General features: G+C 43.0%; 6 protein-coding genes and 2 long non-coding RNA genes across 11 annotated transcripts in view; 5 read left to right on the forward strand and 3 right to left on the reverse strand.

Moving 5' to 3' along the window:
- Positions 1-2,054: 2,054 nt before the first annotated feature.
- On the forward strand, positions 2,055-12,697 carry LOC109887986 (zinc finger protein 260-like). The gene is made up of 3 exons (XM_031791732.1): positions 2,055-2,464; positions 10,001-10,453; positions 11,024-12,697. Exons 1-3 carry the CDS (start codon positions 2,299-2,301, stop codon positions 12,136-12,138), a joined length of 1,734 nt encoding a protein of 577 aa, XP_031647592.1. The 5' UTR covers positions 2,055-2,298; the 3' UTR covers positions 12,139-12,697.
- A 16,420-nt stretch (positions 12,698-29,117) lies between these two features.
- LOC109880278 (zinc finger protein 329-like) lies at positions 29,118-44,175 on the reverse strand. 2 transcript variants are annotated; one of them, XM_031791725.1, is made up of 4 exons: positions 42,617-44,175; positions 41,264-42,197; positions 35,221-35,694; positions 29,118-30,882 (listed from the first exon to the last, which is right to left on the reverse strand). In XM_031791725.1, exons 2-4 carry the CDS (start codon positions 41,427-41,429, stop codon positions 29,555-29,557), a joined length of 1,968 nt encoding a protein of 655 aa, XP_031647585.1. In that variant the 5' UTR covers positions 41,430-42,197; positions 42,617-44,175; the 3' UTR covers positions 29,118-29,554. The 2 variants fall into 2 exon arrangements, with proteins under 2 accessions (XP_031647585.1, XP_031647586.1); XM_031791726.1 differs by having other exon boundaries at positions 35,242-35,694; positions 42,617-44,152.
- Positions 44,176-48,626: 4,451 nt separating this feature from the next.
- On the reverse strand, positions 48,627-48,901 carry LOC116353939 (uncharacterized). The gene is made up of 2 exons (XR_004203336.1): positions 48,735-48,901; positions 48,627-48,676 (listed from the first exon to the last, which is right to left on the reverse strand). It is a non-coding gene; the product is annotated as an uncharacterized LOC116353939 (long non-coding RNA).
- A 3,822-nt stretch (positions 48,902-52,723) lies between these two features.
- LOC109880284 (uncharacterized) lies at positions 52,724-59,099 on the reverse strand. The gene is made up of 3 exons (XR_002253667.2): positions 58,873-59,099; positions 53,123-53,236; positions 52,724-53,013 (listed from the first exon to the last, which is right to left on the reverse strand). It is a non-coding gene; the product is annotated as an uncharacterized LOC109880284 (long non-coding RNA).
- A 2,019-nt stretch (positions 59,100-61,118) lies between these two features.
- Positions 61,119-71,878, forward strand: LOC109880279 (gastrula zinc finger protein XlCGF57.1-like). Of its 2 annotated transcripts, XM_031791723.1 has the most exons (3): positions 61,121-61,632; positions 64,431-64,880; positions 69,116-71,876. In XM_031791723.1, exons 1-3 carry the CDS (start codon positions 61,467-61,469, stop codon positions 70,894-70,896), a joined length of 2,397 nt encoding a protein of 798 aa, XP_031647583.1. In that variant the 5' UTR covers positions 61,121-61,466; the 3' UTR covers positions 70,897-71,876. The 2 variants fall into 2 exon arrangements, with proteins under 2 accessions (XP_031647584.1, XP_031647583.1); XM_031791724.1 differs by lacking the exon at positions 64,431-64,880 and having other exon boundaries at positions 61,119-61,632; positions 69,116-71,878.
- A 1,757-nt stretch (positions 71,879-73,635) lies between these two features.
- On the forward strand, positions 73,636-90,509 carry LOC109880281 (zinc finger protein 91-like). Of its 2 annotated transcripts, XR_002253666.2 has the most exons (4): positions 73,636-74,985; positions 78,713-79,165; positions 86,102-87,887; positions 88,220-90,509. XR_002253666.2 is itself a non-coding variant. In XM_020472502.2 (3 exons), exons 1-3 carry the CDS (start codon positions 74,820-74,822, stop codon positions 87,454-87,456), a joined length of 1,974 nt encoding a protein of 657 aa, XP_020328091.2. In that variant the 5' UTR covers positions 73,636-74,819; the 3' UTR covers positions 87,457-90,509. The 2 variants fall into 2 exon arrangements, 1 of the variants encoding a protein (XP_020328091.2); XM_020472502.2 differs by having other exon boundaries at positions 86,102-90,509.
- An 8,130-nt stretch (positions 90,510-98,639) lies between these two features.
- Positions 98,640-112,672, forward strand: LOC116353935 (zinc finger protein 37-like). The gene is made up of 3 exons (XM_031791729.1): positions 98,640-99,201; positions 101,998-102,444; positions 109,900-112,672. The coding sequence occupies exons 1-3, from the start codon at positions 99,036-99,038 to the stop codon at positions 111,144-111,146; spliced, it is 1,860 nt and encodes a 619-aa protein (XP_031647589.1). The 5' UTR covers positions 98,640-99,035; the 3' UTR covers positions 111,147-112,672.
- An 11,181-nt stretch (positions 112,673-123,853) lies between these two features.
- Positions 123,854-130,380, forward strand: part of LOC109886387 (1-phosphatidylinositol 4,5-bisphosphate phosphodiesterase beta-3) — a gene marked incomplete in the record, with an annotated part of 118,388 nt that continues 111,861 nt past the window's right edge. Inside the window, 1 exon segment of the mRNA XM_031793069.1 lies at positions 123,854-124,507. Coding sequence (XP_031648929.1) covers positions 124,409-124,507 — 99 coding nt within the window.

Here is a 130,380-nt window from a genome sequence, read left to right on the forward strand (position 1 = left end):
CTAGTGGTTAGAGGCACGTAGCCTAGTGGTTAGAGCGTTGGGCCAGTAACCGAAAGGTTGCTGGATAGAATCCCCCAGCTGACAAGATAAAAATCTGTCTTTCTGCCCCTGAACAAGGCAGTTAACCCACTGTTCCCCTCGCACCTCTCTGATCCCCCTTTCCCTACCCCTTCAAATTAGTGGATTCGGCTATTCATAAACTGCCAGGTGTATAAAATTGAACACAGCCATGCAAAAAAACGTACTACCCTCTCCACTAACGCTACCCGCCCCAGTGCATAGTGGCAACTGTAAAGTTTGGTGGATGAGGAATAACAGTCCGGGGCTGTTTTTCATGAATCGGGCTAGGCCCCTTAGTTCCATTGAAGCAAAATCTTAACCCTGATGCTGTGATTTTTCAAGCCTGTGTGTGTGAATGATAAATGGATTGCACTGCCAAAATAGGCTCTATTGTAAAAATTTATGAAAACAAAAATGTGCATTTTGGACTTAACACGGGAGAAATTAGCAGAAGGGATGAGTTTGGCCAAGAGTTTACATTTACGAGGGAGGAGACTTTATCACAATTGTTAACAGCATCCCCGCTCTGCAGAAGTAAAACAGGAAATTCTCTCTTTCTTTCTCTCTCTCGGAGGACCTGAGCCCTAGTACCATGCCTCAGGACTACCTGACATGATGACTCCTTGCTGTCCCCAGTCCACCTGGCCGTGCTGCTGCTCCAGTTTCAACTGTTCTGCCTTATTATTATTGGACCATGCTGGTCATTTATGAACATTTGAACATCTTGGCCATGTTCTGTTATAATCTCCACCCGGCAGCAAACGAGGGGTATAAAAAACATGTTTTTTTTAAGACACCGGTACCTTCTAAATCGAGAATAAAGTATCAGAAAGTCAAGGTTGGTTGAAAGTTATTGTACCGTATTTTCAATGGACCCTCTGCTCAACCTCAGGCACAGGCTTCAACCATGAGGCTAGAGGTTCTACTCCTCCCTGACTATATAGATCACAGAGATCTAGAATTCATGTGTATCATTCAAGTGTTCTATTTAATTCTATGCTGTATAGGGAACCTCTGCTCCTTCCCTCCAGACTCCCTACAGCTCTCTGTCTCTGAAGAGGAGGTTCCCCCTGAGCAGCAGCACTGTGAGCAGGAGTGGAGCCCCAGTCTGGGACAGGAGGACCCAGAGACCAAACAGATTAAAGAGGAACAGGAAGAAGTCAGGACCAGTCAGGAGGAAGAGCAGCTTCAAGGGCTCTTTGATACCAAAGACTCCATATTCACTCCTTCCTGTGTGAAAAGTGAATGTGATCAGGAGGACCCACTTCAGTCCTTGACTCTTCCCCAAACCCAGACTGTGGAGAACAGAGAGAGTGAGAGAGACTCTAAACCAGTGGATCTCAAACCTTTTGAGCAGCAATGTAGCACTTGACAGCAATGGATTTCAGCCCACCATTGGATCAACAGGTCCCCAACACTACACCTGGCCCTTTTATGGCAAGACCTTCAAACATCTGTCCACAAAGAGAGAAAAACTGAAAATAGAAATAACATCTTCATTCAGAAGATGGGAATAAAAAGGCAGGATGTGGACAACACTCGTAGGAAAGGAAAGCAACCCCAAACCATTCATACTGTGGGTCTCAGATAAATACATATACTGTACCATGGACTTAATGTTGTAAAACAGTGTATGTAAATAAAGTTTGATTTGATTTGAATGACGAGGAAATGATCAAACAGTACAGAGGATTGTAGGAGATTCACAGTTCTGCTGTTCAAAGTCTGTTTAATTTTTCCCTTCGTTAGAAACAGCAATATCTGGTATTTGATTTAGGTCAGACTGATGTAATTAATACTTGAAATGTAAAACAATTCCAGAAAAGGTATCCTTGCATTTATCCAAGAGTATTTCTCATAAATTCTGACCTAATGCTGCTCATTCATCATGTTTATTTAATCTTGTATGGAGTAATGATAAACTGTTGACTCCTGAGGAAGAATAGATTCTCCCAGATCATCCAATACTTATGATAACCACTATTTGTCTACATGTAGTCGTCGTTCTCCTTTACTATTGGTCTGTAGGCTGCCTTGCACAGTAAACTCCCATCCAGCTGGCGGCCCTGTTGTGTTTCTGGGTTCGTCACCAACTAGAACAAAGAACGTCCTAAGATTCCTTGACTAGAACACGGAAGTAGGATTGGTAACGAGTTTTTTTTTGCTGTTCCTTGTGTGGAGTAAAGAAAGAAATACTTACTAAACTAAATAGTCTACCCATCTCTAATTTGACAGAAAATGTCTAAACTACAGATGTTGTGTGTGTTTTTAAATGATCGTTTATCGGCGGCTGCTGTGGATATTTTTGGTGCAGTTGAGAAAACGGTAGTGGAGTACCAGGAGGAGAATGATCGGCTACGGAGACTGCTGCGGAGGACACCAGAGATACAACTATGTAGAATAGGTTCGTATGTAGATACTGATAGCTAGCTATAGTTATACTTTATTGATAAACTGTTAACTGATCACCACTTCATACAAGTTTAAAAAGTTGTTTTTAAACCTACCGTGCATGGATAAAAACATTGTCATAAAAACAGGAAGTGATTTTAATTTATAATTCAAAATTGATACACTTTAGAAATACTGAGAAGTAATTGAAAATGGATTCTAGTTTTTAATTTTTGAATTGGCATTATAGTTAACCTAGTCTTGACTTTACTGGCTTAAATTCAAATTGACCCCAACCCTGATGTCTGAAGCCTGATCGAGCCCCACAGTGAGTGTAATAATACCCATAAAACCTAGCGGTCAAACAGGGAAATGGTTTCAATCGTTTTTCCACCATTCATTTTTAATTTTAGAAACACTTAAAATAAGGATGTTGTTTAATGTAGGCTTACCCCGGTGTGATGTTTTGATAACTATGTAAATCTCTCTCAGACAAGGGGACTTTTATCAATGTTTTTGCCACTGGCGGTCAGTGCTGTTAAAGATGGAGGACCATCTTAAAAATAGAAAAATTATGAGCACTGCCTTATACAGCATATTGGATGACTCATTCATATTCCATTCACCCAGCTCAATGTAACATTGATAGGTTTAGGCTACTCCATGATACTCACATTTTCCCTATACCCTTCATGAGGTTGCAACAGCCTAGCCTATGAATGAAAGTTTACAACATAGATTCACAGGTTGAGAAGAATTTGTGTAATCAAGGTGACAGACAGCGAGACATTTTAATTCCGCCTTGCGCACTCTTGCCTGCATCTAGCTGATCTAGGGTGTAGTCATTAGTCCAACAGTTGCAAACAAGAGTTTCTATTGGACAAATTCAGGTATGTTTATCCCTGTTCTGTTTGCTTCTGTTTAATAAAGTTTTTCAACAGCATCTGCAGAATGAATAAACCCCTGATTACACGCAAATGCAGTTCACTTCCGTAGCAGCAACATACAAACAGTATGATCACTTTGAACGTTGTAGCAATAATTCCTACTCGCTTTTACGTGCTCTCACGTTTTCCTTTCAGTGCACAACACATCAGCTGTCTGTACCCACAAATATTTCCAAGCCAAACCTTCATATCATAACCGCTATACACAGCCTACATTGTCAACATTATTAGCTAATGTCATGGTCAACATAGCTACTAGAGCTAACACGTTAGTAAACCCTCTACAATCATGCAGTACAGTGTAGTCAGCAAGCAGTTTAGCAGTTGTACCGGAGGACCCCGGTGGTAGTACATTTATAAGACCAAAAGCTTACCTTGACTTGGAAGAGTTCCAGTCTTGGATAGCCATAGCCAGCTAGCTAATGTAACAGTGTTGCTTCTGTCCCTCTCCTCGCCCCAACCTGGGCTTGAATCATGGACCCTCTGAACACATCAACAAATCACATTTATTTATATAGCCCTTCGTACATCAGCTGATAACTCAAAGTGCTGTACAGAAACCCAGCCTAAAACCTCAAACAGCAAGCAATGCAGGTGTAGAAGCACGGTGGCTAGGAAAAACTCTCTAGAAAGGCCTAAACCTAGGAAGAAACCTAGAGAGGAACCAGGCTATGTGGGGTGGCCAGTCCTCTTCTGGCTGTGCTGGGTGGAGATTATAACAGAACATGGCCAAGATGTTCAAATGTTCATAAATGACCAGCATGGTCAAATAATAATAATCACAGGCAGAACAGTTGAAACTGGAGCAGCAGCACGGCCAGGTGGACTGGGGACAGCAAGGAGTCATCATGTCAGGTAGTCCTGAGGCATGGTCCTAGGGCTCAGGTCCTCCGAGAAAGAAAGAGAGAATTAGAGAGAGCATACTTAAATTCACACAGGACACCGGATAAGACAGGAGAAGTACTCCAGATATAACAAACTGACCCTAGCCACCCGACACAAACTACTACAGCATAAATGCTGGAGGCTGAGACGGGAGGGGTCAGGAGACACTGTGGCCCCATCCGATGACACCCCCGGACGGGGCCAAACAGGAAGGATATAACCCCACCCACTTTGCCTAAGCACAGCCCCCACACCACTAGAGGGATATCTTCAACCACCAACTTACCATCCTGAGACAAGGCCGAGTATAGCCCACAAAGATCTCCGCCACGGCACAACCCAAGGGGGGGCCCCAACCCAGTGAAGGACCTCGGCGTTACTCTGCCTCCCACGTTACTCTGGACCCTGATCTCTCTTTTGAAGAACATATCAAGACTGTTTCATGGACAGCTTTTTTCCATCTACGTAACATTGCAAAAATCAGAAACTTTCTGGCCAAAAATGATGCAGAAAAATTAATCCATGCTTTTGTCACTTCTAGGTTAGACTACTGCAATGCTCTACTTTCCGGCTACCCGGATAAAGCACTAAATAAACTTCAGTTAGTGTTAAACACGGCTGCTAGAATCTTGACTAGAACCAAAAGATTTGATCATATTACTCCAGTGTTTGCCTCTCTACACTGGCTTCCTGTCAAAGCAAGGGCTGATTTCAAGGTTTTACTGCTAACCTACAAAGCATTACATGGGCTTGCTCCTACCTATCTCTCTGATTTGGTCCTGCCGTACATACCTACACGTACGCTACGGTCACAAGACGCAGGCCTCCTAATTGTCCCTAGAATTTCTAAGCAAACAGCTGGAGGCAGGGCTTTCTCCTATAGAACTCCATTTTTATGGAATGGTCTGCCTACCCATGTGAGAGACGCAAACTCGGTCTCAACCTTTAAGTCTTTACTGATTGAGTGTAGTCTGGCCCAGGAGTGTGAAGGTGAACGGAAAGGCTCTGGAGCAACGAACCGCCCTTGCTGTCTCTGTCTGTTCGGTTCCCCTCTTTCCACTGACATTCTCTGCCTCTAACCCTATTACAGGGGCTGAGTCACGGGCTTACTGGGGCTCTCTCATACCTCTTTCTGTCGTAACCGGTCACGGCCCGGGAGGTCCATGGGGCGACGCACAATTGGCCTAGCGTCGTCCGGGTTAGGGAGGGGTTGGCCGGTAGGGATATCCTTGTCTCATCGCGCACCAGCGACTCCTGTGGCGGGCCGGACGCAGTGCGCACTAACCAAGGTGCACTGTGTTTCCTCCGACACATTGGTGCGGCTGGCTTCCGGGTTGGATGCGCGCTGTGTTAAGAAGCAGTATGGCTGGTTGGGTTGTGTATCGGAGGACGCATGACTTTCAACCTTCGTCTCTCCCGAGCCCGTACAGGAGTTGTAGCGATGAGACAAGATAGTAGCTACTAAAAACAATTGGACACCATGAAATTGGGGAGAAAAATGGGTAAAATAAAAAAATAAAAAGACTATCCAAAATGAGAAAAAATTCTTAAACCATTTTAATGAAATTCACTGAGGAGGATGAGCCTCCACTGATATTCAGCTCTATTTACGCTCAGATTCGAAAAATGCTAATTAGCATGTAATTAGACATCATGAGGAACTACAAATCCCAGCCTGCACCTGCACGTCATCTATAGCTGACCTCTTTTCTCACAGGTATTTTGTCATTTTAAAACTAGTACAAGACAGTTCACGGAATTGTTAATTTAAATACATTTTTTGCCAGTTTATTCCTTACTACATTTATTTTTTTTATTTTTTTATTTTTTATTTCACCTTTATTTAACCAGGTAGGCTAGTTGAGAACACCTTTATTTAACCAGGTAGGCTAGTTGAGAACACCTTTATTTAACCAGGTAGGCTAGTTGAGAACACCTTTATTTAACCAGGTAGGCTAGTTGAGAACACCTTTATTTAACCAGGTAGGCTAGTTGAGAACACCTTTATTTAACCAGGTAGGCTAGTTGAGAACACCTTTATTTAACCAGGTAGGCTAGTTGAGAACACCTTGATTTAACCAGGTAGGCTAGTTGAGAACACCTTTATTTAACCAGGTAGGCTAGTTGAGAACACCTTTATTTAACCAGGTAGGCTAGTTGAGAACAAGTTCTCATTTGCAACTGCGACCTGGCCAAGATAAAGCATAGCAGTGTGAGCATACAACAAAGAGTTACACATGGAGTAAACAATTAACAAGTCAATAACACAGTAGAAAACGAAGGGGGGGTCTATATACAATGTGTGCAAAAGGCATGAGGAGGTAGGCAAATAATTACAATTTTGCAGATTAACACTGGAGTGATAAAAGATCAGATGGTCATGTACAGGTAGAGATATTGGTGTGCAGAAGAGCAGAAAAGTAAATAAATAAAAACAGTACGGGGATGAGGTAGGTGAAAAGGGTGGGCTATTTACCAATAGACTATGTACAGCTGCAGCGATCGGTTAGCTGCTCAGATAGCTGATGTTTGAAGTTGGTGAGGGAGATAAAAGTCTCCAACTTCAGCGATTTTTGCAATTCGTTCCAGTCACAGGCAGCAGAGTACTGGAACGAAAGGCGGCCAAATGAGGTGTTGGCTTTAGGGATGATCAGTGAGATACACCTGCTGGAGCGCGTGCTACGGATGGGTGTTGCCATCGTGACCAGTGAGCTGAGATAAGGCGGAGCTTTACCTAGCATAGACTTGTAGATGACCTGGAGCCAGTGGGTCTGGCGACGAATATGTAGCGAGGGCCAGCCGACTAGAGCATACAAGTCGCAGTGGTGGGTAGTATAAGGTGCTTTAGTGACAAAACGGATGGCACTGTGATAGACTGCATCCAGTTTGCTGAGTAGAGTGTTGGAAGCCATTTTGTAGATGACGTCGCCGAAGTCGAGGATCGGTAGGATAGTCAGTTTTACTAGGGTAAGCTTGGCGGCTTGAGTGAAGGAGGCTTTGTTGCGGAATAGAAAGCCGACTCTTGATTTGATTTTCGATTGGAGATGTTTGATATGAGTCTGGAAGGAGAGTTTGCAGTCTAGCCAGACACCTAGGTACTTATAGACGTCCACATATTCTAGGTCGGAACCATCCAGGGTGGTGATGCTAGTCGGGCATGCAGGTGCAGGCAGCGACCGGTTGAAAAGCATGCATTTGGTTTTACTAGCGTTTAAGAGCAGTTGGAGGCCACGGAAGGAGTGTTGTATGGCATTGAAGCTTGTTTGGAGGTTAGATAGCACAGTGTCCAAAGACGGGCCGAAAGTATATAGAATGGTGTCGTCTGCGTAGAGGTGGATCAGGGAATCGCCCGCAGCAAGAGCAACATCATTGATATACACAGAGAAAAGAGTCGGCCCGAGAATTGAACCCTGTGGCACCCCCATAGAGACTGCCAGAGGACCGGACAGCATGCCCTCCGATTTGACACACTGAACTCTGTCTGCAAAGTAATTGGTGAACCAGGCAAGGCAGTCATCCGAAAAACCGAGGCTACTGAGTCTGCCGATAAGAATATGGTGATTGACAGAGTCGAAAGCCTTGGCGAGGTCGATGAAGACGGCTGCACAGTACTGTCTTTTATCGATGGCGGTTATGATGTCGTTTAGTACCTTGAGTGTGGCTGAGGTGCACCCGTGACCGGCTCGGAAACCAGATTGCACAGCGGAGAAGGTACGGTGGGATTCGAGATGGTCAGTGACCTGTTTGTTGACTTGGCTTTCGAAGACCTTAGATAGGCAATGAGGAGGTAGATGACGTTAGATAGTTAATCCATAGATAAAAAAAAAAAAACGTTGCCTCGATTCGGCAGTCCCGTCCAGATCATTATGGTGTTTGAAGTTCTTTATGTTTGTAGTTCTTTATGTTTGTAGTTCTTTATGTTTGTAGTTCTTTATGATTGTAGTTCTTTATGTTTGTAGTTCTTTATGTTTGTAGTTCTTTATGTTTGTAGTTCTTTATGTTTGTAGTTCTTTATGATCTCCACATCAGGAGCTGATTAGCATTTCATTTTTGGGTGGTAAATACAGGCGAATATATTAATAAAAGTCACCTTGTCCTAGAGAGATTTACACGGTTATCAAAACGTCACGCCATGGTAAGACTCCTTATTTTAAGTCATTGTAAAGGGTTAGACTCCTTATTTTAAGTCATTGTAAAGGGTAAGACTCCTTATTTTAAGTCATTGTAAAGGGTAAGCCTCCTTATTTTAAGTCATTGTAAAGGGTAAGACTCCTTATTTTAAATCATTGTAAAGGGTAAGACCCCTTATTTTAAGTCATTGTAAAGGGTAAGCCTCCTTATTTTAAGTCATTGTAAAGGGTAAGACTCCTTATTTTAAATCATTGTAAAGGGTAAGACCCCTTATTTTAAGTCATTGTAAAGGGTAAGCCTCCTTATTTTAAGTCATTGTAAAGGGTAAGCCTCCTTATTTTAAGTCATTGTAAAGGGTAAGCCTCCTTATTTTAAGTCATTGTAAAGGGTAAGACTCCTTATTTTAAGTCATTGTAAAGGGTTAGACTCCTTATTTTAAGTCATTGTAAAGGGTAAGACTCCTTATTTTAAGTCATTGTAAAGGGTAAGACTCCTTATTTTAAGTCATTAAAGGGTAAGACTCCTTATTTGAAGTCATTGTAAAGGGTAAGACTCCTTATTTTAAGTCATTGTAAAGGGTAAGACTCCTTATTTTAAGTCATTAAAGGGTAAGACTCCTTATTTGAAGTCATTGTAAAGGGTAAGCCTCCTTATTTTAAGTCATTGTAAAGGGTAAGACTCCTTATTTTAAGTCATTGTAAAGGGTAAGCCTCCTTATTTTAAGTCATTGTAAAGGGTAAGCCTCCTTATTTTAAGTCATTGTAAAGGGTAAGACTCCTTATTTTAAGTCATTGTAAAGGGTAAGACTCCTTATTTTAAGTCATTGTAAAGGGTAAGCCTCCTTATTTTAAGTCATTGTAAAGGGTAAGCCTCCTTATTTTAAGTCATTGTAAAGGGTAAGACTCCTTATTTTAAGTCATTGTAAAGGGTTAGACTCCTTATTTTAAGTCATTGTAAAGGGTAAGCCTCCTTATTTTAAGTCATTGTAAAGGGTAAGACTCCTTATTTTAAGTCATTGTAAAGGGTAAGACTCCTTATTTTAAGTCATTAAAGGGTAAGACTCCTTATTTGAAGTCATTGTAAAGGGTAAGCCTCCTTATTTTAAGTCATTGTAAAGGGTAAGACTCCTTATTTTAAGTCATTGTAAAGGGTAAGACTCCTTATTTTAAGTCATTGTAAAGGGTAAGTCAACACAAAACACAGCCCTTATTTTATTGTAAAATCCCCTATGGGGACAAATGAATGTTGGAAAAAAGATTAGACCCATTTCCCTGTTTGACCGTTTTATGGTTATGACTTGTGATTTGGTATTTTATTAGGATTCCCATTGGCTGTTGCAAATTCATCAGCATTTTAAAAAGGCACACTTAGCCTACATATCAATACATACACACAAACTATCTAGGTCAAATAGGGGAGAGGTGTTGCTTTCTGTTTTCTAAAAACAGGTTTGCTGTTCACTTGAGCAATTTTGATGGAACGTAGTTCGATGCAACAATGGCTCTTCATAATACTGATCGCTTTCTTGAATTTGTTCTGGATTTGGGAACTGTGGTAACCTCTGCTCCTCTTCTCTGTCCCTCCAGAACCCGTGCAGCTCTCGGTCTCTGAAGAGGAGGTTCCCCCTGAGCAGCAGCACTGTGAGCAGGAGTGGAGCCCCAGTCTGGGGCAGAAGGACCCAGAAACCAAACAGATTAAAGAGGAACAGGAGGAAGTCAGGACCAGTCAGGAGGAAGAGCAGCTTCAAGGGGTGGAGCCTGATATCATAGAGTTCATATTTACTCCTCCTTGTGTGAAAAGTGAATGTGATCAGGAGGACCCACGTCAAGATCCCATACTTGCTGAACACCCAACTCTCAGTCCACTGAAAATGTCTAAACTACAGTCGTTTCAAGAGTTTTTAAATGAGCGTTTAACGGCGTTTGCTGCTGTGGAGATTTCCGGGGAATTTGCGAAAGCAGTAGCAGAGTACCAGGAGGAGAATGATCGGCTACGGAGACTGCTGCGGATCACACCAGAGATACAACTATGTAGAATAGGTTTGTATGTAGATACTGAAAGGTGAATAATGTGGGGCCACAGGTGGCCTAACGAATCCCCGAGCCGACTAGGTGAAAAATCTGTCCATGTGCCTTGAGCAAGGCACTTAACCCTCATGTCTCCTGTAATTGTTGGAGATAAGAGCATCTGAGTTCATGTAAACACCTTTTTTCAAGCAGAGTTCCAGCGCTGTGTATTTGATCTGTACACATGCTAACAGCAGCAGTTCAAGACTCTCTCTCTTTTGTGCAAGTGAAGTGAGTTTGGGAACAACTGAAAGTATCTTAGTTTGAAATAGTTTTCAAATACAAACTTTATCTGTCTGAGAAATCTTTCAAATGATTAGGACGTGTACAAGCTTTATTAAAATATCAAGTTTGGGAGCAGTAAAACTATTTATCTGTATCGTACATTATTTTAGCTCCTGATATTATTTAGGATCAATGCCAATAAAGACATTTTCAATTAAAAAATCGTTGAGATCTATAATTCACATTTGTGATTCAAGTGTTCTTTTGAATTCTGTGGTATATAAATAACCTCTGCTCCTCCTCTCTCCTTCCCTCCAGACTCCCTGCAGCTCTCTGTCTCTGAAGAGGAGGTTTCCCCTGAGCAGCAGCACTGTGAGCAGGAGTGGAGCCCCAGTCTGGGGCAGGAGGACCCAGAGCCCACACAGATTAAAGAGGAACTCGGGACCAATCAGGAGGAAGAGCAGCTTCAAGGGCTCTTTGATACCAAAGACTCCATATTCACTCCTTCCTGTGTGAAAAGTGAATGTGATCAGGAGGACCCACTTCAGTCCTTGACTCTTCCCCAAACCCAGACTGTGGAGAACAGAGAGAGTCATTCTAAACCAGTGGATCCCAAGCCTTTGTCCAAGCACATGAGGATTCACACAGGAGAGAAACCATTTATCTGTGGTGACTGTGGGAAGAGCTTTATTCGCAAGGCGCACCTAACCAGGCATAAACTGACTCACACAGGAGAGAAACCATTCTCCTGTGGTGACTGTGGGAAAAGCTTCCGTCTCAAAGGGAACCTAACCACTCATAAACTGACTCACACCAGAGAGAAATCATTTAGCTGTGGTGACTGTGGGAAAAGCTTCCGTCTCAAAGGGAACCTAACCACTCATAAACTGACTCACACAGGAGAGAAACCATTTAGCTGCGTTGACTGTGGGAAAAGCTTCAATCGTAAGGTGAGCCTAACTGAACATAAACTGACTCACACAGGAGAGAAACCATTTAGCTGTGGTGACTGTGGGAAAAGCTTCATTCGGAAGGTGCATCTAACTGAACATCAACTGACTCACACAGGAGAGAAACCATTCACCTGTGATGACTGTGGGAAAAGATTTATTCAGAAGAGGGACCTGAGGAGACATATACTGATTCACACAGGAGAGAAACCATTCACCTGTGGTGACTGCGGAAAAAGCTTCAATCGAAAGGGGCACCTAACCATGCATAAACTGACTCACACAGGAGAGAAACCGTTCACCTGTGGTGACTGTGGGAAAAGCTTTAATCGAAAGGGGCACCTAACCATGCATAAACTGACTCACACAGGAGAGAAACCATTCACCTGTGGTGACTGTGGGAAGAGCTTTATTCAGAGGAGGGACCTAAGGAGGCATATACTGATTCACACAGGAGAGAAACTATTTAGCTGTGTTGACTGAAGGAAAAACTTCAATCAGAAACAACAAGGCTGCTTAGTCTGATAATATATTAATTCAGAAGACTAATCTGCTAACACGTGAAAAACATCCACAAAGACTGTAAATGAGGACACAGAGAGGAGACTAAGAGTATTGAGATACACCCAAGATCCCCTGTGGACCAACTCTAACTGGTCCTCCTGATCCTGCTCAGTCCAATGTCACAGTAATTCTATAATGGGACTTTTGTCTGAACCTAACAGGTAATGTTGCTACTCTTTGTGTATGAAATGGACAATCTGCAGTTCAGACAACCACCAGTTTTTAGGTGAACAACTGAGGGATGATGTTGGAGAGGTGTGAACACTCAATGTCGTAGACAGATCTGTAGATATGTCCAGATCTGATGCAGGTTTCCCAATAGGCCCGTTGGGGGATCTATTTGGCTCGCAAGTTTTCTGAGGAAAACAAGATAATATATAGAATTTTATTTTTTTGGTTCGTTGGATATTTATTTTATTAAGTGCCAGTAGGAGGCACTCTTTCCTCTGGTCTAAAAACATATCCCAATGCCCCAGGGCAGTGACACTGCCCTGTGTAGGGTGCCGTCTTTCGGATGGGACGTTAAACAGGTGTCCTGACTCTCTGAGGTCATTAAAGATCCCATGTCACTTATCGTAAGAGTAGGGGTGCTAACCCTGGTGTCCTGGCTAAATTCCCAATCTGGCCCTCAAACTATCATGGTCACCTAATAATCCCCAGTTTACAATTGGCTCATTCATCCCCCTCCTCTCCCCTGTAACTATTTCCCAGGTCGTTGCTGTAAATGACAACGTGTTCTCAGTCAACTTACCTGTAAAATAACGGATAAATAAAAAATACAATTAATTTAGGGGGGGATCTGTTCCCAAGTATTCCCACGTGTAAATAAATTTACAGTACCAGTCAAAAGTTTTAGAACACCTACCTTACATTGTAGAATAATAGTGAAGACATCAACACTATGAAATAATACATATGGAATCATGTAGTAACCAAAAAAGTGTTAAACAAAAAATATATTTTATATTTGAGATTCTTCAATGTAGCCCCCTTTTGCCTTGATGACAGCTTTGCACACTTGGCATTCTCTCAACCAGCTTCATGAGTTAGTCACCTGGAATGCATTTCAATTAACAGGTGGGACTTGTTAAAAGTTCATTTGTGGAATTTCTTTCCTTAATGCATTTGAGCCAATCAGTTGTGTTGTGACAAGGTAGGGGTGGTATACAGAATATATCCCTATTCGGTAAAATATCATGTCCATATTATGGTAAGAACAGCTTAAATAAGCAAAGAGACAGTCCATCATTACTTTAAGACATGAAGGTTAGTCAATCCGACTTTAAAAGTTTCTTCAAGTGAAGTTGCAAAACCCTCAAGCGCTATGGTGAAACTGGCTCTCATGAGGACCACCACTGGAAAGGAGGATCTAAAGTTACCTCTGCTGCAGAGGACATGTTCATTAGAGTTAACTGCACCTCAAATTGCAGCCCAAATAAATGCTTCAGAGTTCAAGTAACAGACACATCTCAACATCAACTGTCCAGAGGAGACCGTGGGAATCAGGCCTTCATGGTCGACTTGCTGCAAAGAAACCACTACTAAAGGACACCAATAAGAAGAAAAGACTTGCTTGGGCCAAGAAACACGAGCAATGAACATTAGTCAGGTTGGAATCTGTCCTTTGGTCTGATGAGTCCGAATTTGAGATTTTTGGTTACAACTGCCGTGTCTTTGTGAGACGCAGAGTAGGTGAACGGATGATCTCTGCTTGTGTGGTTCCCACCGTGAAGCATGGAGATGTTGGGGTGTTTTGCTGGTTACACTGTCAGGGATTTATTTAGAATTTAAGGCACACTTAACCAGCATGGCTACCACAGCATTCTGCAGTGATACGCCATCCCATCTGGTTTCGCTTAGTGGGACTATAATTTGTTTTTCGACAGGACAATGACACAACACACCTCCAGGCTGTGTAAGGTCTATTTGACCAAGAATGAGAGTGAAGGAGTGCTGCATCAGATGACCTGGCCTCCACAATCACCCGACCTCAATCCAATTGAGATGGTTTGGGATGTGTTGGACCGCAGAGTGAAGGGAAAGCAGCCAAAAAGTGCTCAGTATATGTGGGAACTCCTTCAAGATGGTTGGAAAAGCATTGCAGGTGAAGCTGGTTGAGAGAATGCCAAGAGTGCAAAGCTGTCTTCAAGGCAAAGGGTGTCTACTCTGAAGAATCTAAAATATATTTTGATTTGTTTAACACTTTTTTGGTTACTACATGATTCCATATGTGTTATTTCATCGTTTTGATGTCTTCACTATTATTCTACAATGTAGAAAATAGTAAAATCTAGAAAAACCCTTGAATGTGTAGGTGTTCTAAAACTTTTGACTGGTACTGTATATGTGATCATATCAACTAGCTCTCTCACGTTAGAATGTTTCTTAAACGTAAAATTGGGAAGTTGCTGTGTACGTAAAATATGGAAGTGTTTAAGGTTAAGTTTAGGTATTAATGCTGCATGGTTAAGGTTAGGTATTAATGCTGCATGGTTAAGGTAAGGGTTAAGGTTTGGGATAGGCTTAAAACAGCACAGAATTCCAACTTGTAACCTTTGGAATCAGCGGCAGATGCCATCCTCCATCCCCGTCCACAACCCAAACCTACTTGAAGGTAACATCGCTCACTGTTGCCTCTAGTGGCCGGTTTCCACATCATCCCGACATGCATGGCAGTCGAATGCTGATTTGTGTCACGGGTAACCTGGCTGGATCTTATCCCCAGTGTTATCATGGTTTGAAATGATTCTTATTTTTTCCCCCCAAATACTATATCTGTTCGGTATTCTTGCGGTCAATTTGAAGTGTATAAATGTATAACTATGTTCCGTCCCCCGGCTGACATGCTGAGCGGCAAGAAGAGTCCCCATTAGGGTTGCAAAGCTACCGGTAATTTACTGAAAGTACTGGAATCTACAGTAATTTTGGTAGTTAACAGAAAATCTATGGTAATCTATTGTAACTTTTTGGTAATTTAAACTTTGCATTTTGTATTAATATATATATATACTGTTAATTCATATCTGTGTCCATATTATCAGTTTCTAGTAGATCGACCTTATGGGTCAAGAGGTAATAGTCCAATTAATAGAATAAAATAAATGAAAAAACTAAATCAAAAATTGCACTTTTTTTTTTTTTTCAATTAACAACTTCCAACTATTGACTGTTCACAACATTGACAACAAATGCATATTAAAATAAATACAATATTAAATATTGAAATATAAAGGATAAGTGTGCTGAAAAGCTCATATTAAACACCATGTTGATGATTTCTATTCAGATTTCTAATGTTTAACAAGCATTGTCATTATATTTTATATTTACATTTTTTTCTTTCTTATTATTTCATTTATTTGACATGTGGTAAGGCAACACAGAGGGCCAGAGATGATGATAAAATTACAGAAATCTGCTTCTTATATTCTCTGTCCTCAACGCACTAGACGACCAGTTTTGTTAGCCTTTAGCCGTACCCTCATCCTACTCCTCCTCTGTTCCTCGGGTGATGTGGAGGTTAACCCAGGCCCTGCATGTCCCCAGGCGCTCTCATTTGTTGACTTCTGTAACCGTAAAAGCCTTGGTTTCATGCATGTCAACATCAGAAGCCTCCTCCCTAAGTTTGTTTTACTCACTGCTTTAGCACACTCCGCCAACCCTGATGTCCTAGCCTTGTCTGAATCCTGGTTTAGGAAGGCCAACAAAAATTCTGAGATTTCAATCCCCAACTACAACATTTTCCGTCAAGATAGAACTGCCAAAGGGGGAGGAGTTGCAATCTACTGCAGAGATAGCCTGCAAAGTTCTGTCATACTTTCCAGGTCTATGCACAAACATTTCGAGCTTCTAATTTTAAAAATGAATCTCTCCAGAAATAAGTCTCTCACTGTTTCCGCCTGTTATAGACCCCCCTCAGCTCCCAGCTGTGCCCTGGACACGATATGTGAATTGATTTCCCCCCATCTATCTTCAGAATTCGTTCTGTTAGGTGACCTAAACTGGGATATGCTTAACACCCCAGCATTCCTACAATCTAAGCTAGATGCCCTCAATCTCACACAAATGATCAAGGAACCTATCAGGTGCAACCCTAAATCCGTATGGGCACCCTCATAGATATTATCCTGACCAACTTGCCCTCCAAATACACCTCTGCTGTTTTCAATCAAGATCTCAGCGATCACTGCCTCATTGGCTGCATCCGCTATGGGTCCGCGGTCAAATGACCACCCCTCATCACTGTCAAACGCTCCCTAAAACACTTCTGTGAGCAGGCCTTTCTAATCGACCTGGCCCGGGTATCCTGGAAGGATATTGACCTCATCCCATCGGTAGAGGATGCCTGGTCGTTCTTTAAAAGCAATATCCTCACCTTCTTAAATAAGCATGCCCCTTTTAAAAAATGTAGAACTAAGAACAGATGTAGCCCTTGGTTCACTCCAGACCTGACTGCCTTCGACCACCACAAAAACATCCTGTGGCGGACTGCAGTAGCATCGAATAGTCCCCGCGATATGCAACTTTTCAGGGTAGTCAGGAACCAATACTCTCAGTCAGTCAGGAAAGCAATGGCTAGCTTTTTCAAACATAAATTTGCATCCTGTAGCTCTAACTCCAAAAGTTTTGGGACACTGTAAAGTCCATGGAGAATAAGAGCACCTCCTCCCAGCTGCCCACTGCAATGAGGCTAGGTAACACGGTCACCACTGATAAATCCACGAGAATTTCAATAAGCATTTCTCTACGGCTAGCCATGCTTTCCCCCCGCAGCTACCTGCCCAAGCCTCCCCAGCTTCTCCTTCACCCAAATCCAGATAGCAGATATTCTGAAAGAGCTGCAAAACCTGGACCAGTACAAATCAGTTGGGCTAGACAATCTGGACCCTCTCTTTCTAAAATTATCTGCCGCCATTGTCCCTATTACCAGTCTGTTCAATCTCTCTTTCATATCGTCCGAGATCCCTAAAGATGGGAAAGCTGTTACGGTCATCCCCCTCTTCAAAGGGGGAGACACTCTAGACCCAAACTGTTATAGACCTATATCCATCCTGCCCTGCCTTTCTAAAGTCTTCGAAAGCCAAGTTCATAAACAGATCGCTGACCATTTCGAATCCCACCGTACCTTCTCCGCTGTGCTATCCGGTTTCTGAGCTGGTCACGGGTGCACCTCAGCGACTAAACTGGAGGACCTGTTGTCCGGACCTCTGGCAGTCTCTATGGGGGTACCACAGGGTTCAATTCTCGGGCTGACCCTTTTCTCTGTATATATCAACGATGTCGCTCTTGCTGAGGATGATTCCTTGATCCACCTCTACGCAGATGACACCATTCTGTATACATCTGGCCCTTCTTTGGACACAAACTTCCAAACGAGCTTCAATGCCATACAACACTCCTTCCGTGGCCTCCAACTGCTCTTAAACGCTAGTAAAACTAAATGCATGTTTTTCAACCGATCACTGCCCGCACCAGCCCGCCCGACTAGCATCACTACTCTGGAAGGTTCTGACTTAGGATATGTGGACAACTACAAATACCTAGCTGTCTGGTTTGACTGTAAACTCTCCTTCCAGACTCATATCTCCAATCCAAAATTAAATCTAGAATCGTCTTCCTATTTCACAACAAAGCCACCTCCACTCACACCACCAAACATACCCTCGTAAAACTGATCCTCGACTTCGGCGATGTCATTTACAAAATAGCCTCCAACACTACTCAGCAAACTGGATGTAGTCGATCACAGTGCCATCCGTTTTGTCACCAAAGCCCCAAAAACTACCCACCACTGCAACCTGTACGCTCTCGTCGGCTGGCCCTCGCTACATATTTGTCGCCAGACCCACTGGCTCCAGATCATCTAGAAGTCTTTGCTAGGTAAAGCTCCGCCTTATCACTGGTCACGATAACAACACCCACCCGTAGCACACGCTCTAGCAGGTGTATCGCAAAACCAACACCCCCTTTGGCAGCCTTTCCTTCCAGTTCTCTGCTGCCAATGTCTGGAACGAATTGCAAAAATCGCTGAAGTATATCTCCCTCACTAACTTTAAACATAAGCTATCTGAGCAGCTAACCGATCGCTGCAGCTGTACACAGCCCATCTGTAAATAGCCCATCCAATCTACCTACCTCATCCCCATTTTTTTATTTTATTTTATTTTTTTGCACACCAGTATTTATACTTGCACATCATCATCTGCACATCTATCACTCCGGTGTTCATTTGCTGAATTGTAATTATTCGCTACTATGGCCTATTTATTGCCTTACCTCCTCACGCCGTTTGCACACACTGTATATAGACTTTTTCTATTGTGTTATTGACTGTACGCTTGTTTATTCCATGTGTAACTGTTTGTGTCGCACTGCGTTGCTTTATCTTGGCCAGGTCGCAGTTGTAAATGAGAACTTGTTCTCAACTGGCCTACCTGGTTAAATAAAGGTGTTCTCAACTGGCCTACCTGGTTAAATAAAGGTTCAATAAAAAACAAACACTTGTAATAATATGAAGTACCACTAGATGGGCCGAACAGACTCACATTGCATGGCAAGCACTGTTTCTGCAGCATTTTGCCTGGCGGGCCGGCCTTTGCCTTTTGCTCTGGTGCGTTCTACTGGATGAATGGCTGGTCTGTGCCCCGCCCAGGGAACAGGCCACAACGGACAAAAGGACCCTCTTGAACCACAGAGTTCTGGGCCTCACCCTGGAGGAGAAGACTCACCTGACAACCTCACAGAAGGTGATTTACCTCCGGATGTCCGTAGACTCAAATGTTTTATTTAACGAGGAAAGTCGATTAAGAACAAATTCTTATTTACAATGACGGCCTACCCCCCCCCGGGCCAAACCCGGTCGTCCCTGTGGGACTCCCAATCACTGCCGGATGTGATACAGCGTGGAATCTAACCAGGGTCTGTAGTGACGCCTCTAGCACTGAGATGCAGTGCCTTAGACCGCTACGCCGCTCACGAGGGCTCTTCTCCCTCAGGTGAGAGTAACAAAATCCTATCCTACCTCAACCGTTTCTGGCTCGGACCAGCTGTTAAGAGTGCCAACAGCTACTCAGCCTACTGACGGTGGCTTCACTGTTGGTTCCACTGGCCACTCTCCTTCTCAGGCCACTCTCCGTCTCAGGCCACTCTCCGTCTCAGGCCACTCTCCGTCTCAGGCCACTCTCCGTCTCAGGCCACTCTCCATCTCAGGCCTCTCAGGCCACTCTCTGTCTCAGGCCTCTCAGGCCACTCTCTGTCTCAGTCTGGGTAGCCATTTCGAGAAGTACTCGAGAAGTAGCTACATCTTGTCATTGAGAGTTCCCCTCATTAACATTGTCTAGCACCTTCTCTAGGTACTACCGAGTCAATGTTGACCCCGACAATGAGGTCGGGACGGCTGTGCTGGCTGTTGCCTCTGCTTCCCTGAGTGGGAACGGAGGGACATGCCACCCGGCACAGCCAGAAGAGGACTGGCCACCCCACATAGCCTGGTTCCTCTCTAGGTTTCTTCCTAGGTATTGGCCTTTCTAGGGAGTTTTTCCTAGCCACCGTGCTTCTCCACCTGCATTGCTTGCTGTTTGGGGTTTTAGGCTGGGTTTCTGTACAGCACTTTGAGATATCAGCTGATGTACGAAGGGCTATATAAATAAATTTGATTTGATTTGATTTGACATAGCAACTATGACTGGCCTGAGCTCAGTCCTACCAGACTTTGCTCTCTGTCTGGCCCTGACCCAGTTCCCCGGTGTTAGAGCTGCACTATGTAACGTTTTGGGTGACCCAATTCATTCATGAGTTATAGATCTGTCATTCTCATTGAAAGGAAGTCTAAGAAGCAGTTCTATGCTTCCGTTAAGTTTAGTTTCTGTGTCTTTTACTTTTGACTTCAAACAGTCTAAAATACAATATTTTGGGTTCATGGAAAATATATTTCACAGCGATTTAAACGGTACAATGATTACCTACACAATGACTGCTTGTTTTGTCACAACTGAAAATAGGCGAACTATTAGAATTTTAGCAACCAGGAAATGGCAGAGTGGTTTTGGCATATTGCACTTTTAATCTGGTATTGTGATACCATAATAGGGAAAGGGGGATACCTAGTCAGATGTACAACTGAATGCCTTCCATATTTAACCAAACCTCTGAATCAGAGAGGTGTGGGGGGCTGCCTTAATCGACATCCACGTCTTCGGCGTCCGGGGAACAGTGGGTTAACTGCCTTGCTAAGGGAAAGAAGCAGTGTTGCCAACTTAGCGACTTTGTCGTTATATTTAGCAAGTATTCAGACCCCTCTAGAGACACATTTTCAAAAAAAAATCGACTAGCGACAAATCTAGCAACCTTTTCTGGTGTTGTTGGAGACTTTTTGAGACTCTGACGTGAAAGCACATATCGTTCTTACTCTTCTCAACGAGCAGCAGGTGCTGCCGTGGGCCCCACCCCCATCCCAAAGCACTCACAGGCGGTCCAGTCCCTCCCAGCTGCAGTCAGAGCAGGAGATGTTCACCCCTCCCTGTCCAGACTGCAAATGAATCTCGCATGTGGGAAGCCGCCGCTGGCTGATTCCGCCCTGGCTTACATTCAGGGCGGGATGTAAATGTCTAAAATAAATGACTGCATTTGACTCACACAACCTCAGTCACTTACTCACCTTGCCCACTGTGTGTGTGTGTGTGTGCCTCTCTGTGACATAAGCTAAACATCTAGCTGGCTAGTTCATCATGTCTCAGTCTAAACTGTACACTCAAAAATACAGAAAGGAGTGGGAATCAAACCCTGAATTCAAAGGCTGGTTGAAGCCGTGTATTGGAGATGATACATGGACATACTGCCTGTATTGTAAAGGCTGGTTGAAGCCGTGTATTGGAGATGATACATGGACATACTGGCTGTATTGTAAAGGCTGATTTCTATGCCAAACTTAGTGATGTAAACAAACACATGACAACTCAAAAAACATACTGAAAGGCAAAAAGCCTTATAACAGTTCAACCCTAAACAAGCTGCCATTTATGGTTAAAAAACATTGACTCTGCCTTATTCGCAGAGGCCACCATGGCATTAGCTGTTTGTCAGTGATCTACAGCGCCTCGAAAAAGTTGGAAGTAGCACGGCAGAAGCTATTTAAGGGGATCAGCTGGAGCACTACCCAGTACACGGCACTAATCTGAAAATCCTTACTAGGAATGCATCCTGCCGTGCGGAAGGATACCCTGTAGTGATTCAATAGCTCACATAACCATGGTTACATTCGTAACCTTCGATCGTCCCATTTTTTTTGTCTCCCAATTTTACTTACGTGTTTTAGTCAAGGAATTTTGGGAAACTCCTTCCTTCTAGCTGGTTGTGAGCCCAGAAACGCACAACAGGGTCATCAACTGGATGGGAGTTTTACTGTGCAAGGCAGCCTAAAGACCAGTAGTAAAGTAGAACGATGACTACATGTAGACAAACAGTGGAGTCGACTGTGTATCATTACTCTTATCTATACAAGATTAAATCAACATCATGAATCAGCACCATTAGGTTCAAATGAATGAAAAAACTAGTGGACAAATTAAGATGTTTTCTGAAAAGTACACTTGAAATCAATATTCGTATAAATCAATATCAATAACCTGGAGTTTTACTACAAGGAACAGACCAGTGATAATGGCTATAGATTCTAACTGAATAGAAGGACAAGAAATTGTAACACAGGTGACTCCTGACAGCTGCTCGGGATTGATGGGACAGCGTGCACTAAACCAGAGAATGCAGTTATATAGAATGTTGTGGAATTGGGGCTGGAAGAACACTGCAGTTCACTTAAAACAGAGTTTACACTTGTACAAAATGCACTCATCAGGAGTCAACTATATCATTACTCCCGAAATGTTCAAACAATATCCTGAGTGAGCAGCATTAGGTCAAAAGGACAGACTCTGACAGATGGAAAGAGATTTGAATAAATCATTAACATCAGTAAACCATTCTCTCATTACCCTGGGAGACAGGAAGTAAGTGGTAACATCAGTAAACCATTCTCTCATTACCCTGGGAGACAGGAAGTAAGTGGTAACATCAGTAAACCATTCTCTCATTACCCTGGGAGACAGGAAGTAAGTGGTAACATCAGAAAGACCATTCTCTCATTACCCTGGGAGACAGGAAGTAAGTGGTAACATCAGAAAGACCATTCTCTCATTACCCTGGGAGACAGGAAGTAAGTGGTAACATCAGAAAGACCATTCTCTCATTACCCTGGGAGACAGGAAGTAAGTGGTAACATCAGAAAGACCATTCTCTCATTACCCTGGGAGACAGGAAGTAAGTGGTAACATCAGAAAGACCATTCTCTCATCACCCTGGGAGACAGGAAGTAAGTGGTAACATCAGTAAACCATTCTCTCATCACCCTGGGAGACAGGAAGTAAGTGGTAACATCAGTAAACCATTCTCTCATCACCCTGGGAGACAGGAAGTAAGTGGTAACATCAGTAAACCATTCTCTCATCACCCTGGGAGACAGGAAGTAAGTGGTAACATCAGTAAACCATTCTCTCATTACCCTGGGAGACAGGAAGTAAGTGGTAACATCAGTAAACCATTCTCTCATTACCCTGGGAGACAGGAAGTAAGTGGTAACATCAGTAAACCATTCTCTTATCCCCCTGGGAGACAGGAAATAAGTGGTAACATCAGTAAACCATTCTCTCATCACCCTGGGAGACAGGAAGTAAGTGGTAACATCAGTAAACCATTCTCTCATTACCCTGGGAGACAGGAAGTAAGTGGTAACATCAGTAAACCATTCTCTCATTACCCTGGGAGACAGGAAGTAAGTGGTAACATCAGTAAACCATTCTCTCATCCCCCTGGGAGACAGGAAATAAGTGGTAACATCAGTAAACCATTCTCTCATCACCCTGGGAGACAGGAAGTAAGTGGTAACATCAGAAAGACCATTCTCTCATCACCCTGGGAGACAGGAAGTAAGTGGTAACATCAGTAAACCATTCTCTCACCACCCTGGGAGACAGGAAGTAAGTGTTAACATCAGTAAGACCATTCTCTCATCCCCCTGGGAGACAGGAAGTGGATTCTGCTCCACAGGTGCTGTAGTATGGCAGCCCCCTGCTCCAACCTCTATGTATGTGTCTCTTTCAGGGGGGTTGGGATAAAAGCCAAAGTCGGACTTCTTTGTACCATTACTTACCGTGTCAAATGAGATTTTCTGTAACTTAAAAGGATGAAAGAGCCGGGCTTTAAGATAAGCAGAAATACCAACTTTATTGTCTATTACGTTTAAACAGAATGAAAATGTGTCGTTGGCGCTCTGAGTTACAATAAAAGAATAAAAACAGAGATAAAACATACATGTCAGACTGAAATGTCAGAATGAAACATTAAATATTGAAATGTCAGAATTAAACAAATTAAACATTTACCAGTCAGACTGAAATGTCAGAATGAAACACATTAAATATTGAAATGTCAGAATGAAATGTCAGAATGAAACACATTAAATATTGAAATGTCAGAATGAAATGTCAGAATGAAACACATTAAATATTGAAATGTCAGAATGAAATGTCAGAATGAAACACATAAAATATTGAAATGTCAGAATGAAATGTCAGAATGAAACACATTAAATATTTACATGTCCGTTCATCAGTCTTAATAAGGATTGTCACTGCAGAGGGGATACATTTTTTGGGGGGACCGTTCTTCTTTGTGAATTCCACCTGTCGTCTCCGACCTGACGGCAGCATTTGGAAGGATGCTTGCAGTTTGTGATGCTTTGTGTGTACAGTTCTTGGAGTTGTGACAGTTTTGCTGCGGACAGTTTTGCTGTTCTGGGACAACTTGTGCCAGATAACTCCTGTTTCTCACTGAGAGGTTCCCATACCAGAAGGGGATGTTGTAATTGAGACTCGATCGGGGATTTGTACACCATGATCAGTGTGTTTGCTTGCATTAAAACGGAATTGTTTCTTAAGTAGGGAAATAAGCTGCCTGGACTTTTTGTAGATGAGGTCGGTGTTTTACTGGAAGTTTGTGGTTGAAAATTGTCCCCAAGTATTTAATGTGTGTGACAGGCTCCAGACAAGGGCTTCCATTTCCCAGCGTTCTTTCCTCCAAGGTACAGTTTTTTAGTCTTGGTGACATGAAGGTCAAGGAAGCTATTGTCAAACCACGTCAAGAGGCAGTCAATGAACTGGGAGTAGCTGGAGATGGACTTGACCTTCAGGCAAGCAACCAGAGCCATGTCGTCTGCATATTTGATGAGGGCCATATCGCTGTTGCTTCCTAAGAGATTTGTCCACATCCTGCCTTTTTATTCACTAACCTGACCAACTTAAAAAAAATTAAAAATAAAGTTTTACTCCAGATACAAACAATCACTTACAGACACAAACAATGACTACATCTCCTCTGACCTAAACCCATCCCTAGTGCCTGACCACACCTCCATCCCTAGTGCCTGACCACACCTCCATCCCTAGTGCCTGACCACACCTCCATCCCTAGTGCCTGACCACACCTCCATCCCTAGTGCCTGACCACACCTCCATCCCTAGTGCCTGACCACACCTCCATCCCTAGTGCCTGACCACACCTCCATCCCTAGTGCCTGACCACACCTCCATCCCTAGTGCCTGACCACACCTCCATCCCTAGTGCCTGACCACACCTCCATCCCTAGTGCCTGACCACACCTCCATCCCTAGAGCCTGACCACACCTCCATCCCTAGTGCCTGACCACACCTCCATCCCTAGTGCCTGACCACACCTCCATCCCTAGTGCCTGACCACACCTCCATCCCTAGTGCCTGACCACACCTCCATCCCTAGTGCCTGACCACACCTCCATCCCTAGTGCCTGACCACACCTCCATCCCTAGTGCCTGACCACACCTCCATCCCTAGTGCCTGACCACACCTCCATCCCTAGTGCCTGACCACACCTCCATCCCTAGTGCCTGACCACACCTCCATCCCTAGTGCCTGACCACACCTCCATCCCTAGTGCCTGACCACACCTCCATCCCTAGTGCCTGACCACACCTCCATCCCTAGTGCCTGATCACACCTCCATCCCTAGTGCCTGATCACACCTCCATCCCTAGTGCCTGACCACACCTCCATCCCTAGTGCCTGACCACACCTCCATCCCTAGTGCCTGATCACACCTCCATCCCTAGTGCCTGACCACACCTCCATCCCTAGTGCCTGACCACACCTCCATCCCTAGTGCCTGACCACACCTCCATCCCTAGTGCCTGACCACACCTCCATCCCTAGTGCCTGACCACACCTCCATCCCTAGTGCCTGACCACACCTCCATCCCTAGTGCCTGACCACACCTCCATCCCTAGTGCCTGACCACACCTCCATCCCTAGTGCCTGACCACACCTCCATCCCTAGTGCCTGACCACACCTCCATCCTTAATACCTGACCACACCTCCATCCCTAATACCTGACCACACCTCCATCTCTAATACCTGACCACACCTCCATCCCGAATACCTGACCACACCTCCATCCCTAATACCTGACCACACCTCCATCCCGAATGCCTGACCACACCTCCATCTATAATACCTGACCACACTTCCATCCATAATACCTGACCACACCTCCATCCCTAATACCTGACCACACCTCCATCTATAATACCTGACCACACCTCCATCCATAATACCTGACCACACCTCCATCTATAATACCTGACCACACTTCCATCCCTAATACCTGACCACACCTCCATCTCTAATACCTGACCACACCTCCATCTCTAATACCTGACCACACCTCTATCCCTAGAGCCTGACCACACCTCTATCCCTAGAGCCTGACCACACCTCCATCCATAATACCTGACCACACCTCCATCTATAATACCTGACCACACTTCCATCCCTAATACCTGACCACACCTCCATCTCTAATACCTGACCACACCTCCATCTCTAATACCTGACCACACCTCTATCCCTAGAGCCTGACCACACCTCTATCCCTAGAGCCTGACCACACCTCCATCCCTAGAGCCTGACCACACCTCCATCCCTAGAGCCTGACCACACCTCCATCCCTAGTGCCTGACCACACCTCCATCCCTAGTGCCTGACCACACCTCCATCCCTAGTGCCTGACCACACCTCCATCCCTAGTGCCTGACCACACCTCCATCCTTAATACCTGACCACACCTCCATCCCTAATACCTGACCACACCTCCATCCCTAGTGCCTGACCGCACCTCCACCCCTAGTGCCTGACCGCACCTCCATCCCTAGAGCCTGACCACACCTCCATCCATAATACCTGACCACACCTCCATCTATAATACCTGACCACACTTCCATCCCTAATACCTGACCACACCTCCATCTCTAATACCTGACCACACCTCCATCTCTAATACCTGACCACACCTCTATCCCTAGAGCCTGACCACACCTCTATCCCTAGAGCCTGACCACACCTCCATCCCTAGAGCCTGACCACACCTCCATCCCTAGAGCCTGACCACACCTCCATCCCTAGTGCCTGACCACACCTCCATCCCTAGTGCCTGACCACACCTCCATCCCTAGTGCCTGACCACACCTCCATCCTTAATACCTGACCACACCTCCATCCCTAATACCTGACCACACCTCCATCCCTAGTGCCTGACCGCACCTCCACCCCTAGTGCCTGACCGCACCTCCATCCCTAGTGCCTGACCACACCTCCATCCCTAGTGCCTGACCACACCTCCATCCCTAGTGCCTGCATTATTGGTTGCCACAGCCGTAAAATTGTACCAATTCATTTTTCCCATGATATTTCAACATTGTGTCAATGACGGCAGATCAATTCTCTGTTTTTAGTATATTTTTCTCCGAGAAGAGAATCTTCCAGCCCATTAGGTCTCTCACTATGCAGACAGAAAGATTAAAAAGTACATTTACATTGTAATACCTCTGATATCCAACTTTCTAACTCTTTATAGTATTCCCAGAAGTCCTGGATTATTGATTCATTGTTAGTTTTACACTTGAGACATGACTCTGCCGTTGTGCCGTAATATTTGTGAATGTTGTCTCTTGTATAATATGTTCCATACATTAGTTTATACTGGACTAACATTTTAGTTAACTGTAATTTAGTTAATTATGCTCCAACTTTCCCTCCATCTTGTGACAACATCAGTTCTTTTTAAGTTTTGGTTCCAATAGTTAATATATATATTTTTTAAAGAGATAGTCATTTGGATAGTCTTTCTGGAAGGTTTTGTATATCTTACCTATCATATGAATGTCATTTTCTGACTCAAATAAGATTCCCTCACCGTTGCTCTGATGTCCAAAATATGTAACTATATGGTCGCAAGCAAAAGCCTTGGGTAGGGAGTTGATATAATTCCAAGTCAGGAAGGTAAAACCACCCCCCAGACTCGGGATGGTAAAACCACCCCCAGACTCGGGATGGTAAAACCACCCCCAGACTCGGGATGGTAAAACCACCCCCAGACTCGGGATGGTAAAACCACCCCCAGACTCGGGATGGTAAAACCACCCCCAGACTCGGGATGGTAAAACCACCCCCAGACTCGGGATGGTAAAACCACCCCCAGACTCGGGATGGTAAAACCACCCCCAGACTCGGGATGGTAAAACCACCCCCAGACTCAGGATGGTAAATCCACCCCCAGACTCAGGAAGGTAAACCCCCCCCCCCAGACTCAGGAAGGTAACCCCCCTCCCCCCCAAGACTCAGGAAGGTAAACCCCCCCCCCCCCCCCCAGACTCAGGAAGGTAAACCCCCCCCCCCAGACTCAGGAAGGTAAACCCCCCCCCCCCCAGACTCAGGAAGGTAACCCCCCTCCCCCCCAAGACTCAGGAAGGTAAACCCCCCCCCCCAGACTCAGGAAGGTAAACCCCCCCCCCCCCCCCAGACTCAGGAAGGTAAACCCCCCCCCCCAAGACTCAGGAAGGTAAACCCCCCCCCCCCCCCAGACTCAGGAAGGTAAACCCCCCCCCCAAGACTCAGGAAGGTAAACCCCCCCCCCAGACTCAGGAAGGTAAACCCCCCCCCCAGACTCAGGAAGGTAAACCCCCCCCCCCCAGACTCAGGAAGGTAAACCCCCCCCCCCCCCAGACTCAGGAAGGTAAACCCCCCCCCCCCCCCAGACTCAGGAAGGTAAACCCCCCCCCCCCAGACTCAGGAAGGTAAACCCCCCCCCCCCCCCAGACTCAGGAAGGTAAACCCCCCCCCCCAGACTCAGGAAGGTAAACCCCCCCCCCAGACTCAGGAAGGTAAACCCCCCCCCCCCAGACTCAGGAAGGTAAACCCCCCCCCCCAGACTCAGGAAGGTAAACCCCCCCCCCCCCCCAGACTCAGGAAGGTAAACCCCCCCCCCCAGACTCAGGAAGGTAAACCCCCCCCCCCCCCAGACTCAGGACGATGGAAACCTTTTTTATTCTATTTGCTCATATACAGACCAATCACGTGGCTCTAACCCCACTCCCCCACTGACCAATCATGTGGCTCTAACCCCTCTCCCCCACTGACCAATCACGTGGCTCTAACCCCTCTCCCCCACTGACCAATCATGTGGCTCTAACCCCTCTCCCCCACTGACCAATCATGTGGCTCTAACCCCACTCCCCCACTGACAAATCATGTAGCTTTAACCCCTCTCCCCCACTGACCAATCATGTGGCTCTAACCCCACTCCCCCACTGACCAATCATGTAGCTTTAACCCCACTCCCCAACTGACCAATCATGTGGCTGTATCGTGATCATATACAGACTTATGACCCAGTATACTTTTTTCCAACAACAAAAAAATGTAGGGTGGGTAATTGGTATTACCGAAAATAAATACAAAAACCTTTAGGAGCCATATGCTATTCTGAAGAGGTTTATTTTATCTGTTAAGATTTACAGGAAGATTATTCCATTGAATTAGATCTGCTTTCATATAGTTGAGTAATGGAATAAAGCTATCTTTATATATTCCTTGTCACTCATTAAGGATCCTAAGTATTTGATATTGATATTGCCATTCATTATTTTCCCCCCCAGACAATCTCTTTGTCCTAATGTTCTTTCCAGTAACCGAAAGGTTGCTGGATAGAATCTCCGAGCTGACAAGGTAAAAATCTGTCGTTCTGCCCCTGAACAAGGCAGTTAACCCACTGATCCCCGGGGGTGCCGACAACGTTGATTATGGCAGCCCCCCCAGCACCTCTCTGATTCACAGGGGTTGGGTTAAATGCGGGAGACACATTTCAGTGGAATGCATTCAGTTGGAACACTACCTAGGTATCCCCCCTTCCCTTTCAGTTTCTGTCCTGTTGCTTTCCTTTGTGGACTTTATCCACATGCCTCAGCAGATTCGTCTTCTGAGTGAATCCTTTACCACAGACGGAGCAGCCATGGTGTTTCTCTCCTGTGTGAATCAGTTTGTGCCTCCTTAGGTCCCCTTTCTGATTGAAGCTTTTCCCGCAGTCACCACAGCTAAAAGGTTTCTCGCCTGTGTGAGTCAGTTTGTGCATCGTTAGGTGCTCCTTCCGATTGAAGCTTTTCCCACAGTCAACACAGCTAAAAGGTTTCTCTCCTGTGTGAGTCAGATTGTGCATGGTTAGGTGCCCCTTCCGATTGAAGCTTTTCCCACAGTCACCACAGCTAAATGGTTTCTCTCCTGTGTGAGTCAGTTTGTGTATGGTTAGGTGACCTTTCCGATTGAAGCTTTTCCCGCAGTCAACACAGCTAAATGGTTTCTCTCCTGTGTGAGTCAGTTTGTGTATGGTTAGGTGACCTTTCCGATTGAAGCTTTTCCCACAGTCACCACAACTAAATGGTTTCTCTCCTGTGTGAGTCAGTTTATGTTCAGTTAGGCTCATCTTCCGATTGAAGCTTTTTCCACAGTCACCGCAGCTAAATGATTTCTCTCCTGTGTGAATCCTCATGTGATTGGGCAGATTGTGTTTGAAGGTCATGCCACAGGGATTCCCAATGTGACAGAGTCGGACATGGGCCTTCAGTTTACAGGTGGAGTTGAAACTTTTTTTGCAAAAGCTGCATTCACTGGGTCTCTTCTTGGTGAGAGTCACGTGTCTCTGCAGGTCAGCTTTCAGAGCAAATGTTTCTCCACAGTCACGGCATTGGTGAGTTCTTCTAGACATGGTGTTGGGTTTGGAACAATGTTCCCCCATTGGTGGGTTTCGATCCAATGTTGGGCTGGTATCCAACAGTGGACTGTTGTCAAGTCCTACTGTGTAGCTGCTTACAGCTGAGCTGTGTCTGGAGGCATTGTTTTGATTACCTGGAGGGTCACAGGGAATGTTGAGACCCTTAATGTGGGTCACAGTGACAAAAGGTTTGAGATCCACTGGTTTAGAGTCTCTCCCTCTGTTCTCCACAGTCTGGGTTTGGTCCTCCTGATCACATTCACTTTTCACACAGGAAGGAGAGAATATGAACTCTATGATATCAGGCTCCACCCCTTGAAGCTGCTCTTCCTCCTGACTGGTCCTGACTTCCTCCTGTTCCTCTTTAATCTGTTTGGTCTCTGGGTCCTTCTGCCCCAGACTGGGGCTCCACTCCTGCTCACAGTGCTGCTGCTCAGGGGGAACCTCCTCTTCAGAGACAGAGGGCTGCAGGGATTCTGGAGGGAAGGAGAGGAGCAGAGGTTACCTACACAGCCTGGATACAGAGGTTACCCTGCTATACAGCCTGGATACAGAGGTTACCCTGCTATACAGCCTGGATACAGAGGTTACCCAGCTATACAACCTGGATACAGAGGTTACCCTGCTATACAGCCTGGATACAGAGGTTACCCTGCTATACAGCCTGGATACAGAGGTTACCCTGCTATACAGCCTGGATACAGAGGTTACCCTGCTATACAGCCTGGATACAGAGGTTACCCTGCTATACAGCCTGGATACAGAGGTTACCCAGCTATACAACCTGGATACAGAGGTTACCCTGCTATACAGCCTGGATACAGAGGTTACCCTGCTATACAGCCTTGGTGGAGGAGGTGAGGGCCCTGGTGGAGAGGTGTCAGGAAAATAACCTTCCCTCAACGTCAACAAAACGAAGCTGATCGTGGACTTTAGGAAACAGCAGAGGGAGACCCAATCCACATCGACAGGACCGCAGTGGAGAAGGTGGAAAGCTTCAAGTTCCTCAGCGTACACATCACTGACAAAATGAAATGGTCCACCCACACAGACAGGGTGGTGAAGAAGGCGCAACGAGGAGCTTGGCCCCTAAGACCCTCAGAAACTTTGAGAGATGTACAATTGAGAGCATCCTGTCAGGCTGTATCACCGCCTGGTATGGCAACTGCACCGCCCGCAACCTCAGGGCTCTCCAGAGGGTGGTGGGGTATGCCAAACACATCCCCGGGGGCACAATGCCTGCCCTCCAGGACACCTACAGCACCCGATGTCCCAGGTAGATGATCAAGGACAACAACCACCCGAGCCACTGCCTGTTCTCCCCGCTATCATCCAGAAGGCGAGGTCAGTACAGGTGCATCAAAGCTGGGACCGAGAGACTGAAAAGCAGCTTCTATCTCAAGGCCATCAGACTGTTAAATAGCCATCACTACCCAGCTACCCAATTATTTAAAACTATATATAAATAACATCCCTTTATCAGGACCCTGTCTTTCAAAGGTCATTCGTAAAAATCCAAATAACAGATCTTGATTGTAAGGGTTTAAATACTGTTTCCCAATGACCCATAAACAATGAATGAACATGCACCTGTGGAACGGTCATTAAGACTAACAGCTTACAGACGGTAGGTAATTAAGGTCACAGTTATGAAAACTTAGGACACTAAAGAGGCATTCCTACTGACTCTGAAAAACACCAAAATAAAGATGCTCTGGGTCCCTGCTCATCTGCATGAACGTGCCTTAGACATGCTGCAAGGAGGCATGAGGACTGCAGATGTGGCCAGGGCAATAAATTGCAATGTCCGTACTGTGAGACGCCTAAGACAGCGCCACAGGGAGACAGGATGGACAGCTGATCGTCCTCGCAGTGGCAGACCACGTGTAACAACACCTGCACAGGATCGGTACATCCGAACATCACACCTGCGGGACAGGTTCAGGATGGCAACAACTGCCCGAGTTACACCAGGAATGTACTCTCTCTCCATCAGTGCTCAGCATGTCCGCAATAGGCTGAGAGAGGCTGGACTGAGGGCTTGTGGGCCTGTTGTCAGGCAGGTCCTCACCAGATATCACAGGCAACAACGTCGCCTATGGGCACAAACCCACCGTCTCTGGACCAGACAATACTGGCAAGAAGTGCTCATTGACAAGTCGCGGTTTTGTCTCACCAGGGGTGATGGTTGGATTCGCGTTTATCGTCACTCAGGAGTTACTCAACAAAACATCTATCTCAAGGCCATCAAGACTGTTAAATAGCCATCACTAGCCGGCTACCACCCAGTTACTCAACCCTGCACCTTAGAGGATGCTGCCCTATGAACATAGACATGGAAGCACTGGTCACTTTAATAATGTTTACATACTGTTTTACTCATCTCATGTGTATATACTGTATTATATTCTACTGTATTTTACTCAATGCCACTCCAACATCTCTCGTCATAATATTTATATATTTCTTAATTCTATTCTTTTACTTTTTAGATTTATGTTCTGTTGTGAATTGTGATATTACTGCACAGTTGGAGCTCGGAACACAAGCATTTCAATACACTCGCAATAACATCTGCTAAATGTGTATGTGACCAATAACATCTGCTAAATGTGTATGTGACCAATAACATCTGCTAAATGTGTATGTGACCAATAACATCTGCTAAATGTGTATGTGACCAATAACATCTGCTAAATGTGTATGTGACCAATAACATCTGCTAAATGTGTATGTGACCAATAACATCTGCTAAATGTGTATGTGACCAATAACATCTGCTAAATGTGTATGTGACCAATAACATCTGCTAAATGTGTATGTGACCAATAACATCTGCTAAATGTGTATGTGACCAATAACATCTGCTAAATGTGTATGTGACCAATAACATCTGCTAAATGTGTATGTGACCAATAACATCTGCTAAATGTGTATGTGACCAATAACATCTGCTAAATGTGTATGTGACCAATAACATCTGCTAAATGTGTATGTGACCAATAACATCTGCTAAATGTGTATGTGACCAATAACATCTGCTAAATGTGTATGTGACCAATAACATCTGCTAAATGTGTATGTGACCAATAACATCTGCTAAATGTGTATGTGACCAATAACATCTGCTAAATGTGTATGTGACCAATAACATCTGCTAAATGTGTATGTGACCAATAACATCTGCTAAATGTGTATGTGACCAATAACATCTGCTAAATGTGTATGTGACCAATAACATCTGCTAAATGTGTATGTGACCAATTTCATTTGAAGTACAGTGAGATCCTTGATGAAAACCTGCTCCAGAGCGCTCAGGACCTCAGAAAGGGGGCGAAGGTTTTAACAGGACTACAACCCTAAGCACACAGCCAAGACAATGTCCTTGAGTGGCCCAGCCAGCGCCCGGACTTGAACCCGATCTAACATCTCTGGAGAGACCTGAAAATAGCTGTGCAGCAACGCTCCCCATCCAACCAGACAGGGCTTGAGAGGATCTGCAGAGAAGAATGGGAGAAACTCCCCAAATACAAGTGTGACAAGTTTGTAGCATCATACCTAAGAAGACTCGAGGCTGTAATCGCTGCCAAAGGTGCTTCAACGAAGTACTGAGTAAAGGGTCTGAATACTTATGTAAATGTAAAATCTAAAAACCTGTTTTTGCTTTGTCATTATGGGGTATTGTGATGTCATTATGGGGTATTGTGATGTCATTACGGGGTATTGTGATGTCATTATGGGGTATTGTGATGTCATTATAGGGTATTGTGTTGTCATTATGGGGTATTGTGTTGTCATTATGGGTTATTGTGTGTAGATTGATGAGGGAAAAACTATTTAATCCATTTTAGAATAAGGCTGTAACGTAACAAAATGTGGAAAAAGTCAAGCGGTCTGAATATTTCCTGAAAGCACTGAGGTGTTGTGTGTTTAACTCGTCTTTCATTTTGTTGCAGATTGTCGTCTGTATTGTTCTGTCTGAGATTATGGGTTCCTGATACAAACACCTCATTTTGTATTTGTAGAATTACATCTGTATGTTCTGTTCTATCTGATATGACATCAAGTGGCCCTTTGGGTTAGTTTAGATTACCACAGGTGTCTGTAATTATCTCTGGCTGCTAAGGCTGCCCAAGTCTAATCTCTTTCCCATTAATTGACCAATCAGATCAGCACTGAAAATTATCTGGCGTGAAAAGATATATGATTGGTCAAAAGACCAATTAGTGGGGGGGTGGGGGGGACAGAATTGGTCTGCCTGTATAAACGCAGCCTGAGTGGCCTCATCTGTCCCACTGTTTGGGGAGATTTGCTCTGATGAAGGTTGAACGACCGAAAGATAAAATGTAAGAAATGTGCATCTGTTATTTTTTTTTCTGTTTCTAAAGTCAGTAAATTCTAGAACCTATTTTCATACTTTCATATCACTTCCTGTTTTTTCGTGACACAGACATGTTTTTATCCATGTACAGCTAGCTGTCAGTACGTCCACATACGAACCCAGTAGATCTACCTACGAACCTAGTAGATCTACATACGAACCTAGTAGATCTACATACGAACCTAGTAGATCTACATACGAACCTAGTAGATCTACATACGAACCTAGTAGATCTACATACGAACCTAGTAGATCTACATACGAACCTAGTAGATCTACATACGAACCTAGTAGATCAACATACGAACCTAGTAGATGTACATACGGACCTAGTAGATGTACATACGGACCTAGTAGATCTACATACGAACCTAGTAATGTCCATACGAACCTAGTAGATCTACATACGAACCCAGTAGATCTACATACGAACCTAGTAGATGTCCATACGAACCTATTCTACATAGTTTTATCTCCGGTGTGATCCGCAGCAGTCTCCGTAGCCGATCATTCTCTTCCTGGTACTCTGCTACTGCTTTCGCAAATGCCCCGGAAATCTCCACAGCAGCAAACGCCGTTAAACGCTCATTTAAAAACTCTTGAAACGACTGTAGTTTAGACATTTTCAGTGGACTGAGAGTTGGGTGTTCAGCAAGTATGGGATCTTGACGTGGGTCCTCCTGATCACATTCACTTTTCACACAAGGAGGAGTAAATATGAACTCTATGATATCAGGCTCCACCCCTTGAAGCTGCTCTTCCTCCTGACTGGTCCTGACTTCCTCCTGTTCCTCTTTAATCTGTTTGGTTTCTGGGTCCTTCTGCCCCAGACTGGGGCTCCACTCCTGCTCACAGTGCTGCTGCTCAGGGGGAACCTCCTCTTCAGAGACAGAGAGCTGCACAGGTTCTGGAGGGACAGAGAAGAGGAGCAGAGGTTACCACAGTCCCCAAATCCAGAACAAATTCAAGAAAGCGATCAGTATTATAAAGAGCCATTGTTGCATCGAACTCCGTTCCATCGCAAATTTCTCAAGTGAACAGCAAACCGGTTTAAAAAACAGATAAAGCAACACCTCACAACGTGTCTCTCCCCCATCTGACCTAGATAGTTTGTGTGTATGTATTGATATGTGGGCTGCATGGGCCTTTTAAAAACGGTTTCTGTAGTTTTGTACTTGAGCTGTTCTTGTCTATTAATGTTCTGGATGATGTCATGTTTCACCTGAACCCCAGGAAGAGTAGCTGCTGCTTTTGCAACAGCTAATGGGGATCCTAATAAAATACCAAATTACCACAGTATAAGTGGTATATTCATGTTGTGTCACAACCATAAAACTTAACTGTCAAAACAAGGAAATAAAATAAGGAGGCTTACTCTTTACAATGCCTTAAAATAAGGAGTCTAACCCTTTACAATGACTTAAAATAAGGAGTCTTACCCTTTACAATGACTTAAAATAAGGAGTCTTACCCTTTACAATGACTTAATAAGGAGTCTTACCCTTTACAATGACTTAAAATAAGGAGTCTTACCCTTTACAATGACTTAAAATAAGGAGTCTAACCCTTTACAGTGACTTAAAATAAGGAGTCTTACCCTTTACAATGCCTTAAAATAAGGAGTCTAACCCTTTACAATGACTTAAAATAAGGAGTCTAACCCTTTACAATGACTTAAAATAAGGAGTCTAACCCTTTACAATGACTTAAAATAAGGAGTCTTACCCTTTACAATGACTTAAAATAAGGAGTCTTACCCTTTACAATGACTTAAAAAGGAGTCTTACCCTTTACAATGACTTAAAATAAGGAGTCTTACCCTTTACAATGCCTTAAAATAAGGAGTCTTACCCTTTACAATGCCTTAAAATAAGGAGTCTTACCCTTTACAATGCCTTAAAATAAGGAGTCTTACCCTTTACAATGCCTTAAAATAAGGAGTCTAACCCTTTACAATGACTTAAAATAAGGAGTCTTACCCTTTACAATGACTTAAAATAAGGAGTCTTACCCTTTACAATGACTTAATAAGGAGTCTTACCCTTTACAATGACTTAAAATAAGGAGTCTTACCCTTTACAATGACTTAAAATAAGGAGTCTAACCCTTTACAGTGACTTAAAATAAGGAGTCTTACCCTTTACAATGCCTTAAAATAAGGAGTCTAACCCTTTACAATGACTTAAAATAAGGAGTCTAACCCTTTACAATGACTTAAAATAAGGAGTCTAACCCTTTACAATGACTTAAAATAAGGAGTCTTACCCTTTACAATGACTTAAAATAAGGAGGCTTACCCTTTACAATGACTTAAAATAAGGAGTCTAACCCTTTACAATGACTTAAAATAAGGAGTCTTACCCTTTACAATGACTTAATAAGGAGTCTTACCCTTTACAATGACTTAATAAGGAGTCTTACCCTTTACAATGCCTTAAAATAAGGAGTCTTACCCTTTACAATGCCTTAAAATAAGGAGTCTTACCCTTTACAATGCCTTAAAATAAGGAGTCTTACCCTTTACAATGCCTTAAAATAAGGAGTCTTACCCTTTACAATGACTTAAAATAAGGAGGCTTACCCTTTACAATGACTTAAAATAAGGAGTCTTACCCTTTACAATGACTTAAAATAAGGAGTCTTACCCTTTACAATGACTTAAAATAAGGAGGCTTACCCTTTACAATGACTTAAAATAAGGAGTCTTACCCTTTACAATGACTTAAAATAAGGAGGCTTACCCTGGCGTGACGTTTCGATAACCATGTAAATCTCTCCAGGACAAGGTGACTGAAATCCTAATTAGCTCCTGATGTGGCTATCATAAAGAACTACAAACATAAAGAACTACAAACATAAAGAACTACAAACATAAAGAACTACAAACATAAAGAACTACAAACATAAAGAACTACAAACACAAAGAACTACAAACATAAAGAACTACAAACACAAAGAACTACAAACATAAAGAACTACAAACACAAAAAACTACAAACACAAAAAACTACAAACATAAAGAACTACAAACATAAAGAACTACAAACAGAACTACAAACATAAATGACTACAAACGACTACAAGCACAAAGAACTACAAGCACAAAGAACTACAAGCACAAAGAACTACAAACATAAAGAACTACAAACACCATGATCTTTTATTTATTATTTTATTGTTGATATTTTCATCATTGCAGCATCAAGAGTTTTGTCCTTGTAGCCTCTCCTTTTGAATTTACGAAGAAGGCACAGTGATGCTGAAACGTTGGTGATTTACCCAATAAATTACTGGGAGTTTATATATGGAGTCTATATATGGAGTCTATATATGGAGTCTATATATGGAGTCTATATATGGAGTCTATATATGGAGTCTATATATGGAGTCTATATATGGAGTCTATATATGGAGTCTATATATGGAGTCTATATATGGAGTGTGCGACTCGCTTTATTATAGTTTATTCGCCGTTAGTCAGCACCTCCACACAAAATTTTTCGGGGTGTGCGCCGACTCATGTTTGTTTGTTGATTCTACCAAATAATTGATTAAAAAACACACTTTTTTTTCCAATGAAGGTCTACAGTTGTGGCCAAAGGTTTTGAGAATGACACAAATAGAGCGGTTCAGTTGTTGTGAAGGCGGCTTCAGGGAGCCCAAGAAAGTCCAGCAAGCGCCAGGACCGTCTCCTAAAGTTGATTTAGCTGCATGATCGGGGCACCACCAGTACAGAGCTTGCTCAGGAATGGCAGCAGGCAGGTGTGAGTGCATCTGCACACACAGTGAGGTTAAGACTTTTGGAGGTTGGCCTGGTGTCAAGAAGGGCAGCAAAGAAGCCTCTTCTCTCCAGGAAAAACATCAGGGACAGACTGCAAAAGGTACAGGGATTGAACTGCTGAGGACTGGGGTAAAGTCATTTTATCTGATGAATCCCCTTTCCGATTGTTTGGAGCAAACCCGGAAAAAAGCTTGTCCGGAGAAGACAAGGTGAGCGCTATACAGTAAAGCATCCTGAGACCATTCATGTGTGGGGTTGCTTCTCAGCCAAGGGAGTGGGCTCACTCACAATTTTGCCTAAGAAAACAGCCATGAATGGTACCAACAAATCCTCAGAGAGCAACTTCTCCCAACCATCCAGGAACAGTTTGGTGACGAACAATGCCTTTTGTGACAAACTCCAAGCATTGATAACGCAAGGATGGGCTGCCATCAGTCAGGATGTGGCCCAGAAGTTAATTGACAGCATGCCAGGGCGGATTGCAGAGGTCTTGAAAAAGAATGGTCAACACTGACTCTTTGCATCAACTTCATGTAATTGTCAATAAAAGCCTTTGACACTTATGAAATGCTTGTAATTATACTTCAGTATCCATAGTAACATCTGACAAAAATATCTAAAGACACTGAAGCAGCAAACTTTGAAAGTTAATATTTGTGTCATTATCAAAACTTTTGGCCACGACTGTACAGGACTCTGTAGGGTAGCACCATGGTGTAGCCAGCGGACAGCTAGTTTCCGTCCTCCTCTGGGTACAATGACTTCAATACAAAACCTAGGAGGTTCATTGTTCTCACCCCCTTCTATAGACTTACACAGTAATTAGGACAACTTCAGGACGATATCCTCCAACCTATCAGAGCTCTCGCAGCATGAACTGACATGTTGTCCACACAATCATAGGATCAGAGAATTAAACTAGTACTGAAAGCATAAGCTACAGCTAGCTAGCACTGCATAACATGTGGTGAGTAGTTGACTTAAAAGAGAGAGAGACAATAGTTGAACACTTTAGAATGATTTAATACCTTCAAAAATGAAGGAGAAGATAGGGAGAGCTGGCAAAATGTTTATCTATTTTTCACTTCCACTTAGCTAGCGAATGCAGCTAGCTAATTAAGCCTACTCAAACACCCAGCTCAAAAAGAGATGGATGCTATGTAACCAATGGCTAACTAGTTAGCGGTGGGCGCTAATAGCGTTTCAAGGTAAGCTTTTGGTTTTATTAATTTATTTCCATCGGTGCAACTGATAAACTGCTTGCTGACTACATGATTGTAGAGGGTTTACTAACGTGATAGTTCCAGTAGCTATGTTGACTATGACATTATAATTTAACCTTGAACAAGTCAGTAAAGAACAAATTCTTATTAACAAAATACAGTCTACTGGGGAAGAGTGGGTTAACTGCCTTGTTCAGGGGCAGAACGACAGATTTTTTTACCTTGTCAGCTCGGGGATTCGATCCAGCAACCTTATGGTTACTGGCCCAACGCTCTAACCACTAAGCTACCTGCCGCCCCATTTTAGATAATAACGGTGACAACGATGAAGGCTGTGTGTAGTGGTTATGATATGAAGGTTTGGCTTGGAAAGATTTTTTTGCCTGGTCACAGACAGCTGATGTGTTGTGCACTGAAGGGAAAAGGTGAGACGCAAGAAGGAACCAGAAGGAATTATAGCTACAACGTTCAAAGTGATCATACTGTTTGCATGTTTCTGTTACGAAAGTAAACTGCATTTGCGTGTAATCAGGGGTGTATTCATTCCACAGATTGTGTTAAAAAAAACTTTATTAAACAGAAGCAAACAGAACAGGGATAAACATACCTGAATTTGTCCAATACAAACTCTTGTTTGCAACTGTTGGATGAATGATTACACCCTAGATCAGCTAGATGCAGACAAGAGTGTGCAAGGCGGTATTAAAATGTCTCGCTGTCTGTCACCTTGATTACTCAAATTCTTCTCAACCTGTGCACCTGTGTTGTATACTATCATTCATAGGCTAGGCTGTTGTAGCGACCTCATGATGGCTAAAGGGAAAATGTAAGTATCTTGTAGTAACCTAAACCTATCAATGTTACATTGCGCTGGGCGAATGGAATATGAATGACAGTCATCCAATATGCTAATAGAAATAAGGCCGTGCTCATAAAAAAACAGCACCGACCACCACTGAAGAAAATATTGCTAAAAGTCACCTTGTCTGAGAGAGATGTACATGGTTATCAAACTGTCACACCGGGGTAGGCCAACATGAAACGCAGTCCAAATGTTAAGTGTTCTAAAATCCCCTATGGGAAAAATGAATGGTGGGAAAACGATTGGAACCCTGTTTGAGCGCTAGGTTTTATGGGTATTATTACACCCCCACTGTGGGACTCTATACAGGCTTTAGACATCAGGGTTGTGGTCTATTTGAATTTTTAAGCCAGTAAATTCAAGACCAGGCTAACTATAATGCCAATTCAATAATTAAAAACTAGAATCTATTTTTAATTACTTCTCAGTATTTCTAAAGTGTATAAATTTTGAATTATAAATTAAATTCACTTCCTGTTTTTATGACAATGTTTTTATCCATGCACGGTAGGTTTAAAAAGAACTTCTTAAACGTGTATGAAGTGGTGATCAGTTAACAGTTTATCAATAAAGTAGAACTATAGCTAGCTATCAGTATCTGCATACGAACCTATTCGACATAGTTGTATCTCTGGTGTCCTCCGCAGCAGTCTCCGTAGCCGATCATTCTCCTCCTGGTATTCTCCTACCGTTTTCTCAACTGCACCAAAAATATCCACAGCCGCCGCCGATAAACGCTCATTTAAAAACACACACAACGTCTGTAGTTTAGACATTTTCTGTAAAATTAGAGATGGGTAGACTATTTAGTTTAGTAAGTATGTCTTTCTTTACTCCACACAAGGAACAATAAAAAACTCGTTTACCAATCCTACTTCCGTGTTCTAGTCAAGGAATCTTGGGACGTTCTTTGTTCTAGTTGGTGACGAACCCAGAAACACAACAGAGCCGCCAGCTGGATGGGAGTTTACTGTGCAAGGCAGCCTACAGACCAGTAGTAAAGGAGAACGACGACTACATGTAGACAAATAGTGGTTATCATAAGTATAGGATGATCTGGGAGAATCTATTCTTCCCCAGGAGGCAACAGTTTATCATTACTCCATACAAGATTAAATCAACATGATGAATGAGCAGCATTAGGTCAGAATTTATGAGAAATACTCTTGGATAAATGCAAGGATACCTTTTCTGGAATTGTTTTTCATTTCATGTATTAATTACATCAGCCTGACCTAAATCAAATGACCAGATATTGCTGTTTCTAAAGAAAGGAAAAATGAAACAGACTTTGAACAGCAGAACTGTGAATTTCCTACAATCCTCTGTACTGTTTGATCATTTCCTCGTCATTCAAATCAAATCAAACTTTATTTACATACACTGTTTTACAACATTAAGTCCATGGTACAGTATATGTATTCTGCCCTTGAGTTGCGTTCTCATGCAAAACTAGACAGATAGCTAACAACCAAGTCTTCAGTAAAACTCCCAAGGCGTGACTTTTCTTGAATGAATATACTGAAAACGTTTATGTTGTGAAACTGCAAAATACAGAAAATAATATACTTTAGTATTCAATTCACACCGATATACTGTAGCTGTACATAAAATATTTGAAGTTGCATAAATACAAAGCACGTGCTAAGGTACCATGCATCTGGCATGATGCCAAACCATATAGCTAATTGTTACTCATATGGTAATTGGCTCCTTTCATTACTCTAATAATGTACAACCATCTATGTAGAATAACAAAGCATATTACACTAGGAACAGTAACAAAACTACAGTATTGTATATTTTACAATTCGTTTGCATGACGCATGAGCAAAGTAATACAGCTAACGACATACATTAAAGGCATTGCAATTTGTGAGTAAATGCAACCAACATTGATATGTAAGCAACTCTATCAATAACAAGATTATCATCATTAGCTAAATGCTTGAATCGAACTTACAAACAAATATTTTCCAAGGCTGAAGCGTGACAAGAAATAACTACATTGAAAGACCTGCACCGTAGCGTTGTTTGTAGCTGCTTCTATGCGTGTAGAACAAATTCTCTACTTCCTGTTTGCGTCGTCTTTCTAAGTACCAGAAACATCCACTAGGGGGCAAATAACACCATTGAACACAATGAAAATCCAATTTAACCATTGTAATAAAATAATCTGTTACCTTCTAACAGGATGGCAGCACAATATGTATTTATCTGAGACACACAGTATGAATGGTCTGGAGATACTCTCCTTTCCTAAGAGTGACGGAAGACCTTATTTCTATTGTAAGTTTTTCTCTCTTTGTGGATATTATTCATATTCCTCAGCAGATAAGTCTTCTGAGTCATTATTTTATCACAGACTGAGCAGCCATGTTATTTCACTCCTGTATGAGTCTGTCATGTTCATTTAGGTGCTTCTTGGGATTGAAGCTTTTCCCCCAGTCACCACAGCTAAATGGTTTCTCTCTTCAGTGAATGTGTATAATGTCTGGTTAGGTGTTGCTTGGGATTGAAGCTATTCCCACTGTCAGCACAGCTAAATGGTTTCTCTCTTCTGTGAATTCTCATGTACATGGACAGATGTTTGAAGGTCTTGCCATAAAAGGGGCGGGTGTAGGGTTCCCCCATTGGTGGGTTCTGATCTAATTGTGGGCTGGATCCAATGGTGGGCTGGGATCCAATGGTGGACTGGGATTCAATGGTGGACTGGGATTCAATGGTGGACTGGGATCCAATGGTGGACTGGGATCCAATGGTGGACTGGGATCCAATGGTGGTCTGGAATCCAATGGTGGGTTGCTGTCAAGTCCTACTGGGTCGCTGCTTATGGCTGAGCTGTGGCTTTAGGCATTGTTCTGATTATCTGGAATTTTGAAACCCTATAGGTGGGTCACAGTGGCAAAATGTTTGAGATCCACTGGTTTAGAGTCACTCTCTCTGTTCTCCACAGTCTGGGTTTGGGGATGAGTCAAGCACTGAAGTGGGTCTTCCTGATCACATTCTCTTTTCACACAGGAAGGAGTGAAATTGAAATCAGTGATATCAGGCCCCAGCTCTTGAATCTGCTCTTCCTCCTGACTGGTCCTGACTTCCTCCTGTTCCTCTTTAATCTGTTTGGTCTCTGGGTCCTTCTGCCCCAGATTGGGGCTCCATTCCTGCTCACAGTGCTGCTGCTCAGGGGGAACCTCCTCTTCAGAGACAGAGAGCTGCAGGGAGTCTGGAGGGACGGAGACGAGGGTAGAGGTCATCTGCAGTATATACCACAGAAGTAAATAGAACACCTGAATCATTCAGATTAATTCAAGATCTCTATGATCTATGCAGCCTTTAGATGTGCCTGAGTGCAATCAGCTAGGACCAGATTCCAAGTTTGTCGATTTTTACAAAGTCCATATTGATACATAAACACTAAACAATCATTAAGATACATTTAATAACAAGCTGATTGACAAAGTCATGACATATTTGAATAATTTAATGCTACCACCCCTCCAAATCAAAAACAGCCACCTATATCTCTATCTCTGGAGACATAATAACAAATGTTTGGCATTTTATTAGGAGCTCCATTATCTGTTACGAAACACACATCATTTATAGGTGAAATAGGGGAGAGGCTTATATCGAGATAACCTGAAAGGCCGCTCAGCAAAGAAGATGCCAGAGCTCCAAAACCCCCATAAAAAAGCCAGACTAACGGTTTGCAACTGCACATGGGGACAAAGATCGTACTTTTTGGAAAAATATCCTCTAGTCTGATGAAACAAAAATAGAACTGTTTGGCCATAATGACCATTGTTATGTTTGGAGGAAAAAGGGGGATGCTTGCAAGCCGAAGAACACCATCCCAACCGTGAAGCACGGGGGTGGCAGCATCATGTTGTGGAGGTGCTTTGCTGCAGGAGGGATTGGTGCACTTCCCAAAATAGATGGCTTCATGAGGGAGGAAAATTATGTGGATATATTGAAGCAACATCTCAAGACATCAGTCAGAAAGTTAAAGCTTGGTCGCAAATGGGTCTTCCAAATGGACAATGACCCCAAGCATATTTCCAAAGTTGTGGCAAAATGGCTTAAGGACGACAAAGCCAAGGTACTGGAGTGGCCATCACAAAGCTCTGATCTCAATCCTATAGAAAATGTGTGGGCAGAACTGAAAAAGCGTGTGCGAGCAAGGAGGCCTACACACCTGACTCAGTTACACCAGTTCTGTCACCCAACTTATTGTGGGAAGCTTGTGGAAGGCTACCCAAAACGTTTGACCCAAGTTAACCAATTTAAAGGCAATGCTAGCAAATCCTAGTTGAGTGTATGTAAACTTCTGACCCACTGGGAATGTGATGAAAGAAATAAAAGCTGAAATAAATCACTCTCTCCTATTAATCTGACATTTCACATTCTTAAAATAAAGTGGTGATCCTAACTGCCCGAAGACAGGGATGTTTTTGCTAGGATTAAATGTCAGGAATTGTGAATAACTGAGTTTAAATTAATTTGGCTAAGGTGTATGTAAACTTCTGACTTCAACTGTATATACTGTATTTTATACCATCCATTGCAGCTGGGCCATCACTCATCCATATATTTTTATGTACATATTCTCATTCACCCCTTTAGATTTGTGTGTATTAGATAGTTGTGTTGGGGAATTGTTAGATTTTGTGGTAGATATTACTGCGCTGTCGGAACTAGAAGCACAATCATTTCACATCTGCTAACCATATGTATGTGACCAATAAACATTTATTTGATTTGAGAATTAAGTCCCAAGCCGTTGCAGCTTTCAGGAGTCGCCTGTGTTACAATGAGTTGTCTTTCAATTCAGTTCATACAATAAGTGTTAAAATATATGATACAGCTTTATGTAGTTATTACCATGCATGACATCCCCGCATTGTAGATTTTATATATTGTACATTTAATATATTCACTGATCATGTACTCTACCTTGGCAAATAACGGTGCTGTTCAGGTATGAATGTCTGTAACATTATTTTTCAGTCATATCCAATACCAGGAGTATCACATTCCAGTCTTTGAATGATGCTGTGTGTATGTATGTATTACAATTATACACTTCAACATGGTTTACCGACCTGGGACATCAATGGTAACACATTGTGACTCTGCAATAGACTAAAAACAGGATTTAACTAGTTAAACTAGTTTGTAATTCATATATACAGAAATATAATTTTTTAAAAAAAGTACACAGCACTTCTTATGCATCATGTCAATTCTCTAAAACCACTTCATCTCAATATTTAATTTCCTTCATTTACATTGATCTGGGGTTTCTGAGTATGTGGAGCGTAGTTTTTTTTTTTGTGTGTGTACCGTTTTGTATTGGTGGACTATATTATTAAATACGCTTCTCAGACATACCTGCTCTCCTGCGCCTGACTCCTACACCTCTCACCGAGACGCACATCATCACAAGCAGTCTTATGTCCCAGAGAGGTTAATACAAGCATGCTGAATGATCCAGCATTCAAGGAATCAATAAAGACAGAAATGAACGTCTGGAGTAGTATCCCCTGCTACATTGTGGGATGCAGCGGTGCGCGCTAAATTGCGTTTCAATCGGTGACTCACTTGCTCTGAGAACTTGAAGTAAGAAGGCAGTTATTAGAGGGAAGAAGATCATAGCCACATCATCTCGCAAGAAAAATATTAAAGCACAGAAACTGCTTAAATTTAAAGAAACATTAGTAAGCTTAGAACGATCTCATTAGTCAAGGACGGCTGGTAGCCTAGTGGTTTGAGCGTTGGGCCAGTAACCGAAAGGTTGCTAGACCGAATCCCCGAGCTGACAAGGTAAAAATCTGTCTTTCTGCCCCTGAACAAGACAGTTTAACACACTGTTCCCCGGTAGGCCGTCATCATAAATAAGAATTTGTTCTGAACAGACTTGTTAATGGTTAAATAAATAGTCATCTCAAAGACCCTCCTTATATTACGTGAGAATCAAAAAGGTTTTAAACAGGAAATTGATCAGATGTACAGTGAAGAAGAAGAAGCTTCCTGAAACTACAATATTATGACGCTCAAAAAGTCAACAAAAACAACCACTAGCGGAGACACAGAAAAACACAGAATAAAATGTTCTGAATAAGACCCCAAAACAAATGAGATGAAATACAGAATGCATTTGAATCATACTCTACAAATCTGTACAAGCAACCAGAGAAGGCAGACGCACCAACAATAGAGCCTCTTTTTTTTTAAAAAATTTTTTTACTCACCAGATCTCCCCTCAATTGGAACGGAGCAACATGATAGGCTAACTTCAGAAATAACCACTGAAGAAATGAATACAGAAATATCTAATCTAACGCTGACAAATCTCAAGACCCTGATGTAGTGGTTGACCGATTAAATTGGCATGGCATTTTTGTAACCGATTATGGCCGATTACATCGCAATCCACGAGGAAACGGCGTGGCGGGGTGATCACCTGTTACGTGGGCGCAGCCCAAAAGGACCTTGTGGCTGCAAGGAGCCAAGGTAAGTTGCTAGCTAGCATTAAACTTATCTTGTAAAAAAACAATCTTCACATAAATCACTAGTTAACTACACATGGTTGATGATATCACCAGGTTAACTAGCTTGTCCTGCGTTGCATATAATCAATGTGGTGCCTGTTAATGTATCATCTAATCACAGCCTACTTCAACTTCGCCAAACGGGTGATGATTTAACAAAAGTGCATTCACGAAAAAAAGCACAATTGCTGCACAAATGTACCTAACCATAAACATCAACGCCTTTCTTAAAATCAATACACAGAAGTATATATTTTTAAACCTGCATATTTAGTTAAAATAAATGCATGTTAGCAGGCAATATTAACTAGGGAAATTGTGTCACTTCTCTTGCATTCAGTGCAAGCAGAGTCAGGGTATATGCAGCAGTTTGGGCCGCCTGGCTCGTTGCGAACTGTGTGAAGACTATTTCTTCCTAATAAAGACCGTAATTAATTCACCAGAATTTTACATAATTATGACATAACATTGATGGTTGTGCAATGTAACAGCAATATTTAGACTTATGGATGCCACCCGTTCGATAAAATACGGAACAGTTCTGTATTTCACTGAAAGTTTTGTTTACGAAATCATCGTTTCTGGATTTGACCATATTAATGACCTAAGGCTCGTATATCTGTGTTTAATATATTATAATTAAATCTATGATATTTGATAGAGCAGTCTGACTGAGCGGTGGTAGGCAGCAGCAGGCTCGTAAGCACTTGACTGCGTTTGCCAGCAGCTCTTAGCAATGCTTGAAGCACAGCTCTGTTTATGACTTCAAGCCTATCAACTCCCGAGATTAGGCTGGCAATACTAACGTGCCTATAAGAACATCCAATTGTAAAAGGTCTATGAAATACAAATGGTATAGAGAAATAGTCGACGTGTCATAATTCCTATAATAACTACAACCTAAAACTTAACTGGGAATATTGAAGAACTGGGAATATTGAACCACCAGCTTTCACATGTTCTCATGTTCTGAGCAAGGAACTAAAACGTTAGCTTTTTTACATGGCAAATATTGCACTTTTACTTTCTTCTTCTCCAACTGTGGTTTTGCATTATTTAAACCAAATTGAACATGTTTCATTATTTATTTGAGACTAAATAGATTTCGTTTATGTATTATATTAAGTTAAAATAAACGTGTTCATTGAGTATAGTTGTAATTGTCATTATTACAAATATATATATAAAATAAATATAAATAAATAAATACAATTAAATAAATAAAAAATAATGAAATAATCTTGTGTTTTTTTGTTTTAAATTTAAAAAATAATCCGCCAATTATTTGGTATCGGCTTTTTTTGGTCCTCCAATAATCGGTATCGGCGTTGACAAATCATAATCGGTCGACCTCTACCCCGATGGCTTCCCTTCAGAGAACTACTAACACCTCTACATAATCGGTCGACCTCTACCCCGATGTTGGTCCTCCAATAATCGGTATCGGCGTTGACAAATCATAATCGGTCGACCTCTACCCCGATGGCTTCCCTTCAGAGAACTACTAACACCTCTACATAATCGGTCGACCTCTACCCCGATGGCTTCCCTTCAGAGAACTACTAACACCTCTACATAATCGGTCTACCTCTACCCCGATGGCTTCCCTTCAGAGAACTACTAACACCTCTACATAATCGGTCGACCTCTACCCTGATGTTGGTCCTCCAATAATCGGTATCGGCGTTGACAAATCATAATCGGTCGACCTCTACCCCGATGGCTTCCCTTCAGAGAACTACTAACACCTCTACATAATCGGTCGACCTCTACCCCGATGGCTTCCCTTCAGAGAACTACTAACACCTCTACATAATAACCAAAAGAATGAAGGACATAATCCCAGAATTGATTGACAGGGATCAAACTGGTTTCATACGAAATAGAACAGACACAGGACAACATAAGGAGAATAGTACATGTCATGGACCATATCACTAAGGATAAGACAAGTGCTATATTAAATCCATCTAGTTTATTATCACCTGGGGGTGGCCCGACAGGAAGTCCAGGATCCAGTTGCAGAGGGAGGTGTTTAGTCCCAGGGTCTTTAGCTTAGTGATGAGCTCTGAGGGCACTATGGTGTTGAACACTGAGCTGTAGTCAATGAATAGCATTCTCACATAGGTGTTCCTTTTGTCCAGGTGTGAAAGGGCAGTGTGGACTGCAATAGAGATTCCATCATCTGTGGATCTGTTGGGGCGGTATGCAAATTGGAGTGGGTCTAGGGTTTCTGGGATGATGGTGTTGATATTAGCCATGACCAGCCTTTCAAAGAACTTCATGGCTACAGACATGAGTGCTACGGGTTGGTAGTCGTTTAGGCAGGTTACCTCAGTGTTATTGGACACAGGGACTATGGTGGTCTGCTTGAAACATGTTGGTATTACAGACTCAGACAGGGAGAGGTTGAAAATGTAAGTGAAGACACTTGCCAGTTGGTCAGCGCATGCTCGGAGTACACATCCTGGTAATCCGTATGGCCCTGCAGCCTTATGAATGGTGACCTGTTTAAAGGTCTTACTGACATCGGCTGCATAGAGCGTGATCACACAGTCGTCCAGAACAGCTGATGAGCTCATGCATGTTTCAGTGTTGCTTGCCTCAAAGCGAGCATAGAAGTAATTTAGCTCATCTGGTAGGCTCGTGACACTGGGCATTGTAAGAGTTTGCCTGTTTGATGGTTCGTTGGAGGGCATAGCGGGATTTCTTATAAGCTTCCGGGTTACAGTCCCGCTCCTTGAAAGTTCAGTGCAGATGTTGCCTGTAATCCATGGCTTCTGGTTGGGGTATGTACGTACAGTCACTGTGTGGACGACGTCATCGATGCACTTATTGATGAGGCCAGTGACTGATATGGTGTACTCCTCAATGCCATCGGAAGAATCCTGGGAACATATTCCAGTCTGTGCTAGCAAAACAGTCCTGTAGCTTAGCATCTGCTTCATCTGACCACTTTTTATTGATCTAGTCACTGGTGCTTCCTGCTTTAGTTTTTTTTTAGCTTGTAAGCAGGAATCAGGAGGATAGAATTATGATCAGATTTGCCAAATGGAGGGCGAGGAAGAGCTTTGTATGGGTCTCTGTGAGTAAAGGTGTTGATGGGGTTTTACTACAAGATCCAGACCAGTGAGAGTGGAAAGAAATAACTACAATGTGGGGAAACCGTTACATTGAGTAATGTTATATTAAGTAATAGGGGGATCTAGGATGATCGTTCATTCTATGAACCGAATTAAAAGACAACACATTGCAACACAGGCGACTCCTGACAACTGCAACCACTTGGGACTGATGTGACATCTTGCACTAAACCAGAGAATATTAATAGCAATCATCAATTTCTTGAGGAACAGAATCAGAACCGCAAATAAAAGTGATCTATAATGTCCCGGAACAGAACCATTATTTTAAAAGCTAGGGAACCGGTTAATAACATTATTTTACGTTCCAGGCATTTTTTCCAGCCCCACAAAAAATGCAACAAAGTGCCTATGCAAAGCTCTTACTCTGTCACTCAAAATCATATTCCAGTGTCTGCCTGCCAGCTGAAAATCTTTGCCAGTGTGCGTCTCAGTGGGGCGTGTGTATGTGTAGGTTACCTGCCCCTCCCCCTCCGGAGCATAGGTTACTGCGCCTGTCGTACTGACATTACAAACGTGATTAAGAAGTTAGGGAAGGATTTTTCATTAGAGAATAAATGATTACCTTTTTTGATGCTAGTTAAGGATAATATAGCCTGGTGTATACAGGGTAATGGGTCTGTCTACCTAGGTGAAAATGTGTGCAATTATACAATGGACTCTCATGAAGAATCAAATTGCTCACTGACAGTTCATGATTTGCAGATGGGCAGAGACTTACATGTAAGTGCTGTCCTCCCAGTGCATAATGTAACCTTGGAAACAAGGAAATCAGCCTCTAATGGGACCTATTGGTTATGTGGGAACAGTGCATCCGGCTGTGACACAGCCTGGGATTGAACTCAGGTCTGTAGTGGTGCCTTAAACTGCAGCGCCACTCGGGAGGCCCTGTGCTAACGCTTGCTGGTAAACCTAGCTTTAGATGGCTGGTTGTAACGTTGCTTGCTGTTTAGTAGCCATATAAACATCCCTTTTTCAGGACCTGTCTTTCAAAGATAATTCGTAAAAATCTAAATAACTTCACAGATCTTCATTGTAAAGGGTTTAAACACTGTTTCCCATGCTGCTTGTTCAATGAACCATAAACAATTAATGAACAAGCACCTGTGGAACGGTCGTTAAGACACTAACAGCTTATAGACGGTAGGCAATTAAGGTCACAGTTATGAAAACTTAGGACACTAAAGTGGCCTTTCTGCTGACTCTGAAAAACACAAAAAGAAAGATGCCCAAGGTCCCTGCTCATCTGCGTGAACGTGCCATAGGCATGCTGCAAGGAGGCATGAGGACTGATGTGGCCAGGGCAAAAAATTGCAATGTCCGTACTGTGAGACACCAAAGACAGCGCTACAGGGAGACATGATGGACAGCTGATCATCCTCGCAGTGGCAGACTACGTGTATCAACACCTGGACAGGATCGGTACATCCGAACATCACACCTGCAGGACAGGTACAGGATGGCAACAACAACTGCCCAAGTTACCAGGGATGCACAATCCCTCCATCAGTGCTCAGACTGTCCGCAATAGGCTGAGAGAGGCTGGACTGAGGCTTGTAGGCCTGTTGTAATGCAGATCCTCACCAGACATCACCGGCAACAACGTCGCCTATGGGCACAAACCCACCATCGCTGGACCAAACAGGACTGGCAAAAAGTGTTCTTCACTGACAAGTCGCGGTTTTGTCTCACCAGGGGTGATGGTTGGTTTATTGTTGAAGGAATGAGCGTTACACCGAGGCCTGTACTCTGGAGCGGGATCGATTTGGTGTTGGAGGGTCCGTCATGGTTTGGGGCGGTGAGTTACAGCATCATCGGACTGAGCTTGTTGTCTTTGCAGGCAATCTCAATGCTGTGCATTACAGGGAAGACATCCTCATCCCTCATGTGGTACCCTTCCTGCAGGCTCATCCTGACATGATCCTCCAGCATGACAATGCCACCAGCCATACTGCTCGTTATGCGCGTGATTTCCTGCAAGACAGAAATGTCAGTGTTCTGCCATGGCCAGCAAAGAGCCCGGATTTCAATCCAATTGAGCACGTCTGGGACCTGTTGGATCGGAGGGTGAGGGCTAGGGCCATTCCCCCCAGAAATGTCCAGGAACTTGCAGGTGCCTTGGTGGGAGAGCAGCAAGAGACTGCACCAGGTTCGCCAGCTATGAGGAGGAGATGCACTACAGTACTTAATGCAGCTGGTGGCCACACCAGATGCTGACTGTTGCTTTTGACCCCCCTCCCTTTGTTCAGGGACACATTATTCAATTTCTGTCAGTCACATGTCTGTGGAACTTGTTCAGTTTATGTCTCAGTTGTTGAAAATTGTTATGTTCATACAAATATTTACACATGTTAAGTTTGCTGAAAATAAACGCAGTTGACAGTGAGGACGTTTATTTTTTGCTGAGTTTATATTCGGAGAGCCTGTTTCTGTCCTGCCCTCGACTTTGGTGCAGGGGATGTGATTACCATAGCCTCTTCGTCGCAAAACTCCCTGATCTTCTCAAAAAACATATATTTGTCTAGCTGTGTCCAGTCCAGGCGGTGCTTGTACAGGCAGACCATCTATGGGAGGAAGGATGTCAGTGATGCACAGCAGCTAAAATCTGATCCTGACAGTCCAAGCGCTCCTTGGTGACAACAACACCAGGCTCCAGAGCAATGAAGCTGTAAAACAGGAAATAACAAAATCAGAAGACATTACAATGTTGCACAACATCAATTCACCTTAGATAAGAAGATTAACCTCATACAATGTGTTGTAAATTATTTTCACCTGAAGTGCTGGCACTGCTTGATCTGTGGCAGCGGCCTGAAGTACGGAGTCAGGTGTTGTTGCCAGCCACAGCTTCCCAACAGCACCGTAATATCCTCCAGTCCAACCAGGGGCCTGTTGCACAAAAGTAGAATTAAGACATCCGGGATAAATGACTCAGCTGAGCTCAATGAAGCCAAAACATGTGCGTCCAGGCTTAATTGGTTGCACAAAGACCAAGCCAGGATGACCAGACACGGATTCATTAAGCCAGGTGAAACCAATCCTGGATAGGTGCGCGCTCACGGCTCACTCAAATAGACCCCGCCACAGATCACAGATTAACTGATTTACCATGGCAACTAGAGCCGCGTACTTTTCCCCGTCGGAAGCACAAATCCTCATGGAGGCATACGAGGAGGTAAAAGATATAATTAAGAAGAAAGGCAACACCGCCACAGTGATAAAGCAAAGAGAAAAAGCGTGGCAAAGTATTGCAGACCGCCTGAATGCGTAAGTAGTGCACAATTACACACTCACCGCTCCGCTGAAACATCACAATTACAATTCAAATATTTAATTCACATCTCCAAAAATGCAGTTGTACTGTAATTATGAAACGGTTAAATTTTTTATTGAAATGCACTGCAGATATGAGTGAAATTGTGTAAAGTAACTCCATCACACTGTATAAAGCTATGATACATTTTTTGATATTTTTACTGAAAACAAGACAAAAATACCAAGTAATTTTTTGCAGTGTGACTCCATTAAATGTGTGTGTGTGTGTGTGTGTGTGTGTGTGTAGATTAAACATGAACGGGCCAAAACGGACATGGCAGCAGGTCAAAATCAAATACAAGAACATTCTGCAGAATGGTATGGTCCCTGACTAATATTTAACAAAGCACAAGCATATATTGTACCCAGAAGGTGCCTGCTCACACATTGTCTGTACTGTTTTAGCAGTGAAAAAGAATACCCACAGACAAGGCACGGGTGGTGGGTCACAAAAGGCTGACCTTACCCCAGCAGAGGACATGGCCTTGGAGCTAAATAAAGGCAGGCCCGTCTTAGAGGGGATCCCTGGGGGGAAAGAGACGAGCATAGGTTCCTCCCAAGATGCCACCCGCTTCATTCAAGGTATGTCCTTCCATCTCTACATGGGATACAACCACATTCATATTGAATCAATTTGGACTGTCTGACTTTGGTTTACCTATTGCCTTGCAGTGTCTGGCAGCACTGTGTTCCTGTTAGAGCCACCAGCACAAGCACCAGACTATGCTGATCCAGTGAGTACTCCATCAAAGGCATACTGTAGGCCTGGCATGTCTTGTCTACTAGCTTCAATATGAATCCGATTAAATGTGATAGGGTGAAGGCCCCAGTGCAGCAGCAACAGCACATGATGGAGACGATGATGAGGAGGAGACCATCTCTCTGGATTCCAGAAGGCATGAGGTATCATGTTAAGACTGTGAAAGTACTATTTACTCTACAATGGTGAGGAGTCCTCATCAAAATCAAAAAATCTAATTTCTTTTACAGGACCCAGATGCTATACAGTGGGAAAACCAGCCTGGCAACATGGTGCGTATTAATAAAAGGACACCACATCCTGCCAAATTCCAGCTGCGCTAATTGTATTGTGTTCACAGAGCTCACAAGCTATCAGAAAGTTGTATGGCAACCACCTCCGGCGCCAAATAGAACTGGCAGACATAGACATTCAGTACAAGAAGAAAAAGATGGAAAATGTTGCACTGGAGTTCGAAATAAAAAAGAGGACAATTAGGAAACTGGACCTTGAAATAAAAAAACTTGAGAGGGAGGTGAGATATGCCTTCAATGTACACTGTATGCTAACTGTAACACAAATGTATTAATCATTATTTTTCTTTCCTCCCCCAGCTCCAAGAAGATGACACAGCTCAAAATAAAAATGAGGTATATTCTCGTAAAGTCAAGTGAGCCATGACATATGAGCTCTTATTGTGAGCACACAGGACGGTGGCATCTTTCTAAGGTTTTTTTTATTTTCCCAGCAATCAGTACAACCAAGTCATCGTTATAAGGCATCGCCCTCTTTTGCCCACCCCCCCCAGCACCAGGTGTGGCCACTAGCCTATATGAAGGCCCAAAATTGTGTGTTCCTTTCTGCTCTGACAATGGCATGCCCATTCGTGCGAGATGTGGTGGATGAAGAAGCACTTGTGCTGAGGAGAGCCTTCAGGCGAGAAAGGGTCTTCAGGGACCGGTTGGACCCACTGGCCTTCCCTGATGACCATCTATATGAAAGATACAGGTTTTCTGCAGATGGCATCAGGTATCTATGCAGACTACTGGGTCCCAGGATTAAGCACCGCACTGCACGGAGCCATGCACTGAGTGTGGAGCAAATGGTTTGTGTGGCCTTGCGCTTTTTTGCTAGTGGAGCCTTCCTGTACTCAGTGGGGGATGCAGAACAGCTGAACAAGGCCACAATTTGCCGCACAATAAGGAGTGTGTGTCTGGCTATCAAAGCATTAGCAGATGTCTTCATCTCCTTCCCTGGCCACAGAAGACTCTGTGACATCAAAGAGGAGTTCTATAGGATTGCAGGTAAGAGGATCTACAAATTACAGGACAACTGTTAACACATAGTAGGATACTCATTACTTTGTGTGACAGGTTTCCCCAATGTCATTGGTGCAGTGGACTGCACACACAAGGATAAAAGCCCCCTCAGGTGCCCATGAGGCCGATTTTGTGAATAGGAAATCCTTTCACAGCATTAATGTTCAGGTGAACATAACTTTTTGATATTGTCCATTGACGAACACTCTGCATTGCCAGTGATGTGCATTGATTGGTGTAATATTCCTCATCTTATGATTTCAGATGGTCTGCAATGCTGACTGTGTGATCAGCAATGTTGTGGCAAAATGGCCTGGCTCAGTCCATGACTCCAGAATCTTTCGGGCCTCTGAAATCTATCACAAGGTAAGCCACACAACCCCTATTTATAACAATCATGGCTGTGTCAAGAATATCACTGTGTTTATGAGGTAGTAATGATGAGATTTTGTGTTGACAGGTGAATTCTCTGGTGTGTTGCTGGGAGACAGGGGGTATGGCTGCCAGCCTTTTCTCCTGACACCTTTCACAGACCCCCAGGAAGCACAGCAGGCCTACAACCATGCCCATGCCAGGACCAGGGCCAGAGTTGAAATGACCTTTGGCCTCCTGAAGGCACGCTTTCACTGCCTTCACAAATTAAGGGTCAGCCCTGTTAGGGCATGTGATATTACTGTGGCTTGTGCTGTCCTCCACAATGTGGCCTGCCTGAGGAAGGAGAGGGCCCCCAGAGTGCCACCAGCCATGGACTGGGACAATCCGGCAATCTTCCCTGATGACGACAGTGGTCGGCTGCTGAGGGACCAATATGTGTTGAATTATTTTAGTTAGTATGTGTGCTTTCAATTTTGGTTAAATATGTCCTGCGGTGGCAGAGGAATTTGGGTTTTTTTGGGTTCGTTTTTTTACGAATTTGGCCTCTTATGATGTTTGTGCGGTATACTGTGTGTAATACAAGGCTGCAGGGAGGCTACTGCATCCATTCATTTGTCTGTTCAGTTGATGTGTATGGATTTGTCCTGCATTTATTTTAGTGTGCAGACATGCAGGGTGTGTTATATACAGACCTTTGAATGTGTATGTATCATTTTGTATAATATGCTTGGATTCTGTGCTTTCCATCTTGTAGAGTCACTGTGACTTCAGTTTCGAAAGGAGCTGATGGTTTACCTGCTTTGTTTTGTCCTTATTCAATAAAGGAACATAATGTTACACATTGTGTTTTTATATTCATATGGAATGTGTATTTGTTTATATGACAGAGTACTAGGGCCACACTGAAGAAAAAGGATAAAGTCATAAATTTATGAGGCTGGTTCTTTCTGCAGAAAAGCTACATATTGTTTTTACAGTTTTGATACTTGTGACAATGTGATACTTAATATTCTGGCACATCAGCATGTCTTTGTTTATGAAACCATACTGAAGTACAATTTCACGAAATGCCCCACATCTGTCATTTTAACAACTGTCCTCCTTTAAAACAACTGGTTACAATTATTATGACTTGTGTTTTTTTCCCCTCTGTGGCCCTAATATTCTATCATTTTATATATAGCCTTATAGTCTATGGGAAACTGTAAATTATCTAATGATAGCAACATCATCTAAAAATCATTTTTTATCCAAAATCATTGAAATTAATGATCACAAACGTTTAATAACAGTGGGTCTAGTTATGTGATAACAATGTATAGTGAGCAGTGAAATAACTATTGGTTTCCATTTGTGGTGACTGCTGACTGACATTAGGGATGAGATTAAATAGATCCTGGAATTTAGCCTGGTCTGGAGCAGGCTAGCTCCACAGAATAAATCTCCATGGTAATTTATACCATAACATATCCTCCTGCCCCCTATCCATCTTTAGTGCAACCGGATTACGGATCAATTGAGCCAGGATCACCAAGATATCCTGGCTTAATCCCTTATCCTAGTTTTGTGCAACAGGCCCCAGCTGTGGGATGTTGACCCCTGTCACAGTGTTATTCTTCACAACACCAGCAATCTCAGACAAAGTGTTCACTCTGGTCTTTCTGAAGAGCTGCTTGATAAGGCCCGACGCCTGGTTCTTCTCTAGGTTTCTTCCTAGGTTTTGGCCTTTCTAGGGAGTTTTTCCTAGCCACCGTGCTTCTACACCTGCATTGCTTGCTGTTTGGGGTTCTAGGCTGGGTTTCTGTACAGCACTTTGAGATATCAGCTGATGTACGAAGGGCTATATAAATACATTTGATTTGATTTGATTTGACGCACCAGCCGGGTGCAAACTTGGAGTGGCCTGTGATCAGGAAGTGAAAGTTCCAGACTGTGGTGGAGCTTGTGCATGGTCCACCAGGCACAATACCAGGGCACAAACTTGTTCTTGTTTTGGCCACTGCAGTTTTCACAATTCAGGTCCACATGTGTTTCCCTAACTCCTGGGGCATGTAGTTGATGACTGCACTGCTGCCTTTGTTTGCTTGGGCCAGTTCTCTTTTTTAATGGGAGGCATTAGACCATTCTCCTTGTATGACTGGTGGATGAGAGTCAGGCGTGTTTCTACTGATGCTGAGAAACAAATTCCAGGTACAAATATTTTTGCATTATTATACAATAGATGCGAAATGGCCTTCTGAGAACATCACTACACACAGTTCATACACGTAATGTTAGCTAGCTATCCAGCCATCTAATGTCAGCTGGCTAGCTAACAACAAGCTTTAACTAGCAATATAACCCGATTTGTGATAGCTACCTAAAGTTAACCAAATAGGTTCAATATTAGCTAGCTAACGTTAGGCTATAACTAGCCATGCGAAATGGCATTCTGAGAAAACCTCCCTAACGTTACACACACACTTCATACACAGAAATGAACGTTAGCTAGCAAGCCAGACATCTAACGTTAGCTAGCTAACAGCAAGCTTTAACGTGGGGTGTTTTGTTTAGACAGGTAACGTTAATGTAAACTAGCTAAAAAATGAACTATAATCCCAATGCATAGAGTAACGTTACTAGCAAAACAAACAGATTGTCATAGCTAAATTAACCGAATAAGTTAGGTTCAATGTTTAACGTTAGCTAGCAAGCCAGCTGGCTAGCTAACTGCGAGCCTTAACTTGCAATGAAAACAACTTTCTGACAAAATTAGAAACGTATATCTGAAACTGTACCTAGATTCCAATTTGACAGAGAAGCCAGGTAGACGCTACACCATTCGCTGCCAGGAAGCAGGAGGGGCTTACTCTGAGTCATTGTCACACTAGGATTATGAGGATGCAGTAAAGTCTATAGCTAGTTTGCTCCTTTCCCCCAATTTAGCTATTCCGTTTATAATTAGACTTTAGCATGTTCCAAATGTTCTAATTTACACCAGCCAAGAGTTTGTCTCGTCAAAACTTTGACTCATTTAACACAATTTATTTATACTCCCGGCCTCAGGCAGCCTCTTCACACAATTTATTTATAGTCCCGGCCTCAGGTGGCCTCTTCACACAATTTATTTATTGTCCCGGCCTTAGGTGGCCTCTTCACACAATTTATTTATTGTCCCGGCCTTAGGTGACCTCTTCACACAATTTATTTATTGTCCTGGCCTTAGGTGGCCTCTTCACACAATTTATTTATAGTCACGGCCTCAGGCAGCCTCTTCACACAATTTATTTATAGTCACGGCCTCAGGCAGCCTCTTCACACAATGTATTTATAGTCACGGCCGTCATTAATGCCTTTAATGACCTAAAGATCTTTCTTAACTTTTCCTCTGTAGTAACTCCCTCTGTTTAAGAAGTGCAATTACATTTCTTATCACATATTGTGATAAAAGGACTGAAAAGTTTTGCCACGAGGTAGTGGTTATTGATACATTAAAAAATATATATACTTTCCTGAAAATGTCGTTCCATCTTTCAGAGTATTTCTCATCCATTTAGTCTTAACGCTGCTCATGTAACGGATGTGAAATGGCTAGCTAGTTAGCGGTGGTGTGCGCTACTAGCGTTTCAATCGGCGACGTCACTTGCTCTGAGACCTTGAAGTGGTGGTTCCCCGTGCTTTTGTGGAGCGATGGGTAACGATGCTTCAAGGGTGACTGTTGACTGTGCAGAGCGTCCCTGGTTCGCGCCCGGGTCGGGGCGAGGGGACGGACATAAAGTCTATACTGTTACACTCATTCATGACATTGTCAGAACAACATTCTTGATAACTGCATTCTTTGGTTTTAGTGCAAGCTGTCACATCAGTCCCAAGCGGTTACAGTTGTCAGAAATCACCATTGTTACAATATTTTGTATTTTAATTTAGTTTATACACAAAATTATCATTGTAGATCACCATGTGGTTTATTAGAACTGTTTCTCTCATTGTACACTGAACAAAAATATGAACGCACCATATAAAGTGTTGGTCCTGTGATTCGTGAGTTTAAATAAAAAATCACAGAAATTTGCCATATGCACAAAAAGCTTATTTCTCTCTAATTTTGTGCACACATTTGTTTACATCCCTGTTAGTGAGCATTTCTGCTTTGCCAAAATAACAGTTGTGGCATATCAAGAAGCTGACTAAACAGCATGATTGTTACACAGGTGCACCTTGTGCTGGGGACAATAAAAGGCCACTCTAAAATGTGCAGTTCTGTTACACAATGCCACAGATGTCTCAAGTTTTGAGGGAGCGTGCAATTGGCATGCTGACTGCAGGAATGTCCTCCAGAACTGTTTCCAGAGAATTTCATGTTAATTTCTCTACCATAAAGCAGTCTCCAACATCGTTTTAGAGAATTTGGCAGTACGTCCAACCGGCCTCAACAGCAAACCATGTGTATGGTGTTGTGTGGGCAAGCGGTTTTCTGATGTCAACGTTGTGAACCGAGTGCGCCATGGTGGCGGTGTGGTTATGGTATGGGCAGGCATAAGCTACGGACAACAAACACAATTGCGTTTTATCGATGGCAATTTGAATGCACAGGGGTACCGTGACAAGGACCTGATGCCCATTGTCGTGCCATTCATCTGCTGCCATCACCTCATGTTTCAGCATGATCATGCACAGCCCCATGTCACAAGGATCTGTACACGATTCCTGGAAACGGAAAATGTCCCAGTTCTTCCATGACCTGTATACTCACCAGACATGTAACCCATTGAGCATGTTTGGAATGCTCTGGATCGACGTGTACGACAGCGTGTTCCAGTTCCCGCCAATATCCAGCAACTTCGCACAGCCATTGAAGAGGAGTGGGATAACATTCCACAGTCCACAATCAACAGCCTGATCAACTCTATGCGAAGGAGATGTGTCACACTGCATGAGGTACATGGTGGTCACACCAGATACTGACTGGTTTTCTGATCCACGCCCCTACCTTTTTTAAAGGTACACTACATGGGATATTTTGTTTCAGCTCAAGAAACATGGGACTGTTTACATGTTGCATTTTTATTTACTGTTTGTCAAATTATAAATTATTGTATTCATTTGTTGTATTCAAGTTGTATTCAAGTTATATAACAACATTCTAACCTTCCTGACAATTATCTAGTGCAAATATGGCATTATTTCACTATTTGTATCCGTTTGGATCAGTTTCAATTGGGGACTTTTATTTTGAATGCGAACCGGAAATTCCACTATTGTGGTTCATCCTTATTGTGGCTAGCTTCCGGATTGGAGGTGAATGTTTTGATTTCAAACACCCTTTTTTTGTGGAGTAAACAAAGACGTGCTGGCTGACCTAAATAGGCTAACCAACTCTGTCGTCTAAAATATGTCTAAACTACAGTTGTTTCGTGTGTTTTTAAATGAGCGTTTAACGGCGGTTGCTGTGGATATTTTCGGGGCAGTTGAGAAAACTGTAGTGGAGTACCAGGAGGAGAATGATCGGCTACGGAGACTGCTGCGGATCACACCGGAGGTACCACTATGTAGAATAGGTTCGTATTTAGATATACTGGTAGCTAGCTATAGTTATACTGAATTAATAAACTGGTTAGACAAAATCACAATTTTAACCATTTTTAAAACATTGTATTTAAATGTTTTACTTTTCATTATTTACCTACCTATCTGGATGGCTGGCTAGCTACTGTAGCTAATAATTGTTCTCTCCATGTGTTTCTATTGGTCTATACATCAATTACACTTTTAGCTGCGAATGTGTAGCCTACAAGATGTAATAAACCATTGAAACAATTAACAATTGTTATGTATGATTCAATAGTTGTCTGCATATTTGATTACTTATCTAAAGAGATCTAGAGATCCAGGCACAGACCCACAGATCGGTCTGATTGATTCAATTGATGGGAATAACCAGGAAGGGAAGGCTGTCTCTCTCTGTACTCTATTAGCCAAACGGCTCATATTGCAATTTTGGAAATAGGAAACTACCTTCCTTTTGAAATGGGATTTAGGGAATGTAATACATATGGAAAAGATACGATACAATACCTCCAATAGAAGTCCAATGCTTTACTAAATATGTCAGCCGATACTGGATAAATGGTCGAGTCGCGCTTCATAACTGGGTTGACGATCTGCTGCTACTCTGTGCTGTACTCCATTCCATATTTATTTTTGTTTAACTACATTGCTTTGAATTTATTTAAAAAGGGTGTTTGAAATCAAAACATTCACCTCCAATCCGGAAGCTAGGATATCACTTTAAAAGTATTAAATTAAAGTGCTTGTTTCCCGAAGTGGTCCTCAATGGTAAAAACAATAACACACACACACAATGATTAAAAGGCAAGACAAAGTGACAAACAACCATAAATACATTCATTTATATTGGCATCCTAAAAAAGGGTCACTTATTCACTACACCTTCTGACTAAACCTTAAAAATCAACCATATTAATTTCACATTAAAACGATCTATTAATTGCACATACCTATCGTACCTATATAGAAAATGGCTCTGATAGATAGGCAACTTTGCAGTAATTTGTTTTTTTAAAATGTGTTATACAGGCATTGTGGGGCTCTCTCTCGCTCTCTCTCTGTTGCGCTTCACCCGTAATAACATTTACGTGACCAATAAAATTTGATTTAATTGAAATAAATACACCTGACCAGCAGTAGGGGTTACAAGGGGCAGTGGAATGTTTTCTATTCGACAACCTTGTGCAAATGAAAACCTTTTCCAACATTTTAAAGATATTTCTACTTTGTCTTTGCTTGATCTCCAAGGGGAGGCTATTCCATAGACACATGCCTGTATAGGAAAACATCCTCCTCGCAGGACTGTTTACTCTTGGGATTTTACAAGACATGACACAGGCTCTGGTATTGTGACTGTGTTGGTTATAAACCATATATCAATGTGGTTTTTCATGTAACCTGGGGCACGATCATTTAAGATGTCAAACATATGATTAAGTTTAAGTTGGTCATTCAGCATATACCTGATAACATTATGTGGGTCCTGGGGAGGAGGGGGGGGGGCATTCAGCATATACTGTTATCAGTATAAAAGACACCTGTCCACAACCTCAAACAGTCACACTCCAAACTCCACTATGGCCAAGACCAAAGAGCTGTCAAAGGACACCAGAAACAACATTGTAGACTTGCACCAGGCTGGGAAGACTGAATCTGCAATAGGTAAGTAGCTTGGTTTGAAGAAATCAACCGTGGGAGCAATTATTAGGAAATGGAAGACATACAAGACCACTGATAATCTCTCTCGATCTGGGGCTCCACGCAAGATCTCACCCCGTGGGGTCAAAATGATCACAAGAACGGTGAGCAAAAATCCCAGAACCACACGGGGGGACCTAGTGAATGACCTGCAGAGAGCTGGGACCAAAGTAACAAAGCCTACCATCAGTAATACACTACGCCGCCAGGGACTCAAATCCTGCAGTGCCAGACATGTCCCCCTGCTTAAGCCAGTACATGTCCAGGCCCGTCTGAAGTTTGCTAGAGAGCATTTGGATGATCCAGAAGAAGATTGGGAGAATGTCATATGGTCAGATGAAACCAAAATATAACTTTTTGGTAAAAACTCAACTCGTCGTGTTTGGAGGACAAAGAATACTGAGTTGCATCCAAAGAACACCATACCTACTGTGAAGCATGGGGGTGGAAACATCATGCTTTGGGGCTGTTTTTCTGCAAAGGGACCAGGACGACTGATCCGTGTAAAGGAAAGAATGAATGGGGCCATGTATCGTGAGATTTTGAGTGAAAACCTCCTTCCATCAGCAAGGGCATTGAAGGTCCTGGAGTGGCCTAGCCAGTCTCCAGATCTCAACCCCATAGAACATCTTTGGAGGGAGCTGAAAGTCTGTGTTGCCCAGCAACAGCCCCAAAACATCACTGCTCTGCTCTGCATGGAGGAATGGGCCAAAATACCAGCAACAGTGTGTGAAAACCTTGTGAAGACTTACAGAAAACGTTTGACCTCTGTCATTGCCAACAAAGTATTGAGATAAACTTTTGTTATTGACCAAATACTTTTTTCCCACCATAATTTGAAAATAAATTAATTAAAAATCCTCATTTTGTCTGTCATAGTTGAAGTGTACCTATGATGAAAATGACAGGCCTCTCTCATCTTTTTAAGTGGGAGAACTTGCACAATTGGTGCCTGACTAAATACTTTTTTGCCCACTGTATATAAAACAATGTCTGAGTCAACAAAAGCATTTTGAAATGGCGTTGTGCACTCAAGCATGTCTAAAGGCTGTATATAGGTAAACTCTGCTCCTCCTCTCCTTCCCTCCAGACTCCCTGCAGCTCTCTGTCTCTGAAGAGGAGGTTCCCCCTGAGCAGCAGCACTGTGAGCAGGAGTGGAGCCCCAGTCTGGGGCAGGAGGACCCAGAGACCAAACAGATTAAAGAGGAACAGGAGGAAGTCAGGACCAGTCAGGAGGAAGAGCAGCTTCAAGGGTTCTTTGATACCAAAGACTCCATATTCACCCCTTCCTGTGTGAAAAGTGAATGTGATCTGGAGAACCCATGTCAAGAAGCCGTACTAGCTGAACACCCAACTCTCAGTCCACTGAAAACGTCTAAACTACAGTTGTTGAGTGTGTTGTTAAATGAATGTTTAACGGCATCTGCTGCTGTGGATATTTTCGGTGCAGTTGAGAAAACGGTAGTGGAGTACCAGGAGGAGAATAATCGGCTACGGAGACTGCTGGGGATCACACCGGAGATAAAACTATATAGAACAGGTTTGTACATAGATCTACTGATAGTTAGCAATAGTTCTAGTAAATTAATAAACTGGTTAGGCTTTGATCACCATTTAAAAAAAAATAAGCATCTTAATGTATTTTTTATGCTGAATGGATGATAATAGCCACGACATGTCAATGCTTGGACAACCTAGGGTTTAATGGAAAGAGATTTCCAGGTTTAGGGGGGACTTAAACAGCAGCTTCCAATTTTTCCAATTACAAAAACCTATATGTCCTCTGACTGTCACGAATGTTGAGTAAAATTATATTTGAACTTTCCCGGAAAGTTGGTCTTTATTTTGCTTATTTTAATTGAATCTTTTTGTTATTTCATTTCTAACTGCAGTGCTACATGGGAGATATTCAACATCCCTTTTGATAGCTGAGGACGATGATTTGGTCAAGTGTTAAACGTTGTTAATCGACAAACAAGTTGATCCTTGATTGTGATAGTTTTGTAAACCTTGAACACTCAACTTAATTATCATCCAAAAATAACTTTACAAATTGCAAAAGATACACTTACTGTTCGCTGTTTAAAAAAAAAAAATTTCCACAGAGTTTCTTCTTTGTATTCCCTCCCGAGTTTCCATTAGCGCAGGAAGTGTCGTAATTCAGGGTAACGTGCAACTCAAAACACCTCTGTGGTAATGTGTTATATTTGTCCAATTATTTTGCAGTGCACAGGAGGATGGTGGCACCTTAATTGGGGAGGATGGTAATGGCTGAAGTGGAATTAGTGGAATGTCAAATAAATCATGGTTTCCAGGTGTTTGATGCCATTCCATTTGCTCCGTTCCGGACATTATTATGAGCCGTCCTCCCCTCAACCGCCTCCTGTGGTACGGTGATATGAAAGTAAAGTTTCTAAGGTTTTCAAAATAGTTGTTGTTAAAAACAGCCAGTTTCAGTCAGCTGATTCTAGTTATTCCTTCTGGTTAGTTCTAGTCAAGCAGCTGACGAGCCCGGGCACACACGTGTGTCCTAGTGCACCATCGTGCGCATGTTGATTTTTGTCTATCCACATCAGACGCGATCAAGACATGCAGGTTGAAATATAAAAATGATTGAATCAGATTGACCTGATGACTCCTGGATGTCCCAGTCCAACTGGTCGTGCTGCTGCTCCAGTTTCAATTTTTCTTCCTGTGGCTAGGGAACCCTGACCTGTTCACCGGATGTGCTACCTTATCCCAGACGTGCTGTTTTCGACTCTCGCACCGCACCTGCTGTCTCAAGCTCTGATTGCTTGGCTATGAAAAGCCAACTGACATTTACTCCTGTGGTGACCTGTTTCACCCTCTACAATCACTGTGATTATTATTTGACCCTGCTGGTCATCTATTAATGTTTGAACATCTTGAAGAACAGCCAGATGGACTGGCCACCTCTCAGAGCCTGGTTCCTCTCTAGGTTTATAATCTCCACCCGGCACAGTCAGAAGAGGACTGGCCACCTCTCAGAGCCTGGTTCCTCTCTAGATTTCTTCCTAGATTCCTGCCTTTCTATGGAATTTTTCCTAGCCACTGTGCTACTACAGCTGCTTGCTGTTTGTGGTTTCAGGCTGGGTTTCTATATCAGCACTTTGTGACATCAGCTGATGTAAAAAGGGCTTTAAAAAGACATTTGATTGATTGACATCACAGAGGAGGCGTTCCCTAACGGAAATATGCAAATACATTCTACAACGCACCATTAGGATCTCTCTAGCTCGTGCGTGGCTCTGCCCCCCTGCTTGCTTGTCCTGACCCTATGCTTAATTTGCTCCCACTAGTGATGAGGAAACGAAGCATCCTTAAGGTTTTCCAGCCAATTGTGCCGAAAATAGGTAAATTATTCAAGGCTTTGATCAACCGTGTACAGTAGTGGCACCTGCTGGTGATTTTTTTTTTAGAGCAGGCAAATTATATAAAAAAAATGTTTTGCCCTTTTTCTCCCCAATTTCGTGGTATCCAATTGGTAGTTAGTCTTGTCCCATCGCTGCAACTCACATACGGACTTGGTAGAGGCGAGGGTCGAGAGCCGTGTGTCCTCCGAAACACAACCCAATCAAGTCGCACTGCTTTTTGACACAATGCCCGCTTAACCCGGAAGCCAGCGGAGGATACACCGTACACCTGGCTACCGTGTCAGTGTGCACTGCGCCCGGCCCGCCACAGGAGTCGCTAATGCGCGATGGGACAAGGACATCCGATGCTGGGCGAATTGTGCACCGCCCCATGGATCTCCCGGTCGCGGTCTGCTGCGACAGAGCCTGGACTTGAACCAGGATCTCTAGTGACACAGCTAGCACTGCGATGCAGTGTCAGAGACCACTGTGCTACTCGGGAGGCCTGAGCAGCCAAATTATTATCTATGACGTCCCTGTAAGATGCCTTTTTTTTCTTCTACTAAACCAATCAGGTGGTTGTTCGACGAAACGAAGCTTCAGACGTCATTGATCACGTGCTTCTGTGATACAAGCATGAGCACACCGCTTCGAAGTACACCGTTTACGTCTCAATCACACCTACAGCGTCATTGCGCAAAATGTTACGCATCTGGATATGTATTTAGCAAAAAGTTCAACATTCACCTTCTGCTGCCATTTCTGTCAAGCCATCTACGGCATACTATTTGATGGATATGTTCGATAGGCAATGCTGCAAGGGCAAACGCAGCGTTTCAGTGGAAATGAATGTACATCTGGTGTACCAAAACGGCAATGAAGCTGTCGGTGTGATCGAGGGTGTTTGATTCCGGCATCAAACGTAACATCACTAGCTCCCACTGTAAACGACACAGGTGAACTATCTTAGGGTTAGTTAGAATTATCTTTGAGCAGAGCAGATATGAGACATGTGCTTTCTGGAAAGGGAGGGATACCTAGTCAGTTGTACAACTAAATGCATTCAACTGAAATGTGGTTTCCCCTTTCTCTCCTGATGGCTACTACATGTTCCCTCTCCTGCTACTACTTGTCCTTCTGATGTCACATACCTCTGCTGTTATTTTTTTAAGCAGCTTAACTTCAGTTCCAAAATATATTTTGTCTTGTGGGTTTGGAGCCAAGGAGCATCTGTTGTAAATAATTATACTGTGTTGAGCTCGTTGTGGCCCTGCTACACTACAGACATTGAGGGAATGCTTCCTTTGAAATCAATGGGATTATGCTGAGCCGTGGGGTATTGGTCAAAGGCCCACATGTCTTGGTTCGAAAGCGGGGAGGGAGGAGATCCCTTCTCTAACAGAACAGTCATTTGTGCTGCTTGGTCATATTGTCAACAAGGTAGCATGGTGTATCATCCAGAAACATACAACATCTTTTTTTTTACCATCAAATAAATGTTTTGAATTTTCTTAGTATTTTCCCATTTTTTAAGAAAGATAAGAAAGATAAAGCCTGGATGGAAAAACACAGAATCCTGCTAATTACTACACGTGCTTAATTACATCACTTTTGTTTTGAGCCAATTTAGCTATGGAATTTGAACAGGGGTAGCAGATGGGAGCCGGAACATAATTTCAAATAATAACCCCAAACAGATATAATATTTGACTTAAAACATAATCATTTCAGACTTTGTTTACATTTGTATATGATCGCCTATCTTTCTGTTATGAGTTGGAAATACTTGGGAACAGATTTGAATCACTTGGAGCTGATTTCCTGGTGGTTTTTACAGTCTTCAATGTCCCACAAATAATTTAGACAAAACACTTGGGGGGGATAAAAACCACCAAATTCGACACAGTGGGCTGCCAGTTCGTGAACCCTGATTTAGTACAACCACAAGCAACAATATGAGAGTGCTTGCTAAAAACTGGACCAAAGCTATTGTACTGACACATAACGGATGATTACGGTACAGGAGAGGGAATTAGAATAGCAACGTTTTTCCCCTCGTTCTCAAAACAACACGCTGGTAGAACGCGATGTTGCTGGCATTGTAACGCGACGCTTATAGTGGATCTAAAGCGTTAGCTAGCTCACACACTCCCGTTAGCGTTAACATTTGTATTAAGAATGAATGGGCAGTTAGCACGCTGGTTAGCGATGTTAGTTGTTTCCTTCAATTAAACCCCCCTTAACCCGGGCATCTCTTCCCATTAAACCCCCCTTAACCCGGACATCCAACTCATCCCTGTTCTGATCAGACATGACATTAAAAGTCATAGAGATCTATAATTCATGATTGATTCCAAATTCTGTTAGAAATTAAATCTGTTCCTCCTCTCCTTCCCTCTAGACTCCCTGCAGCTCTCTGTCTCTAAAAAGGAGGTTCCCCCTGAGCAGCAGCACTGTGAGCAGGAGTGGAGCCCCAGTCTGGGGCAGGAGGACCCAGAGCCCACACAGATTAAAGAGGAACAGGAGGAAGTCGGGACCAGTCAGGAGGAAGAGCAGCTTCAAGATCTGGAGCCTGATATCATAGAGTTCAATTTCACTCCTTCCTGTGTGAAAAGTGAATGTGATCAGGAGGACCCACTTTGGTCCTTGACTCTTCCCCAAACCCAGACTGTGGAGAACAGAGAGAGAGACTCTAAACCAGTGGATCTCAAATCTTTTGTCCATGTGACCCACTTAAATGGTCTTGACCTTCCAGATAATGACAGCAATACCTCAAGCCACAGTACAGCCGTAAGCAGCGACACAGTGGGACTTGACAGCAGCCCACCATTGGATCCCAGCCCACCATTGGATCCCAGCCCACCATTGGAGAAACACTGTTCCAAACTCAGCACCACGTCTAGAAGAACTCACCACTGCCGTGACTGTGGTGCAAAGTTTCCTCTGAAAGCTGACCTGCAGAGACATGTGACTTTCCTCAAGAAGATACCCAGTGAATGTAGATTCTGCAGAAAACGCTACAACTCCACCTGTAAACTGAAGGCCCATGTCCGACGCTGTCACAGTGGGAAACACTGCACATGCCCTGTTTGTGGAAAGACCTTCAAATACAAAGGCTATCTTTCCAAGCACTTAAGGATTCACACAGGAGAGAAACCATTCAACTGTGGTGACTGTGGGAAAAGCTTCACTCAGAAGGGAAACCTAACCGAACATGTACTGACTCACACAGGAGAGAAACCATTTAGCTGCGGTGACTGTGGGAAAAGCTTCAGTCTCAAGAAGACACTAACGGATCATATACGAACTCACACAGGAGAGAAACCATTCAGCTGTGGTGACTGTGGGAAAAGCTTCAATAAGAAGGGACACCTTTCCGTGCATCAACTGACTCACACAGGTGAGAAACCTTTTAGCTGTGGTGACTGTGGGAAAAGCTTCAGTCAGAAGGGGAATCTAAGCATTCATAAACTGACTCACATAGGAGAGAAACCTTTTACCTGTGGAGAATGCGGGAAAAGCTTTGGGCTCAAGCGACACCTAACCATGCATAAACTGACTCACACAGGAGAGAAACCATTTAGCTGTGGAGACTGTGGGAAAAGCTTTAATCGCAAGGAGGTCTTAACTATGCATATACGGACTCACACAGGAGAGAAACCATTTATCTGTGGTGACTGTGGGAGGAGCTTCAGGCATAAAGGGTCCCTTAAGATACATATATTGTCTCACACAGGAGAGAAACCATTTAGCTGTGGTGACTGTGGGAAAAGCTTCAATCAAAGGGGTAACCTAAACATGCATATACGGACTCACACCAGAGATAATTCATTTTGCTGTGGAGAATGTGGAAAAACCTTCAATCAAAGGGGGAACCTAACCACGCATATACAAACTCACACCAGAGATAATTCATTTCGATGTGGTGACTGTGGGCAAAGCTTCAATGAGAAGGGGCACCTAACTGAACATATACGGACTCACACAGGAGAGAAACCGTACAGGTGTGGTGACTGTGGGAAAAGCTTCATTCAGAAGGCGGACCTAAGGAGGCATATACTGACTCACACAGGAGAGAAACCACATGGCTGCTCCGTCTGTGGTAAAAGATTCACTCAGAAGTCTCATCTGCTGAGGCATGTGGATAAAATCCACAAAGGAAGAATACAGGACAGAAACTGAAAGAGGAAAGAACATTAGGACAAAGAGATTGTTTATCAGGTAAGTGAATAAAAAGGCAGGATGTGGACAAATCTCTTAGGAAGCAACAGTGATATGGCCCTCATCAAATATGCAGACGACATGGCTCTGGTTGCTTGCCTGGAGGCCAAGGCCATCTCCAGCTACTCCCAGTTCATTGACTGCCTCTTGACGTGGTTTGACAATATCTTAGGAGCTCAGTCTGGGTCTCAACTTACTATTATTAAGACTCAGAATAGTAGAATACACCAGGTCCAATTTAGACATTTGGTTGTGCATCAGCAGTTTATTTGTCATTGACAGTCACTCAATTAGCGATTTTAGATTGGAAGTTAGCCAGCTATCTAACCTTAGTAGTAATCACTGCTGATTACCGACCAGGCAGGGAATGTGCCCAGGGGCCCATATTAACATGGAATAAGTCATTACGGCAGGGGGGTAGCATTTAGCCTTGGGCCAGTAACCGAAAGGTTGCTAGATCAAATCCCTGAGCTGACATGGCAGTTAACCCACTGTTCCTAGGCCGTAATTGCAAATAAGAATTTGTTCTTAACCGACTAACCTTAAATAAATGTTAAATTAAAAATTACAAAATGTGTAGAATTGCAGGAAATTCATTCTGAAAACATACATTTCTCTTCACCATCAGAGGGGTACTCAAATGTTCTACCGCGAGGTGGGGGAAACCCCAACCAAATCTCTCAGGGCCCCAAAAGGCGGGAGCCGGCCTTGGATTTACTTTTGTAAAACACATTTATTTGGTTTGAATGATGATCACACTACAGATTAAGATTCCTTTATTGTCCAATTGTACAGTTCCAAATTCAACTCCTGCTTCCATGTCAACCCCTCCTAAAGAGACGCATTCAGAAAGTATTCAGACCCCTTAACCTTTTACTTATCAATCTCCCCTACACACGATACCCCATAATGACAAAGCAAAAAAATATATATATATATTTTTACATAAATATTATAATTATTTTTGCAAATTCATAAAAAATAAAAAACAGATACCGTATTTACGTAAGTATTCAGACCCTTTGCTATGAGGAGACTCGAAATTGAGCTCAGGTGCATCCTGTTTCAATTGATCACCCTTGAGATGTTACTACAACTTGATTGGAGTCCACCTGTGGTAAATTCAATTGATTGGACACGATTTGGAAAGGCACACACCTGTCTATTTAAGGTCCCACAGATGACAGTGCATGTCAGAGCAAAAACCAATTGTCCGTAGAGCTCCGAGAAAAGATTGTCAAGGCACAGATCTGGGGAAGGGTACAAAAACAAGTAGCAGCATTGAAGGTCCCCAAGAACACAGTGACCTCCATTTTTAAATGGAATAAGTTTGGAACCACCAAGACTCTTCCTAGAGCTGGCCCCCTGGCCAGACTGAGAAATCGGGGGAGAAGGACCTTGGTCAGGGAGGTGACCAAGAACCCGATGGTCACTCTGACAGAGCTCCAGAGTTCCTCTGTTGAGATGGGACAACCTTCCAGAAGGACAACCATCTCTGCAGCACTCCACCAATCAGGCCTTTATGGTAAAGTGGCCAGACGGAAGCCACTCCTCAGTAAAAGGCACATGACGGCCTGTTTGGAGTTTGCCAAAGGGCACCTAAAGGACTCTCAAACCATGAGAAACAAGATTCTCTGGTCTGATGAAACAGATATTGAACTCTTTGGCATGAATGTCAAGCGTCACGTCTGGAGGAAACCTGGAACCATCGCTACGGTGAAGCATGGTGGTGGCAGCATCATGCTGTGGGGATGTTTTTCAGAGGCAGGGACTGGGATCAAGGATCAACGGAAAGATGAACGGAGCAAAATACAGAGAGATCCTTAATGAAAACTTAATCCAGAACGCTCACAATCTCAGACTGGGGTGAAGGTTCACCTTCCAACAGGACAATGACCCTAAGCACTCAGCCAAGATAACGCAGGAGTGGCTTCGGGACAAGTCTCTAAATGTCCTTGAGTGGCCCAGCCAGAGCCCGGACTTGAACCCGATCGAACATCTCTAGAGAGACCTGAAAATAGCTGTGCAGCGACGGTCCCATCCAACCTGACAGAGCTTGAGTGGATCTGCAGAGAAGAATGGGAGAAACTCTGCCAAATACAGGTGTGCAAAGCTTGTACCTATATATCCAAGAAGACTCAAGGCTGTAATCGCTGCCAAAGGTGCTTCAACAAAGTACTGAGTAAAGGGTCTGAATACTTATGTAAATGTGATATTTCCATTTATTTGTAATCAATTTGCTAAAATGTCTAAAAACCTGTTTTTGCTTTTTTATTATGGGGTATTGTGATGTCATTATGGGGTATTGTGATGTCATTATGGGGTATTGTGATGTCATTATGGGGTATTGTGTGTGGGGGGGGGGGGGGGGGGGGGCTTTAAACAGCTGCATATTTTCAAGATATTAAAGTGTCCACTACAAAAAGGTAAACAATAGGCCTATAACAAATGCAGCACATGGCATTCATTTTTCACATGTAAATCACACTTTTCAGTAGTGCTCAAAGCCTGCCATTCCATGAGGGCAGCATTTTCTTTTTCAACTCGAATCAATGAGCCCAATCAGTCCTCCATGACAACAAAATCATAACCAACAGAGTAAGGCTGGCTAATAAGTCCTTAGTTGTGGGGGTTATGCTCAGGTAAAACCATTTGGATAATCTATTCTTCCATATTTCCAAGTCCTGTTCTTGAAGATCAAGGGGTATAACATTTATAGGAATGACTGGAATTCTGATAGACTTTGGTTTTTAATGTAAATATATAATCACATTATTATATGTAGTAGAAAGTAATGGGCTAGAGGAAGCCTATATAACCAACCCATAAAGTACAATTTAACATCCATATATATATATAATGGCCAGCTATGTAAACTTTAACATTGATTGATCTTGCAATAAATGTCATTCAATTAGTAACATACATGGTTTTGTATTATTCTAATGCCTCTTAAGGGGGAAGTAATCTAAAAGTAACTAAATGTAATCAGATTACGTTACTGAGTTTGGGGTAATCCAAAAGTTACATTACTGATTACAATTTTGTACAGGTAACTGTAATGGATTTACATTTAGAAAGGAACCCAACCCTGAGCATACAGTATAGATGATATCCTCAAAGAGAGAAAAACAGACCACAGAAATAACGCCTTCAGTCAGAAGAATAAAAAGACAATGTGAACAACACTCTTAGGAAAGGAGAGTAACTCCAGACCATTCATACTGTGGGTCTCAGATAAATACATATACTGTACCATGGACTTAATGTTGTAAAACAGTGTATGTAAATAAAGTTTGATTTGATTTGAATGACGAGGAAATGATCAAACAGTACAGAGGATTGTAGGAAATTCACAGTTCTGCTGTTCAAAGTCTGTTTCATTTATCCTTTCTTTAGAAACAGCAATATCTGGTATTTGATTTAGGTCAGGCTGATGTAATTAATACTTGAAATGTAAAACAATTCCAGAAAAGGTATCCTTGCATTTATCCAAGAGTATTTCTCATAAATTCTGACCTAATGCTGCTCATTCATCATGTTGATTTAGTCTTGTATGGAGTAATGATAAACTGTTGCCTCCTGGGGAAGAATAGATTCTCCCAGATCATCCTATACTTATGATAACCACTATTTGTCTACATGTAGTCGTCGTTCTCCTTTACTACTGGTCTGTAGGCTGCCTTGCACAGTAAACTCCCATCCAGCTGGCGGCCCTGTTGTGTTTCTGGGTTCGTCACCAACTAGAACAAAGAACGTCCCAAGATTCCTTGACTAGAACACGGAAGTAGGATTGGTAACGAGTTTTTTATTGTTCCTTGTGTGGAGTAAAGAAAGACATACTTACTAAACTAAATAGGCTACCCATCTCTAATTTTATTAAAATGTCTAAACTACAGATGTTGTGTGTGTTTTTAAATGAGCGTTTATCGGCGGCTGCTGTGGATATTTTTGGTGCAGTTGAGAAAACGGTAGGAGAATACCAGGAGGAGAATGATCGGCTACGGAGACTGCTGCGGAGGACACCAGAGATACAACTATGTCGAATAGGTTCGTATGCAGATACTGATAGCTAGCTATAGTTCTACTTTATTGATACACTGTTAACTGATCACCACTTCATACACGTTTAAGACGTTGTTTTTAAACCTACTGTGCATGGATAAAAACATTGTCATAAAAACAGGAATTTATAAATTAAAACAATTATAGCTTCGCTTCAATTACTGAGAAGTAATTGAAAATGGATTCTAGTTTTTAATTATTGAATTGGCATTATAGTTAACCTAGTCTTGAATTTACTGTCTTAAATTCAAATAATTGACCCTAACCCTGGTGTCTAAAGCCTGTATAGAGTCCCACAGTGGGGGTGTAATAATACCCATAAAACCTAGCGCTCAAACAGGGTTCCAATCGTTTTCCCACCATTCATTTTTCCCATAGGGGATTTTAGAACACTTAACATTTGGACTGCGTTTCATGTTGGCTTACCCCGGTGTGACAGTTTGATAACCATGTACATCTCTCTCAGACAAGATGACTTTTAGCAATATTTTCTTCAGTGGTGGTCGGTGCTGTTTTTTTATGAGCACGGCCTTATTTCTATTAGCATATTGGATGACTGTCATTCATATTCCATTTTCCCAGCTCAATGTAACATTGATAGGTTTAGGTTACTACATGATACTCACATTTTCCCTATAGCCATCATGAGGTTGCAACAACCTAGCATATGAATGAAAGTTTACAACATAGATGCACAGGTTGAGAAACATTTTAGGTGACAGACAGCGACACATTTAATACCGCCATGCAGCCTCTTGCCTGCATCTTAATGATCTAGGGTGTAATTACTAATCCAACAGTTGGATCGCCATGTCCAGCAAGCTAACATAGCATCCATTTTTGTTTGAGTAGGCTAAACTAGCTAGCTGCATTTGCTACCTAAGTAAGTGGAAGTGTTAAAAAAATGAATTATAGCTTTCTCGCTCTTCATTTTTTAAGAAATTAATTTGTTCAAAAGTGATCAACTATTGTCTTTCTCTCTTTTAAGTCAACTACTCACCACATGTTATGCAGTGCTAGCTAGCTGTAGTTTATGCTTTTAGTGCTAGTTTAATTCTCTGATCCTATGATTGTGTGGACAACATGTCAGTTCATGCTGCGAGAGCTCTGATAGGTTGGATGATGTCGTCTCGAAGTTTTCATAATTACTGTGTAAGTCTATAGAAGGGAGGGGGGGGGGGGCGTGAGAACCATGAGCCTCCTAGTTTTTGTATTGAAGTCAATGTATTCGGATGGAAGCTAGCTGTCCTCCAGCTACACTATGGTGCTACTCAACAGAGTGCTGCTGAGGCTACTGTACACCTTCATTGCAAAACAGTGTGTTTTAATCAATTATTTGGTGACGTCACAATATATTTAGTATAGTTTTATCTAAGAAGGATAACTTTAAAAAAAAAATATGAAATTCGCTGTGGAGGATGGGCCTCCCCTTCCACTGATTTTTGGCTTTATTTACTGATTCGAAAATGCTAATTAGCATCAAAATACACATCATGGGAAACTACAAATCCCTGCAGCGCCTGCTCATCTCTAGCAGACACCTTTGCTAACAGGTATTTTGTCAATTAAACATTTGCACAAGACAGTTAACAGAATGTTTCAATTTAAGGAAATGTAGACAATTTATTCATTACTACATTTTAGATAACATTAGATAGTTAATCCAGAGATTCTTACCTTTGCCTCGATTCGGCAGTCTCATGTAGATCATCATGGCATTTGTAGTTCTTTTTGATAGCCACATTAGCAGCTTATTAGGATTTCATTTTGGGGAGTAAATATAGGGAAATATATTGATAAAAGTCACCTTGTCCTGGAGAGATTTACACAGTTATCAAAACGTCATTCCAGGGTAAGACTCCTTATTTTAAGTCATTGTAAAGGGTAAGCCTCCTTATTTTAAGTCATTGTAAAGGGTAAGACTCCTTATTTTAAGGCATTGTAAAGGGTAAGCCTCCTTATTTTAAGTCATTGTAAAGGGTAAGACTCCTTATTTTAAGGCATTGTAAAGGGTAAGCCTCCTTATTTTAAGTCATTGTAAAGGGTAAGACTCCTTATTTTAAGTCATTGTAAAGGGTAAGACTCCTTATTTTAAGTCATTGTAAAGGGTAAGACTCCTTATTTTAAGTCATTGTAAAGGGTAAGACTCCTTATTTTAAGTCATTGTAAAGGGTAAGACTCCTTATTTTAAGTCATTGTAAAGGGTAAGACTCCTTATTTTAAGTCATTGTAAAGGGTAAGACTCCTTATTTTAAGTCATTGTAAAGGGTAAGACTCCTTATTTTAAGTCATTGTAAAGGGTAAGACTCCTTATTTTAAGTCATTGTAAAGGGTAAGCCTCCTAATTTTAAGTCATTGTAAAGGGTAAGCCTCCTTATTTTAAGTCATTGTAAAGGGTAAGCCTCCTTATTTTAAGTCATTGTAAAGGGTAAGCCTCCTTATTTTAAGTCATTGTAAAGGGTAAGCCTCCTTATTTAAGGAATTGTAAAGGGTAAGCCTCCTTATTTAAGGCATTGTAAAGGGTTAGACTCCTTATTTTAAGGCATTGTAAAGGGTAAGACTCCTTATTTTAAGTCATTGTAAAGGGTAAGACTCCTTATTTTAAGTCATTGTAAAGGGTAAGACTCCTTATTTTAAGTCATTGTAAAGGGTAAGACTCCTTATTTTAAGTCATTGTAAAGGGTAAGACTCCTTATTTTAAGTCATTGTAAAGGGTAAGACTCCTTATTTTAAGTCATTGTAAAGGGTAAGACTCCTTATTTTAAGTCATTGTAAAGGGTAAGCCTCCTTATTTTAAGTCATTGTAAAGGGTAAGCCTCCTTATTTTAAGTCATTGTAAAGGGTAAGACTCCTTATTTTAAGTCATTGTAAAGGGTAAGACTCCTTATTTTAAGTCATTGTAAAGGGTAAGACTCCTTATTTTAAGTCATTGTAAAGGGTAAGACTCCTTATTTTAAGTCATTGTAAAGGGTAAGACTCCTTATTTTAAGTCATTGTAAAGGGTAAGACTCCTTATTTTAAGTCATTGTAAAGGGTAAGACTCCTTATTTTAAGTCATTGTAAAGGGTAAGACTCCTTATTTTAAGTCATTGTAAAGGGTAAGACTCCTTATTTTAAGTCATTGTAAAGGGTAAGACTCCTTATTAAGTCATTGTAAAGGGTAAGTCAACACAAAACACAGCCCTTATTTTATTGTAAAATCCCCTATGGGGACAAATGAATGGTGGAAAAACGATTAAAACCACTTCCTTGTTTTGACAGTTAAATTTTATGGTTGTGACTTATACTGTGGTAATTTGGTATTTTATTAGGATCCCCATTAGCTGTTGCAAAAGCAGCAGCTACTCTTCTTGGGGTTCAGGTGTAACATGACATCATCCAGAACATTAATAGACAAGAACAGCTCAAGTACAAAACTACAGAAACCGTTTTTAAAAGGCACACGTAGCCTACATCAATATATCAATACATACACACAAACTATCTAGGTCAGATAGGGGAGAGACACGTTGTGAGGTGTTGCTTTATCTGTTTTCTAAACAGGTTTGCTGTTCACTTGAGAAATTTGCGATGGAAGGAACGGAGTTCGATGCAACAATGGCTCTTTATAATACTGATCGCTTTCTTGAATTTGTTCTGGATTTGGGGACTGTGGTAACCTCTGTATCCAGGCTGTATAGGTAACCTCTGCTCCTCTTCTCTGTCCCTCCAGAACCCGTGCAGCTCTCTGTCTCTGAAGAGGAGGTTCCCCCTGAGCAGCAGCACTGTGAGCAGGAGTGGAGCCCCAGTCTGGGGCAGAAGGACCCAGATACCATGCAGATTAAAGAGGAACAGGAGGAAGTCAGGACCAGTCAGGAGGAAGAGCAGCTTCAAGGGGTGGAGCCTGATATCATAGAGTTCATATTTACTCCTCCTTGTGTGAAAAGTGAATGTGATCAGGAGGACCCACGTCAAGATCCCATACTTGCTGAACACCCAACTCTCAGTCCACTGAAAATGTCTAAACTACAGTCGTTTCAAGAGTTTTTAAATGAGCGTTTAACGGCGTTTGCTGCTGTGGAGATTTCCGGGGAATTTGCGAAAGCAGTAGCAGAGTACCAGGAAGAGAATGATCGGCTACGGAGACTGCTGCGGATCACACCGGAGATAAAACTATGTAGAATAGGTTCGTATGTAGATCTACTAGGTTCGTATGTAGATCTACTGGGTTCGTATGTGGACGTACTGACAGCTAGCTGTACATGGATAAAAACGTGTCTGCGTCACGAAAACCAGGAAGTGATATGAAAGTATGAAAATAGGTTCTAGAATTTACTGACTTTAGAAACAGAAAAAAAATAAGCAGATGCACATTTCTTACATTTTATCTTTCGGTCGTTCAACCTTCATCAGAGCAAATCTCCCCGAACAGTGGGACAGATGAGGCCACTCAGGCTGCGTTTATGCAGGCAGACCAATTCTGTCCCCCCCACCCCCCCACTAATTGGTCTTTTGACCAATCATATATCTTTTCACGCCAGATAATTTTCAGTGCTGATCTGATTGGTCAATTAATGGGAAAGAGATTAGACTTGGGCAGCCTTAGCAGCCAGAGATAATTACAGACACCTGTGGTAATCTAAACTAACCCAAAGGGCCACTTGATGTCATATCAGATAGAACATAACATACAGATGTAATTCTACAAATACAAAATAAGGTGTTTGTATCAGGAACCCATCATCTCAGACAGAACAATACAGACGACAATCTGCAACAAAATTAAAGACGAGTTAAACACACAACACCTCAGTGCTTTCAGGAAATATTCAGACCGCTTGACTTTTTCCACGTTTTGTTACGTTACAGCCTTATTCTAAAATGGATTAAATCGTTTTTCCCTCATCAATCTACACACAATAACCCATAATGACATCACAATACCCCATAATGACATCACAATACCCCATAATGACATCACAATACCCCATAATGACATCACAATACCCCATAATGACATCACAATACCCTATAATGACATCACAATACCCCATAATGACATCACAATACCCTATAATGACATCACAATACCCCATAATGACATCACAATACCCCATAATGACATCACAATACCCCATAATGACATCACAATACCCTATAATGACATCACAATACCCCATAATGACATCACAATACCCCATAATGACATCACAATACCCCATAATGACATCACAATACCCTATAATGACATCACAATACCCCATAATGACATCACAATACCCTATAATGACATCACAATACCCTATAATGACAAAGCAGAAAGAGGTTTTTAGAATTTTTTTGCATATCCCATTTCCATAAGTATTCAGACCCTTTACTCAGTACTTTGTTGAAGCAGCTTTGACAGCGATTACAGCCTCGAGTCTTCTTGGGTATGATGCTACAAGCTTGTCACACCTGTATTTGGGGAGTTTCTCCCATTCTTCTCTGCAGATCCTCTCAAGCCCTGTCTGGTTGGATGGGGAGCGTTGCTGCACAGGTATTTTCAGGTCTCTCCAGAGATGTTAGATCGGGTTCAAGTCCGGGCTCTGGTTGGGCCCCTCAAGGACATTCAGAGACTTGTCCCGAAGCCACTCCTGCGTTGTCTTGGCTGTGTGCTTAGGGTTGTAGTCCTGTTAAAACCTTCGCCCCCTTTGAGGTCCTGAGCGCTCGGGAGCAGGTTTTCATCAAGGATCTCACTCTACTTCAAATCACATTGTATTGGTCACATACACATTTAGCAGATGTTATTGGTCACATACACATTTAGCAGATGTTATTGGTCACATACACATTTAGCAGATGTTATTGCGAGTATTGAAATGCTTGTGTTCCGAGCTCCAACTGTGCAGTAATATCACAATTCACAAATCTAAAAAGTAAAAGAATAGAATTAAGAAATATATAAATATTATGACGAGAGATGTTGGAGTGGCATTGAGTAAAATACAGTAGAATATAATACAGTATATACACATGAGATGAGTAAAACAGCATGTAAACATTATTAAAGTGACCAGTGCTTCCATGTCTATGTTCATAGGGCAGCATCCTCTAAGGTGCAGGGTTGAGTAACTGGGTGGTAGCCGGCTAGTGATGGCTATTTAACAGTCTTGATGGCCTTGAGATAGATGTTTTGTTGAGTAACTCCTGAGTGACGATAAACGCGAATCCAACCATCACCCCTGGTGAGACAAAACCGCGACTTGTCAATGTTGAGCACTTTTTTGCCAGTCCTGCCCATAGGCGACGTTGTTGCCGGTGATGTCTGGTGAGGACCTGCCTTACAACAGGCCTACAAGCCCTCAGTCCAGCCTCTCTCAACCTATTGCGGACAGTCTGAGCACTGATTGAGGGATTGTGCGTTCCTGGTGTAACTCGGGCAGCTGTTGTTGCCGTCCTGAACCTGTCCCGCAGGTGTGATGTACCGATCCTGTGCAGGTGTTGTTACACGTGGTCTGCCACTGCGAGGACGATCAGCTGTCCATCCTGTCTCCCTGTAGCGCTGTCTTAGGCGTCTCACAGTACAGACATTGCAATTTATTGCTCTGGCCACATCTGCAGTCCTCATGCCTCCTTGCATCATGCCTAAGGCACGTTCACGCAGATGAGCAGGGATCCTGGGCATCTTTATTTTGGTGTTTTTCAGAGTCAGCAGAAATGCTTCTTTAGTGTCCTAAGTTTTCACAACTGTGACCTTAATTACCTACCGTCTGTAAGCTGTTAGTCTTAATGACCGTTCCACAGGTGCATGTTCATTAATTGTTTATGGGTCATTGGGAAACAGTATTTAAACCCTTACAATCAAGATCTGTTATTTGGATTTTTACGAATTATCTTTGAAAGACAGGGTCCTGATAAAGGGATGTTATTTATATATAGTTTTAAATAATTGGGTAGCTGGGTAGTGATGGCTATTTAACAGTCTGATGGCCTTGAGATAGAAGCTGCTTTTCAGTCTCTCGGTCCCAGCTTTGATGCACCTGTACTGACTTGGCCTTCTGGATGATAGCGGGGAGAACAGGCAGTGGCTCGGGTGGTTGTTGTCCTTGATCATCTTCCTGGGACATCGGGTGCTGTAGGTGTCCTGGAGGGCAGGTAGTTTGTGCATTGTGCCCCCGGGGATGTGTTTGGCATACCGCTTCACCCTCTAGAGAGCCCTGAGGTTGTGGGCGGTGCAGTTGCCGTACCAGGCGGTGATACAGCCTGACAGGATGCTCTCAATTGTACATCTGTCAAAGTTTCTGAGGGTCTTAGGGGCCAAGCCCCCCGTTGCGCCTTCTTCACCACCCTGTCTGTGTGGGTGGACCATTTCAGTTTGTCAGTGATGTGTACGCTGAGGAACTTGAAGCTTTCCACCTTCTCCACTGCGGTCCCGTCGATGTGGATTGGGGCTCCCTCTGCTGTTTCCTAAAGTCCACGATCAGCTTCGTTTTGTTGATGTTGAGGGAAGGTTATTTTCCTCACACCTCCTCCACCAGGGCCCTCATCTCCTCCACCAGGGCCCTCATCTCCTCCACCAGGGCCCTCATCTCCTCCACCAGGGCCCTCATCTCCTCCACCAGGGCCCTCATCTCCTCCACCAGGGCCCTCACCTCCTCCCTGTAGTCTGTCTTGTCGTTGTTGGTAATCAGGCCCACCACTGTTGTGTCGTCTGCAAACTTGATGATTGAGTTGGAGGCGTAAAGTATATATCCAGAAGGGTTGTCGTCTCCTCTTGGTGAATTGAAGAGAAGACACGCTTACTTCCCTGATGATCATACGGGTGAAGTAATAGCCCCGGCTCTCAAAGACTCTCTGGCATCGTGGAAGATGAGCCTGACAGCGGAAGCAACATGATAAAAGCCCTGCGCTTGAACAACTGGACCGGCCTGCAGTGCTTTGGCCACAGGCTTCACCTCGACATCGGTATGTGTGACATTGGAGAATTAAAGTGCATTCAAAATAGTGATGTTCAGGCCAGCTGTAGGCTAATGTGTTAGTAGTTGTGTCGTTCTGCCAATCCAATAGCAAAGAACCACAGGCTGTTTTAATTATAACAACAAATTAACTAAATTAATACATTTTCAATTAAAATTATATAAAATTATATATAAACTACATATACAAACAGCTAGTGGGCAAACATTCCTAAACAATAGAATAGACATGTGGGTGTGTTCATTTGTTTTGCACAAATAGGCCTTGAATTCAATAGACATGTGGGTGTGTTCATTTGTTTTGCACAAATAGGCCTTGAATTCAATAGACATGTGGGTGTGTTCATTTGTTTTGCACAAATAGGCCTTGAATTCAATAGACATGTGGGTGTGTTCATTTGTTTTGCACAAATAGGCCTTGAATTCAATGAAGAATGTCTTGACCTTTTTTGTTTTTGGAGATAAACAAGAAATCGGGATTTATTGTGAATCATACAAACCTCTGAATTTTTTTAGGCCATATCGCCCAGCTCTACTTGATACCCTGCAGCTGCTAGGACTGAATGAGGATGTATTGTATGGTCCCTGGTAAAAACCTCTGTATCCAGGCTGTTAGGACTGAATGAGGATGTATTGTATGTTGAGGTCCCTGGTAAAAACCTCAGCGTTCAGACACGCTGTTAGAGCACCGGACAAAGAGACGAGCAACAAGGTTATTTTCATCCTTGCTTCAGCTCGGTTTGAAGCATCTGGATGTCTGGCCCACGTACATGTTGTCACAAACACAGCGTAGGATGGAAATCACATGTCATGTGACCACGTCCTTAACACAACCTCTTTTCCAGACCTAGAGTGTCTGAACGCTGAGGTTTTTACCAGGGACCTCAACATACAATACATCCTCATTCAGTCCTAACAGCCTGGATACAGAGGTTTTTACCAGGGACCTCAGCATACAATACATCCTCATTCAGTCCTAACAGCCTGGATACAGAGGTTTTTACCAGGGACCTCAGCATACAATACATCCTCATTCAGTCCTAACAGCCTGGATACAGAGGTTTTTTACCAGGGACCATACAATACATCCTCATTCAGTCCTAGCAGCTGCAGGGTATCAAGTAGAGCTGGGCGATATGGCCTAAAAAAATTCAGAGGTTTGTATGATTCACAATAAATCCAGATTTCTTGTTTATCTCCAAAAACAAAAAAGGTCAAGACATTCTTCATTGAATTCAAGGCCTATTTGTGCAAAACAAATGAACACACCCACATGTCTATTGAATTCAAGGCCTATTTGTGCAAAACAAATGAACACACCCACATGTCTATTGAATTCAAGGCCTATTTGTGCAAAACAAATGAACACACCCACATGTCTATTCTATTGTTTAGGAATGTTTGCCCACTAGCTGTTTGTATATGTAGTTTATATATAATTTTATATAATTTTAATTGAAAATGTATTAATTTAGTTAATTTGTTGTTATAATTAAAACAGCCTGTGGTTCTTTGCTATTGGATTGGCAGAACGACACAACTACTAACACATTAGCCTACAGCTGGCCTGAACATCACTATTTTGAATGCACTTTAATTCTCCAATGTCACACATACCGATGTCGAGGTGAAGCCTGTGGCCAAAGCACTGCAGGCCGGTCCAGTTGTTCAAGCGCAGGGCTTTTATCATGTTGCTTCCGCTGTCAGGCTCATCTTCCACGATGCCAGAGAGTCTTTGAGAGCCGGGGCTATTACTTCACCCGTATGATCATCAGGGAAGTAAGACGTCTGGAGGCAGACATGTTGCAATTTCCAGTAGTCATTTATGTAGTGGACTGTCAAACTTAAGTACGGCTCTGATGTTCTGCTCGACCATAGATCGACTGAGGTGGAAAAATAAGAAACACTAGCCAGCTTCTCTGTCACTCTTTCGCGGGTAGCAGTGTATCATCACGGCAGGGCTTCTTCAGTGAAATACTTGCGGCTTGGCAGCTGATATTTGTGGTCAACTGTGTTCAACTGTGTTACTTAGCAGCTTTTTAAAGCCTGTCTTTTCTGCTGTAAAGATATCTTTCGCGTAGTAATAGGTCACTGCATCCGTTATCTCCTTCCAACTCAAACCTTTCTTGTCATAAGAGAACATTTGAAAAGGATGCGGCTGGTAGTTTGTCTTTTAGCAGACGTTTTTCCCGCATTCCTCCCATTCCACCGCGTGTTTCAGTTGAAGGGGTTGGTTGTACTGCTGCTGCTCGTCGTCTTTCGACACATTTTTACACAGGACATTCGTTTGCTGAACATCAGACCTCTTAAACCCGAACCACTTCCATATTACTGAAAAAACATTGCTGCCCTTTTGAGGGATGATGTTATCGCTACACTTCTCCGGCGTGGTTACAATTTGTGAAAGGCTGTCTCGGGTTGTGATTGGTGGATAACCTCTGTGCACGGCTTGTCATGGAATTGGGACATAATTGGGCTGACAGAGAAGAGACTGCGAGATGCTGCATTTGCAAAACGTTACAACATTACAACAGAACCTCGATTCTTGCGATACAGGCATTTTACATATCACGCTAAAATATATTTGAAAAAATCGATATAGCCCAGCCCTTGTATCAAGACTGTATAGCAAGGTAACCTCTGTACCCAGGCTGTATAGGTAACCTCTGTATCCAGGCTGTATAGCTGGGTAACCTCTGTATCCAGGCTGTATAGCAGGGTAACCTCTGTATCCAGGCTGTATAGCAGGGTAACCTCTGTATCCAGGCTGTATAGCAGGGTAACCTCTGTATCCAGGCTGTATAGCAGGGTAACCTCTGTATCCAGGCTGTATAGCAGGGTAACCTCTGTATCCAGGCTGTATAGCAGGGTAACCTCTGTATCCAGGCTGTATAGCAGGGTAACCTCTGTATCCAGGCTGTATAGCAGGGTAACCTCTGTATCCAGGCTGTATAGCAGGGTAACCTCTGTATCCAGGCTGTATAGCAGGGTAACCTCTGTATCCAGGCTGTATAGCTGGGTAACCTCTGTATCCAGGCTGTATAGCTGGGTAACCTCTGTATCCAGGCTGTATAGCTGGGTAACCTCTGTATCCAGGCTGTATAGCTGGGTAACCTCTGTATCCAGGCTGTATAGGTAACCTCTGCTCCTCTCCTTCCCTCCAGAACCCGTGCAGCCCTCTGTCTCTGAAGAGGAGGTTCCCCCTGAGCAGCAGCACTGTGAGCAGGAGTGGAGCCCCAGTCTGGGACAGGAGGACCCAGAGACCAAACAGATTAAAGAGGAACAGGAGGAAGTCAGGACCAGTCAGGAGGAAGAGCAGCTTCAAGGTCTAGAGCCTGATATCATGAAGTTCATATTCACTCCTTCCTGTGTGAAAAGTGAATGTGATCTGGAGGACCCACTTTGGTCCTTGACTCTTCCCCAAATCCAGACTGTGGAGAACAGAGAGAGAGACTCTAAACCAGTGGATCTCAAACCTTTTGTCACTGTGACCCACATTAAGGGTCTCAACATTCCCTGTGACCCTCCAGGTAATCAAAACAATGCCTCCAGACACAGTTCAGCTGTAAGCAGCTACACAGTAGGACTTGACAGCAGCCCACCATTGGATCCCAGTCCACCATTTGAAAAACACTGTTCTAAACCCAGCACCACATCTAGAAAAACTCACAGCTGTCGTGACTGTGGTGAAACATTTGCTAAAAAAGCTGACCTGAAGAGACATGTGACTCTCACCAAGAACAGACCCAGTGAATGTCGGTTCTGCAAGAAAAGTTTCAACTCCACCTGTAAACTGAAGGCCCATGTCCGACTCTGTCACAGTGGGAAACCCTGTATCTGCCCTTTTTGTGGAATGACCTTCAAACAAAAAGGAGCCCTGTCCAATCACATGAGGATTCACACAGGAGAGAAACCATTTTGCTGCGTTGACTGTGGGAAAAGCTTCAATCGGAAGATGAGCCTAACTGAACATAAACTGACTCACACAGGAGAGAAACCATTTAGCTGTGGTGACTGTGGGAAAAGCTTCAATAGGATGGGGCACCTAAACATGCACAAAGTGACTCACACAGGAGAGAAACCATTTAGCTGCATTGACTGCGGGAAAAGCTTCAATCGGAAGGGGCACCTAACCATGCACAAACTGATTCACACAGGAGAGAAACCTTTTACCTGTGATGACTGTGGGAAAAGCTTCAATCGGAAGGGGCACCTAACCATGCACAATCTGACTCACACAGGAGAGAAACCATTTACCTGTGGTGACTGTGGGAAAAGCTTCAATCGGAAGGGGCACCTAACGATGCACAAAGTGACTCACACAGGAGAGAAAGCATTTAGCTGTGGTGACTGTGGGAAAAGCTTCAATCAGAAAGGGGACCTAAGGAGGCACAAACTAATTCACACAGGAGAGAAACAACATGGCTGCTCCGTCTGTGGTAAAAGATTCACTCAGAAGACGAATCTGCTGAGGCATGTGGATAAAATCCACAAAGGAAAGCAACAGGACAGAAACTGAAAGATGAAAGAACATTAGGACAAAGAGATTATCTGTCAGGCTGTATCACAACTGGCCGTGATTGGGAGTCCCATAGGGCGGCACACAATTGGCCCAGCGTTGTCCGGGAGTGGCCGGTGTAGGTAAGAATTTGTTTTTAACTGACTTGCCTAGTTTTAAAAAAGGTGGGGGAACTTAACCACACATACAAACTCACAGCAGAGATAATTCCTTTCGCTGTGGTGACTGGGCAAAGCTTCATTCAGAAGGCGGACCTAAGGAGGCCTAAACTAATTCACACAGGAGAGAAACACCGTGGCTGCTCCGTCTGTGGTAAAAGATTCACTCAGAAGACGAATCTTCTGAGGCATGTGGATAAAATTCACAAAGGAAGAATACAGGACAGAAACTGAAAGAGGAAAGAACATTAGGACAAAGAGATTGTTTATCAGGTAAGTGAATAAAAAGGCAGGATGTGGATAAATCTCTTAGGAAGCAACAGTGATATGGCCCTCATCAAATATGCAGACGACATGGCTCTGGTTGCTTGCCTGGAGGTCAAGGCCATCTCCAGCTACTCCCAGTTCATTGACTGCCTCTTGACATGGTTTGACAATATCTTAAGACTCAGAATAGTAGAATACACCAGGTCCAATTTAGACATTTGGTTGTGCATCAGCAGTTTGACACTGACAGTCACTCAATTAGCGATGTCAGACCAAGCAAAAACAAGTCTTCAGAAATGTTTGCAAATGTATTAAAAAATGTAACCTTCTTTATTCAGGTACATTCTGTTTCCATTGATAATCCTTGATGTTTCTACAACTTGATTGGAGTCCACCTGTAAACTCAAATGATTGGATATGATCTGGAAAAGCACACAGCTGTCTATATAAGGTCCCACAGATGACAGTGCATGTCAGAGCAAAAACCAAGGACCATGAGTTCGAAGGAATTGTCCGTACAGCTTCGAGACAGGATTGTGTCATGGCACAGATCTGGGGAAGGGTACCAAAAAAATTCTGCAGCATTGAAGGTCCCCAAGAACACAGTGGCCTCAATCATTCTTAAATGGAAGAAGGTTGGAATCTCCAAGACTCTTCCGAGAGCTGGTTTCCCGGCCAAACTGAGCAATCGGGGGAGAAGGGCCTTGTTCAGGGAGGTGACCAAGAACCCAATGGTCTGTCTGACAGAGCTCCAGAGTTCCTATGTGGAGATGGGAGAACCTTCCAGAAGGACAACCATCTCTGCAGCACTCCACCAAATCAGGCCTTTATGGTAGAGTAGCCAGACAGAAGCCACTGCTCAGTAAAAGGTACATGACTGACAGCTTGGAGTTTGCCAAAAGGTACCTAAAGGACTCTGACCAGGAGAAACCAAGATCGAAATCTTTGGCCTGAATATCAAGCGGCACGTCTGGAGGAAACCTGGCACCATCCCTACGGTGAAGCTTGGTGGTGGAAGCATCATGCTGTGGGGATGTTTTTAGCGGCAGGGACTGGGAGACTAGTCAGGATCAAGGGAAAGATGAACAGAGAAAAATACAGAGATCCTTGATGAAAACCTGCACCAGAGTGCTCAGGACCTCAGACTGGGGCAAAGGTTCACCTTCTAACAGGACAAAGACCCTAAGCACACAGCCTAGACAACGCAGGAGTGGCTTCAGGACAAGTCTCTGAAAGTCCTTGAGTGGCCCAGCCAGCACCCAGACTTGAACCCGACCCAACATCTCTGGAGAGACCTGAAAATATCTGTGCAGCGATGCTACCCACCCAACCTGACAGAGCTTGAGAGGATCTGCAGAGAAGAATGGGAGAAACAAATACAAGGTGTGCCAAGCTTGTAGCGTCATACTCATATACTGCTTCAACAAAGTACTGAGTAAAGGGTCTGAATACTTATGTAGATGTGATATTTCAGTTTTTTTGTCATCAATTTGCTACAATTTCAAAATAAAAATCTGTTTTTGCTTTTTCATTTTGGGGTATTGAGTGTAGATTGATGAGAAAAAACAAATGTAAATGTTAGAATATGGCTGTAAAGTAACGATGAGGAAAAGTTGAGGTGTCTGAATATTTTCCGAATGTACCGTGTATATAGAGGTTGGAGCTGCCATACTAAAGCTCCTGTTAATCAGTTGTGGGGGGTTAAGTGCCTTGCTCAAGGGCAGAACAGCAGGTATGGCATCTAGGATTTGATACCAGCAACCACTCACTTGTCCAGTGGGATTGGACCCCTCCGCTTGCGGTCTTGTCTCTCTTAACCACTAGACTACGGTCTTGCCTCTCTTAACCACTAGACTACGGTCTTGTCTCTCTTAACCACTAGACTACGGTCTTGCCTCTCTTAACCACTAGACTACGGGCTTGCCTCTCTTAACCACTAGACTGCGGTCTTGTCTCAACCACTAGACTACGGTCTTGTCTCTCTTAACCACTAGACTGCGGTCTTGTCTCAACCACTAGACTACGGTCTTGTCTCTCTTAACCACTAGACTACGGTCTTGTCTCTCTTAACCACTAGACTACGGGCTTGCCTCTCTTAACCACTAGACTACGGTCTTGTCTCAACCACTAGACTACGGTCTTGTCTCAACCACTAGACTACGGTCTTGTCTCTCTTAACCACTAGACTACGGTCTTGTCTCTCTTAACCACTAGACTACGGTCTTGTCTCTCTTAACCACTAGACTACGGTCTTGTCTCTCTTAACCACTAGACTGCGGTCTTGTCTCTCTTAACCACTAGACTGCGGTCTTGTCTCTCTTAACCACTAGACTACGGTCTTGCCTCTCTTAACCACTAGACTGTGGTCTTGTCTCTCTTAACCACTAGACTTTGGTCTTGCCTCTCTTAACCACTAGACTACCTAAAAACCTGTTGGAGGAAAGTATTGGAGGAAACTCACAGGTCCCCTGTTCAAAGTCTCTTGATGTTTTAAAAACTGAAATTCCTGATTGTTTGTTTTGATGAGAGAATGGTCAGTCTGATGTTATTGATACATAAAGAATATCTCCTTCCAAGAGTATTTATCATAGATTGTCCTAATACTGCTAATAAATTATATACAGTTGACTCCTGATGAGTGCATTTTGTACAAGTGTAAACTCTGTTTTAGGTGAACTACAGTGTTCTTCCAGCCCCAATTCCATAACATTCTCTATATCTGCATTCTCTGGTTTAGTGCACGCTGTCCCATCAGTAGCAGCTGTCAGGAGTCACCTTACCATTAGTTCTGTCTTTTTATTAAATGATCATCCTATATCACCACCCTGTTACTCATTACAACTTACTTCCCCTCATTGTAGTTATCCATAATCACTGGGCTGTACCTTAGTAAAACCCTGTAGAAAAGGCCGTCCTGCTCCCCTCCTCTCTACCCAACTTCCCCTCCCAGTAAGTGGTCATGGGTAACTGCATATGGAGGACCAAACCTGGAATTAGAATTCAATAAATACATGCACACACAAATAGGAAATTGAAGATGAAATCCATGATATGCTGCTGTGCCACACACACACACACACACACACACAAAAAGAACAGATGGAACATTGTCCTTGATGCAGAAACAGGTGAACAGTTATGGAACACTGAACCATTGACTGCCTGCACCAGGTGGCTGTGTTACAAGTGGGCACTGGACTACAGCCATATATACTGAACCATTGACTGCCTGCACCAGGTGGCTGTGTTACAAGTGGGCACTGGACCACAGCCATATATACTGAACCATTGACTGCCTGCACCAGGTGGCTGTGTTACAAGTGGGCACTGGACCACAGCCATATATACTGAACCATTGACTGCCTGCACCAGGTGGCTGTGTTACAAGTGGGCACTGGACCACAGCCATATATACTGAACCATTGACTGCCTGCACCAGGTGGCTGTGTTACAAGTGGGCACTGGACCACAGCCATATATACTGAACCATTGACTGCCTGCACCAGGTGGCTGTGTTACAAGTGGGCACTGGACTACAGCCATATACAGGGGCAAGAACAAGTATGTGAACCCTTTAGAAATACCTGGATTTCTACATAAATTGCTCATCAAATTTGATCTGATCTTCATCTAGGTCACAACAATAGACAAACACAGTCTGCTTAAACTAATAACACACAAACAATTATACATTTGTCTTTTTTTAACACACCGTGTCAACATTCACAGTGCAGGGTGGGAAAAGTATGTGAACCCTTGGATTTAATAACTACTTGACCCTTCTTTGGAGGCAATAACCTCAACCAAAAGTTTTCTGTAGTTGCAGATCAGACCTGCACAACGGTCAGGAGGAATTTTGGACCATTCCTCTTTACAAAATTGTTTCAGTTCAGCAATATTCTTGGGATGTCTGGTGTGAAGTGCTCTCTTGAGGTCATGCCACAGCATCTCAATCCGGTTGAGGTCAGGACTGACTGGGCCACTCCAGAAGGCATTATGTTGAAGCCATTCTGTTGTTGATTTACTTCTGTGTTTTAGGTCGTTGTCCTGTTGCATCACCCATCTTCTGTTGAGCTTCAATTGGCAGACAGCCTAACATTCTCCTGAAAAATGTCTTGATAAACTTGGGAATTTATTTTTCCATTGATGATAGCAAGCTGTCCAGACCATGGGACCGCAAAGCAGCCCCAGACCATGATGCTCCCTCCACCATACTTTACAGTTTGGATGAGGTTTTGATGTTGATGTGCTGTGCCTTTTTCTTCCACAGTGCTGTATGTTCCTTCCAAACAACTCAACTGTAGTTTCATCTGTCCACACAATATTTTGCAAGTATCACTGTGGAACATCCAGGTGCACTTTTGCAAACTTCAGACTTGCAACAATGTTTTTTTTGGACAGCATTGGCTTCTTCCGTGGTGTCCTCCCATGAACACCATTCTTGTTTAGTGTTTTACGTATCGTAGACTCGTCAACAGAGATGTTAGCATGTTCCAGAGATTTCTGTAAGTCTTTAGCTGACACTCTAGGATTCTTCTTAACCTCATTGAGCATTCTGCACTGTGCTCCTGCAGTCATCTTTGCAGGACGGCCACTCCTAGGGAGAGTAGCAACAGTGCTGAACTTTCTCCATTTATAGACAATGTGTCTTACTGTGGACTGATGAACATCTAGGCTTTTAGAGATACTTTTGTAACCCTTTCCAGCTTTATGCAAGTCAACAATTCTTAATCTTAGGTCTTCTGCGACCTCTTTTGTTTGAGGCATGGTTCACATCAGGCAATTTTGTGATTTTTTTATAGGGCAAGGCAGCTCTAACCAACATCTCCAATCTCATCTCATTGATTGGACTCCAGGTTAGCTGACTCCTGACTCCAATTATCTTTTGGAGAAGTCCTTAGCCTCGGGGGTTCACATACTTTTTACAACCTACACTGTGAATGTTTAAAATATGTATTCAATATAGACAAGAAAAATACAATAATTTGTGTGTTATTAGATTAGGCAGCCTGTTTATCTATCTTTGTGAAGATCAGATCAAATTTGAATACTAATTTATGCAGAAATCCAGGTAATTCCAAAGGGTTCACATACTTTTTCTTGCCACTGTATACTGAACAAAAATATAAATGCAGTGTTAGTCCATGCACTGAAAAAGCTTATTTCTCTCAAATATTGTGCACAAATTTGTTTGGGGTGGCAGGGTACCCTAGTGGTTAGAGCGTTGGACTAGTAACTGGAAGTTCAAACCCCCGAGCTGACAAGGTACAAAATCTGTCGTTCTGCCCCTGAACAGGCAGTTAACCCACTGTTCCTAGGCCGTCATTGAAAATAAGAATTTGTTCTTAACTGACATGCCTAGTTAACTAAAGGTAAAAAATAAATTACATCCCTGTTAGTGAGCATTTCTCCTTTGTCAATATAATCCATCCACCTGACAGTTATGGCATATCAAGAAGGTGATTAAACAGCATCATCATTATACAGGTGCACCTTGGTGAGTATTTTTGTATGTAATAAAGTCCTTTTTGTGGGGAAAAACTCATTCTGATTGGTTGGATCTAGTTCCGTGGGTGGATTGGTTGGATCTAGTTCCGTGGGTGGGTCCTCCCCCTCCCAGACCCACCAATGGCTACGCCCCTGCGCAGTCATGTGAAATCCATAGATTAGGGTCTAATTGACTGATTTCCTTATATGAACTGTAAAACTCAGTAAAATTGTTGCATGTTGCGTTTATATATTTGTTTAGTATACTTTATTTAGTCTGATCAGAGGAACAATTCTCATTAACAATGGGCTAAAATGTAGGGTAATCACTGTGCTTGTCAGCAAGAATGCTACTGTTATTCCCCAAACTTATTCTATTATTCCACTTCCTCCCAGTTCTGCCAGTGTAATCACATATTGGAAATCTCTTTTGCCTACTTGTGTCTTTGTAAAGGAATTATATGAGGCTATGTAATTATACAGCCTGTCACGGACAGTTTTGAATAAGTCATACAAATAAGCATTGGATATCAAATGGTTCGGGAATGAAATATAATTTTAGTATTGTGCACATGCTAGAGAGAGATGGTAGAGGGACTCATAATACACATAGTTCGTCTGTGTAGAGAGTATGAACGGCATCTTCGACTTGTAGGCATAAAACCACCTGAATATTGATGTTCATTAGATATTTCAAAGAATGGTTTGAGAAATGAATTGTTTTAACGAGTATTTTCAATCACTTGGTAAACATAGATCTGGGGTGGCCAACCCTCCTGGAGAGCTAGCAGGAATTATAAAATGTTTGTACATTCTATGGACAGAAGAAAACTTCCTGGGGAAGGACCCCCCAGTCTATCATCTAGGGATTGTGCCAGGGGCAGTGCGATTGGTGGGGCAAACTCCTCACTAAACAAAATATTAATTGCACTGTAGCAGTGACAAACGGTGCCCACAATCTGTTAGGGCCGACATAAAGCGGTTCCAACAGCAGAGCCTTGTTTTCAGCACCATGGAGTGAATCCTTACCACCACTACACCTGGCTATCAGCAGAGCCTTGTTTTCTGCACCATGGAGTGAATCCTTACCACCACTACACCTGGCTATCAGCAGAGCCTTGTTTTCTGCACCATGGAGTGAATCCTTACCACCACTACACCTGGCTATCAGCAGAGCCTTGTTTTCAGCACCATGGAGTGAATCCTTACCACCACTACACCTGGCTATCAGCAGAGCCTTGTTTTCTGCACCATGGAGTGAATCCTTACCACCACTACACCTGGCTATCAGCAGAGCCTTGTTTTCAGCACCATGGAGTGAATCCTTACCACCACTACACCTGGCTATCAGCAGAGCCTTGTTTTCAGCACCATGGAGTGAATCCTTACCACCACTACACCTGGCTATCAGCAGAGCCTTGTTTTCTGCACCATGGAGTGAATACTTACCACCACTACACCTGGCTATCAGCAGAGCCTTGTTTTCAGCACCATGGAGTGAATCCTTACCACCACTACACCTGGCTATCAGCAGAGCCTTGTTTTCAGCACCATGGAGTGAATCCTTACCACCACTACACCTGGCTATCAGCAGAGCCTTGTTTTCAGCACCATGGAGTGAATCCTTACCACCACTACACCTGGCTATCAGCAGAGCCTTGTTTTCTGCACCATGGAGTGAATCCTTACCACCACTACACCTGGCTATCAGCAGAGCTTTCTTTTCAGCACCATGGAGTGAATCCTTACCACCACTACACCTGGCTATCAGCAGAGCCTTGTTTTCTGCACCATGGAGTGAATCCTTACCACCACTACACCTGGCTATCAGCAGAGCCTTGTTTTCTGCACCATGGAGTGAATCCTTACCACCACTACACCTGGCTATCAGCAGAGCCTTGTTTTCAGCACCATGGAGTGAATCCTTACCACCACTACACCTGGCTATCAGCAGAGCCTTGTTTTCTGCACCATGGAGTGAATACTTACCACCACTACACCTGGCTATCAGCAGAGCCTTGTTTTCTGCACCATGGAGTGAATACTTACCACCACTACACCTGGCTATCAGCAGAGCCTTGTTTTCAGCACCATGGAGTGAATCCTTACCACCACTACACCTGGCTATCAGCAGAGCCTTGTTTTCAGCACCATGGAGTGAATCCTTACCACCACTACACCTGGCTATCAGCAGAGCCTTGTTTTCTGCACCATGGAGTGAATACTTACCACCACTACACCTGGCTATCAGCAGAGCCTTGTTTTCTGCACCATGGAGTGAATCCTTACCACCACTACACCTGGCTATCAGCAGAGCCTTGTTTTCTGCACCATGGAGTGAATTCCTACCACCACTACACCTGGCTATCAGCAGAGCCTTGTTTTCTGCACCATGGAGTGAATCCTTACCACCACTACACCTGGCTATCAGCAGAGCCTTGTTTTCTGCACCATGGAGTGAATACTTACCACCACTACACCTGGCTATCAGCAGAGCCTTGTTTTCTGCACCATGGAGTGAATCCTTACCACCACTACACCTGGCTATCAGCAGAGCCTTGTTTTCAGCACCATGGAGTGAATCCTTACCACCACTACACCTGGCTATCAGCAGAGCCTTGTTTTCAGCACCATGGAGTGAATCCTTACCACCACTACACCTGGCTATCAGCAGAGCCTTGTTTTCAGCACCATGGAGTGAATCCTTACCACCACTACACCTGGCTATCAGCAGAGCCTTGTTTTCAGCACCATGGAGTGAATCATTACCACCACTACACCTGGCTATCAGCCTTGTCTGTCAGCGAAACAGTTCATTCAGCCTCATTTACTGTATTTTAATCAAAACAATGCTGATATGGCTGCCTTGCTTAAACAAATGTGGTTTCTATTGACAATTGAGTTGTACAAACTATGGCATAAGGGGATGACGAGCTGATGAGAGGCTATCTGTAATTATGATTAAGACATTCATGAGCGAGATACGAGGGTTGTTGTCAATATAACTATTTGTTCAGCACTTTTGAAATGTACAGTAGCAGAATTCAGAACATGGGCCGTTCTTACAGTATTCTCCCTGTACACCAAGTCAGAACCGTAAGATAAATAAAGGGGGCAAATAAGCAGACAATGAAAGCTCTTACAATATTCAATGATTACATTTCACTAAAAATGGGTATAGGCTACGTGTGCACTACCAAGTCAGAACAGTAGGCAGTAGTTATGAGAGGGAAAAGGGACCAATTTATTAGGGTGAGGCACAGGGGATACTAACAGCTTACTACACAACATACACTTAGTATTACTTTCTTAGCTACAGTATACATATCTCCCTGGCATATTACATAATTTATGCAGCAGCATACAATACATTTTTGGATTCACCTTGTGATGTGCTCACTTGAACAGGAAGGTGGGGCGACAATCCTTGTGGGCAAATTTTCTCATCTAACTTTGTCATCAAAGTCCGTCATTCTCTGCATTTATGATGATTTCAAGACAACTGGGAACTCTGGAAGAAAAAAACAAGGTTGAATCATGACGTCGGTGATCTTCAAGTCGGAGCTCCAGAAAGAGGCCCGAGTTCCCGACTTGGAATTCTGAGTTGGATGACTGTACATAATGTATTTTCCCAGTCTGAGCAAATTTTTTCCCCAGTTGTCTTGAACTCACTGAAGTCTGAGATTTCCCAGTTCTGAGTTTCCAGTTGTTTTGAACACGGCAGAAGTCATGCTGGATTGACAGCATGGACAATGTATTCAACCTTTTGGAGAAAAATAAATAAAGACAAGGGTTAAAAAAGGTTGCCAGTAGATTGTCGACGTGATTCATGATGATTGTCTAGCTTGCTAGCTAAGATTTAGAAAGTATGATGTTGACATGATCAGTCCAATCAAAGATACGGTAGATATCACGTGATCTGATGTCATTTTATCTGTGGCCAATGATCTTGAGCCTTCTTGGATGGGCACTTCTAATGTAACTGTATTGCAGCACCCAATGGGCTTGAATTTTTTAACTCTCCCTGTAGATTTTGCGGTGATGTAGTGTCCCCATGACTGACAGAACACTGAGCCAATCGTGGCGCAACTAGAAAACATTACCAACCCCTAAGCTCCGGATTTTCCTCTGGCAGCCCCACCACCACAGAAAGCAGCTGAGCTAGACTGAAACACCTGCATTTTGGAGCTGCCTTACTCGAGGAAGTCAAAAAGAGACCACGGTTGTATGCGGCTTTAGTAACTCAATTATTATTATTATTTTTAACATTGTTTGCAGACTGATATATGACACGTATTAATGCCAAAATAACATGCAAAACAGGCAATCATTATTTTTCTGCTAAACAGTGGGGGCTCAAAACCCCACTTGCCCTGAATGGTGTGTTGGCACTGGCCAGGGGGAAATGAAATCCACATAACAAATATCAGTCCAAGCTTTTTTCAAAAGTTGCCAGCCCTTCGTAGATGTATACTAGCTTTTTATTGCTGTCTAACATTAAAGTGGTTACTCAAGAATCATGTCACCTCCACCTTACCTGACACCCTAGACCCACTTCAATATGCTTACCGTCCCAATAGATTAACAGACAATGCAATCGCCATCACTCTGCCCTATCCCATCTGCCCTATCCCATCTGGACAAGAGGAATACCTATGTAAGAATGCTGTTCATTGACTACTGCTCAGCATTCAACACCACAGTACACTCCAAGCTCGTCATTAAGCTTGAGGCCCTGGGTCTGAACCCCGCCCTGTGCAACTGGGTCATGGACTTCCTGACGGGCCGCCCCCAGGTGGTGAAGGTAGGAAACATCACCTCCACTCCGCTGATCCTCAATACTGGGGCCCCAAAAGGCTGCGTTCTCAGCCCTCTCCTGTACCACCACCTGTTACGGCAACTGCACCTCCCTCAACCACAAGGCTCTCCAGAGGGTAGTGAGGTCTGCACAACGCATCACCGGGGGCAAACTACCTGTCCTCCAGGACACCTACAGCATCCGATGTCACAAGAAGGCCAAAGTTCACCCCGCTATCATCCAGAAGGCGAGGTCAGTACAGGTGCATCAAAGCAGGGACCGAGAGACTGAAAAACAGGCCATCAGTCTGTTAAACAGCCATCACTAACATAGAGAGGCTGCTGCCAACATACAGACTCGAATCTCTGGCCACTTTAATAAATGGACTTAATAAAGGTATCACAGGTCACTTTAAATAATGCCACGGCGATCGCTCATCCATATATTTACATGTGCATATTCTTATTCCGTCCCCTTACAATGTGTGTATAAGGTAGTCCTTGTGAATTTGTTAGATTAATTGTTAGATATTACTGCACTGCCAGAACTAGAAACGCAGGCATTTAGCTACATTCGCATTAACATCTGCTAACCATGCGCATGTGAGCAATAAAATTTGATTCGATTTGATGTTGCCGTTTTCCTTTACTACTGATCTGTAGGCTGCCTTGCACAGTAAACTCCCATCCAGCTGGCGGCCCTGTTGTGTTTCTGGGTTCGTCACCAACTAGAACAAAGAACGTCCTAAGATTCCTTGACTAGAACACGGAAGTAGGATTGGTAACGAGTTTTTTTATTGTTCCTTGTGTGGAGTAAAGAAAGACATACTTACTGAACTAAATAGGCTACCCATCTCTAATTTTATTAAAATGTCTAAACTACAGATGTTGTGTGTGTTTTTAAACGAGCGTTTAACGGCGGCTGCTGTAGATATTTTTGGGGCAGTTGAGAAAACGGTAGAGGAGTACCAGGAGGAGAATGATCGGCTACGGAGACTGCTGGGGAGGACACCGGTGATACCTCTACGTCAAATAGGTTCGTATTTTTATTAAATTCACAATAGAGGATGGTCCTTCCTCTGAGGAGCCCCACCAATATTCAGCTCTATTTACTCTCAGTTTCGAAAATGCTAATTTGCATCAAAGTAGACATCATGCAAAACAACAAATCCCCGCAAGCGCCTGCACGTCATCTCTAGCTGACACCTTTGCTAACAGAATGTTCCATTTAAAGAAATTAAGCCAAGTTATTCATTACTACATTTTAGATAACATTAGATAGTTAATCCAGAGATTTGTTTAACCTTTGCCTCGATGCAGCAGTCCCGTCCAGATCATTATGGTGTTTGTAGTTCTTTGTGTTTGTAGTTCTTTGTTAGCCACATTAGGATAATTTCATTTTGAGGGGGAAAATACAGGGGGGGTATAATTTGTGGAATTTGTCCAACAGGAATCTGTTCCAAAAACTGAAGTACAAGGATGCCAACAAACAACGCATACATAACTAGCTGCCGAATAGGCATCAACTCACCACGTAGTTTATTCCTAATGTTTGTCCGTAGGCTACCAGAGTGAGGACAGACATTTTTCAGAATGAACGTGGCGAGTGAAAGACGCAATGAAATAGACCACTCCCTACCTGGTATCTTACTCTGCCGCTATACAACTTTCTATGCGTTGTGTTTGCAACCTTGTTATTTACGAAGTTTTTTTGGATTCCTGTTGGAACGTTCCACAAATTATAAAATGTAGGCGAATATATTCATAAAACTCACCTTGTCCTGGAGAGATTTACACGGTTATCAAAACGTCACGCCATGGTAAGCCTACACGAAACACAGGCTTTTATTTTAAGTCATTGTAAAGGGTAAGACTCCTTATTTTAAGTCATTGTAAAGAGTAAGACTCCTTATTTTAAGTCATTGTAAAGGGTAAGACTCCTTATTTTAAATCATTGTAAAGGGTAAGACTCCTTATTTTAAGTCACTGTAAAGGGTTAGACTCCTTATTTTAAGTCATTGTAAAGAGTAAGACTCCTTATTTTAAGTCATTGTAAAGGGTAAGACTCCTTATTTTAAGTCATTGTAAAGGGTTAGACTCCTTATTTTAAGTCATTGTAAAGGGTAAGACTCCTTATTTTAAGTCACTGTAAAGGGTAAGACTCCTTATTTTAAGTCATTGTAAAGAGTAAGACTCCTTATTTTAAGTCATTGTAAAGAGTAAGACTCCTTATTTTAAGTCACTGTAAAGGGTAAGACTCCTTATTTTAAGTCACTGTAAAGGGTAAGACTCCTTATTTTAAGTCACTGTAAAGGGTAAGACTCCTTATTTTAAGTCACTGTAAAGGGTAAGACTCCTTATTTTAAGTCATTGTAAAGGGTAAGACTCCTTATTTTAAGTCATTGTAAAGAGTAAGACTCCTTATTTTAAGTCATTGTAAAGAGTAAGACTCCTTATTTTAAGTCATTGTAAAGGGTAAGACTCCTTATTTTAAGTCATTGTAAAGGGTAAGACTCCTTATTTTAAGTCATTGTAAAGAGTAAGACTCCTTATTTTAAGTCATTGTAAAGAGTAAGACTCCTTATTTTAAGTCACTGTAAAGGGTAAGACTCCTTATTTTAAGTCACTGTAAAGGGTAAGACTCCTTATTTTAAGTCACTGTAAAGGGTAAGCCTCCTTATTTTAAGTCACTGTAAAGGGTAAGCCTCCTTATTTTAAGTCACTGTAAAGGGTAAGCCTCCTTATTTTAAGTCATTGTAAAGGGTAAGACTCCTTATTTTAAGTCATTGTAAAGGGTAAGACTCCTTATTTTAAGTCATTGTAAAGGGTAAGACTCCTTATTTTAAGTCATTGTAAAGGGTAAGACTCCTTATTTTAAGTCATTGTAAAGGGTAAGACTCCTTATTTTAAGTCATTGTAAAGGGTAAGACTCCTTATTTTAAGGCATTGTAAAGAGTAAGACTCCTTATTTTAAGTCATTGTAAAGGGTAAGACTCCTTATTTTAAGGCATTGTAAAGAGTAAGACTCCTTATTTTAAGTCATTGTAAAGGGTAAGCCTCCTTATTTTAAGTCATTGTAAAGGGTAAGTCAACACAAAACACAGCCCTTATTTTATTGTAAAATCCCCTATGGGGAAAAATGAATGGTGGAAAAACGATTAAAACCACTTCCTTGTTTTGACAGTTAAGTTTTATGGTTGTGACTTATACTGTGGTAATTTGGTATTTTATTAGGATCCCCATTAGCTGTTGCAAAAGCAGCAGCTACTCTTCCTGGGGTTCAGGTGAAACATGACATCATCCAGAACATTAATAGACAAGAACAGCTCAAGTACAAAACTACAGAAACCGTTTATTTTTTTTATTTATAGATATTTATTTATTATTTATTTAACTAGGCAAGTCAGTTAAGAACAAATTCTTATTTTCAATGACGGCCTAGGAACAGTGGGTTAACTGCCTCGTTCAGGGGCAGAACGACAGATTTGTACCTTGTCAGCTTGGGGATATGAACTTGAAACCTTCCGGTTACTAGTCCAACGCCCTATTAGACAACAGCTCAAGGACAGAACTACAGAAAACATTTTTTAAAAGACCCATGCAGCCCACATATCAATACATACACACAAACTATCTAGGTCAGATAGGGGAGAGACACGTTGTGAGGTGTTGCTTTATCTGTTTTTTAAACCGGTTTGCTGTTCACTTGAGAAATTTGCGATGGAACGGAGTTCGATGCAACAATGGCTCTTTATAATACTGATCGCTTTCTTGAATTTGTTCTGGATTTGGGGACTGTGGTAACCTCTGCTCCTCTTCTCTGTCCCTCCAGAACCTGTGCAGCTCTCTGTCTCTGAAGAGGAGGTTCCCCCTGAGCAGCAGCACTGTGAGCAGGAGTGGAGCCCCAGTCTGGGGCAGAAGGACCCAGATACCATGCAGATTAAAGAGGAACAGGAGGAAGTCAGGACCAGTCAGGAGGAAGAGCAGCTTCAAGGTCTAGAGCCTGATATCATGAAGTTCATATTTACTCCTTCCTGTGTGAAAAGTGAATGTGATCAGGAGGACCCACATAGAGATCCCATACTTGCTGAACACCCAACTCTCCTGAAAATGTCTAAACTACAGTCGTTTCAAGAGTTTTTAAATGAGCGTTTAACGGCGTTTGCTGCTGTGGAGATTTCCGGGGCATTTGCTAAAATGATAGTGGAGTACCAAGAGGAGAATGATCGGCTACGGAGACTGCTGAGGATCACACCAGAGATACCGCTATGTAGAATAGGTTCGTATGGACATCTACTGATAGTTAGTTATAGTTCTACTCAATTAAAATGTTTTTATTAACTTCAATTGTACATGGATAAAAACATGTCTGTGTCACGAAAACCAGGAAGTTATTTGAAAGTATGAAAATAGGTTCTAGAATTGACTGACCAGTGGGAGAGATTATGCTTTTGACCAATCATATATCTTTTCATGCCAGATAATTTTCAGTGCTGATCTGATTGGTCAATTAATGGGAAAGAGATTAGACTTGGGCAGCCTTAGCAGCCAGAGATAATTACAGACACCTGTGGTAATCTAAACTAACCCAAAGGGCCACTTGTTGTCATATCAGATAGAACAGAACATACAGATGTAATTCTACAAATACAAAATGAGGTGTTTGTATCAGGAACCCATCATCTCAGACAGAACAATACAGACGACAATCTGCAACAAAATGAAAGACGAGTTAAACACACAACACCTCAGTGCTTTCAGGAAATATTCAGACCGCTAGACTTTTTCCACATTTTGTTACGTTACAGCCTTATTCTAAAATGGATTAAATAGTTTTTTCCTCATCAATCTACACACAATACCCCATAATGACATCACAATACCCTATAATGACTTCACAATACCCTATAATGACATCACAATATCCTATAATGACTTCACAATACCCCATAATGACATCACAATACCCCATAATGACATCACAATACCCCATAATGACATCACAATACCCCATAATGACATCACAATACCCTATAATGACAAAGCAGAAAGAGGTTTTTAGATTTTTTTTTGCATATTTCATTTACATAAGTATTCAGACCCTTTACTCAGTACTTCGTTGAAGCACCTTTGGCAGCGATTACAGCCTCGAGTCTTCTTAGGTATGACACTACAAGCTTGGCACACTTGTATTTGGGGAGTTTCTCCCATTCTTCTCTGCAGATACTCTCAAGCCCTGTCTGGTTGGATGGGGAGCGTTGCTGCACAGGTATTTTCAGGTCTCTCCAGAGATGTTAGATCGGGTTCAAGTCCGGGCTCTGGTTGGGCCCCTCAAGGACATTCAGAGACTTGTCCTGAAGCCACTCCTGCGTTGTCTTGGCTGTGTGTTTCGGGTCGTAGTCCTGTTTAAAACCTTTGCCCCCTTTCTGAGATTCTGAGCGCTCTGGAGCAGGTTTTCATCAAGGATCTCACTGTACTTCAAATTAAATTGTATTGGTCACATACACATTTAGCAGATGTTATTGTTCACATACACATTTAGCTGATGTTATTGGTCACATACACATTTAGCAGATGTTATTGGTCACATACACATTTAGCAGATGTTATTGGTCACATACACATTTAGCAGATGTTATTGGTCACATACACATTTAGCAGATGTTATTGGTCACATACACATTTAGCAGATGTTATTGGTCACATACACATTTAGCAGATGTTATTGGTCACATACACATTTAGCAGATGTTATTGGTCACATACACATTTTGCAGATGTTATTGGTCACATACACATTTAGCAGATGTTATTGGTCACATACACATTTAGCAGATGTTATTGGTCACATACACATTTAGCAGATGTCATTGCGAGTGTATTGAAATGCTTGTGTTCCGAGCTCCAACTGTGCAGTAATATCACAATTCACAACAGAACATAAATCTAAAAAGTAAAAGAATAGAATTAAGAAATATATAAATATTATGACGAGCAATGTTGGAGTGGCATTGAGTAAAATACTTTAGAATATAATATATATATTTTTACCTTTTTTTAACTAGGCAAGTCAGTTAAGAACAAATTCTTATTTTCAATGAGGGCTTGAAACAAACTTTAGTTTTGGCAAGTCGGTTAGGACATCTACTTTGTGCATGACACAGGTAATTTTTCCAACAATTGTTTACAGACAGATTATTTAACCTATAATTCACTGTATCACAATTCCAGTGGGTCAGAAGTTTACATACACCAAATTGACTGTGCCTTTAAACAGCATGGAAAATTCCAGAAGATGATGTCATGGCTTTAGAAGCTTCTGATAGGCTAATTGACATAATTTGAGTCAATTGGAGGTGTACCTGTCGATGTATTTCAAGGACTACCTTCAAACTCAGTGCCTCTTTGCTTGACATCATGGGAAAATCAAAAGAAATCAGCCAAGACCAAAATATTGTAGATCTCCACAAGTCTGGCTCATCCTTGGGAGAAATTTCCAAAATCCTGAAGGTACCACGTTCATCTGTAAAAACAATAGTACGCAAGTATAAACACCATGGGAGCACGCAGCCGTCATAGCGCTCAGGAAGGAGACGTGTTCTGTCTCCTAGAGATGAAGGTACTTTGGTGTGGAAAGTGCAAATCAATCCTAGAACAACAGCAAAGGACCTTGTGAAGATGCTGGAGGAAACAGATACAAAAGTATCTATATCCACAGTAAAACAAGTCTTATATCAACATAACAGGAAAGACCTCTCAGCAAGGAAGAAGCCACTGCTCCAAAACCACCATAAACAATCCCGACTATGTGCCTTTACTGAGGAGTGGCTTCCGTCTGGCCACTCTACCATAAAGGCCTGATTTGGTGGAGTGCTGCAGAGAGGGTTGTCCTTCTGGAAGGTTCTCCCATCTTCACAGAGGAACTCTGGAGCTCTGTCAGAGTGACTATCAGGTTCTTGGTCACATCCCTGACCAAGGCCCTTCTTTGCTCAGTTTGGCCAGGCGGCCAGCTCTAGGAAGAGTCTTAGTGGTTCCAAACTTCTTCCATTCAATTTTGAGTGTCATAGAACAGGGTCTGAATACTTATGTCAATAAATTTTTTTTATTTTTTTTTATACATTTGCAAAAATGCCTCTTAACAACTGTTTTTGCTTTGTCATTATGGGGTGTAGATTGATGAGGAATTGATTTTATTTAATCCGTTTTAGAATAAGGCTTTAACGTAACAAAAGGTGGAAAAGGGAAGGGGTCTGAATGCTCTGTATACATTGTCCTCTGTAATTATATGGCACAGTGAAGCATTTCCTTCGTATTTTGCCTCTATACCAATGACTAGGAGGTTAAAGTTTCTCAGCTTCTATTTGAGAGTATTTGTACCATTTTTAGAAATGACACCTCGAGGTTCCTATTTCAAGTATTTGGACAATTGGCTCGACAGGTGTTTCTGGTTAGTCAGGTCAAATCAAATCAAATTTTATTTGTCACATACACATGGTTAGCAGATGTTAATGCGAGTGTAGCGAAATGCTTGTGCTTCTAGTTCCGACAATGCAGTAATAACCAACAAGTAATCTAGCTAACAATTCCAAAACTACTACCTTATAGACACAAGTGTAAAGGGATAAAGAATATGTACATAAAGATATATGAATGAGTGATGGTACAGAGCGGCATAGGCAAGATACAGTAGATGATATCGAGTACAGTATATACATATGAGATGAGTATGTAAACAAAGTGGCATAGTTAAAGTGGCTAGTGATACATGTATTACATAAGGATGCAGTAGATGATATAGAGTACAGTATATACGTATACATATGAGATGAATAATGTAGGGTATGTAAACATTATATTAGGTAGCATTGTTTAAAGTGGCTAGTGATATATTTGACATCATTTCCCATCATTTCCCAGGTGTGTTCCGTCACATAATGTGTACAGGCACACGAGAGCTGTCAATGTGTAGTCTTGTGTCTAGGCTTTGCATATGCCTTTTGGAGCCTGCTTTTGTGCTGTTAACACCGATAGCAGAAAGAGGCCCAAAGAAGTGTCAATGAAGCCATTTATGAGGCTGAAACATTGGACAAAATTGATCAGAAACATAGACAAAATCTTAGGCTTACCAAGAAGAAAAAAAACATAATTCAAAATTAAGAAAGCACTTGTGAGCTCAGCAATCGCAAATGGCCTGGTAGGCCAAGGAAGACCGTTACCAAAGATGACCGAAGAATGTCAGACACATTAGGAACACTCCAGGAGGTGGGGTTGGACATGTCAGTCACTACCATCTACAGAAGACTAGTCTCATAGACTAGCCTGGTCTCATATACTAGACGTAACATAGTAAATGTAAATCCGGGACACTCTAATTAGTACGAAATTAGAAACTTTTCATCTACTTACTACTTAAAAATAAAAAAAATCTACTTTGCAACTACTTAGCTACTTAGCATGTTGGCTAACCCTTCCCCTAACCTTAACCCTTTTCACTAACCTTTCCCCTAACCATTTTAGTTAACCGTTACCTTAACTATAACTCCTAACCTTAACCATATATCCTAGCCTAACTAAAGTTAGCCAGCTAGCTAATGTTAGCCACCTAGCTAGAATAAAAAATAAATAAAAAATCGTAACATATTGTAAGAAATGAGTGATGGACATCCACAAATTGAATACACACCATACTAAATGGTGTGTCAGGGATTTACCTACATAATAATACGAAATGCTCTGAGACCAGGTTGGAACTACAGAGGTCACTGTGAGGTGCCACTTCTTCAGAAACAGGATGGGCAGGTTACAGTTTGCTTAAAAGAGCCTGCAGAGTTCTGGGGGGGGGGGGGGGGGGGGATTAACACTAGAATGATGGCAAGAGGAAAGTGTGGGGTGGGGGAAGAAACTGCCCGGGGGGGGGGGGGGAGAACCTGCCCGGGGGGGTGGGGCTGTTATGGCTTGGGCATGAATGTCTGCCCCTGGAACTGGCTCACCTTCTTTACTCTCCATTGATGATGTCACTGCTCCATTGATGATGTCACTGCTGTCACTGCTCCATTGATGATGTCACTGCTGTCACTGCTCCATTGATGATGACACTGCTGTCACTGCTCCATTGATGATGTCACTGCTGTCACTGCTCCATTGATGATGTCACTGCTCCATTGATGATGTCACCACATTAATTCCGAAGTGTACAGAAACCTATTGTCCGCTAACGTCTATTGTCTGCTAAAGAACAAGCAAAATGCCTCCAAACTCATTGGGCGGCGCTTCGTCATTACAGCAAGACAATGACCCCGAACATATAACCATAGCAACTAGGGAGTTTTTTCAGCGCCAAAAAAAAAAAAATGTACAATTCTTTACTGGGCGAAGTCGATCTCCAGATTTACATCCAATTGAACATGCATTTCATTTGCTGAAGATGAGACATAAAAATATTTGATGAGGCTAAAAATATTTAAAAACAACAACAAAAAACGAGTGTACAGACCTGGCAGGGCGTCACTAGAGAAGATATTGTCTTGGTCAATGGGTTGCAGACTTCAGTCAGTTATTGGATGCAAAGGATCAAATACTAAACAGTGCTTAATTTGGACTTTATATGAATCATTTGCACCATATATTAATCATTTGCACCATATATGAATCCTTTGGACCTTATATGAATCATTTGGACCTTATATGAATCATTTGGACCTTATATGAATCATTTGCACCTTATATGAATCATTTGGACCTTATATGAATCATTTGGACCTTATATGAATCATTTGTGCCTTATATGAATCATTTGCACCTTTTATCTGAATCATTTGTACCTTATATGAATCATTTGGACCTTATACGAATCATTTGGACCTTTTATCTGAATCATTTGAACCTTATATTAATCATTTGAACCTTTTATATGAATCATTTGGACCTTGCAACATGTAAAGTGTTGGTCCCATGTTTCATGAGCTGAAATAAAAGTTCCCAGAAATGTTCCATACACACAAACATCTTATTTCTCACAAATTTTGTGCACAAATGTTTTTACATCCCTGTTAGTGAACATCTCCTTTGCCAAGATAATCCATCCACCTGACAGGTGTGATTTATCAAGAAGCTGATTAAACAGCATAATCATTACAAAGGTGCACCTTGTGCTGGGGACAATAAAAGGCCACTCTAAAATGTGCAGTTTTGTCACACAACACAATGCCACAGATGTCTGCATACTCACCAGACATGTCACCCATTGAGCATGTTTGGGATGCTCTGGATTGATGTGTATGACAGCGTGTTCCAGTTCAACTTCACTCAGCCAATTGAAGAGGAGTGGGACAACATTTTCAAAGGCTACAGTCATCAGCCTGATCAACTCTATGCGAAGGAGATGTGTCATACTGTATGAGGTGTGTCGTACTGTATGAGGTGTATCATACTGTATGAGATGTATCGTACTGTATGAGGTGTGTCGTACTGTATGAGGTGTGTCGTACTGTATGAGGTGTGTCGTACTGTATGAGGCGTGTCGTACTGTATGAGGTGTGTCGTACTGTATGAGGTGTATCGTACTGTATGAGGTGTGTCGTACTGTATGAGGTGTATCGTACTGTATGAGGTGTATCGTACTGTATGAGGTGTGTCCTACTGTGTGAGATGTATCGTACTGTATGAGATGCGTCGTACTGTATGAGGTGCATCATACTGTATGAAGCGTATCGTACTGTATGAGGCGTGTCATACTGTATGAGATGTGTCATACTGTATGAGATGTGTCGTACTGTATGAGGTATATCGTACTGTATGAGGTGTGTCGTACTGTATGAGGTGTGTCGTACTGTATGAGGTATATCGTACTGTATGAGGTGTATCGTACTGTATGAAGCGTATCGTACTGTATGAGGTGTGTCGTACTGTATGAGGTGGGTCGTACTGTATGAGGTATATCGTACTGTATGAGGTGTGTCGTACTGTAGGAGGTGTGTCGTACTGTATGAGGTGTATCGTACTGTATGAGGTGTATCGTACTGTATGAGGTGTATCGTACTGTATGAGGTGGGTCGTACTGTATGAGGTGTATCGTACTGTATGAGGTGTGTCATACTGTATGAGGTGTATCGTACTGTATGAGGTGTGTCATACTGTATGAGGTGTATCGTACTGTATGAGGTGTGTCGTACTGTATGAGGTACAGTGCCTTGCGAAAGTATTCGGCATAAAGGTATAAAACTGTATTTAAAAAAAGTTTGAAATATCCAATAAATGTCGTTCCACTTCATGAGTGTGTCCCACTTGTTGTTGATTCTTCACAAAAAAATACAGTTTTATACCTTTATGTTTGAAGCCTGAAATGTGGCAAAAGGTCGCAAAGTTCAAGGGGGCCGAATACTTTCGCAAGGCACTGTACATGGTGGTCACACCAGATACTGACTGGTTTTCTGGTCCACGTCTTTATTTATTTATTTGTTTTTATCTGACCAACAGATGCAGATCCAGTCGTGTTAAATCCATAATATGATTATTATTATTAATTTTTTACTGATTTATATACCTACAGTACCAGTCAAAGGTTTGGACACACTCACCCATTCCAGGGTTTTTTAAAGTTACAAACAACGTAAAAACCCATCAAAATAACTGATGGTTAGGAGCATGTAAAACATCAGCCATCCCCTCCGGCACCATTCTACATCTGCCTAAAGGCTGTATAGGTAACCTCTGACCCTCCTCTCCTTCCCTCCAGACTCCCTGCAGCTCTCTGTCTCTGAAGAGGAGGTTCCCCCTGAGCAGCAGCACTGTGAGCAGGAGTGGAGCCCCAGTCTGGGGCAGGAGGACCCAGAGCCCAAACAGATTAAAGAGGAACAAGAGGAAGTCAGGACCAGTCAGGAGGAAGAGCAGATTCAAGGTCTGGAGCCTGATATCATAGGGTTCATTTTCTCTCCTTCCTGTGTGAAAAGTGAATGTGATCAGGAGGACCAAACCCAGACTGTGGAGAACAGAGAGAGAGACTCTAAACTAGTGGATCTCAAACCTTTTGTCACTGTGACCCACATTAAGGGTCTCAACATTCCCTGTGACCCTCCAGATAATCAAAACAATGCCTCCAGACACAGCTCAGCTGTAAGCAATGACCCAGTAGGACTTGACAGTAGCCCACCATTGGATCCCAGCCCACCAATGGATCCCAGCCCAACATTGGGGGAACACTGTTCCAAACCCAGCACCACGCCTAGAAAAACTCACAGCTGCCGTGACTGTGGTGAAACATATGCTCTGAAAGCTGATCTGCAGAGACACGTGACTCTCACCAAGAAGAGACCCAGTGAATGTAGATTCTGCAAGAAACGCTACAACTCCACCTGTAAACTGAAGGCCCATGTCAGGCTCTGTCACAGTGGTAAACCCTGTGTCTGCCCTGTTTGTGGAAAGATCTTCAAACAAAAAGGGCATCTGTCCAGACACATGAGGATTCACACAGGAGAGAAACCATTCAGTTGTGGTGACTGCGGGAAAAGCTTCCGTCTAAAGGGGCATCTAACCAGGCACAAACTGATTCACACAGGGGAAAATCCATTTAGCTGTGGTGATTGTGGGAAAAGATTCAGTCTCAAGCAGCATCTAACCAGGCACAAACTGATTCACACAGGAGAGAAACCTTTTAGCTGTGTCGACTGCGGGAAAAGCTTCAATCTCAAGAAGACACTAACTGAACATATACGGACTCACACTGGAGAGAAACCTTTTAGCTGTGGTGACTGTGGGAAAAGCTTTAGTGTCAAGAAGACACTAATTGAACATATACGGACTCACACAGGAGAGAAGCCATATAGCTGTGGTGACTGTGGGAAAAGCTTCAGTGTCAATAGGAACCTAACTAAGCACAAACTGACTCACACAGGAGAGAAACAACATGGCTGCTCAGTCTGTGGTAAAAGATTCATTCAGAAGACTAATCTGTTGAGGCATGTCAAAAACAACCACAAAGAATGAAAACAAGACAAAGGAACAAAGAAAGTAAATGAGGACATAGACACAGAGAGGGGACTAAGAGAGTATTGAGATACACCCAAGATCCCCAGTGGACCAACTCTAACTGGTTCTCCTGATCCTGCTCAGTTCAATGTCACAGTAATGATATAATGTGGCTGTTGTCTGAACCTAACAGGCAATGTTGCTGCTCTTTGTGTATGAAATGGACAATCTGCAGTTCAGACAACCACCAGTTTTTAGGTGAACAACTGAGGGATGGTGCTGGAGAGTTGTAAACACTCAAATTCATAGACGGATATCAAATTTGCCTGTTGCTACTTTGTTCCTTAAAGGAACCATTAGAGGTGTCCACTACAATGCAAGATTTAGTAAGCTAGAGATTTAGTAAGCTAGAGATTTAGTCAGCTAGAGATTTAGTCAGCTAGAGATTTAGTCAGCTAGAGATTTAGTCAGCTAGAGATTTAGTCAGCTAGTTAACTAAGTAAACGTTGTATGGAGAAAGAGAGAAACACCAAATGGGCGTGGTCTAATTGACTCAACGACCAAACAACGTACGTAAGTGTAGATTTCTTAATGAGCCAGAAGATCTCTAGGTATTTCTGGTTGATTGTCAAAGTGATGTAAATGTTCAGACACATCTTTGGATGCCAGGACTGATCACCCATGAGATCAAAATAATAGTTTTAACCATATTATGTGGCTATGCAGTATTTGGTTGACATTTTAGGTTCATATGTTTTGTGTTCTGATGGGGGGATGACTGTCCAAAGTCCAAGATTCGATGTACCAATCACAGATTGCCCCTTAAAACCCCCTAGAGTTGATTGACGCACCCGTGCGTCACAGGGCGACGTCATTTTGAATACAGAATATCTCCCTGCGTATTTATTATCGTGGCTGCTGCTCCATCACAGGGCGACGTCATTTTGAATACAGAATATCTCCCTGCGTATTTATTATCGTGGCTGCTGCTCCATCACAGGGCGACGTCATTTTGAATACAGAATATCTCCCTGCGTATTTATTATCGTGGCTGCTGCTCCATCACAGGGCGACGTCATTTTGAATACAGAATATCTCCCTGCGTATTTATTATCGTGGCTGCTGCTCCATCACAGGGCGACGTCATTTTGAATACAGAATATCTCCCTGCGTATTTATTATCGTGGCTGCTGCTCCGTCACAGGGCGACGTCATTTTGAATACAGAATATCTCCCTGCGTATTTATTATCGTGGCTGCTGCTCCATCTCCTCTTTCCGGCGACATGAAGTGTGCAGCTATTCAATAACACGGTAACTCGTGAAAGAGGACAGGAGAAGCTCTGGACAAGAAAATACTCACAGAATCATGTGTTAATCCCAAACCGTGATGTCTGAACCTATGATGCAAACTAATGTCACCAATGTCGAAAGGAGAGACTTTGTTTGGCTCTATGACATCTACAAGTCTAAGTGCCCTCTGAACTCTGTCAACGGACTACGTCATTTTCAAGAGGTGTCACAAAAAAACGACTGTCCCGACCAAACCAATATTCAGTGGTGTCACCAATATTCAGTGGTGTAAAGTACTTAAAAGTATTAATTCAGTTGTTTTTTGGGGGGGTATCTGTACTTAGATAAAAGTACTTTAAAGTATTAATTCAGTTGTTTTTTTTTGGGGGGGGGTGTCTGTACTTAACTTTACTATTGATATTTTTTGACAACTTTTACTTCACTACATTCCTAATGAAAATAATGTTCAAATTCACGCACTTATCAAGAGAACACGTGGACATCCCTACTGCCTCTGATCTGGCAGACTCACTAAACAGAGAACATCCCTGGTCATCTCTACTGCCTCTGATCTGGCAGACTCACTAAACAGAGAACATCCCTGGTCATCCCTACTGCCTCTGATCTGGCAGACTCACTAAACAGAGAACATCCCTGGTCATCCCTACTGCCTCTGATCTGGCAGACTCACTAAACAGAGAACATGTGGTCATCCCTACTGCCTCTGATCTGGCAGACTCACTAAACAGAGAACACGTGGTCATCCCTACTGCCTCTGATCTGGCAGACTCACTAAACAGAGAACACCTGGTCATCACTACTGCCTCTGATCTGGCAGACTCACTAAACAGAGAACATCTCTGGTCATCCCTACTGCCTCTGATCTGGCAGACTCACTAAACAGAGAACATCCCTGGTCATCCCTACTGCCTCTGATCTGGCAGACTCACTAAACGGAGAACATCCCTGGTCATTCCTACTGCCTCTGATCTGGTAGACTCACTAAACAGAGAACACGTGGTCATCCCTACTGCCTCTGATCTGGTAGACTCACTAAACGGAGAACATCCCTGGTCGTCCCTACTGCCTCTGATCTGGCAGACTCACTAAACAGAGAACATGTGGTCATCCCTACTGCCTCTGATCTGGCAGACTCACTAAACAGAGAACATGTGGTCATCCCTACTGCCTCTGATCTGGCAGACTCACTAAACAGAGAACACCTGGTCATCACTACTGCCTCTGATCTGGCAGACTCACTAAACAGAGAACATCCCTGGTCATCCCTACTGCCTCTGATCTGGCAGACTCACTAAACAGAGAACATCCCTGGTCATCCCTACTGCCTCTGATCTGGCAGACTCACTAAACAGAGAACATCCCTGGTCATTCCTACTGCCTCTGATCTGGTAGACTCACTAAACAGAGAACACGTGGTCATCCCTACTGCCTCTGATCTGGTAGACTCACTAAACAGAGAACATCCCTGGTCGTCCCTACTGCCTCTGATCTGGGGGACTCACTAAACAGAGAACATCCCTGGTCATCCCTACTGCCTCTGATCTGGAGGACTCACTAAACAGAGAACATCCCTGGTCGTCCCTACTGCCTCTGATCTGGCAGACTCACTAAACAGAGAACATCCCTGGTCATCCCTACTGCCTCTGATCTGGCAGACTCACTAAACAGAGAACATCCCTACTGCCTCTGATCTGGCAGACTCACTAAACAGAGAACATCCCTACTGCCTCTGATCTGGCAGACTCACTAAACAGAGAACATCCCTACTGCCTCTGATCTGGCAGACTCACTAAACAGAGAACATCCCTACTGCCTCTGATCTGGCAGACTCACTAAACAGAGAACATCCCTACTGCCTCTGATCTGGAGGACTCACTAAACAGAGAACATCCCTACTGCCTCTGATCTGGCAGACTCACTAAACAGAGAACATCCCTACTGCCTCTGATCTGGCAGACTCACTAAACAGAGAACATCCCTACTGCCTCTGATCTGGCGGACTCACTAAATATAAATGTGTTGTTTGTAAATGATGTCGGAGTGTTGGAGTGAACCCGTGACTATCCCTACATTTTAAAAACTAGGAAATGGTGCCGTCTGCTTTGCTTAGTATAAGGAATTTGAAATGATTTATACTTTTACCTTTGATACGTAAGTATATTTAGAACCAAATACTTTTACTCAAGTAGTATGTTACTGGGTGACTTTCACTTGAGTCATTTTCTATTAAGGTATCTTTACTTTTACTCCAGTATGACAACGGGGTACTTTCTCCACCTCTCTATTGAAAACTCAGGAATGAGAAGGTGTCGGTTGTTGTGCTTTAGAACACACACAAGTTCCAGAGGAGTGAAGGTAACACAGGTAACACAGGTAACACAGGTAACCCAGGTAAAACAGGTAACACAGGTAAAACAGGTAACACAGGTAACCCAGGTAACCCAGGTAACACAGGTAAAACAGGTAACACAGGTAACCCAGGTAAAACAGGTAACCCAGGTAACCCAGGTAAAACAGGTAACCCAGGTAAAACAGGTAACCCAGGTAACCCAGTACCAGGCTGTAAAAAGTGTATAGGGTATAATGTGTAAAAATAAAGACAAACCCATGAATGATTAGTGGTGTCCAAACTTTTGACTTGTACTGTATATACACACACATACGTATTCAGACCCCTCAACCTTCTCCACATTGTGTTACGTTACAGCCTTATTCTAAAATGGATTTAAATACATGTATTTCCTCACACAATACCCCATAATGACATCACAATACCCCATAATGACATCACAATACCCCAGAATGACATCACAATACCCCATAATGACATCACAATACCCCAGAATGACAAAGCAAAAATAGGTTTAGACATTTTTGCAAATGTATAAATACCTTATTTACATAAGTATTCAGACCCTTTGCTATGAGACTTGACATTGAGCTCAGGTGTATCCTGTTTCTATTGATCAGCCTTGATGTTCCTACTACTTGATTCGAGTCCACCTGTGGTAAATTCAACTGTTTGGACATTATTTGGAAAGGCACACACCTATCTACAGTACCAGTCAAAAGTTTGGACACACCTACTCATTGAAGGGTTTTTCATAATTTTTTACTATTTTCTACATTGTAGAATAATAGCGACATACCTGACCTGTGCAGCGACATAATCAACCCAAATGAAATGGTTTGGGATGAGTTGGAGCGCGGAGTGAAGGAAAAGCAGCCAACAAGTGCTCAGCATATGTGGGAACCCCTTCAAGACTGTTGGAAAAGCATTCTAGGTAAAGCTGGTTGAGAGAATGCCAAGAGTGTGCAAAGCTGTCATCAAGGCAAAGGCTGGCTACTTTGAAGAAACTCATCTCAACTATATTTTGATTTGTTTAACACTTTTTTGGTTTACTAAGTGATTCCACGTGTGTGATTTCATAGTTGTGATGTCTTCACTATTATTATACAATGTAGAAAATAGTACAAATGTAGAGAAACCCTTGAATGAGTTGGTGTGTCCAAACTTTTGACTGGTACTGTATATAAGGTCCCACAGTTGCATGCCAGAGCAAAAACCAAGCCACGAGGTTGAAGGAATTGTCTGTAGAGATCAGAGACAGGATTGTGTCGAGGCACAGATCTGGGGAAGGGGACCAAAACACTTCTGCAGCATTAAATGTCCCCAAGAACACAGTGGCCTCCATTATTATTAAATGGAAGACGTTTGGAACCACCAAGACTCTTCCTAGAGCTGGCCGCTTGGCCAAACTGAACAATCGGGGGTGAAGAGCCTTGGTCAGGGAGGTGTCGAAGAACCCAATGGTCAGTCTGACAGAGCTCCAGAGTTCCTCTGTGGAGATGGGGGAACCTTCCAGAAGGACAACCATCTCTGCAGCACTCCACCAATCAGGCCTTTATGGTAGAGTGGCCAGACGGAAGCCACTCCTCAGTAAAAGGCACATGACAGACAGCTTGGAGTTTGTCAAAAGGCATCTAAGTCAGACCAGATTACCTGGTCTGATAAAACCAAGATTGAACTCTTTGGCCTGAATGCCAAGTGTCATGTCTGGAGGAAACCTGGCACCATCCCTACGGTAAAGCATGGTGGTAGCAGCATTATGCTGTCGGGATGTTTTTCAGCAGCAGGGACAGGGAGGCTAGTACAGAGAGATCCTTGATGAAAACCTGCTCCAGAGCACTGGGGAAAAGGTTCACCTTCCAACAGGACCCTAAGCACACAGCCAAGACAAAGCAGGAGAGGCTTCAGGACAAGTCTCTGAATGTCCTTCAGTGGCCCGGCCTGAGACCGGACATGAACCTGATCTAACATATCTGGAGAGACCTGAAAATAGCTGTGCAGCAACGCTCCCCATCCAACCTGACAGAGCTTGAGAGGATCTGCAGAGAAGAATGGGATAAACTCCCCAAATACAGGTGTGCCAAGCTTGTAGTGTCATACCCAAGAAGACTCAATGCTGTAATAGCTGCCAAAGGTGCTTCAACAAAGTACTGAGTAAAGGGTCTGAATACTTATGTAAATGTGATATTTCAGTTTTTTGTTTTTATTTTACATTTAAACAAAAACAAAAACGTATTTGCTTTGTCATTATGGGGTATTGTGATGTCATTATGGGGTATTGTGATGTCATTATGGGGTATTGTGATGCCATTATGGGGTATTGTGATGTCATTATGGGGTATTGTGATGTCATTATGGGGTATTGTGATGTCATTATGGGGTATTGTGATGTCATTATGGGGTATTGTGATGTCATTATGGGGTATTGTGATGTCATTATGGGGTATTGTGTATAGATTGATGAGGGAAAAAACAACAATTTAATCAATTTTAGAATAAGGCTGTAACCTAAACAAAATGTGGAGAGAGTCAAGGGGTCTGAATACTTTCCGAATGCATATCTCCTAGTTGTAGGACAGACACTTCAAAACCTTGTTCCCGATGATTTCTTTTTTGACTGTCTCTTTTTTTGCCATTTATGAATGTGTTATTCAATGTGTTTATCTGGGCTATAGCAGAAAAGGACAAATTCTGTTTCATCAAATATTATTTATTTTTTATTCCTACAGGGTTCCTAAAATGTTAAATCAATCTTAAAACTATTCCATAATGTATCTCACTCCTCTCTCTCTCTCTCTCTCCCTCCCTCCCTCCCTCCCTCCCTCCCTCCCTCCCTCCCTCCCTCCCTCCCTCCCTCCCTCCCTCCCTCCCTCCCTCCCTCCCTCCCTCCCTCCCTCCCTCCTCTCTCTTTCTCTCTCTCTCCTCTCTCTCTCTCTCTCAACATAAGGGGATGGAGGAATTCTATTCTTAGTAGAGATTGATATCTAAGTGCTGAAACCTAAAGGGTGAACATGGTCCTGATAGAAACTCCTCTCAAGCTGCTTCCTCATTCTGAACTATTGCTCAGTTTAGTACCAGTGCTGTAATAGCACCAAGCGACCACTAGATGGGGGTGTAGGACCACTACATAAGGAAGTGTCCTGTACTGTGTAATATATTAGTAGTCTTCTACAGCCACAGACAAGCTTTTGAAGTCAGCATATCTACTGCGTTTTACACTGTAATTTAATCTCACGCTAACACAGATTAATTGTGTGTGTGAGTGAAAAAGAGAGAGGGAACGTTGTCTGTGTGTGTGTGTGCGTACGCTCCGAAACAATGTGTCTTTGTGAGTCCTTGGCATGCGGTCAGAACTGTTTGGATATCAGTGAAAGGAGAGGGAATGAGAGGAAGGGCGGTGAAAGAGGGAGAGAGAGAGGGAGGGAGGGAGAGAGTGAAAGATGGGAGAGGGAGGGAGGGAGAGAGTGAAAGACGGGAGAGAGAGAGAGTGAAAGACGGGAGAGAGAGAGAGAGGGAGGGAGAGAGAATGAAAGACGGGAGAGAGAGCGAAAGACGGGAGAGAGCGAGAGAGGGAGGGAGAGAGAATGAAAGACGGGAGAGAGAGGGAGAGAGAGAGTGAAAGACGGGAGATAGAGAGAGGGAGGGAGAGAGAATGAAAGACGGGAGAGAGAGAGAGGGAGGGAGGGAGAGAGTGAAAGATGGGAGAGAGAATGAAAGACTGGAGAGAGAGGGAGGGAGAGAGAATGAAAGACGAGAGAGAGGGAGAGAGAGTGAAAGACGGGAGAGAGAGAGAGATGGAGGGAGAGAGAGGGAGGGAGAGAGAATGAAAGATGGGAGAGAGAGTGAAAGACGGGAGAGAGAGTGAAAGACGGGAGAGAGACAGAGGGAGGGAGGGAGAGAGTGAAAGACGGGAGAGAGAGTGAAAGACGGGAGAGAGAGAGAGAGGGAGGGAGAGAGAATGAAAGACGGGAGAGAGAGGGAGAGAGAGAGTGAAAGACGGGAGAGAGAGAGAGAGAGGGAGGGAGAGAGAGAGAGGGAGGGAGGGAGAGAGTGAAAGATGGGAGAGAGAATGAAAGACTGGAGAGAGAGGGAGGGAGGGAGAGAGAATGAAAGACGAGAGAGAGGGAGAGAGAGTGAAAGACGGGAGAGAGAGTGAAAGACGGGAGAGAGACAGAGGGAGGGAGGGAGAGAGTGAAAGACGGGAGAGAGAGTGAAAGACGGGAGAGAGAGTGAAAGACGGGAGACAGAGTGAAAGACGGGAGAGAGAGTGAAAGACGGGAGAGACAGAGAGGGAGGGAGGGAGAGAGTGAAAGACGGGAGAGAGAATGAAAGATGGGAGAGGGAGGGAGGGAGGGAGGGAGCAAGAGAGGGAGGGGAGAGAGTGGGAAGGAGGGCTTTCATAATTACCTCATATATCTCCCCCTCTTCTTTCCATGTTTGTCCTCATCTTCATCTTCCCCTCTCTTCATAACCTAATTTAACGACTTTCAAATGATGCATCCTTTAATCTCTTTTCTCTCTCTCCCCTCTTTTCTCTCTCTCTCCCCTCTTTTCTCTCTCTCTTCTATTTTCTCTCTCTCTTCTATCTCTTCTTTCTCTCTCTCCCCTCTTTTCTCTCTCTCTTCTCTCTCTCTCCCCTCTTTTCTCTCTCTCTGCTCTCTTTTCCCTCCTCTCCAGGTCACACTCTCTCCCTCTCTCCCTCCCACCCTCTCTTCCTCCCCCATCTCTATCCCCCCTCATCCTCTCTGTCAGTCTCTCTCACCCTCTCTCTGACCTTCAGTCACTAATCAGGCCAATAGGGAACATGGCCACAGGGCACAGCTGTGTTTGTCACTGTGTATTTTTATCACAATATATTGATAGTTGGCAGAAACAAAAGGTTAGTATGAAGAATAATAGACGATTAATATGTTTCTCTGATAATTTAATGTATATTTCCTTTTGGGAACAGACCACCTGCTGTGAGTCCCAAATGGAATCCTATTCCCGATGTAGTGCACTACTTCTGACCAGGGCCTATAGGACTCTGTAGTGCACTACTTCTGACCAGGGCCTATAGGACTCTGTAGTGCACTACTTCTGACCAGTGCCTATAGGACTCTGTAGTGCACTACTTCTGACCAGTGCCTATAGGACTCTGTAGTGCACTATATATATAGGAGATAGAGAGCCATTTGGAACACAGCCATGTTGTAGAGGCTGAAGTAGGGAAAGTGATTAGAGGGGAACTGACACTTATCAGTTAATGCCAGGCTCTACAGGGAGAGGAGAGCGGGAGAGGAGAGAGTGGGGGAGAGGAGAGAGTGAATGAGACTATTGCCACCACAGGTGTCCACTCTTTAATGTGGCCTTCCAACACACATGTCTAGAGGATGGGAAGGTGTGTGTGTGTGTGTGTGTCAGCGGGCTGGTGCACTCTGTTGCCGGTAGGAGAGAGACCTACCTTATGGTGGTCATGTTGGGTTTTAACACATTGGGTTATCTAATGAACCATAACCCATCTATATTACTTGTGGTTCTTATCTTGTTATTTTTAATAGTGTATTCACATATCTACCCACAAAACATGTATAAGAAGTCATGAATGAGACAATACATTGCAAAACAATCTTTTATTTCACCCCACCTATCACTAACACAATGGAAAATACAAGATAAACAAGACGGATGCACTAGGTCCAGCACCTGTCCACTACATGCATTTACACGGGGCTGTGAGCAGTGTAGCTTGTGATGGAGATACTGCAACGTGTTGGTTCCAACCTCAAAAGTTACAACAAAGAAAGTTATCAGGTCTGTTAGAAATGAACTGTCCCTCTCTGGACAAGGGAAGCATTTTCACTGATAGGACAGGTGGACTGTGTTGTAGAAATGTCCTCATCACACTGTGAATCATTTAGCACGTATACTTACAATTTGAATGCGGGGTGTATCATTTCCGTTCTGTATGAAGATTGTCTTACCCGTTACGAAGTGTTTCAGCCATCCTCTGCCAGGTCACTTGGCCTCTTCGTTCTCTCTGGAAGACGACTCACGTCCGATGTCACTTAGTCGCAGCCAGTCACCCCTTCATCACCCCTACAACACACCTACAACACCCCTACAACACACCTACAACACCCCTACAACACCCCTACAACACAGAAGATATGTGTTTTCTCATGTCTTAAGGGCGAAGAGACAGAGATGCTCATTGATGACGTTTAAACGTGTATCATTTTACGCTCTTATCCAGAGCAACTTTAGTACATCCATTTTAATGAATGGTTCCTTGTGGAAATCAAACCCACAGCCCTGCCACTACAAGCATTATGCTCTACTAACGGAGCCACACGGGACTGTCCTAACCTGTCAGCAGTCAGTGCAGCCCACTGGGAAGGAAGTTATTGAGGAATGGTACGAGTTAGAGGAGGAGGACATCTCAAGCACTGAGGTTTGTGGGGACAACTTGGGGTTCAGTGCCTTCCTTGGCTACCTGAAGAACCAATGCAAAGCACTTCATGGATTTCAATGGAATAACAACCAATGCAAAGCACTTCATGGATTTCAATGGAATAACAACCAATGCAAAGCAATTCATATGTTTCAATGTAACAGCTAGCTGGTTTCTGAGCCAATGATTTATATATACACTAGATGACTGACAGGGGGCGCTGTTTGGAAGCCACCTCCATCTTGGCACTACTCTTCCTGTTCCTTTTCCTACGTTGTAAAAAAAAAAGTATTTTAGAAGATATAGAAGTGCTTTATTAATATCTAATATCTATCTAATATTTGCTGTTGCTTATTAACTTATAGACGTCTTAATGCTTTTTTTTTTATACAATTATATTGTGTGAAGCAAAACATTAAAAAAACACACAAAAAAACATTGTCCTTAAAGTCCTCCAGTGATTTTTGAACTCAAGGAGTTGGTTTGATGGGAAGTCGTGATGTCACCCCCCCCCCCCCCCCCCCCCCCCCCCCCCCCCCCCCCTGCCTGTAGAAACAATGGAGAACAAAGGAGGACCCCCCCCCCCACCCCCCTGCCTGTAGAAACAATGGAGAACAAAGGAGGAAAGCCCCCACCCACACCCCCACTTGTGATGTCATGGGTTACCTGGACAACCTATTGAGATGTGCATCATTTTGTTAAGTAAATCAGGTGAGGTGAAAAGGAGACCGGAGAGCCACTTTCGAGTACATTTTCAGAAGGTACACAAGCCTCTGTCATATGGACACACTGATATACCGTGAGCCATTGGTGGCTAAAGAAATGTGGAATTCAGAGAAAGTCTCAAGGCAACAAAAGGCCTCAGACTGGACACACAAGCAATTGGTATCCAATTGGTAGTTACAGTCTTGTCCCACCATGGTATCCAATTGGTAGTTACAGTCTTGTCCCACCATGGTATCCAATTGGTAGTTACAGTCTTGTCCCATCGCTGCAACTCCCGTACAGACTCAGGAGAGGCATGCACCGTCTGAAACACAACCCAGCCAAGCTGCTTCCTGACACAATGCCCACTTAACCTGGAAGCCAGCTGCACCAATGTGTCAGAAGAAACACCATACACCTGGCGACCACATCAGCATCCATTGTGCCAAGCCCACCACAGGAGTTGCTGGTGCGCAATGGGGCAAGAACATCCCTGCCGGCCAAACCCTCCACTAACCCGGACGACACTGGCCCCATGGGTATCCCGATCAGCTGTGACAGAGCCTGGACTTGAACCAGAATCTCTAATGGCACAGCTAGTACTGCGATGCATTAAATAAACCAAAACGTGTTTCTCACAAGTGTAGCACGTTGTGAACTCTGCAAACAACATTTCCACTCTGAGAATGAGAACAGCAAATGACTTAATTAAAACATGCATTATTAACAGAAATGAATGTAACCAAATGATGGGGATTAATGGTAAATGCACAACTGGTGACATGTGTAATGGGGAATTGATACAAATAAACAATCAAAGGCCAAACAACTCACAATGAAACAATACATGCTAAGAATTGGAGGCCAAACAACTCACATGAAACAATACATGCTAAGAATTGGAGGCCAAACAACTCACATGAAACAATACATGCTAAGAATTGGAGGGCAAACAACTCACATGAAACAATACATGCTAAGAATTGGAGGGCAAACAACTCACATGAAACAATACATGCTAAGAATTGGAGGCCAAACAACTCACATGAAACAATACATGCTAAGAATTGGAGGGCAAACAACTCAGCCATTCTGGAGAGAGACACAGTTTATATCTTCACCACAGACCCTCCCTGTCTTCTTGTCATAACATTGCAAATAGTTTAATACTCAAGATCCAGCCTCTTCATATTTTAGAGGCTTTTCACTGACAGCAGCAACTCAATAATCAGCTAGGTCTATTGCCACTTCCACTGCTCAAGTAGGCCTAGGCCTACACAGCCTGTTGTTTAAAACCTAACAGCCATTTGTGCTCTCTGGTGAAGTAATTTGACATATTTCGTTTATTTTTGTATAGACAGGAATAATTCAATAATTTTGGGCAGATACTTTAAAGGGAGTTTAGCGTTCCCTAAAATAGCTCACATTCCCGTGTGGAGCGTGGTACTTGCACTGCTAGGGTTGTGGGTTGATTCCAGCAGGGACCAACATGAAAATGTCCTACGATCACTACTGTATATTGCACTGTAAAATAACATTTGTTAAATTATGTTTTTGTCAGGTCATCAGGACTATCAAGCCAATGCAACAGCCTGTTTTCAAAAACGGTAGGCTACCACATGGATTGGCATTAAATACAAGTGCGTCGCTGCGGGACAATGTCTAGGCTACGATTCTATTTTGGAGAGGATCGGGATCGATGGGGTCTCGCCTAGGGCGGCATCTCGCCCAAGACCAGGCCGGCCGAGGAAACACGCTTACAACATAGCTGACATTCTTTATGGGGTGTTGTAGGAGGCAGCATGCATGAGGACGGATCACTTTGTTTTAGCTGGCAGTGTGAGCGCGTTAAAAACTCCAACGTTCTTGCCACGCTTCAGCGTAAAGTCTCCAACGCACAGAACACGCCTCCAATTAAAAATGGAATGACAGCGTCTGTCTGTCTGAAAAGAAGAGAGTAGAGAGAGAAAAAAACAACCTTTTTCCCCCTCACTCTTACTCACTGAATCTCTCCTTCCTTCTCGCTCTGTCCTGCGTGCTCCCCCCTTTCTCAAAAACATGAAGGAAGAAAGAGAAGAATCCGGCTGGACGAGTGTGGAGAAGGGAAAGTTTGAGGGCAGCTTTTAAAAGAAAACGAAAGAGAGAGAGGGAGGGAGACAATAATATGCGGATGGAATGAAGATAGGGTGCTTTATAGCCATTCAACGCAATTAAGCGAGACATACGGGCTGCGCACAAGAACGCAGTTACTTGACTCTTCTCAACGTGAGACTTTTAGAATAATTTTAGGATAGATGAATACTCAAACCTCGACTATTAAGACACATTATCGTATTTACTAAGTCCTAGAGCAGCTTCATGAGCTGCAAGTCACAGCTCATCCCGGAAAAGGACTTAGCCCCGAGGACCAAGAGGCAGTGACTAGGGCAGGTCGTCGCACCCGGAGTTTAGGCGTTGCCACACGGCGTTGACCCGGAGCCATGGCAGGGGCGAAGCCCGGAGTCCACGCTCTACAGCTCAAACCTGTGTCGGTTCACGACATACTAAAACGGGGGAGCAAGTTTATCAAATGGGACGAGGTTAGTAGTCTACCTACATATCCAAACGTGTGTGTGTTGTTCTCGTATTTTCTCCCCTGCCACAAGTGGCATTCAAGCGCCATTCATTTAAAATCTAGTAGTAGCATAACTATATGTTCATGTTTTATTGACAAATCTGTACTTTGTGGACATTACTTTGTAGCGCCATGTTGGTTGTGAGAGACAAAGTTGACTTTTGACACCACCGTCAGAGCAGCCCAGAGGCTGTAGTACAGGCTCAACCTGGTCTCAGAGCATTTCGTATGATTCTGTACGTAAATCGCCCAGACTTCATTTAGTATATGTTACGTTTTGTATGTTTACATAAGACCAATGTTTACTTAACTAACCCACACCGTAACACTTTAACTCCTAAACTTAATCCTAACTTTAAACATAACCCCTAGCCTAGCTAATGTTAGTCAGCTAGCTAACGTTAGCCACCCAGCTAGAATTCATAACATAACATTGCAAAATTCATAACATGCACTACATGACCAAAAGTACCTGCTTGTCGAACATCTCATTCCAAAATCATGGGCATTAATATGGAGTTGGTCCCCCCCTTTGCTGCTATAACAGCCTCCACTCTTCTGGGAAGGCTTTCCACTAGATGTTGGAACATTGCTGCGGGGATTTGCATCCATTCAACCACAAGAGTATTAGTGAGGTCAGGCACTGATGTTGGGCAATGAGGACTGGCTTGCAGTCGGCGTTCCAATTCATCCCAAAGGTGTTCGATGGGGTTGAGGTCAGGGCTTTGTGCAGGCCAGTCAAGTTCTTTCACACCGATCTCAACAAACCATTTCTGTATAGACCTCGCTTTGTGCACAGGGGCATGGGAGATTTCCATTAACTGGAACTAAGGGGCCGAGTCCGAACCATGAAAAACCGCCCCAGACCATTATTCCTCCTCCACCAAACTTTACAGTTGGCACTATGCATTGGGGCAGGTAGCGCTCTCCTGGCATCTGCAAAACCCAGATTCATCGGTTGGACTGTTAGATGGTGAAGCGTGAGTCATCACTCCAGAGAACGCTTTTCCATTACTCCAGAGTCCAAGCTGAAGCTTGTCCTTGCGCATGGTGAACTTAGGTTTGTGTGCGGCTGCTCGGCCATGGAAACCCATTTCATGAAGTTCCTGACGAACAGTTCTTGTGCTGACTTTGCTTCCAGAGGCAGTTTGGAACTCGGTAGTGAGTGTTGCAACCGAGGACTATTTCCACACGCTACACGCTTCAGCACTCGATGGTCCCATTCTGTGAGCTTGTGTGGTCTACCACTTTGCGGCCGAGCCACTGTTGCTGCTAGACGTTTCCACTTCACAATAGCAGTGTTTACAGTTGACCAGGGAAGCTCTAGCGGTGCCGAAATTTGACAAACTGACTTGTCGGAAAGGTGGCATCCTATGACGGTGACACGTTGAAAGTCACTGAGCTCTTCAGTAAAGCCAATGTTTGTCTATGGAGATTGCATGACTGTGTGCTCGATTTTATACACATGTCAGCAACGGGTGTGGCTGTAATAGACAAATCCACTCATTTGAAGGTGTGTCCACATACTTTTTGCGATGTCGTGTATAATACGAATTGTAATTTGTAACAAATCATATGAAATGGGTGATGGATATGAATACATACCATATGAAACATAACAAATCATAAACGACACTGAACCAAAATTTTAACGCAACAGGAAATCAGTTCATTTTATGAATTTCACATGACTGGGAATAGACATGTGCATCTGTTGGTCACAGATTCCTTAAAACAGAAGGGGGGAGGGGCTACTACAATGAGTTGTGGAAACGCTAGGCTAGGCTACATGTCAACATACAGGTCCTGTCCCAAATGTGACCTTTTGACGTATCCCTATGGGGTTCTGTTCAAAAGTAGTGCACTATATAGGAAGTAGGGTGCAATTTGGGACGTAACACCCATGTGCAGGTATAGATAGGCTCTGTTCTCTGTTTTGGGACGTAACACCCATGTGCAGGTATAGATAGGCTCTGTTCTCTGTTTTGGGACGTAACACCCATGTGCAGGTATAGATAGGCTCTGTTCTCTGTTTTGGGACGTAACACCCATGTGCAGGTATAGATAGGCTCTGTTCTCTGTTTTGGGACGTAACACCCATGTGCAGGTATAGATAGGCTCTGTTCTCTATTTTGGGACGTAACACCCATGTGCAGGTATAGATAGGCTCTGTTCTCTGTTTTGGGACGTAACACCCATGTGCAGGTATAGATAGGCTCTGTTCTCTGTTTTGGGACGTAACACCCATGTGCAGGTATAGATAGGCTCTGTTCTCTGTTTTGGGACGTAACACCCATGTGCAGGTATAGATAGGCTCTGTTCTCTGTTTGGGGACGTAACACCCATGTGCAGGTATAGATAGGCTCTGTTCTCTGTTTTGGGACGTAACACCCATGTGCAGGTATAGATAGGCTCTGTTCTCTGTTTTGGGACGTAACACCCATGTGCAGGTATAGATAGGCTCTGTTCTCTGTTTTGGGACGTAACACCCATGTGCAGGTATAGATAGGCTCTGTTTCTCTGTTTTGGGACGTAACACCCATGTGCAGGTATAGATAGGCTCTGTTCTCTGTTTTGGGACGTAACACCCATGTGCAGGTATAGATAGGCTCTGTTCTCTATTTTGGGACGTAACACCCATGTGCAGGTATAGATAGGCTCTGTTCTCTGTTTTGGGACGTAACACCCATGTGCAGGTATAGATAGGCTCTGTTCTCTGTTTTGGGACGTAACACCCATGTGCAGATATAGATAGGCTCTGTTCTCTGTTCTCGGTTTTGAATTCTTGTCAAGCAGGTTTTTCCTCAGCTCAGGTTTTTTATTTTTTTAAATAAATTCCTCGTTCAAAACAACTGGGAACTCGGGAAATCTCAGACTTCCAACTTGAGTGAATTCAAAACGACCAGGATCTCGAGGGGGGAAAACGGTCATCCAACTCTGATCACTTCTTAGAGCTCTGACTTTCCAACCTGAAGATCACTGACCTCATGATTCGACCTTGAGTTTTTCAGACTTCCCAGTTGTTTTGAATGCAGCAAATTATCACTGCTGGTATTGACCAACCCCCATTTTCTTTCCCACTATTACGTTCTGTCTCTGCTCTGTTGACATGTTGACATGGGAATCTGAAAGATGGAGTATAGGAGGCAAACGTCGGCATGCATAGCAATAATTCCTTATTAAACTGACCATATGGCACTAGGCAGATATACATCAGTCCTGTAAACACCTTTACTCTGTTTATCTTAATCGGCGTAAAATCAAAGTAAGCATACCGCTGATTAAAACACCTGGTTTTCTGAGCAAATCTTTCAAATGATTAGGACGTGTAAACACCTTTTTTCAAGCAGAGTTCCAGCGCTGTGTATTTGATCTGTACACATGCTAACAGCAGCAGTTCAAGACTCTCTCTCTTTTGTGCAAGTGAAGTGAGTTCGGGAACAACTGAAAGTATCTTAGTTTGAAATAGTTTTCACATACAAACTTTATCTGTCTGAACTCAGGATAAAAATGTTCTTCCCAAAAATAACGTGGTCAAGTGTGCTAGCGCGTTTATTTTGATTGGTGATTTTCTGCATTTATCATAATTCCCATCAGGCAGCCTGATTTCAGATGTGTCCATGTAAACAGGATTAGTAGAGAAATTGTTGTTCTTGCAAAGCATTTAAACATTTTAAACAAATGATTATATTTTAAAAATCTGACTATTCACAATAAATCACATTATTGTGTGCAATGTAACCGTAAGAGGTGAATCAGAATTTAGCCTAGGCTGAAACACCTAAATGTGTGTGGTCATAGCTGTATTTTAAGCACCATTGTAGGACTATTTTAGTCCTATTAGTGTACCAGATCTACAATCTGTGTTTTAATAAAGCAAGACAAACAAGTTTTACAGAAAACCTGAGATCTGCCTCTCTCCCTAATAATTGATCTTCCGCGTGTTTCACACCACCTCGCCTGGCAACCTGCTCGCATGGTAACCACCTCGCCTGGCAACCTGCTCGCATGGTAACCACCTCGCCTGGCAACCTGCTCGCATGGTAACCACCTCGGCTGGCAACCTGCTCGCATGGTAACCACCTCGCCTGGCAACCTGCTCGCATGGTAACCACCTCGCCTGGCAACCTGCTCGCATGGTAACCACCTCACCTGGCAACCTGCTCGCATGGTAACCACCTCACCTGGCAACCGTGGCATGCGTGTGTGTAGGGTGTGGGTGCGTGTGTGTGGGTGTGTTTGGTTGTGGGTGGGTGTGTTTGGTTGTGGGTGGGTGTGTGTGAGTGTGTTTGGTTATGGGTGGGTGTGTTTGGTTGTGGGTGAGTGTGTGGGTGTGTTTGGTTGTGTTTGGGTGTGGGTGGGTGTGTGGGGGTGAGTGTGTTTGGTTGTGGGTGAGTGTGTTTGGTTGTGGGTGGGGTTGTGAGTGTGTGTTTGGTTGTGGGTGTGTGAGTGTGAGTGTGTTTGGTTGTGGGTGTGTGAGTGTGAGTGTGTGTTTGGTTGTAGGTGGGTGTGTGTGAGTGTGTTTGGTTGTGGGTGGGCGAGTGAGTGTGTGTTTGGTTGTGGGTGGGTGGGCGAGTGAGTGTGTGTTTGGTTGTGGGTGGGTGTGTGTGAGTGTGTGTTTGGTTGTGGGTGGGTGTGTGTGAGTGTGTGTTTGGTTGTGGGTGTGTGTGAGTGTGTGTTTGGTTGTGGGTGTGTGTGTGTGAGTGTGTGTTTGGTTGTGTGTGAGTGTGTGTTTGGTTGTGGGTGGGTGTGAGTGGGTGTTTGGTTGTGGGTGGGTGAGTGTGTGTTTGGTTGTGGGTGTGTGTGTGTGAGTGTGTGTTTGGTTGTGGGTGGGTGTGAGTGGGTGTTTGGGTGTGTGTGAGTGGGTTTGGGTGTGGGTGTTTGGTTGTGGGTGAGTGTGTTTGGTTGTGGGTGTTTGGGTGTGTTTGGTTGTGGGGGTGTGTGGTTGTGTTTGGTTGTGGGTGTGTTCATAAAGACCATTTATCATAAATCAACTTGTTGGCGCGATATCCACTGTTGTGTTGACACTTCACACACACACTATAGAAAGTGAATCTTTCCCTACAGTGAATGTGGTTTTATTCTGGGTGTTTTGTGTTTCACTCTGAATGACTTCCTGTCTCAGCTTGTTGTGCTCTCTGGAGCCAAAACTACTTTCCCCTCCCTTCTTCGCTCCCTCTCTCCCTCAACTACATCCGTTCTGCTCCTGAATTAGAGAGAGAGAGAGAGAGAGCTCACAGTGAAACACACCATGACACTCTGAGGGCTGAGAAACACACAGAGATCAAAGCCCATTGTATTGACCGAGGGGGGGGGGGACTCGGTGATTGTCTAAACGAGTCACACTATGTACTGAAACGCATTGTTACAGGATGGAGGGAGGGATGGAGGGATGGAGGGAGGGAGGGAGGGAGGGACAGACAGGCAGAGGGAAAGAATGAAGGGAAGACCGAAGGAGTGGTAGAGACAGGGGACAAGAAAGGTTGTAGGTCAAACACTGCCACATGTGAAGTGAGGGATTCTGGGATTGACATGTGTATTCTCCTCTTCTTCTCTCTCCCTATCCCTCCTGTCCTCTATTCTCCCTCCTCCTCTTCTTCTTCTCTCCCTATCCCTCCTGTCCTCTATTCTCCCTCCTCCTCTTCTTCTCTCTCCCTATCCCTCCTGTCCTCTATTCTCCCTCCTCCTCTTCTTCTTCTCTCCCTATCCCTCCTGTCCTCTATTCTCCCTCCTCCTCTTCTTCTCTCTCCCTATCCCTCCTGTCCTCTATTCTCCCTCCTCCTCTTCTTCTCTCTCCCTATCCCTCCTGTCCTCTATTCTCCTCCTCCTCTTCTTTCT

This window comes from Oncorhynchus kisutch, linkage group LG16 (assembly GCF_002021735.2).
Source record: "Oncorhynchus kisutch isolate 150728-3 linkage group LG16, Okis_V2, whole genome shotgun sequence".
Lineage (NCBI taxonomy): Eukaryota > Metazoa > Chordata > Actinopteri > Salmoniformes > Salmonidae > Oncorhynchus > Oncorhynchus kisutch.

What these genes read in the sequence shown, in the direction of transcription:
- LOC109887986 (XM_031791732.1), top strand. Translation starts at nt 2,299, where the DNA reads ATGTCTAAACTACAGATGTTGTGTGTGTTTTTAAATGATCGTTTATCG. An exon ending in GATACAACTATGTAGAATAG is followed by an intron (nt 2,465 to 10,000) that starts GTTCGTATGTAG and finishes CTGTCCCTCCAG; the next exon opens with AACCCGTGCAGCTCTCGGTC. An exon ending in GATACAACTATGTAGAATAG is followed by an intron (nt 10,454 to 11,023) that starts GTTTGTATGTAG and finishes CCTTCCCTCCAG; the next exon opens with ACTCCCTGCAGCTCTCTGTC.
- LOC109880278 (XM_031791725.1), bottom strand. Translation starts at nt 41,429, where the DNA reads ATGTCTAAACTACAGACGTTGTGTGTGTTTTTAAATGAGCGTTTATCG. An exon ending in GATACAACTATGTCGAATAG is followed by an intron (nt 35,695 to 41,263) that starts GTTCGTATGCAG and finishes CTGTCCCTCCAG; the next exon opens with AACCTGTGCAGCTCTCTGTC. An exon ending in TTCGTATGGACATCTACTAG is followed by an intron (nt 30,883 to 35,220) that starts GTTCGTATGTAG and finishes CCTTCCCTCCAG; the next exon opens with AATCCCTGCAGCCCTCTGTC.
- LOC109880279 (XM_031791723.1), top strand. Translation starts at nt 61,467, where the DNA reads ATGTCTAAACTACAGTTGTTTCGTGTGTTTTTAAATGAGCGTTTAACG. An exon ending in GGTACCACTATGTAGAATAG is followed by an intron (nt 61,633 to 64,430) that starts GTTCGTATTTAG and finishes CCTTCCCTCCAG; the next exon opens with ACTCCCTGCAGCTCTCTGTC. An exon ending in GATAAAACTATATAGAACAG is followed by an intron (nt 64,881 to 69,115) that starts GTTTGTACATAG and finishes CCTTCCCTCTAG; the next exon opens with ACTCCCTGCAGCTCTCTGTC.
- LOC109880281 (XM_020472502.2), top strand. Translation starts at nt 74,820, where the DNA reads ATGTCTAAACTACAGATGTTGTGTGTGTTTTTAAATGAGCGTTTATCG. An exon ending in GATACAACTATGTCGAATAG is followed by an intron (nt 74,986 to 78,712) that starts GTTCGTATGCAG and finishes CTGTCCCTCCAG; the next exon opens with AACCCGTGCAGCTCTCTGTC. An exon ending in GATAAAACTATGTAGAATAG is followed by an intron (nt 79,166 to 86,101) that starts GTTCGTATGTAG and finishes CCTTCCCTCCAG; the next exon opens with AACCCGTGCAGCCCTCTGTC.
- LOC116353935 (XM_031791729.1), top strand. Translation starts at nt 99,036, where the DNA reads ATGTCTAAACTACAGATGTTGTGTGTGTTTTTAAACGAGCGTTTAACG. An exon ending in GATACCTCTACGTCAAATAG is followed by an intron (nt 99,202 to 101,997) that starts GTTCGTATTTTT and finishes CTGTCCCTCCAG; the next exon opens with AACCTGTGCAGCTCTCTGTC. An exon ending in GATACCGCTATGTAGAATAG is followed by an intron (nt 102,445 to 109,899) that starts GTTCGTATGGAC and finishes CCTTCCCTCCAG; the next exon opens with ACTCCCTGCAGCTCTCTGTC.